Source organism: Rattus norvegicus, chromosome 14 (assembly GCF_021556685.1).
Source record: "Rattus norvegicus strain SHRSP/BbbUtx chromosome 14, alternate assembly SHRSP_T2T, whole genome shotgun sequence".
In the NCBI taxonomy this organism is placed as follows: domain Eukaryota; kingdom Metazoa; phylum Chordata; class Mammalia; order Rodentia; family Muridae; genus Rattus; species Rattus norvegicus.
Genome location: NC_141547.1, coordinates 73,670,809 through 73,814,987, shown reverse-complemented (window position 1 = coordinate 73,814,987; position 144,179 = coordinate 73,670,809). Strand labels below are relative to the sequence as shown.

Here is a 144,179-nt window from a genome sequence, read left to right as displayed (position 1 = left end):
AAAGGGTAAATCCCTGCAAGCAGCTGTGTTCCTTTGTTCTAGTTTCATGGCTTATGAGGGAATAATGTGACTTGTCTCTGTGCTCACTGAGAAACCAATTCTCCCCTCCTCCTAAACTTATTTCATGGTTCATGTGTATTCCATTAGAGAATCTCTAAATTATTTTTAATAGTAAGTTCTTCTTACCATATTACACACCATCTGTGGCAGTGAATTTTTTCTCCCTGTCCCACTTTGGGACCCACCCAAGATATACCTGGATTCTCAAATGTAAGACACACACACACACACACACACACACACACACACACACACACACCAGTTAATTTTAATTGAATAGTTCAAAAGCTGGGCAGTTCTAGTCTTCCACCAGACTAGCATACATTTCCCTCCAATACTACTGGCTCAACACCTTCAAAATCTATATTTTATCTTTGCTGCCCTGTTACCTTCTGCACAGTCCCTCCCATAGGGCTGTCTTCCCCTTACACCTGCACTTTGGATGAATTTTCTTCTGCAGCTCTAAATCTGATCCATCTCCTCTCTGAGATATGCAGATCTCTCTCTCTCTCTCTCTCTCTCTCTCTCTCTCTCTCTCTCTCTCTCTCCCCCCCTTCCTTTCTCCCAATTCCTAGCCCATACAAATCTAAAAATCCAGGCTGAGTCTACCTAGCAAGCCATTGGCCATTGATTCTTTATTGATCAATCAAAATCCAATCATGGACAAGGACTTTCAGTGTTTGGACACACAGATTCCCAACTATGGAGGCCAGATTAATTCAAAGCATTAGAACCAATCCCCACCCAGCCCCAAAGAGCATTTGCTCCAAGGACAGCCAGCCAACTTCAGCACAAAGATGGCTCACAGATCCCTCTGGCAATGAGGTCAGATTTCTCCAGGAGCTTCTTCTGGGTAGAGTCAAATATGTTCCTCCCTGCAGTCTCAGACAAGGATGGAGCAGTGCACTGCATAGGGTAGTAGGATTGTTTTCCTCTATTCCTTTTAATCCAATAAGACAAAAATGTCCCTCCAACACAAAGGTCCTGCAGACTACTACATGAAGAAAATAAAGAGACAGTGTCTGGACATGAATGAAAAGAGAGAGAGAGAGAGAGAGAGAGAGAGAGAAGCCCTTTCCAGCTCTTTTCTGAACTTAGCGCCCAGTGGCATTACTGAACAGCTCAAAGCAGCAGCCTCTCCTAAGAGAAGCTTCCACCCTGAGCCCACAGAGAGAAGCACTAAGCAGAGAAGAGGCCACCCACCAGTGCCCGCAGCCCAGACTGAACTGAGGGCTTATTATCACAGGCAGTCCTCGCTGTTCCCTTTGGTTTCCTCTCTCTTTCCCACACTCTTCTACATCTCCAAACGGGCCAACTGGTGCCCAAACCCACATTCCTATTCTCCATTCTACCCTTCTCTGCAGCCACCTGGGGCAGGAACATAACAACCAGAGAGTTCTTCAACTAGACACCAAGGCGGTATGGTCAGAGACTATGTTCTTGCTGGACCACACTCAAGCCATGGGACCTTGTACAAAACCATCCCTTGCCTCAGTCTGTAAAACAAGTGAGCTGTTCTCATTCATGTTTTAGCCACGTGACTGTACACTTGTAAATTGCCTGCTCTGATTTTAAAGGCATCATTCTTCTTGTACTTGTCCCTACCCTTCTACTATCTCATACTTCATCAGCCCAGTAGATGCATGTTATGGGGATAGTGGGTTAATTCAATGCGCTCTTAGATACATTTTACAGAGCATGACTTTAAATATAATTCAAAAACACAGTAGAACCAGTTCCAAGATCCATTGCTAAGGATAGCAGTCCAGAAAGAGAAAGTTCTATTTTTCTCATAATTTAGCAAATGTTTAAGCCCCTGTTATGTGACCAGCTAGAAGTTCCAGTTGGGTCTATTAGAAGACATAGGTCTGTCTGCATTAGGCATGGCAGAAACAAGGTGAGATGTAGGCCAAGATTCTAATAATCCTATCCCTGTGCAGTAAGAGGAACAGTTTGAAAACTTGGTAAATGATCAGGGAAGGTTACTTTCCCATGAGTCCCTTCCCTGGCATAGTGCCCAGCACTTAATGTAGACTTTACTGGGATCTCTGCTTCAGGCCCACAATGAAAGGTTGACTAACTACTCTAGAGGGATAGTGGATGTGAAATTCATTCTACGAAGGGAGAAGCACGGTTCTGCTAAGGACATATTCAGTTTATAGCAAGGGTACTGAGTGAATTCCAAGGGGAAAACTATTGGGTACCTGCATCACTTGTTATCCCAATTTTCAAAACTTACTGAGTGGAACGCCTACAACCTATGAAATTTAAGGTACATAAAATATGTCTCCAAAACAGTCATATGTCAGATCGTATCACTCCCTACTCATAAGCCCTTGATGGCTTCTCAAACACCTCTCTGTGGCTTCCCCGCTCTCCCCTGCCTCTTGCAGTGCCTGCCCATCCTTTGGTTTCTCTGGCATCATCTTGAATGTTCCTCTTGCTCACTCCACCCTTCTCCTTGGCTCCTTACTGATAGATCATTCTGTGCCAGCAGAGCTGTGACACTGGCTGGCCCTCTGCCCTATGTTCTCCCAAGACACCCAAACTGCTATGCCCTTCATCTTTTGAATCTCAGTTCAAATGCCATCTCAAGGATTTCTACCCCATGAACCATGTTTAAAATGTAACCCACTCACCCAAACTACCTCATCTGTTTGACTTCTTCTTTATAGCTTTGCTTTTACCATAGCATTTTTGTTTTTCTTCCATGTCTTACTGAGCTATCTTTATGCACACTACAGTCAAAGCACAAAGGGAGTGAGAACAAACTCGTTCATTTATTGGACTTCCCTGAGCGGCTCAAAGAGAACCTGCTGCCCACAGAATGCTCAGGGGGCATCTGCTGAAAGAGTAAATGAACCACTTGACAAACTGGTAAAGACAACACCTGACACAAAGGATGTGAAGCCTTTCTGTGAACGTGGAAGAGAGGAAAAATGCCAATCCTTCACCTTTGACCCTATTTCCTTATTCCTGTTGCATTCCACTATGACGCAATGTTTTTATTTTATTCTGAAAATCTGTTATTGTAATTTTTAAAAATGTGGGGTTTTTCGCTAACCTTATAAGTGGCAAACAGAACTTTGATCACCTGGTACATAAGAGAGTAAGAGTAGGTCCAAAACAGCATAGGAGTGTGTGGAAGTTTGAATAGATTCAGTCCCATTGATTCATGTCTTTGAGAGCTTGAACATGGGGAATAGCCTTATTGGAGGATGTGTAGCTTCATTGGAGGAAGTGTATCACTGTGTAGGTGGGCTTTGAGGTCCCCTAATGTTCAGGCTCCAACAGTGCAGAGCCTTCTCCTGGCTGCCTGTAGATCACAGTAAAGAACTTTCAGTTCCTCTAATACCATGTCTGCCTGCTTGCTGCCGTGCTTCCTGCTATGATGATAATGGACTAAACCTCTGAAACTATAAGCCACCCCTGTTTTCCTTCATTAAGAGTTACCTTGGAACTGGAAGAGCTTGAAGGGGCTCGAGACCCCATATGTACAACAATGCCAAGCAACCAGAGCTTCAGGGACTAAGCCACTACCTAAAGACTATACATGGACTGACCCTGGACTCTGACCTCATAGGTAGCAATGAATATCCTAGTAAGAGCACCAGTGGAAGGGGAAGCCCTGGGTCCTGCTAAGACTGAACCCCCAGTGAACGTGATTGTTGGGGGGAGGGTGGCAATGCGGGGAGGATGGGGAGGGGAACACCCATAAGGAAGGGGAGGAGGGAGGGGGATGTTTGCCCGGAAACTGGGAAAGGGAATAACACTCGAAATGTATATAAGAAATACTCAAGTTAATTAAAAAAAAAAAAAAGGAAAAAAAAAAGAGTTACCTTGGTCGCTGTGTCTCTTCATAGCAATAAAACCTTGACTAAGACAGGGTGGTTCACACACACTTAGAGATGGGTTTCATGTGTTTTGATGCTGTTCTCACCACACTTTTATTTGGATAGCTCTACTGAATTTGCCATTGCTATGTAATTGCATTCCCGTGTCATTTTGAAGAGTAGACAAGAAAATGACATGTCAGGGCCACAAAGATGGCTCTGAAGGGAAAGGTACTTACCCCACAAGCCCGAGTTTCAAAGGTGTGTACAAAGGTGGAAGGAGAGAATGGAGTTCACAAAGTTGTCTTCTCACCTCCATGTAAATGCCATGGCTTACATTCACATACCATAATAAATAATAATTATAATAGGAGGAGTACATGATGATGTTTTTCAAACAATGCAAGAAGTGATTCCATACACAATTCTTTTCTACACTTCTTTCATCACTGTACCACAAAATGCTTTGTGCCCTCCCGGGTGATCTAGGGAATAAAAAGTGTGGGCATATCGGAGCTGTAGGCAAGTGCTGCTTCCAAGGCTGGAGCACAATCTATAAAAGGTGAGCCAGAAGGACGCTAATGAGCTCAGCAGGAAAGCACAATTAGCAGTCCTGACCAGCCAGGCTGTGTTTACATTCTGACAGCCAGCTCTAATGCCTGAGCTTCTGTCTGTGTTTATTGTAGGCATTAATGCCTGTCAGGTCTTCATTTCTCAACTGGGACCCAAGCTCAGTCAACATTTTCACAGTAGGGCAGCAAAGGTGAACAGTGACAGATGTAGTTCCTCGGCTCAACCTCTGGCAGTCTTCATACCTGCAAATTGCAGGAGTGTTGTGACTCTGCATCTCTGGCTGTGGCTGCTGGAGCCAAAGTGGACCCCTGCCCCCACACTCCTCTCATCTGAACCAGGATTGCATGGCAGTACTGTGTTGTTGCCCTCAGTTACAGCCATAGAGATGCCAATGCATGGTATTCAATGCAGTCATTATTGTGCCTATGCCAATTAGACCACCTAGGCCAGCAACCCATCAAAGGAGAACACAGAAAGTCAAAACAAAAGGAAAGCATTGAATGCAGGATACACAAGCAACAGCAATGAATGAAAAAGGAAGGTCATGTATTTGAAAGAGAGCAAGAAAGGGTATATGAGAATGTTGGAAGCAAGGAGTTGGAAGGGGGAAAATAGTGTGCTCATAATCTCAAAAATAAATGAAAATATATTATAAAACACTCTCTTAGCTCTTGGCACACAGTGCCACCAGAACCTTGCAGTTGTTGGGTCCCAGCAGCTACCTCACTATCTTTTTTCTCCCCAATATATCATTTAACACATTTGAAAATGAGTGTGCCTTTGATTCATTGTTTTAATGCTCCCCATTTAGCCTCATGCCTTTTGTGGTCACGGAATCAGGAGATGGGTAAACAAATGAGGAACCCTGTTGTATGTATCAGCATTCATCCCCACTTATGCTCATTTCTAATTTAATGGCTCTGATAAATGACGTTTCCCCCCGTATACTTAAAGAAGTATAATACTTCAAATACTGTGTTACTAAAATTCCTCTAATTTTTTTAAAATTAGGATGTAAACAACCAGCTTTCTTTGTGGCACCTTCATACTTTTTTCCACTTTCCTAACACATGTTCTATTAACCTCCAGATGCCTCTAACTTAAAGTCTGTTTCCCCTCTTAGGAGCATTTTTGTAAGCTCTCCCCACTCTACATAACTACAGAAAAACTGGAAGCTAGAATGTTCATACAATAGAGAACTTGCAGTTTCTTAGCTTTCTACTGATGACCTACTGTTGCATCAACTGTCCGAACTTCTGCAACAGATGGAGCTTGTGCTAAGAATTAAGAGCTATAATTACAGCTAAGCCAATGAAGATATGCTGCCTAAAAGAATTAGAGACAGAATGTGGTGTCACCTGACTACAGTCCTTGACACTCTGGATGCTGAAGCAGAAGAATTAGTTGTACCTCGAGGTACTGAGACAGCTTAGGAAACAGTGAGAACCCTGTCTTTAAGAGAGAGCAATGAAAGCAGGACCTTAATTAATTCATTAACTCATTATTTTTCTGTGGATAATTTAATAGTCCTAAGGTTCTCCATAAAGGATTCTGATAGCCTCACATCCAACTCCAGGCTCCTGCTGCCCACCTTCCAATCCACCCTGTCCTGTTCCTTCCCTAAGATCAAGGGACAATGGCTGGGGACACACCTCAGCTAGAGAGCACATTCATGGGTCCGAGGTTTGGTCCTCAGCAGATACATATGCATTCATACACATGAATGCTTTTACATTAAGAATGAAAGTCAGTTCCTTCATCACCTACCGGATGACCTCAGATCTCTGAAGATTCCCTCACAAACCCCATCCCCACTCACAGTGGGTGACTCCTGCCCCTATGAAGCTCAGATCCTGATGTGAAGCTACTGGAACTGCACTAGCCAACACAGCTGCTTCTAGCTGCATGATGCTCTTTACCCTGGAATGAAGTAAAACTGAGCGAAATGAGGTCTACCCTCAGTCACTTGGACTGTACTTCCTGTGTCCAGTAGAAGAGCTGTGCGCTGATGACATGTACACATCGCTCAGCCTCAGCGCTGTAGAAGGATTTCGGGAAGCATCTCTAGGGTAGTGTGCTCTATCCTGCTGCTCACTTGCGTTGCCCCTGGTCCCTCAGGTTCCAGTAGGAAGTAACACGGGCTTTCCATATAAAGGCCTCATCACCAGTTGGTGAAATTCTCAGATGGCCCATTTGTTATCTCCTTGGTGTTAAGCACCTGGCCTTTGGATCCTACCCTATAGTCTCTGGGCCACAATGAATAAAGCAAAATGCCTGAAGGATAGTTATCAAATCTTAGCAATTTCTCTGTGGCAAATTCAGCTGATAATGCGAGGGGGGGACTTTTAGATATTTCTCACTACAAAACAGTTTGGAGAACATTAGATAATGATATTTGTCCACTGGTTTCACTTAATCATTGCATGATGCTTGCACACATCAAAACATCACACAGTATCCCATAAATATATACAATCATTCGTCAGCCAAGGATAATACAGTTTTAAGTATTTTGCCCCCCCCAGAGCTCTCTGCATCTCCAGCTCTCCCCCTCCCTATTTTCTTCTTTCCCCACCTCCCTCTTCCTTCCCTCTCTATATTTTCCTTCCTCCCTCCCTTCTACCTTCATATGAATATTTGTGGAGCATGGACTACACACCAGATCTTGTTCCAGGTGCTAGAAATATACCTAATGTATATAATCCATTACATACTCACATTCTAATAAGAGAATCAAAGAGTCAGTATGTATATATATATATATGTATATATGTATATACCTCTATATATATAATGTGTTATATATATATAATGTGTATATAATATATATTAATAGGCTAATTGGAATAGAGGGTGGCCAGGGTATTATGCTACACTGGGTCGTCAGAGAATATTTCTCTTACAAGGTGATGTTTGAACAGAGACCTGAATAAAGGTTGACAGCAACCTCCATGGATACCTGCTATCCACAGGCAGGGTCATATAGATGTCAAAGAAGAAGCACTTATCTATAATCACCTGAGCAGGTCTTTAGAACAAGAAATTGGGGATGAAGCTGGAGCATCCTCCACTCTCATGAACAGCCAGTCCACCCACAATTCCTGGGGCTGCAATGGTGAGAAAACATCAGCAGTTACTCCCTTATCTCTACTAACATCAGTGTCTGGCTTGCGTCCCATTTTTTAAAAAAGATTATTTATTTTATTTATGAGTACACTGTCACTGACTTCAGACACACCAGAAGAGGGCATCAGATCCCACTACAGATGGTTGTGAGCCATCATGTGGTTGCTGGGAGTTGAACTCAGGACCTCTGGAAGGGCAGCCATCACTGCTCTGCATCCCAGAAACAGAGATTCCTTGGCGATCTCCCATCCTGACTTTTGTTCATCAAAAGGCTCCTTTGCAGACAATGTCCCACAAACACATTTTCTAAAAATTCTCCACAAATTTCCATTAAAGATGCTCACAAGAAGACTAGAAAGCAGATTTCACTTTAAATATGACTACAAAATGAAGCCAACGCCTGCAAGTGTGTGCTTCCTGGGACTCCTGATTTGACTCTGTCACATAAGGAGAGCTCTTTCCCTTCAGTGCAAATACACAAAGCTCTCTTCTGTCCTTCCAGCATAGTTTTGCTGGCATGGAAGAAAATCATTGCATTGAGAATTGGAGTTCTAAGTTGAAGGCCAAGGGCTTTGTTCTAGCCATGAGACCACAGAAGGGTAGGTATCTCAGTCTATTCTGTATAAAGTTGTACAGAGTTGAATGAGTAAAAATAAAATACTAGTAACACTCCAAAGTGGAAATTCAGCATGTGGTCCCCATCTTCTTGAATCTTTTCTATTGCAAATAGGGACTATTAGGTGCCATTAGAGTGACTAGTCAATAGGTGGCCCTCAGGTGGCATCTTTTTCTTTTTTTTAAATTCTGTCTGCCCAAAGTATGGTTCCTAGAAACTGGTCGAGTACCACCACCACCACCACCACCACCACCACCACCACCACCACCACCACCACCACCACCACCACCACCACCACCACAGAGCCTATCTCTTGTCAATACACAAATGATTTCACAATTAGTTATCACTGTGACTATTCCCTGGGACATCCAGATTAAATTACTTCTAGGTGTTTTGGTGAGAATGTTTCGGAGATTGACACATGAACTGACTCTATAAAGTAAATCACCTGTGAGAGTCTACAAGGAGAGAAGGCACAAGAAAGAGGTGTTTGCTCCTTGGCTGGCTGGCTACTGATTTGAACTGAGATACAACATTTCTGCCCCTGGCCTGGCACTTAAGTCAACTTATTTGGTTCTCACACCTTTGGCATCAGCTAGAATTATACCACTGGCTTTTCTGGTCTCCAGCTAGCAAATAGCAGATGGTAGGGTCTCTCAGACTATATAATCCAAGGAGCCAATTCCTCCGAATAAATCTTTTCCTGTGGATTTTATATAATGTTTGATTATGTCTCTCTAGAGAACCCTGTCAGATAAAAGTCTATGCCCTGTAGCCAAGTTCTTAATTTACAAATAAGCCTACCTCTTTCTGAGAATGACAGGAAGCAATCCTTCCATATATTTCAAGGATCAGTGGCAGCTCACATGTGGAGGGCAGTGGCAAATAGGTGCAGGAAGTCTAAAGCCATTCTCTAGGCTTCTAACTATTAGTTATATCTTATGTTCTCCTTCAGTTGGCAGTTACCTCTGTGCGTGCATGCGTGTGTGTGTGTGTGTGTGTGTGTGTGTGTGTGTGTGTGTGTGTGTGTGGTGTGTCCTAGAACTAAGAAGCTGGCTCACTAGATAAAATGCTTATTACATAACTGTGAGTGCCTGAGTTTAGACTTTCCAGCATCCACTTAAACACTTAGGAAATACATACATGCCAAATGGATGTGGGACCCCACTTGTAATTCCAGCACTCAGAAGGTAGACAGTAGTTGGAGCCAGGACTAATTGTATGGGCAAGCTCAAGGTTCAGCTGAGTAACCCTCCCTTATGAGTAAGGTAGAAAGTAACTTGGGAAGATGCCTGTTGTTGTCTGGATCTGTATCACCACCTATGACTAATATTTAATTCAAATCAATCAAGAAGATAGAAATTTGGAGTCTAGCTCTTCCATCACTGGACACATTTCAAGTGTTCAGTGCAAAGTGGCTGGTGCCTGCACAGAAGTCCTATGCATGCTGTTGCTCTGTGTCACTTTGATGACTGTACCATCAACAAATGTCACCAAAAGATTTCAGAACCACCTTGTGATTCTGACTTGTGATTACCATTGCATGGGAGTTGGACAAGACCCCAGTGACAAAGCCTCTAAGGATAACCGAACACCTCACTAGCAAGCTGAGTGCCCTGCAGCAGAGACTTTACTCTGGCAGCTGTCACAACAACACAGTGAAGAGCAGCAGCAGAGGTGTGAACTGGGGTTTCTGGGGTGGTAGACTGTGAGGGGAAGCCTGGTAAGGTCTCGTCAAAGACTTAAAGCCAGAGACCCTGAAGGGATGGTAGGAACTTTGCCTGCTCCCGGCACCAAGCCCCTGTCATGTAGCTGCAGTCCCTAATAGATTTGTGGCCATCAGTCACATAAGGGCAATGCCCCAAGCCCTTCCACGTGTAGATGAGGCATCCCTAATATCTCAGACCAAGACAATAGGAAAAGAGATGTGACCACAGTCAAGTAGGCTCAAAGCAATTCTCTGTGCTAATGAGGTACCTAGAGGCCTAGAGGGCATAGACAATAAACTTTCCTTCCCAGACATTCTACCTGCAAAAGGTATTTATTTCAGATCCACCCTGAGAAGTGGAGTATGGTTTATGCATCCATTTTCTACAATGACAATAAACTGTTTAGAACCATAGACTGACTCTTTTTATTGAGATCCACTGTGGAGAGCCATGGAGAAGGCCTTCGCCTTCAGAGCCACAGTCTAGTCTCCCATAGAAAGCTTCTCTGCACTCCTAGCCACAATCACCACCAAGCCTGCCGTTGTCAAGCTAAGAACAATCTCACCCACTGGGACAAGCGGGAGCTTCTCTTTCACCCCCAGCCCAGGGCTAGATGCAACCCCCAGAACCCCAACTCCATTCTCTGCTCTTCTATGACTCCCAGTGGCGTCTGGATGTTCAAGAGCCTGAGAACCCTGTGGGCCCTGGCTTAGTCACGGGCCTGGGAACCCCCAAACCAGCTCCAGCTTTCCCATGCCTCAGACTGTGCTTTCCCACCCCTAGAGCAGTATCTCAGGCTTCCCTACAGCCTAACACTACCCAGAGCACAGTCAAACTCCCTGCATCCTACCTCCTGAAGCAGCCATGCCAGTGGCAGAGCACTGGCCCACAACCTAACAGAGGCTTCCCAGCCCAATAGCAGAGAGAACTCCCTAGTAACGTGAGCAAACATGGAGGCCAGGATCTAATGAAGTCTCTGTCTCCTAAACTGCCCCCAAGGTATATAAAAGCCACAGCCTGGGGTCGCTGGTGCTTCCTGTATCTGAAACATGTCCTCTTAACTGTCGGCTAGAATTTCTCTGTAGAGGAATTTTAATCCAGCAATATGGATGATCTGACAAGGGATCACATCCAAAGACCTTCTAGATCTATTTTATCTGGCTGGAATATAGACATACCCTTAGTATATATGTTTAATCCCTAACTATGAAAGTAAAGTTAGTTTGTAAAAGGAAGCAACCATGTTTGAAAGTGATATCTAATTGAGAAGCAGACAAAGCAGTGAATCAGAGAAAGGTTTGATAGGTTAGAATGAGTCAGAGATAAAATATGCCCAATTTTGACAAAAGAGACAGGAAAGAGAAGTGAATTAAGAGCGACAGCAGAGAGAGAGAGAGAGAGAGAGAGAGAGAGAGAGAGAGAGAGAGAGAGAGAGAGAGAGTGTGTGTTACCAGGACAATTTTACAGAGATGGACTGTAGGAAAAAATAGAATGAGCCAGAAAATGAGAAGGAACCAGAAGGTTAGAGCAAATCACCAAAGTTAGTTTGAGGCCAAGCTGAGCAATTCAGTCCAAAGCCAGGAGAAGCCAATTTGAATCAGTCAACTTGAAGAAGCATTTGATCCAGACCAGCTGAACTGAACCAGCCAGAGTTCAGAAAACAAAACTAGAAAAGGTTCATTTATCCAGCAGTAAGATGACAATTACATCAAGCAAACAACAAAAAAAGAAAAATACTTTTACATCTGTTATGTGTGTTCTGTTTGGCTCTTCAGTGACATCTGGCCACTTCTGTGAGAGGCAGCATGCTCTAGATCACAAGGAGCTCTATGGCTCCCCACCAGCCTGAAGAAGCTACATCACCTTCTTCTGCAGACCAGACAAACGTTAGATACCATACCACACTCACCAATCGTTTTCACGCCCAGCTACTTGAAGTAAACTATGCACCTTCATTTCTTTCCCATTGAGGAACAGCTCTGCGAGCTAGTGGGGAGGGGAGGAAAATACTTAACAAGAAAATGCCTATTTATAGAATGATGTTAAATACACATAATGACCCTCTGTGTCTGTGGATTTCACATTCATGGATTGAAAATAGTTTTTTAAAATGTGTTATAGTGAACAAACATTAACAATTTTCCTGTCAGCATTCCCTTGACAATACAGTACAACAACCACTTACATAGTGTTTTTAGTGCTGTAGGCATTACAAGTGATCTAAAGATGATTTAAAGTCTGCAGACGGTTGTGTGGGTTCTATGAAAACACTACACCATTTTATGTAAGTAACCTGAGTATCCATGGGCTTTGGTGTCTGCAGGAAGTCATGGACCTAATCTCCATGGATACCAAAGGACAACTAGACCCATGAAGGACGGAAACAAACTAGTAATTGTAGTTCTACACATGTAATGGGGCTCAGTTGTTCAATGAGTGTCTGTCAGGTACTTTCTAGGTGCCAAGCTAAGTTGGGTCCTGAGGACAGCAAAGAGCACAGTAGGTAACCTCAGTGGGACGGAAGGCAGTAAAAGCAAGACAGTCCACAATGTGTCTGCTCTGCTGAGTGCCAAGAATGGAGTGATGTAGGAAGGGAAAGGGCCAGCTGCAAAGACACATGTGGGAGATGCTGGAAACAGGGTGGGAGGCACTAGGATAACATTTAAATGCTGGCCTGAAGGAGCTGAGGGGAGCACCCCAAGCAACAGAGATGGAGATTCCTCCCTTGACCTGTATTCTTCCTCCTATCTTCAGAGCAGCATCACTCACCAAAAATTTGTTGATCCTTGTTTTCAGTTGTTCAAAAACAATTATGTGAGTCATTTTCTTTAGTATTGAATGTATATGTATTCCAAGTATAGAACTATGCTATAATACTAAATGTGTTCTTTCAGGTAAAATAGCTACTGCCCAGAAATATTCATAAGCTGTCTCAAAGTACTTGCCTTATCTAAAGCAATCCTGATAGCAAGTTACAGTCTTTCAAAGCTGTCTTTGGGACTTGGGTCTTCTGAAAAGAACGGCTTTCCACATTCTCTCTCACAGAGAGTTTGCCTATGCATGCCCTTAATGGATGCAGGCAGGCATTATCTGGAAACAATATCCTGGGTATTACAAAACATGAGGAAGGATGAAATAGATGCTTATGAAATTGCTGGGGTGACAGGAGAGAACAGGGAGAGCTTGTCCCACTGTCAGGTTCACAAGCTGCATTTAGAATATCAAAAAGCTGAGGGGGTCACATGAGGGACTCTCCTGGTCCCACCAGCAGCAGTGAGTCAGGAGGACAACACCTGCTGCTTACTTCATCGACTCACACTTGGATGTGCCCCATCCACAATGACAAAAACTCCTCAGTGCTGCCAGGAGAACAATGATTCTAACTTTGTCTCTGAACACCTTCTAGTTACACCTTACTTGTTTGTCATTGATGAAATGTGATTAGGAAATTTGCCTCAAAGAATTCTGGGAAATGTCATTTCTGGGCTTCAGCCCCTGGAATTTAGGAAAGATCAGAGGATCTTCATCCAGGTGGGTGCTTGGTGCTGACACACAGTCACCTCTCTAGCACAATCAAGTTGCTTTGATTTTCCTAAATGTTTCCCTCCACTCCAGTGCAAGGTAGGTCTCCCTAGATGCCACAGTAAATGCCCCACATTAGGCAAGATAGCTGTTTCTCCTAGGTAGCCACAGCTCCTTAGAGTCATACAGCTGTGCCAAGAGAAGACAAGTAGAATTCTCCCATTTTGGTCTGCCTTAAGTCCCTGGGGGGTGGTCACTCGGTAGACTATTAACCTAGCGCTAGTGTTTTCAAGACGAGGTAGCTGACTTGTCTCACAAACTTCTCCCCATTTTCTCTTATACTTGCAGCTCTGCACCATCCCAGCCGAGGTCTATAATAGTATTCCTAGATGTCAACATCCTCCCTAATAGACCCTGAGCAGTCACCAGAGTCCCAGTGGAACATGAAGACACTTTCAAATTAGCTGCAGTGAAAGCTGGTTTCTTCTCTTCCCTAAGAAATCTCCATTTGCATAAAATATTGTCCAGTTTTTTTTCTTCCATGGAAATATGGCCCAAAAGTCTTGAGAAGAGTTACTCCTCCCTTTAGACTGCTAAGGGATCATATCTTTTAATTTCAAAGGGAGAAAAAACAAGTGAACTGTCCATGTTTCTGCAAAGTTTGCAGCCCTGTCGGGGTGCCTGCCCTGCTGCAGTGGCATTCCCAACACAGGGAGTAAAGTGAAGGATGAGGCCTGAAATCTCCCTGCACCTTGTCCTGAAGTCAAGGTGATGAAACCATGGCAGTCATTTGGAAGTATGTGCATTCACAGGAGAAGCTATGATTAAAAAAATAAAAACAGAAACAAAAACTAAAAAACCTTTCACAGAGCAAGAACTGATTTTATTTGTTCCGAGTGTTTTAACAGGATCCTTACTGGTAGACTCTGCATGTGAAGTAAACCCAGATAGTTATCTCTTTATAAAACACTGGAATCATGAGAAAGTCCACCCCGACACTATTGATAGTATTCTACACTTGTAGACAGGAACCTAGCAGAACTGTCATCTGAGAAGCTTCATTCAGCAGCCAATAGAAATAGATGCAGAGACCCACAGCCAAAAATTAGGTAGCACTTGGGGAATCTTGTGGAAGATAGGAAGAAAGGACTGAAGGAGCCAGAGAGGTCAAGGACACCACAAGAAAACCTATAGGATCAACAAACCTGGGCCCATAGGGTTTCACAGAGACTGAACTACCAACCAAAGAGCATGTATAGGACAGATCGAGGCCCCTACATTTATGTAACAGATGTGCAACTTGTTCTTCATGTGGGTCTTGTAATAACAGGATCAGAATCGGATGTCTCTGACTCAGTTGCCTGCCTTTGGATCCCTTTCCCCTAACTGAGCTGCCTTGTCTAGGCTCAATAGGAGATGTGCCTACTCCTACTGTAAGCCAAGGCTGATAAGTGTCCATGGGAAGCCTGCCCTTCTCTGAGAAGAAAAAGAGGGAGGATGGAAGGGTGAGGTAAGAGGGAGGGACTAGGGGTTGGGGATTTAGCTCAGTGGTAGAGCGCTTGCCTAGCAAGCGCAAGGCCCTGGGTTCTGTCCCCAGCTCTGGAAAAAAAAAAAAAAGAGGGAAGGACTGGGAGGAAAAAATAATCAGAATGTAAAGTAAATAAATAAATTTTAAAAAAAACTGAACCACAAACACTGAATGAATACTCAAGGCATGCTAACTAGACCAAACAACATAAATAAATAAAAATGTGTTCCTGTGTGAAAACAAAGTGCCCTCTCTTCTTGAGTAACATCTAACAGGAGACTAAAGTGTAGCCTATACTGTTCAGAATATCTTCCCTAGACATTTTACTCACAGAGCCTTTGAGGATGTTGTAGACATCTACCCACCAATCACTGCAGCCTGATTGCTCCAGTTTTCTTTGCTCTCTAAGCCTTCCCACTCTTTGTCTTGAGTACTTCTTGCTCCCCTATTCCTTATTGGTCAGCAATACTATTACTCTTAGGGTTTAGGGATGGGGGCAGAGATGACTCTGGTTTGTCACATACACTGGCTTCATGCTCTAATACCAGTAATTACCATAGTGATTGCTATGTGATCCATGCAGGAGATGGGGAGTTACCTTCTTACCACCAAGAGATGCTAAGCTGTAAAGTCCCAGTTTAGATTCAAAGGAAACAGAAACCAGACTTGCGTCAGAAGCAAGCTGAGTTGAGAAGTGGAGAAACCAACCATCCACTGGGTCCTTATAAAACTTCTAGAGAATCAACCGATTAATTACAATTATTCTCAAGGTTTGTCTCATCCAATAAAAAACAAAGTACTGATTTTTCTTAATTGAAACCCCTTTCTTATAGATTTGTCATACATGAAATAATTCCCATAATTTCAAAAACTGACACTTATAATATTGGAAGCTTGTCCATCAACTTTTTAAAACTGTGTTAGGTCTGAACTAATTTCACCATTGAAACCTTCTTTTTCCAATGTGGTAGAGTCCTGCTACATGGTAAAATGTTAGACCCTGGAAAAGTAAATACCACGAGCCATTACTAGCCAGTAACAGTCATCAACACAAAGTGTAGGGAGAACTGTGATTCAGAATTAGCCGTAGAGAATTATTTGGCTACAAGATGATGAAGAAGTGGCACTTGGCTCCTATGATCTAAGCTTGAACAAGGCATTTTCCCCATCCAAGGAGTCCCTTCTATTTATATAATGAAAAGTCTGGATGGATTTCTAAGGGTTCTTTCACTAATGGATCTGTTAAATTAACCATAAGTGCTTCTCCCATTTTTTTATTATAATGCAAGTTGAAGCCAAGTTTAAGAAGGAAATATTTCTTCCATGAGCACAGCACTTTGCCCATCCCCCACCTATGGGTGTTAATGTTGTAAAAATGAGCTCTGGTTTCTTCTCCACCCAAGGAGTTTGCTAGAATAGCATGTGGAGAGTCTAGAATAATATATGTATCCAGCAACCTTTTAGTAGTTATTCTAGCTTTTCCAAGAAGATGCCAAACTCTGTTAAACTCCCTATGTTCAGGAGTTTCCCAGTAAGGGTTGGAAAATAGACTCTTTGATATGGATGTGTAGATTTATTAAAAGATATAGTGAGATATTTTAAGAAAAAATGCCAAAACACTCTGGGCATATGTCACACACCTATAATCCCAAGCGCTTGGAAGATGGGAGCATGAGACGCTGCACTTCAAGAACATCTCAGCTTTATCGGGAGGGTGAGGTCAGCAGGGCCACATCATGATGAGACCATGTGTTAAGAAAATATCAAAAAGTATTTATCATTTTAATAAATCATACATGTTACAAACTGAAGCATAGAAATATACATGTGACAGATTCATCACAAGAGAAAAGAATGAGTTGATGGGCAACTGACTCTGAAACTTGGTGGTGTTCTCTAAATCAATATGGAGAGATCTCACTCTTCGTCCAACCTCTGTTCTCACAACATTTTCACAACTGGCAATGATGGAAAGACAGTGGGGTTCTAAAGAATGCATTTAATCAGGGAAACAACATTTCTTGGTAGGAAAAATTCAGTTTAGGGAGTGTGTGCTGCTTTTTTATAAGCCTGACCAAAGAAACTATACATTTACAGGAAATGGCTGGAAATGGCTCATTGCAGGGGTAGAGTGAATCTGGGGACTGCTTACAGTTCTACCCTAGCATGTCTCCACTCTCTACACACAGGGATCCTATCTGATGTGTGATCAAGCTGTTGCTATGTTAAGTAAACACAAGTTAGAACAAGGCAGGTGAGATGCAAGGTTTCCACAAACTAGCAAGAGAATTTGTCCCTAGAGAACACAAAAATGGCAGACATGCTTCTAGAGATTCCCAGAACCATTTGGAAAATTCTGAGGGGAATGAGGGAGGCCTGTGTTCCTCTGGAAAAGCAGATCTGTTGTACTTTCCATCCTCATGATCTATGTGCAAAGAGACACTCTGTGTTCCCTCAAAGTGACACAGCCTGGAGATCAGAAGTGCCAATAAGGTAAGCCCATGAAGCTTTGCCCAACAGTGGTTGGAAGATAATTAGAATGTGGAACATTCTACCCTTTCCAGCCTTCTGCCCAAACAGAGGCCAGCTGCCAGATTTCCAACTCTCCTCTCTTGCCATTCAGAGTATCTACATCCATGCCTCTGTTTGCAGGAGCCCTTTGGAGGCGAACCCCTATTGACTGTCAAAATGATGAAATGAGATCAGAATATTCCAGACACAAATTTATAAGTCGTAGGCTTGAGATGGGGGGAGCTATGAAGGCCTCTTTGCCTTGGTGATAGAGTGTTCTAAAATCATGCTTCACTAGAACCAAGCTTGTGAACCAAGTAACTGTACTTCCTTCAATTCAAAGCAAACAACCTCACTTTAAAAATAAGCAAAAGGAGTATACATATAAGTGAGCCCACCAGACTCGAGCAAATAGCTCATGTCCACGATAACACAAAGAGCCATGCTTAAACTCTGTGAGTCAAAAAACAAAACAAAATAAAATGACAGGAACATGGAATGGGACCCATAGAAAATTGGGAGCATAGCAGGAGTAATGGGGTAAAAAAAAGCAAGTGGGTAAAAGCAATCAAAATGTATTATATTCGTGTTTGAAAGTATTTAATCCTTTAAAAGAAGCTAGTAAGTTTCTACAGAGAACAAAGCTCTTATGAGTAGACAATTCTGATGGCCCTCACTTTATAAAAGAGATGGTGAATGAAATGGTAGATATTGTCAACATCTTTACAAAAAAAAAAATCACATACGTTTATCTTGTTCGAATTTCTACTTATATGTTGTCTGAGAGACAACACAAAACCATTTTCATCTTGGGTTCTACTTTCTTTATGGTGGCCAACCTGAAAATATGTTCCAAATTTTTTATGTGACATTTCCTGCTATGTGGGGGAAAAAAAAATCATGTTGCAATAGCAAAACCCATGGTAACTATTTTGGCCTTGCATCATGAGGTGTTTTCTCCTCGGTGAATACCTCTGCCCTCTAAGTCAATGCGTCTGCCTGATGTCTGTTGCCAGACAAACTCTTACCTACCACTCTCTCCTACCACAACACCCAACCCACTGAAGAACAGACTGAAGAGATAGAGGGGTAACATTTTCCAACATGAGTAACTGTGGCTCGGGAGGACAGCTATGCATTCTTCCATACAAAGGAAATGATGGACAGCCTATTGATACCCTATGCTAACAGCAAAGTGAGCACAGACTACGTGACAAACACAGGCTTGCAAACTTGAGATAAACCCACAAGAGTGTGAGCGGAGAGCAGAGGTGGCACAGAAGCATGGGGGAGCAATGACTCTAACAAACTATTCTACCTTGCTTTCTGTTGCTGTCATAAAACAGTGTGGTGACCTTGGTATCATCACAAGGACCCTTAGAAGAAGAGATGGTAGCAAGGCACAGAGGCAGTAATGGCACATGAACTCAGTCAGCTCCTACAGCCTATGAACCTCAAGAGTTTCCAAGCCAAGAATATAGGCAGCCTCTGCTGGTGAGGGCAAGTAATTGCCTTCTGCCTCATTGCATCTCCACCAAAGAGCACCACCCTGAAATACTTCAGCATTGATCCAGGGAGAATGAGATTAGACTGTAGCTCTCAAGAAATGTTGGGCAATAAGCATGTATCATTTGTAACCTCTGTTGTTTCTTGAAGGCTCGTTATTGAGCATCCATAGGAAGACAATACAATATCCTTTGTCAAATAAATATCTTTATCTTATTCTTTTTCTTTATCTTATTCCTGCTTGGAACTTGAATATGAAGGCAGGGAGAGAACAGCCATATTGCAATTTTGAGGTATTACAGATAATGGGGGAGGATTTGTACACAGGAAGCCAGAGTCAGAATCTGAAGCCCTGATGGCTTGTCAGAGAACTGGCCCGAACTGGCATTTGCTAGCTTGTTGTCACATGAGACAAATGGCGTGCATGATTTTTCCAGTTTCTCTTTAATTCCTACTGTATATAATCACTGTGTATGGGGCACGTTACACAAGAGCACTTATACAAGTGTGCATTACACACTTCATACCACCTTCGGTTTGACTTCACTATGTGAGGACTTTGTAGAAATATGTGCTGGACTTCCTATCCCCACTGCTTTAGGGGAAACTACATGAGTTTAGGAACTTTACAGCCCAGATATTGAAGACAGAAGCATTAAAAATTAACTTGCATATTCATACAATTAAGTAAACAATATTTAAAATAATGGTAGTAAACAGCCATCTCTTCTTAAGGATTTTACAAGAGAAAACACTCTTCATGCTGTTGGGTCAGTATTATAGGCATCTCTTGTCTGAGCACATGAGATACAGCATGTTACCAACTTCATCATCACCCTCTGGCATTTACACCACACTGGTCTCTGCATTCTGCCCACCTCCACACACAAGGATATCAGGTTGGCAGCACCACGTCAGTCTTGAGAGAAAATGAAGCATGCACTGTGGATACAGCAAACATCATTAATGAAAGCTTTATTTTTCCCTAAAGAGTTTACTATGGCAGCCAAATACATTTAAGAAAATTTTGATTGACACAAAATCAATGTGAATGATATTTTGATACATTATTCTAAGATACTACTCATATCTTTCTTCTCTATGATAAAAGATTAAATCACTTTTCTTGCCATTTTTGGAACTATATATGGTTACCTATAGGCAACCCACTATGCTATTTAGCTCACTAGAACATCTTTCCCCTAACTATAACAGCATCAAAGAGGAAACTTCACTCCCCTCCACTCCCCTGCAGTCCCCTGCACTCCCTTCCACTCCCCTCCACTCCCCTGCACTCCCCTCCACTCCCCTCCACTCCCCTGCACTCCCCTGCACTCCCCTGCACTCCCCTCCACTCCCCTCCATTCCCCTCTACTCTCCTCAGCCTCTGGTAACCAATAGTGAGTCTATTCTCAACTTCTATGAAACCAACTTCATAAGAAGTTCTCCATGTGAGAGAAGTTATAAAGTTCTGTCTAGAAAAGCAAAGAAGAAGCTGGATTATTTTCCACCATAATGGCATCCATCACATCCACTCTGCCAGGTGATATGATTCCATCCTTTCTGACTGCATAGGATTCCACTGTATAGATTATCCATTCATCTGCTGATGGAGCCTGAAGCTCCCATTCCATGGCCATTATGAGCAGTGCTGCAGTGAACACAGAAGGGAAGACATCTTTTTAACAGTGGTTTCATTTCTTTTCTATATATACTCAATAGTATGATTATTGAATCAGATGGTAATTCTATTTTTGAGACAAGTCCATTTCCAGTGGCTTTTGACGTCTCCTTAACTGAGTAGTGTGCTTATAGTAAGATACAAACCATGGCTTCTTACAACTCAAGTTATATTTAAACAGGACCAAATATTCTAGGCGGTCCCCTTGAGTACACATCTAGGCTGCGAGCTATGCAAGGTATGCGCTTTCTTATTGTTTCTCTCAAGTTTCTTTTTTTTTCTTTTTTTTTTCATCTTTATTAACTTGGGTATTTCTTATTTACATTTCTTTTTTTTTTATTAACGTGAGTATTTCTTATATACGTTTCGAGTGTTATTCCCTTTCCCAGTATCCAGGCAAACATCCCCCTCCCCCCTCCCCCTCCTTATGGGTGTTCCCCTCCCGACCCTCCCCCCATTGCTGCCCTCCCCCCAACAGTCTAGTTCACTGGGGGTTCAGTCTTAGCAGGACCCAGGGCTTCTCCTTCCACTGGTGCTCTTACTAGGATATTCATTGCTACCTATGAGGTCAGAGTCCACGGTCAGTCCATGTATAGTCTTTAGGTAGTGGCTTAGTCCCTGGAAGCTCTGGTTGCTTAGCATTGTTGTACATATGGGGTCTCGAGCCCCTTCAAGATCTTCCAGTTCTTTCTCTGATTCCTTCAACGGGGGTCCTATTCTCAGTTCAGTGGTTTGCTGCTGGCATTCGCCTCTGTATTTGCTGTATTCTGGCTGTGTCTCTCAGGAGCGATCTACATCCGGCTCCTGTCGGTCTGCACTTCTTTGCTTCATCCATCTTGTCTAATTGGGTGGCTGTATATGCATGGGCCACATGTGGGGCAGGCTCTGAATGAATGTTCCTTCAGTCTCTGTTTTAATCTTTGCCTCTCCCTTCCCTGCCAAGGGTATTCTTGTTCCCCTTTTAAAGAAGGAGTGAAGCATTCACATTTTGATCATCCGTCTTGAGTTTCATTTGTTCTAGGCATCTAGGGTAATTCAAGCATTTGGGCTAATAGCCACTTATCAATGAGTGCATACCATGTATGTCTTTCTGTGATTGGGTTAGCTCACTCGGGATGATGTTTTCCAGTTCCAACCATTTGCCTACGAATTTCATAAACTCGTTGTTTTTGATAGCTGAGTAATATTCCATTGTGTAGATGTACCACATTTTCTGTATCCATTCCTCTGTTGAAGGGCATCTGGGTTCTTTCCAGCTTCTGGCTATTATAAATAAGGCTGCAATGAACATAGTGGAGCACGTGTCTTTTTTATATGTTGGGGCATCTTTTGGGTATATGCCCAAGAGAGGTATAGCTGGATCCTCAGGCAGTTCAATGTCCAATTTTCTGAGGAACCTCCAGACTGATTTCCAGAATGGTTGTACCAGTTTGCAATCCCACCAACAATGGAGGAGTGTTCCTCTTTCTCCACATCCTCGCCAGCATCTGTTGTCCCCTGAGTTTTTGATCATAGCCATTCTCACTGGTGTGAGGTGAAATCTCAGGGTTGTTTTGATTTGCATTTCCCTTATGACTAAAGATGTTGAACATTTCTTTAGGTGTTTCTCAGCCATTTGGCATTCCTCAGCTGTGAATTTTTTGTTTAGCTCTGAACCCCATTTTTTAATAGGGTTATTTGTTTCCCTGTAGTCTAACTTCTTGAGTTCTTTGTATATTTTGGATATAAGGCCTCTATCTGTTGTAGGATTGGTAAAGATCTTTTCCCAATCTGTTGGTTGCTGTTTTGTCCTAACCACAGTGTCCTTTGCCTTACAGAAGCTTTGCAGTTTTATGAGATCCCATTTGTCGATTCTTGATCTTAGAGCGTAAGCCATTGGTGTTTTGTTTAGGAAATTTTTTCCAGTGCCCATGTGTTCCAGATGCTTCCCTAGTTTTTCTTCTATTAGTTTGAGTGTGTCTGGTTTGATGTGGAGGTCCTTGATCCACTTGGACTTAAGCTTTGTACAGGGTGATAAGCATGGATCGATCTGCATTCTTCTACATGTTGCCCTCCAGTTGAACCAGCACCATTTGCTGAAAATGCTATCTTTTTTCCATTGGATGGTTTTGGCTCCTTTGTCAAAAATCAAGTGCCCATAGGTGTGTGGGTTCATTTCTGGGTCTTCAATTCTATTCCATTGGTCTATCTGTCTGTCTCTGTACCAATACCATGCAGTTTTTATCACTATTGCTCTGTAATACTGCTTGAGTTCAGGGATAGTGATTCCCCCTGAAGTCCTTTTATTGTTGAGGATAGCTTTAGCTATCCTGGGTTTTTTGTTATTCCAGATGAATTTGCAAATTGTTCTGTCTAACTCTTTGAAGAATTGGATTGGTATTTTGATGGGGATTGCATTGAATCTGTAGATTGCTTTTGGTAAAATGGCCATTTTTACTATATTAATCCTGCCAATCCATGAGCATGGGAGATCTTTCCATCTTCTGAGGTCTTCTTCAATTTCCTTCTTCAGTGTCTTGAAGTTCTTATTGTACAGATCTTTTACTTGCTTTGTTAAAGTCACACCGAGGTACTTTATATTATTTGGGTCTATTATGAAGGGTGTCGTTTCCCTAATTTCTTTCTCGGCTTGTTTCTCTTCTCTCAAGTTTCTTAAGGGCAAACAGAGCAAAGCTATTCCTCAGGTGAAAAAGGAGATATACCACAACTGACTGCTAGGGCCCTGGAGAACTGGAACATGGACATGGGTAAGAAAGTAAGGTGAAGTGTTACAGCCAGGAGAAGCATGAGAGGTTACACTTCCAGTCGTCCTGATAGAGAAGACCTGAGCACCCCACCCTTACCTGAGATTTTGTGTTTATACTCCTGAAGCATGCGTGTTTTGAACATGGTAGACAGTGTCTAAATATTTGTCAAGTTATTTACACAAAGGTGACTCTTCCAGAGAGTCGGGGACTCCACTGTTCTGACTATGTGTAAGCCAATACCCTCTCCAAATACACAGAACTCACTGGCATCAGGCTTCTTTCCCTGAACATCAAAGCCAACCCTGAAACACTTATGGTTAGAAGATTCGATTTCATAAACGTATTAAATTTATGTTTTTTTGAACAGCATCATGGGGAGAAGTACCGTGGTTACAACTCTCTCATCTTGAAATAGACAGAGAGCAATTTCCTCCTTTGCTGGCTGTCAGCCTGGCTTCTAAATCATTCCCCCCAGACTTGGCGGAATTTCAATGACTCTAAAATTAATCTGTTGGGCAGAGAGTATGTCCAGTGCCTTAAAATTCTGAGAGCTTTGCTGTGGTCTTAAAGTTGGTGCCAGGGATGAGAAGTCAGAGGTGAAATTCCAATCCTTTGTCCAATTGGAGAACCCTGCAAACACATTTCTCCCCTGGCTTTCTAATGGGGAACTGTATAAAATATTTTGAATTAGAATGGATAACAACTAAAGAGAATGGTAAGCCACATGGATGGTGTTTTTATTCATTTATTTAACATTTATTTGGATTCCTATGGCACACAGACATATGAACAGATAAATATTGGGACTTGTCTAGGTGAAAATACATGTACTGACTGCTAGGGTCCTAAGAGCACTGCTTTCTACAATGGGTAGGATTTGAGGTTAGGTTTAAAGGAAAAATGGACATGGGTAAGAAAGTAAGGTAAAGTGTTATAGACAGGAGAAGCATGAGAGGTTACACTTCCAGTGGTCTAGTTATGAAACTTAAGTCCCAGAGAGGCAGAAAAGTACCAGTGTGAGCATGGACAAGGGGGAAGAAGGTGTCTGGGTATCATATGCGATGCCTCAGGCAAGGAGACCCATCACAAGTTTTATTTCGGGAATATTATAAGCAGTTTGTAGCTATGAGCTACCCTAAGACTTGGTGATCCCTGAAGAGCTATCTGGAAAAGCATATGCAGAAGATAGGAAGAAATGGTTGGGAGAAAAACAATACCCAAAACCTTAAGCACTGTAGACAGAGGCTGGGGAGACTGTTCGTTGGTAAAGCAATTGCCTTGCAAGCCCTAGGACCATGGTTTTCATCCAAAACCCTACATCTTTAAAAAGCCAGGTGTGTGTCACCTGCTTGTAATCATAGTGCGGAGAAGCAGAGACAGTCATCTCCCTGGGCCTCATTAGCGAGACACTCTAGCGCACATGCAAACAATGCTTAATGTGTGTTGGTAGAATGGAAGCATGGGAGCCTGACTAAATCTCACCTTAGAGTAGGTGACAGAAATACAGGTTTGGGGATTAGCAGTGACCTGTGTGTGATGGGGTAACACTGTTTATCAACATGAATAGCTTAAGACATATCCAGAACCTCACTTCTGAATGTTTCTGAAAAGTATGTTTCCAGAAAACACTTGGATTTTGAACCACGACACTCCTCACCAATGGGGATGGTCACCTGCTGTGGCTTGAAGAATGGCAGATTCTCCCCCTCCCCTTTTCTTAAGCTGGGATAACCATCACCTTCTGCCCACAGACAGAGTTCCTGTTTTTTGGACCTTGGGGCTTTATGGTTTACACTATCAGTTGCTGTGGCCTTTAGTTCTGCACTGAATTTCACAACTCACTTGCCTGACACTTCAGCTTTAGGGAAAAAATAATATGGGACTCCTCTGTCTCCATTATTACATGAGCCCCATTCCCCTAAGTGTCTGGCTCTTTATCCCTCCATCCATGCTTTGCTACCTAAGGGACCTTGGCTAATAGATACACTGAGAGTGGCTGAAGCCAGAAGGAAAAACTGAAGAAATAGAGACTACCTCAAGAACGAGAAGAGAGGCAATAAGAACAACCTTTTGCACCAACATGAGAGAAATGGGTGAGACAGGTATGAGGAAATTGGGTCTGAAGAAGCAAATACTGTAGATAAAGGGACACAGCGACCAAGGGCATGGGTCCACCATAATACAGAGATACCAAGTCCCAAGACACACTCCAAGAAAGGCATCAAGGGTCCTCTGTGACTCTCGCAAGAGCTACCTCAGGAAGTCAGAGGAGAGGGAAGCCAGAGCTCCCTGTGATCTAACATGGATGTGAAGCATGAGATTTTGTACAGAGAGGAAGGAGTAAGGAGAACGCAAAGTGAAGGGCTTCAGAGAATAGAAGGAATATAATTGGCAGAACTCAAGATTTAAAAACACAAGGGAGAAAGGATTGTGTCCTCTTTATATGATCTCATAGGAGGTGCATAAGCAAGAGGCAGAGACCACAGGGGACAGATGGCCGGAGGCACATGCAGGTGAGCAGCTGCCTGAAACTGTTAGCATAGCAGGCATAGAGACAGGCTATTCAAGGTTGGACGCCGAACCATTTAACAGAGCTAAGAAAACCAACTATGTGGGAAAATATCAGAAAGGGTATGGAATTAGATTTATCAATGGAAACAGTCATGCTCACAAAAAAAGAAGACAGGATAAAATCAGAGCCAATGGAAGGGATGAAAAGTGGCAAACAGGAGAACTACAGTTATTTTTAAAGGAAACGTCAAATAAGTTTTGGACAAAAGGTATTAGTAAAACCAACCTCACACCAAGGTAGGGGAATTATTGTCATTGTTTCCAGCATAATGGTGTTTACTACCATTTTACTGGATTTGTTTTTTGAAAGATCTAGACATTGAATGGACTTGGTAGTCACCTCATTTTCCATAGGCAAGATACTTCCTTCTATGTTAACTTTGCCAAAAATCTGAGATTCCAATAGACTCTTCACTTCCCAGAAATCTTTCTCCCATCCATCAAATTAACATATGATGGAACCTTCCCTCCCAACCTTATAATTAGATCAGCTGCTGACCTGAGGGCCTTTGACCCATAGAAACAAAACATCTCTATGAGAATGTATTAACACCAAGGATTGAGGGCAAGACAGGACAACAGGGGTGACAACAGAGAATACTGAATGGACTGGCATCTTACAAAGCTCCCAACAGTGTCCTGGTATGCCTTCACACCCTCCCACCAACCCACCTACCCACACCCACCCCCGTTTTCTAAGCAGGATCTCTGTACTTCTGTGGAATATTTGACCCCATCCCCACCCCAAAGGCAGCACAGAGCTGAGGTCAGGTGGTATCACATTAGTTGGAAGGGGTGGGGTGGGCTGAACTCAATGTAGAGGTCGTCTGGACAAACAGTGTGGGGTGTGGGCATTCCAGGACAGGTGGTATGTGCCATTCATTTTCTTGGGTTGTATATGCTGTAAGGAGCTTATCAAGGCGTGTTTATAAATGCAGGGACCTTGCTGTTTTAACAGATTAACCATAACATATTGGTTCAGTGACCTGACAGCCCATTTACATGAATGGTTAGTTTACACTTGACTCTTTTCCTGGACAGTAGGCAGATAAAGAGGTCATTAGGTTGATGGGGAGGAGGCTGGCCATGCCCAGAACTTCCATTAAGCAGTTAAGAATGGGCTTTGGATGCTCTGTCCACCCTGAAATCCATGCAGAATTCACAACTCACTCAGACCTAAGTAGAAATAGAAAAATCCTCCTACCCTATCCTGTCTAAGCCCATTTCCAAATATCTCTAAACACAGGAATCGCCATTGAGAGAATATATCAGTTGCCCCACAACAAGCCAATTACATTCATATCTGAACTTGAAAAACATTGTGTCTCCCAGTAAAATAACTATGTCTGCTGTGTTCGCATCTGTGTCTGCTGTTCTCACTTCCATGACCTCAGCCATGCTGGAACATGAAGTGTTCCAGACAGGCTCATAAGGTAAGTACTAGGCTTCTACCTGTTAGAAAAGGATGGGGCTTAAATAGAGAAAGCCATCAGGACCATGTCCTGGACCCTTCCTGTATCTTCTATGTTTCTACCTGCCAAGAGGCAAACAGCATGGTCAGTAAGTAGCTAGAAGTTACCCTGAGGGCTATAAGCAACTTATCAAGACACACAGTGAACATTCAACCCTACCAGGATCTTTGTAGACTGCTACAGAACACCTTCTCATCCCATTCTTAAAATTCCTTACAGATAAATGGTGATGCCCACACCCCACATTAGGAAATCAAAGCCTAGGAAAGCCAAGAAATCTTACCAAGAGTGCTGTAGTTCCTAAGTGGCAGAGCCAGATGCTAGTCCCAGTCTGTTGGGCTTTCAGGCTATTTCCAGAAGGCCATGTTGTTTCATTTCCTTGTGACTTATGAAGCTCTGCATGTTCACACATTCACCCAAGTGCTTAACGAAGCGAATAGAAGGCATTTGTCATAGTAATCCCTAATGGAGATAACAGAAATATTAGCAAAGGTCCAAGTGAAAACAGTTCAAGTGAGGCCTAATTTTTTACAGGCCAAAGAATGATTTACTTTATCACAGTAAAGAATTTTATTTGACAAACACATACTTTATCATCTCTGGTCTACTGAAAATGTAAGTTTACATTTTTCCCAGCCATAAAATTAAAATAATTTTGGCTCCAAAAACTTAAAAGAAAGCCCATTCTAGCTTCATTTCCCTGGAAATATAAATGCTAACTACTGAGCTTGAATAAGCATGAATACTGCCAGGTAGGGCAGCTCCTCCTGTCAGGGAAAGCGAGTTCAAATCCCGGCCATGCCTCTTGCTAGCAAAGTGACCTGGGACAAGATATTTATCTCTTATAAGGCATTTCTATCCTCTACTTCACTGTTACCTGCTCTGTGAAAGTCAAGAATCTCAAATCTTACAGCACCCTAAGGCAAGGACTACATCAGAGGGCCCTGGTGAACTGCATGAGCAGAAAGGGTGAACTGTGGAGATTAGTCATTATAAAAGATGCATGTCAGAGCTTCCAGGGACTAAGCCACTACCCAAAGACTATACATGGACTGACCCTGGACTCCGACCTCATAGGTAGCATACTGTTCCTATGTAAGGCCTATAATCTGCCTGGTATCATTGTCCTCCCTTGCTAAGGGGTCCAGGCAATCCAGTTTGAGTTCTTAAATGGCCTATAAAGGAACAGTACTTAGTGCTCTTAACCACTAAACCATCACTCCAGCCCCTCACCAGCTTTATTTACCTAAACATAAGCATCCAGATTCAGTTGGACTAGAAATCCCTGAGCTGGCAAGGTGAGGATGGGAGTTGAAAGTAAGAAAATGGAGTCCTCCTCTATTTGTGAGGGAGCGTTATCAACTCCATTATCATTTTCAAAGAGCTGGGTCTATGGTTTTGTTTAGTTGTCTGAGCCAGAGCACTGAAAGGACAGTGAGTTGTCAGACATTCACACTGAAATCATCATAGGTAGCAATGAATATTCTAGTAAGAGCATCAGTAGAAGGGGAAGCCCTTGGTCCTGCCAAGACTAAACCCCCAGTGAACGTGATTGTTGGGGGGAGGGCGGTAATGGGGGGAGGATGGGGAGGGGAACACCCATAGAGAAGGGGAGGGGGAGGGGCTAGGGGGATGTTGGCCTGGAAACCGGGAAAGGGAATAACAATCGAAATGTAAATAAGAAATACCCAAGTTAATAAAGATGGAAAAAAAAAAAAAAAAAGATGTACGTACCTAGCTTGGCACCTGCTGTTTTAGAGTTACTTGGTACATTTTCAGTTCCTTTGTGCTTCCTCTGCACCTTGTCAGCTGTCTGAAGGGAAGCCGAAAAAAGAGCCAAATCCAAGTAGGCTCTACTGATCAGCTGAGAAAGAAGTAAGGAAACGCCTCCAGTTCTTCAAAGTTCTAGCATTTTTTATATCATCTTACCTCCTCTAACCCAGCACAGAGAAGCAAGCCAATCCATCAGCGAGAACAGGAAGCAGGGCCAGTATGAGAGGAAGTAGTCGGCTCAAGACTGCGAAGCTGAGCAATTCTAGAAAGCAAGACTTCCTGCCCAGGTCAGAGTAGATTTGGAGAAGGTTCCAACAAATGAGGGGACTTCAAGAGAACCTGGAATGTTAGTGGAAGAGGCAAAAAACAGAGCATCGCATGGGATTAAGTTTCCATAACAAAAAGCTTAGTTTTCTAGTAGTATCTGGTCTCATAAACTGCACTCCCAGTCTGTCCGAGATAAGCAGAGATGCAGTTCACTTTTTGGTTTGGAATTAAGGTATTATTAGATCCTGACTCCCACTCCCTTACCTCAGCGCTGCCCCCGCTAAAAAAAAAAAAAAAAAAAAAAACGCAACTCAAGAGATGTCATCACGGTTGCTGTGCCATTTTGTAGATTTGCAAACTGAAGCTCACTGTTGACAACACTATTGGGTACATAAGGGAAAAGTCAACATAGAAAACAGTGCTCAGTGATGCCCAGATAGAATCCAGAAGCCTGTATCAAGGCTAAGTCGACAGATTCCTGATACTTTCAGCTTCTCTGGTAAATGTGATCAAACATGTTTGAGACCCTCTGATACTACCCAACAAAGACCCTCTCATCCTACCCAACAAATTTATTACAAGTAAAGATAGGAAATCTGGCAGAAGAGAATTTGGTTTCTAACTAGGACAAAATTTGTCCCTCCATTTAGTATCCACAACAGAATGGTCTCAGCTCATTCCAAAACTCTGTGTAGTTCTTGACAGTCTAAAAGACAGATACGTTTTATTCATTCAACAAACCTCATTAAGTATATTTTGGCACAAAGTCCAGGTTCTTGGCTTTAAGGGGACCAACAGGATAGGACTCCTCCCGGGAACAGTATGCCTCGATGGTACTTGAAGAGGAGAAGGCTTGGTTTACGGGTGACAAGGAAAGAAGAGATTAGTAATCTCTACCTAGGGAACTTCAGAGGAAAGAGAAAGCAAAATAAGGAAAAGGGTTTCCTGCATGCAACCGTAGCTACTTCCGTTGTAACAGCTGTATGTGTGCTGTGACCTTACTCAGTACAAATTAGACAAATTCCAATGAAAATTTTCTAAGGGTATTACTTCATATACAAGAAATAGCTCAACACTGAAACAATTTGATACAACAAACAGAAGAAGTAAAAGAAGTTAGTGTCAAATAGAGACCATGGGCAAACATCCTCACAGACTGGGCCTTTCATTGCCACTCAGGTCTTTCTTCCTCCTTAGACTGCTGCAGAAGGCCAGTCCCATGAGCACTGTACATGGATGAGTCTTCATGCCAGTAACTCTACACAGCAACATCCTCCTTTTAAGGGTGTATTAAAATACCAGGTCATAGGGAAACAGGCACTCTTTTGGATTGGCAAGACAAGTTAGGACATTATTTCTAGAGGGCAGTTTGTCAGTGCTTTGAAATTATGTTTTCTAACTAGCCTTATGATCATCCATAGGTCATAAGCTTAAGGTAAGCTCTGACCATTTCTTGGTACTTACCTTAAGGATAAATATATAAAAGAAAGCAAAAAAAAAATTGCACACGTGAAAGTCCAAAAAACTTCAGTAGTAAAATAAGTAAATGAATATTATCATACAGCAACTATTGACAAAAATGCCCATGGATAAAAGAAAATATTTATAATATTACCCAGCCCTCCGAAAAAGGGCAAGTCTCATTGTTTATTTAGTACCATGTAAATTATATTGAGTACAGCCTCTGGGTATATATATATATATATGTATGTCCAGAGGATGGGTGTAACCCAATGCCAGCAAAGGAAGTCTTAATTTCTTCCCTGTTCATCATTTATACAATCAGAACAGATGATGGAACTGCCTTTATTTGGAGAACCATATTCTTTTTTTTTTAAGTATTTATTTTATGTGTGTGAGTACAGTCACTGTCTTCAGACACACCAGAAGAGGGCATCGGATCCCATTACAGATGGCTGTGAGCCACCATGTGGTTGCTGGGATTTGAACTCGGGACCTCTGGAAGAGCAGTCAGTGCTCTGAACCACTGAGCCATCTCTCCAGCACCCTATATTCTTAATTAATACTAAATAGTAAGAAAATCCAACTTAATGGGGACTGTAGATGTGTTTTCTATGTCTTTAGTAGCATTCATATATATGCTGATGTAACTAATTCTCTATGAGTCAGTTCATTTATTTGACCACTTGTACATAGGACAGTAAAGATGAGGCTGCTGCCCTGCATGATCTGCAGTAGGTAGACCCCATACCTCGTCAGCTTTATGGTCATGGATAGGTCACCAAAATGTGCTAAGCCTCAGTTTCCTCATCTGTCAAAGATACTAAAAGTCATTATTATAGGTATCTACTGCTATGAAACAAGCTCCCCTAGTGCTTCAAAACTTCAAACAGTAATGATGATCCCTCATAGTTCTATGGGTCAGGAGTTTGGGGTGCTCAGCTTGGTACTTCTTTCTAACTTTGTGTGATGGTTTAAGTAAGAATGGCAGCCCCCATAGGCTAATATTTTTTAATGTTTTCTCATTAGGGGTGGTGCTAATTGAAAGGGATTAGGAAGTGTAGGCTTGTTGGAATAGGTGTGGCCTTGTTGGAGGAAGTTTGCATTGGGAGGTGGGCTTTGGGGTTTTCAAAAGCTCAAACCAGGCCCAGTGTCTCTTTTTCTGCTGCCTTTGGATGTAGAATTCTTAGCTAACAATTCTGCCTGTATGCCACTGTGTTCTCCCCTGCCCCCCAACATGAACTAAACCTCTGAAACCTCCAAAAAATGCTTTTATAAGAGTTGCCATGGTCATGGTGTCTGTCTCTTCACAGCGATAGGACACTGACTAAGACACTTGACTATTTCTCTGAGGCTGAACTCTGATAGGAAGCTAACACTTCAATTACGTTAAGGCCTGACTGGTGCTGGGGGATGATCCTAAGCTGGTTGCACTAAAGGATTGCCAGGCACAATGTCTTATGTGTCTGTCTGTGAGGACTAGAGTCCTCACAGCATGGTGTCTGGCTTCTCCCAGAAGGAGCCAGTCAAGAGGCTGAGGTGAAAGTGGTGGCATCTTTAGTGGCCTGCCCTTGGAGATCATGTATCATAATTTCTTTAGTTCCTGACTATGAAATTACATAATTTAATGAAACAGATGTCACCAACGTGGGAACAATGGGAAATGAGAATCCTAAAGGTCCCCAAGAAGAGACTATATCATACATTATATTAGGAACATGCTTATGAATAACATAGAATGCCTGCATTATCCTAAATGAGCCACTGGAGTTACTAACTCTGCAAACTCCCTATACTGCTCTGCTCTAGCCCGTTTCTTCTGATAAGAAACTAGGCTGGAGGGGTTAAGTGGTCTGACTGACCAGGATGCCCATATGCTCTATGGCAGGCAGTTTCCTGACTGTTCTTTGCAATATCTCTCTCCCTAATAAAATCCCAGGTAGAGTAAGAGTGTGGGACCCACCTGATAGAACAAAGTGCTCACCACTTCGTGTTGAAGAACACATGTTGGTGGGAAAACCATTAAAGGATTCTGAATGTCACACTGAGAAATTTACTTGCCCTTGATGGAAAAGGCCATATGGGACTATAGAAAGGATTTGAGTGAGTGATAAATTCATTGGCAAACTCATTCCCTTGGTGGTGTGTGCTGGCCACTGTGGAGGCCTCTGAGTAATCCAGATGTCAGTGGCAGAGGGCTGCATTGATAGAAAAGGGGAGGCTTGCAAGTCCCACCACATAAAATCTGTGGGTGCCACTAAGGATCAAAGAGGGTAGTCAAGGGCAGAACCAAGGGTGGCCAACTGTGCTGGTGTATGCACAGATATTTGACTTCCATGTGCAGTGTGACAGTAATGAAAACAGTCTGGAATCAGAGAGGAATATTCTCATTCCTAACTCCCAAGCCCAGAAAGCTGGTACATAGCAGGCTAGAAAGAACACAAGCGTGGGGATCCAAGCTCAGTGCATAAGACCATCAGTACACAGATTTCCAATGAATGGAGAAGGGCAGGGGGCAGTCAACTCTCAGACGGTGATCACTTTTCTCTGTCCTCTTCCCTCATTTGGGTGAGCTAACTTGCTGTACATGGTTCATGAATCACCTTTCCAATGGATGGTGTCTCAGAAAAATAAGGATTACATGAAGCCACAATAACCTACCTGCTTCCTCTTCTAGTCCAGGAGTTCCTTGAGGCAGATACAGGTCTATGTGCTCTGCTCCCAGCCCCAAGCTGAACATTGTGGTTTTGCCTTCTGACAAAGTCTGACAAATAATCCTAATGCCATCAGCTGTACAGCCAAAAGCTGAAGTCTACAGGCACAGGGCTGCAACTGGCCTGAAGGTCTGTTCCAGGCTACCTACTAGCCTACCATTCACAGCATCTAGGATGTAAAAACTTCACTGCTTGTGCAAGACAGAGAAAGGCCTTGTTCCTACAAAACAGTAAAAAAGTTCTCTACAAGAGGGAAATGGCCTGAGAAAGGAATGCATATTTTCTACCTTGCATGAAGGTTCCACATATGCTAGGAAAGGCCTTATTCACGTGTAAGTTTTAGTGGGCCAAAAGAACTTTTAAAACTACATTAGAGGGCCTTTAGTATTACTAATCACTACCACTCCTCATTGTCTTCTACTCTTACTATTTATTTCTCATGGTTTCTAGCCACACAGCCCTTAGAAGTGGAAGTTGCTTAGAAGCAACAGAGGGCAACAACGCTGACGGTATAACTACCATCATTGGGGGGGGGGCAAACATTTGAAGGTTCTTTCCTAGGCCAGACTGAATCTTCTCTACTCCATCATACTTATCCTACTTCTGGAAGCATATCTCTCCTCTCTTAGAGGCCATTCCAATCTATCTGCATAACACTATCTTGGCCATCTTACCTGCCCTTCTCCCCTCCACACTAAGCACGATCTTCTTTCAACTATTTGATATGGTGTCAAATACTGTCACCTTACTTGGAATGTGCTGTTATCCTCTAAAAGGAGGAGCATCCATAAGAGCGGAAAAGGTGACCACAGTCCAATCTCTTGAAAATCAGATAAAAAAAAAAAAAAGACAAAACAGACAAGCTAGCAGCATAAGCATCACTTGAAAACTTTATATAAATACAGAGCGTCATGCTCCACTGACCTGCTGACTGCAGACTACTGAGTTGCTCAGACTGTAAATGCAGCCTAAGATTACACTAATCCTTGATGGTAACTGTGCTATGCCTTTAGCCCTGTTTGCTCCTATTTAAAAATGTTTGTAACTACTCTTTTCCTTAAAGGATATTCTATCATAACAAAGATCTAGTTTGTTATCTGTCTGGGAACCCAAGCAAAGACTTCTAGTACAGGCAACCATTTGCTTATACAAGAAGAAAACTGTTTTAAAAGAAATAAACATTAGAAAAACAATAAAGGAAAATTGACAAATACTACTATACAGCTCAAGGCACAGTTTGATCCAGAAAGGCATTATGGTTGACCCTTCCCAGTCCTGCTTCCACACCTCCCCATTCCTGTCTTTGTGATCTCAAGATGGCAGCCAGTGACCTTCAGAGCTACATCCTTCTTCATCCTCCTCCACTAGGTAGAGAGTCTTCTTCTGGTACCTTGGGGTTTTTCTTTATTCAGTTGGGTAGAGTTACATTGGTTTTGTTTGTTTGTTTTTTCTTGTTCTATTTCAGCCAGCTCAGCACACATCCCAGGGTTCTATGAGTCCTAATGGACTCATCCACTTATCTCTGAGCCAACCACTGATACAAATGGAGTCTATGTCCTAATGGGTTTAAACTAATGAAGATCCTAAAACTAAGAGTGGCTGAAAATATGGGGGACTTTTATCAAGAATGGAAGAACTAAGGCTGCGGATGGACAACTACCATAACAGACCTGCATTTCTCTTTCCTCGAATCTTGAAACATTTTAGGACATCTAGCATTACAGCCCACAGTAGCATAGGTTTGCTATTTTAAACATCACAAACATTTAAACATTCTACTTTATCTTATTTTATCATGCTCTTTCACTGCCTCAGTGATCAACTTTAAAGAGCCCTGGCTTACTTCCTCTTGAAATAATAAAGCAATCTCAGGAGTTCTTCAGGCCACTCTAAAACCACTCCAGAGCAGTTGGCCCACATGTAACAGAGACTGAGATTGAGAGGCAGCATCCGCAGACCAGTTCTGGGTACAGACTTTTGTGTTTTTCAAAAGCTCAGTAAGCAGCAGAAGTGACCACAATGTGTTTGAAATATTATAGCATGTGCTTTCAAGAGAAGATGTGTCTAAAACTAGATGGGAAAAACTTATAATTTCTTAAATTAAAAACCGTAGACAGGAGAGGTAACAGTCAAAGTAAAATGAGCATGGATTCTACATTATTGTTTCAAAAATAAACCTTGAGGTGTAGGAAAAGTTGGTAATGCAGAGTTCAGAAACCTGCTTCCCCTACGCTGTTCTGCATGCAGCTTGTGTTTGCTTTATCTGTACTGAGATTCTCAATTCCTGGTCACACTTAATTGACATACAGAAAACCAATAGGGCTGAAGAAGGGGGGGAGGGGATTAATTTATTTTTATCTTAGTGATGAGGACATGTGCTGCTCATCAAGGTGGTCAAGATGGGGCCAATCACCACATCTCCAAAACCACTCACACCCTGATGTGACACAAATGTGCAGCAAGCATTGGAATCAGGCAGTTCTGTTCTCAATCAAGAGCATTTGGCATAGCTCTTGGCCCTGCTACTTACCCAGGATACTCACTCTCTGATCCAGTTTCCCTTCAGGACATCAGTTGGTATAAAAATAAAAGTGCAGATGACAGGTTCTGGGATCCTTCATGACTAAAGGCAAGCCTACAAGGGTCAGTGTCTCCCCTCTCCCTGCTCAGGTAGAGTCAGTCCAAACGTTAACACACAGACACATATTTTCACTGCCACCACATCCCCTTCTGATTTATGCTCCTGGATTCTCACAGTGCTCAGCTACCATTGCGTGCACATGAAAAGCTGGAAATGTCTGAATTCCTCAAGTTTCCATATCCAGGTAAAAGTCATCACAAAAGGGCTAAAGGGTGTGCTTTACCCCTTAACTGAAGGAAAAGCCATGGCAAATGTAGCTTAGCCATGGGCTGCAATCAACTGCAGCATTTAGAACAGCACCACCAACAAACATCTCTCTCCTAAGAGTCCAGAAGAATCCTTGAGGGTTCAGCTCTGACTTGTTCAGCTTCTTCTTCTCCTAAATGCCCTTGCCTGCAAACATTAGGCACAAGCTAACAGGAACAGCATGTGGGCAAGGATGAAGGGCTTATCACCCTGAACAGCTTCAAAGGGTGCTAAATTATTATAAATTTTAAAATAGTAATTACATGAAAAACTAAACCAAAATCCTCTGAGTACGGTCACAATTTTTAATTTTTAACCTTGTAGCCTTGAGGCAGAGACAGATGTACCACCATTATGAGTTATGTCTAACTCTCATAGCCCAACATCTTGGGATCATCAGTTCAGTTCAGTTTCCTTAGACTACAGGACATGAACTTTTCTAAAATCTCTAACAGCTTTAAACCTGAGTGTACAAATTTTGCCACACACTTGTAGCAAGTCCCCAGAGATTGCTTATATTGATGGCCATGAGAGAAAACACACCAGACATTGTCCTCCATGTGTGTTCTCATGGCTTCTAAAAAATAATAGAAGGCTCACAGAGAAAAGTTGTGCCTTGTACTGCAGGACAAGAAGGGGAAGAAAGTATCCTAGAGGTACTGAAACTCATTTCATGGAGCTGAGAATAACTTCATGTATGTGTAGACTGAGAGGCTGTATGGGGGGTCATTCCTACTTTAGTAACAAGTAAGTGCTGAGCACTGCTCCTTTGCACAAAACATAGCACAAGTATGACCAAGACAGAACAGGAAGCAGACACTGTGGGAGAAGGGAGAGAGAAAGAAAGGGGAATGGGAGAGGAGAAGACAAGAAGGGAGAATTCCTGGCCGTGTGTGTGCAGCTGGGACAGAAGGTAGAGTATCAGCTAATGGATAAGAATGACTTCACAGTTTTATGTGCACAGAACCAAGAGTGGCATGAGCTAGGCAGAAAATGGGCCAGGGCGGATAGAGGCCCAGAAATGGCAGGCTACAGGCTCAACTATAAACAAACAAACAGAATGCCTAGGAACTCCTAAGAAACTGGCGGCACACCAGACTTCACAGGATTTCTAGCCATGTGTTCAAATCTACTCTGCTTTTCTGTAACAAAAAGGAAAAATTAATGAATGAAAATTCCAGAGAACGTAATTTAAATAAATTTATTTATGTGAGAAAAACATCAGAACATCAGGTACAGTGTGATCGATCCACAATGATCCAAGGATATCATGACTCATCTGGAAGCACTCTCATACAGCCTGTAGGAGAAATTCCATGTGGAGGATCAGCTGAACCATTTATCAAAATTCATAAAGCCATCTAAGCCAAATATGATAAAATATGCAATGACCATGATACAGTAATAAAAATACAATATCAAATACTCAGTACTTGTGAGTTATAAACTACAATATAAACACATTAGGCTCCTTTTAAAAATGAAAAAATATTTCTATTGCAGCCTCATTTGAAGCACTTTCAATCAGATGCAGCTTTGTATAGTTTACTCTTAATAGCCAGCAAAGGAACACCTTCTTGATAACTTCCACCATCAGTGCTCTCAAGTACACGTTCACATATACAAGTTCAAATAGAAAATGATGATCAAAGCGTGGAGCATCTTCATATCTGTTTAAATTTTTTAAATCTGGGAAAAAAGAAGAGATAAAGAAGCAACATGGTTCTTCTGGAGCGAGGAGGCAGTCTCAATCCAGAGAATGGACTTTCCATTCAGATTTCAAAACATGTGGTTCCAAATCTGAATTCCTTCCTGTCCAGGGAGCTGCCCGATACTCTGAGGCGACTAAGGGATGAAGGAGCAGAGCAGGAGGAAGTGTGAGCTGACTACAGAGACAGTCACTGATAAAACATGTTCCTAGGCAGCTTGGGCCCAATCCAGGGAAGAGCAGCCAGAACTATCAATACAGTGTGTGCTCACTGAACTGCACACATGGAGCTCCGAGGTGGATTAACAGTTCTTGACATGGGCTCCTGGTTGTAGTTTACAATATCTGCCTTCACCACTCTCTGCCATAAAAGAAAAGAGTTATTATCAAGACATCAGAAAAGTCCCCTGAGCCTCAGTTGCTTTCTGAGCTCTGGTGAACGTCTAATAACAAACATCACAGACGGAACAAGAGTTGGTATTAAAAACAATTGACCAGAATTAATAAATAGTCATGTTTGGGATTTTCTTGATTGCCTTCCCTTTTTTGTGGAGAATTTACAAAATTTAATACTTACTGACATTATCACAAGTTTTATTAAAAACTCACAGAGCAATATGAAGATTTAAACCCTGGTTATAATTTTAGTACAAGTTAAAATCATTCATGCATATTTAGTTGACAGATAAGACGTCACCATTTTTAAGATTTTCATTATTTTTTAGTCTTCTCATGGTCATTACACTTGGCCATAACTTTGTGAATTAGAAAAAGAAGTGTGTTTTAAAGGACTTACATAGGAAACAGAAAAGTCCTAAGAAACTCCACTGTTAAAAATGTTTCCAGTTTTCAAAACATTCCTCTCAAAATACTTCAAATAGTTCACTATGGGTAATGCATAATGACTCTAATAAAACATGACATGATGAGGAATTTAAAAGTCAGCTCATATCCATGCCTATAAATCAACTTAAATCAAAAGATACCTTCACACTTCTTTCCATCTTATGATTAGTCTAAACCAAGGAATTAAGCAAAATGTCTAATATCCATCTCTAAGCAATAACTGAAATGAAAACAAACCATCTTTTGCTTTTAGCTTTTACTAAGTCCATGCACAAAGACTGAGAGAGAAGGGCAATTCAAGCCTTTCTTTAAAGTAATTTAAAATAACCTTTCAATTACCATCTATTTCAGGAGGGAAATGGTAAGTAATTGCTAATGAAATAACTGCTTCAATCCTCTGCACTACATTTGTAATAAACATGTTAAAGATAAACATAATTGAAAGTAACTGAAATATTTTAATTTGTTCTCAATTTCTTGTTTAATTTATAATTTTCCTGGTGAAAGACCAATTTTTCAAAGTTCTAAACCAAGACTTATTCATTTTAATTAATAATGTTCCTTCATAGGAAAACAAGATAATATAGCTAGCCCTCGCCCCCTCCCCAGTTGGCAATAATGCACCCATAAGTACCTGCACTACTGTACTGAACAGACTCTACTCTGAGCAGAGTTGGGGTGTTGATTATCTTCTTCCGGGTACTTGACTATGTCTGCCCTGACAATACGCTGTCAATTCCGTACAACATAAACAAGATGAAGGAGAAAGGAAAAGAGAAAGAGAAAGACAAAATGAAAAGCATGTTTATGACTGACAATAGAAGGAAACACCAAAGAAGAAAAAGAAAAATTAACACATGAGTTCAAACATGTCACAAAAGAACCAGCAGAATGTTCACACATAAAAGGAAGGAAAAGAGAGCCAATACACATTGTTCATAATTCTGTCCAGCCACTGAAATAGATAACTAACTTCTCAGCAGTGCAGAGGACTGTGGAAGTATTTGTTCATTTTCTGTGACAAGCATTGCTGATGATCTACTACGTCAGTCACTCTGGGCTAGGTGTGCATGACTAAACCACCTGAAAGATTTACTATAGAGCTAATGGGCCAAGAATAAAACCAGTTGTCGCACAAGTTAAGTATTTCACTAGTGAGTGGGATGCTGTGGGGACAGGTGGGAGGATAAAAGCCTATTGTTTCAGCAATCAGAGTAGCACATACCCTGTACAGTTTACATATTTGTAATTTTTACTTCCCTAGTGCTTCTGCTGCTGATTACTTCCCATCCCCCTAACTACTACCTACCTCCATATTTCCAAATTTCATATAGAAATCACTTCAAATACAATTGTGAGTCATGTAAAAAGAATCACGAGATACAATATTAAGGCACAATAGCTGTTTGCTTTCAAGAATTTTTCTAAATAAACAAAACCACATTGCTACACATTAGTTGTTCTCTCCTTGGGGATAGGACTCTGTGGGATAACCATGTATAGAAAAGAAACAAGGGCTGGAGAGATGGCTCAGTGGTTAAGAGCCCTGACTGCTCTTCCAGAGGTCCTGAGTTCAATTCCCAGCAACCACATGGTGGCTCATAACCATCTGTAATGAGATCTGATGCCCTCTTCTGGTGTGTCTGAAGACAGCTACAGTGTACTCATATATAATAAATAAATCTTAAAAAAAAAAAAGAAAAAAGAAAAGTAACAAGCTCCTCCCATCTGTGGATCTGAAGCAAGGAGTACTCTCTGCATGACTGCGCAGATCTGACTTCTGAAGCTCTCCTTTCCTAACAGCATATATTTATTTTCTAAAATGAAAACACCTCAACATGAGTAACTATCTATGAAGACATTTCTTAATATAGATTTGATAAACACTGAGAGTAAATGAATAGGATTCTGTAGTGTATAAATGTGGGCGGTTAGCTGAATTCTACATAAGTTCTCTAGTGGGTAGTATTAATTCTGGACAAGATTCTTCACTTACCAGACACCTGGCTTGGTACCTCCACAGAAGCATTGCTAACTGAACCATGAGACGGAAGCAGGGTATATCAATAAAAGGTGTGCCGCAATCTAACTCCCTAACAGCACTGTTTCATACCAAACTACAGGTTACAATGATGAAACGGGATTTTCACCACCATAATAATGGTGTGAAGAAATAAGCCATTCATCAAGCAAAGCATTGTTTTAAGCACTCTTTATAAACATAGCCAGGTTACTGAGCTGTGTGCATAACACTGGGATCAAAGTACCATCTAATGCAAATGACCAGCTCTCACCATTCATTTTGTCAAATTAACAAATAATCCACAAGACAAATTTGTCCTTGGAGTCTTGACTGCTGCACATGAAACTATGTGCCATGTTTTCAAACCTGAAACTGCTTAGTTAGATTGTATCTGAGGGCTCGATGTTTGCTTGTTTGTTAACTGAGATTCAATCTCATGGTTTGTTTTTTAAGTGAAATCTGATCTCACTATAGCCCAAGCAGATCTGGACCTTGCCATAAAGACTAGGTTGGCCTCAAATGCAGGTGTGCTGGGATTAAAGTATTTGAAAAGATTTATTTACATTTAAAGGATGAATTTTAAAAAGGATATTTGGGAAAATACGGTCAGCAATGTTTAGTGTGTGAGGGTTAGGGTAAGACAAATAACATGAGAAGTCCCTCCTTCGATGAAGGTGAGCATTACAATGGCTTCAGAAGAGCAATATTTAGAAAAGACAACTCTGAACTCTGTAAGGTCTCCTTAAAGTAAAGGCTTGTGCTATCTGTATAGTTTAACTCTCAACAAAAATCTAGAACACCCTACCATTTGCAGGGTCATAGTTCTTATAATAAAGAATATACATTTTAGCATGCCTATACATCTCAGACATCACAGTGATTTTTGTTTTGAAGAAACTAATACATGTCTAAATCAAGCTACATGAATTCATGGTTTATTAACTAATGTGTAAAACTGTGGAGGCTTAAATCTTGTCCTGAGAGCCTAAGTGTACATGGCAAAGGTCTCAGGCTGAAGGAAATTAGCATGGGAACCTGTGCTCTTTTCACAGATTGACTACTGTGCGCGTGAAGAACTGAATGCTAGACATGCTAGAAATGCCTCAGGGAAATTTAATTCCTCTCCCAGAGCTTTAACTATCACTCTGAGCAATCTGAGAAACTAAACTGGACCCAATTTTTACATTGTGATGGGGGAAATCTGCTCCGAGGAAGGGAGTGGTTAGTGAGGATGGAGAGGGAGAATAAACAATGCAAATCAAACTATAATCTAAATGTAAAAGCTGAAATGCTTTTTGCATGGCGATTGAAATATCTGCCTGCTCTGTTGTGAAGCTTATTCCTCTTTGTGCTTAGATTGCTCTGTGGTCCTTTGACATTGTACAGTCCACAAAAAAAGGTTTGCTATATCCAAAAAAAATCTCCTTTCTCCCATTTTCTTCTTGCAAAGCTTACAGAATGTGCTGATAACTCAATTGATTTTATTAGACTCCCAAATGGAAGCAATCTAGGTTAGAACTAAAATAGTGGAGTGTAAATACTCAGTACATAGAAGAAAAACAGAAACCTCATTATAAATATTTATGACACAAACCAAATTACTATAGCATCAAGCTGTCTTTGGCTGGTGACTCTGACACATCTTCATAAAATAATATGAAATACTTAAAGGCATCAACATGACAAAAACGTGTTAAATACAAAAGTATATATACACACATACAAAAGTACATACACACACACACACATATATATATATATATATATATATATATATACACACACACACATACATACACACATACACGTATAGTATAGTGTGATTGTTGTTTTGACCTGGAATTTCTGGAATGAAGTTTTTAAATAGTTTCCTCTGAGAAATACTGACTGTGAAACTAATCAATGAACTGAAAAAGGTACCAACTCAACGTTCTATAAGATGTGATAATGAAACTTCCAACATACACAAATTTCTGACAAACACAAAGTAAGAGCTTGTAGCTCCTTAAATTCACCTACAGATGAATGAATTAAAATATTGCCTAGTCAACAAATGGTGCTGGTGAAACTGAATAACCACAAGTAAAAGAATGAAATTATATCCTTATCCTAGACAAGATATCCTCCACAAAATCATTTCAAGATGGATCAAAGACCTTAATGTGGATCTTTTAAAATGTAAGTGAAAAACAGAGAAGACACTTTAAGATGCAGACAGAGGCAAAGACTTTCTGCAAAGGACTTGGGAAAAACAGCAAGAATATCAAACGGCTTGTACATAGTAAGTGAAACACCGAAGGGACGTGACAGTCCACATATGGGAGCAGAGCTTTGCTATCTAACTACACATCTAGTAGGGATTTTTATCTATGACACACTGAAAAAAAAAAAGAAAAAAGAAAAACAAGAAACGCCAAACAATCTAATCAGTAAATGGGTAAAATTTATCAGTAAAAAGTAAAATTAACATGAAAAAAATGGTCAACATCCTTAGTCATCAAATGCAAGTCAAAACTATATTAAGATTCTATCTTACTGGTTGGTAGTGGCACATGCCTTTAATCCCAGTGCTCAGAAGGCAGAGGTATGAGGATCAAAGCCAGCCTGGTCTACAGAGCCAGTCCAGGTGGTCAGGGCTACACAAAGAAATCCTGACTTGAAACAAACAAACAAGAAAAAATCAAAAGATTCTATCATCTCACTACAGTCAATATGGCTACCATTAAGAAAATAGAAGACAGTTTGCAACCCCATAAGAACAACAATACCAACCAACCAGAGCTCCCAGGGACTAAACCACTGCTCAAAGAGCACACATGGACAGACCCATGGCTCCAGCTGCTATGTAGCAGAGGATGGCCTTGTTGGGCACCAATGGGAGGAGAAACCCTTTGGTCCTGCCAAAGCTCGATCCCCAGTATAAGGGAATGTCAGGGCAGGGAGGCAGGAAGGGGTGGGTGGATAGGCGGGGAAACACCCTCAAGAAGAAGGGGAAGGTTGGGATAGGGGGTTTATGGAGGGAAACCAGGAAAGGGGATAACATTTGAAATGTAAATTTAAAAAATCCAATTAAAAGAAAAGAAAGAAAATACAAGACAGTAAATTCTGGTAAGCATGGGATGGGGGTGGAATCTGTGAACCCATGCACTGTTGGTTTAAATATAAAATAATAGTTATGCCAAACAGTGTGAAAATCAGTGCAGGGAATCTTTTCATTAGAGAACTAAAAAAGACGTACCGTAGTCAGCTTTTCTTTAGTTCCTAAGGCAACATATTATAAAGATCCCTGCACATCCATGTTTACTACAGCACTATTCACAACACTCTTCCTATGGAATTAGACATACAGAAGTATATACAGAAGTACAAATGATCAGTAAATACATGAAAACATTTTCAACACCATTAACCGTCAGGAAAAAAAGCAACAAAACTACACTGAAATTCCTTCCCATACCAGTCAGAAGGGCTATTGGCTAAAAAAAAAAAAAAAAAAAAAAAAAAAAAAAAAAAAAAAATCATCTGGCAAAGATGTGAATGGACCTCTGTAAACTGCTGATGGGAATGGAAACTAGAGAAGACACTATGAAAATCAATCCAATAACTGAAACAGAACCTACTATATGACCCAGCTATATCACTCATTACATACATGCAAAAGATTCTAAGTCAGGATATTGCACAGATCTCTGCACGCCCATGTTTGCAGACTGTTCACAACAGGCAGGACTTGGACTCAGCGTAGGTGTCAAGCAGTGAGTGAGCACATAGAGATGGGATGCAAATATACACTGTAGTCCAGTTCGGCCAAAAGGAAATGAGTATGCCATTTACAGGAAAGCAGATAGTACTGGGGATGGATACGTTAGGAGGAGTAAGGCAGAGTCACAAAGAGAAATACTACACTTTCTTTCATATGCATATTATTTATATATAAAATATCTTGCAATATATACATAACAGAGAGGCTATACAGAAAAGCAAGCTAGCTCAAATTGCTATAACACATATTTGACAGGCACAGTAATAAGAGTACATCGCAGAACTAATTTGCAGAATAGTCAAGTAAATACTAAAAGATGTAAAAAGATAACTATTTTTAGTTGCAAGAAGGTGGATAGAAGTATCTAGGAAATACATTAGTTTGATGCTTCTAATCTTATTACTCTTGCTCAAAGTTTTATTAAATGTGTGACTTATAGAGCAACTACAATTGCATTTTTAAGCTCTGAACTGCTGATATTTGATTTACTTATAAGATCGTCTAGAAATAATCAAAGAGCACAGAAATCTTCAGTAAGTAATGCTATTAAAGTAACAAAATTATATAAAGAAATAATATCATTGCATGTCTTTTAAAGAACAGATAACCCTAAAGAAGTTTGAAGTACAAGCAGGGTCTTTAACCCCACACTTCAGAGGTCAAGGTAGGGGCAGCCACCAGAGGCCAGTCAGGTCCTCTAATGAAAAAAAAAAAAAAAAGGAAACACAAAACAGGATTCTCTGAACCTTAATCAATTAACTAAGAACTGACAAAATTTTATTCTTTTTTTTTTTCAAACAAAAGGGACAAAATTGCAAGGCTATCATTATTTTGTAAAAATTAATTTTCCATCTTCAGCAATAAACACTCATTTATACATGAAATCTATTTCCAAGGCTTTGAGTGACATGTACATAGAATAAATGTGGAAGAATCGATGAATAAAAATCATCATAAGAAATTCATTACTTTTTAAAATATAAATTTTAAGATAATCACCTGTGACTGTTCTATTTCTGCTTTGTTTAACTTGATTCCCAGGATTTCTGCCGCAACTTTCTGAAAACACAGGAAGACCTACATAACAAAAATAGGTTTAAATGATTTAAAACAGGCATGTTTCAGTACCTTCAAATACACTGAACTTTCTAAAGAAGCATAAACAGCAAGTATTCCAAAAATGGCTCCATTTGTCAAATATGGCAACACATGAAATGAAATAATTTTTAAAGAATTAAACCACAATTTGAAAATCCAAGCAATTCATTGAGTTAGTCTAAACATGCATTTATTAATAAAAACATTTTAAAGATGTGCTTTTATTTTATGAGTTTGAGTTTTCTACCTTCATGTACTTATGTACATCACATGTGTACCTGGTGTCTGTGGAGGTCGGAAGAGGTGTCAGATCCCCTAGAAATGGAATTTACAGATGGCTGTAAGATACCATGTGGATGTTGGGAACCAAACTAAGGTCCTCTGCAAGAGCCGCAGTATTCTTAGCAGCTGAGCCATCCCTCCAGCCTCATTTAAGGGATTTAGCATAACAATTACAATGACAAATGTAAAGAGCACATCAGCACATCTAATACCATAATAAGCTCCCACAATTCCTGAAGAAAATGAAGTAAGTTCATGTATCCTTTTGGCTCTGGTGTTTGACTCTCTATCTGTTCTATGCTGATCTCCTGAGCTGGCTTTAGTCTGTTTTAACAGGTCTTGCTTTCCAAACCATTAACACTGTTGGTTCTCTTATCAATGTCCAAACTCTCCATTATTCTCTAAGTAAAACAACTTGGTCCTATTTATTGTGTTTTATCTGTTCGGGTAAAGGAATGATAGAGTCCATTACAGCCACACGTTTTGAACATTTCTATAAACATCCTTTAGTATGTAGCTGGCTTTTGCCAGGTCCTCTATAATCCCTGGAGCTTTAGCCCTAATCATTTCTGCTGTATAACTTGCTTTTGCTCTATAACTATCCTACCAGGTTTCTAGTCGAATTCACCTGAGGATCACTTACTAAATATCAGTCACAGTTTCCTAACTTAATTATTTCTAGGGGACTGAAAAGAGGGCTCAGAAGTTAAGAGTAATTACTGCTCCTCCAGAGGACTCAAGGGTATTTCCCAGCACCCACATGGTGGCTTACAAACCACTTTTAACTCCAGTTCCAGAGGATCCCATGCCCCCTTCTAGCCTCCGAGGGGTCCTGCACTCATGTGGGGCACATAAAAAGAACTAACACAAACAAGCACATACACATAAATAAAAACAAATAAATCTTTAAACAATTATTACTTTAAAAAAAGTAACAGCCATAAGCAAGGTTCTAGCCCTAGCACCAAATGAAAGGATAAAAAAACCTAAGTTAAAACACTGGACAGCAGCCAGGTATGCTGATTGATGTCTTTAACGGCAGCACTTGGGAGGCAGAGGCAGGTGGATCTCTGAGTTCAAGTGCAGCCTGATCTACAGAGCAAATCCCAGAACAGCCAGAGCTATAAAGAAAAATCCTGTCTCAAAAAACAAACAAACAAATGAACAAGAAATTAGACAGGGACAAATAGTTACAAGATTCATAACCATCAGTTATTGTCTCTAATATGAATGTGGACATAGTATTGTTTAACCAATAAAACATATAAGTGGTTAAATAGAAAGTGAATAGTTAGAAAATTTTAATAATTTCAACCTTGACTCTCATGAAAGAAATTCAAAATTTGTAAGGTTTTAATTGTTGGAAATCGTTGTGTTATTTGTACTGCCCTACCACTGGGCAAAAGTTAAAAATAATTAAGTCCTTAGTATTACAAGGGCCAGTGAAATAGTAATCTTACAATACTAGGAAAAGAATAGGTAATTTCATCTTTCTGGTGAACATCTGGTAACATGTTTCAATCCCCAGTCAAAGAATCTATCTAAAGGAAATAAAGCATTAAAAGTTACTAAAGTTTCATAATAAAACTTAAATTTGAAATTTAGAAAAAAAGCCTACATGTCCAAGAACAATTATAACAATAAAAGACATGGGAAATTTTTACAGATAAAACGGTAAATAAAAGAAATACAATATAAAACCACTAACCATAATCTTAGTGTTTAAGTTAAAATAGGCCTGATATCATTACTTGGGCTCACAAACCGTATCTCTACCACTCAACATCTATGCAGAGGGGGCCCCGTGATAGGAGCTCTAGAAGATGCACCTACACAAGAGACAACCAGACTCAGGCACACCTGCCTGCCCCAAAGAAAGCACAGGATAAGCACAGTGAGGGCTTCAGTGAAAGAACACAGGAGAATCCTCTGAGGGTCTGAGTGGGCATCCCTAAAGGGCAGAATTATGGGTGACTTGAGTGATTCATGATTCTTGTTAAATCAACTATAAAATTTACTAACCAAAATAAGCATTCTCATATATTCTATCTATGCCTTCCCTCCAAAGGCATCACTGTGTTCCTTGTTAAGAAATAGAACTGTACTTCTTGTGGGGGGGAAGGGAAGGGGTACATCCTCTTGGAAATGGGGGTGGGGTGGGGAAGGAGATGAGGAACTGTGGGAGAGCAGACCTGGAGTGGGGGAGCAATTAGACTGTAAGAAAATAAAAGTACTTTAAAAAAAGAAAGAAAGAAGTAGAAGTGCTCTTCTTGGGAGAAAGGGGACATCCTCTTGGAGATGGGGAGGAGGAATGGGATGAGGAACTGTGGGAGGGCAGACCAGGAGGGAGGTAATGACTGGACTGTAAAAAAAAAAAAAAAGTAATACAAAATAAAAAAAAAAAAAAAAAAGAAAGAACAAGTAGAAGTGTCCTTCTCAGGAACATTAGAAAGACAAAGCATCGCTCACAACACAATCCACTGCTTTACTTACAGAGTCTCCCGTCTTGGCTGAAACAAAGTGGCTACTAAAACCATTTTCCTGGCAAAATCGTAAGTGTTTATCAGGTTTTACTGTTCGCATATGCTCCAAGTCAACTAGAAAAATGTTAAAGAGAGAACAAAACTCAATATTAGAATCAAAAAAGTATATTTAACATGTTTAAAACTTATTTTCTAGTATCATTTCCCACTGTATAATATTGGGCAATTTTTCAACTTCTTTGTGCTTCAGCTTCTACATTTATAAACTATGAATAGTGAATATACCTATTTAATACATCATTCTTTCAGAATTAGCCAGAATTAGATAGTGAACAAAGACTGGCGAGTAAGTGCTCAGAAATATGTGTTACTATACGACAGCATTGCCTATATAAATTCTCACACCATGACAAATTCAAAACACATCTGCTCAGTGTACTGCATTTAAGCACTAATTAAAGACAGTACTAATTAAAGACAGGACGTACAAACACAAGTATATTTGGCTGGAAACAGTTTAATTACTTACAAGATAATTTAATGATTAGAACAATTCTGAAATCTTTTATATTATATAGTGACATTAATTTCTTCACACTACAGTTTACTTTCACAAAGATGTAGCTGCTTTCCAAACTGTTAACAATACGGACTTTGAGGATTATATTTCCTGGACTTTAAAGCACAGTATAGAATTTGTATCTAACACTGCTTTTTTAAGTGAAATCCTTTACTCAACAGTTTCTTGTGCACAGCACTATAACCCTCTAAAAGTTTATTTAATGACATCAAATTATATGACAAATATAGTCACATGACTTAAAAGGTAATTAAGCTCTTTGAGTCAGCAGAGAAAACTATTTTAAAAATGTAAACTGATTTTCTGAGAAAGAGATCTAGCCAACTTGTAAAACCTTAGAAGTCTAGCATGCTTGCATAATACTAACAATTGATTATCACCTGAAAATGCTTTCTCATTTCATAAAAGACTTCATTGAAAATCATACTGAGTTTTTAGTTTGAAGGCTAAAGTTTCTCCAGGAGAAATTTGAACCAACAGAATCCTGCTCTCCTTGCAAGAGAAGGGAAAAGGGTCAAGGGGGAGAGATCTGCAAAGCGGGACAGGGAGGTGGGGGGGCAGCTGTGATCTGGATGTAAAGTGAATAAAAAAATAAGTTATTAAAAAAAAAGAACTAAGCGAACACTATAAACATTACCTTTCATGACTGTGAGAGAGAAAAGAGTGATAAACAAGCTAACATGCAAATAAATGAGTCTTCTGAGATGGTGGTACACATCTGAGAACCCAGTACCTAGAAAGCTGTAGCAGGAAGATCATGAGTTTAAGGCCAGCCTGAGCTATATAGTGTAAAGATGGTAACCTGTGCTTCATGTGGAGACTCTGCCCTCAATACCTACCCAAATTAACAAATAAGGATATTACAATTATCATAATCCAAAATGAAGAGGCAAAAGGTGACCAGATAGACAACATCATAAAGAGAGGAAAGAGCGAGGCAGCTCAGTATATGAGACAGCCATGGAGCTGTGGAGACCTTCCTCCTTGATCGGAGGCCGAAAGGATTATACTGTCATTGTCACCAGAAGAGGGCATCGGATCCCATTACAGAGGGTTGTGAGCCACCCTGTGGTTGCTGGGAATTGAACTCAGGACCTCTGAAAGAGCAGCCAGTGCTCTTAACCTCTGAGCCATCTCTCCAGCTCGGCCGAAAGGATTAAAATAAGTTACTAAAATGTATAAAATCAGACAAGTCAGGAGGCTGAAAGAGAACTGTATTTCATTCACCTTATTCAAGATTCCACAGCAACTATACACACAGTTACTGATCATTGTGGTCAAAGCAATAAATAGACAATAGATTTTTAAAACCTAGTTGTAAAAAAAATGTAATCAGAGCTGATGAGAAGATTAAATGATACTCAATTTTAAAATTTGAAACAGTTTACAGCAAACCTTATCTTTATGCTGGCCTTAAAATCAGCAGTATACTTCTATTCCAACATCCAATCATAATACAGTCTACAATTAATGACTTTTTTCATTCAAATCAGAAACTATGCTTTGTAAAAAAGTGAAAGTACCTGATGCTTATTAGTTACACTGTTAATGTCCAGTGCCTGTCAAAGAAGACAGCATCCAAAATATCAACTATTTTTGCTCTGACTCATACCACAGATAACAACAGCAACAATATTCTCTGTGAAATGATTATAAAAGCTGCCACACTGAACTTAAAGAAGTAAAAGCAAAATATAAATACAACACTTGTGTAGATTTTCACTGTAATTTTTAGGGTATCAAGGAAACATCTACAGTGTTGATCTGGTTATACTCAATTCAAACAAACTACTTGTCACATTAACTACCTCCAGGAAGTTACTCCAAACACAAAATAAACTGTTTATGCCCCTACTCAGATAGATAACATGACAGATTGTTATTAGTTGAAGACAGATGAGATACATTAATTTGATTGTGAGCATGTGTTTAATTTTACCCTGCCACGTACACTCTCTAATGCTGTCTTTCTATGATGCCATAGTAAATCATGCCATACTCAAAAAACTGCTAATGCAAGAAAATAAAAAAAAAAAGACCAGAACTCGACTTTGACTTTGAAGTTTCTTAAATTAACCTTTTTACCAAAGAAACTCCCTTCACTATTACTGAGTTTCACATAGGGATATAAAAGAACACTGTGCATTCAAAGCCTCCTTAGTTTCTAAAGTCAGTTTAAAGATGTGAAAGCAATTTAACAGTTTTCTATATACTAACGTTTTTTAATGACCCGTCTCATCTTTCCAATTTCTACTGGCCTCTTTATCCACCAGAGTAAGTACATCTTATATTGATGACACTGTCCTTATTTGTTACAAGCATTCTCCTCAGGTTAGGATCCTCACTTTACATCTCTCATAGTACTTCTGAGAAACAAAAATTTAGGTTTCATAAAGTTCAATATTCTTGAGATGATGAGGTTGTTAGAACTCCTGTGATGCTTGAGTTCTTGTTATACACAGCTGAAAACAAGTCCATAAAGCAATCTCCACATACAGCAGCAACTGTGAATGGATTGATTGCGCGGGGGAAAAGGTTTTAGGGTTTTAAAATAAGGACAAAAGATTCCTTGGGAACCTGTAGTCCACTCCAACAGAGAGACTAACTGCAGATCTTCACTTACCCTACTTTCCTCCAAATCTAATCCCATGATTACTTTCAGATCTAAAGTAAAGCACCTGCTGCAGCCTCTCTTTCCTCACCCTGCTCCCATCTCCAGGGGATCACACAGGTCTTCTCCTCCAAATGTCCTTACCCAACACTCATTGTTTAATATATCCAAGCCCTCAACTTCAACAGGCATTCCCTGGAAACCCGAGGCCATTTAGCCAGGGAATGAGGTAGGCTAACTGCAGATCTCCATCTCTCCCTCCACCCCTCCAAAGCTACTCACGAGGCTCATCTCTATCTCTTAGCAAACCACCAACTGCAGCCTCCCTTCACCTCCGACTCCTCCCAGCAACAGAGCACTTCTATGGTCTCTCTGCTCTCTGACCCCATCACCAAAGGAATACATAGAAGATCTTCTCTCTTTTTTTTTTTTTTAACTTTTTAAAAATTAAAAAACTGGGATATGTAGGGGAGCGGGGTAGAATAAATCAAGTGTGGGGAGAGCTGTGGAGAAATGGCCTGGAGATTGAATGGAAATGAGCAGTAGGCAATGGCCACAGGGAACCTTCTCTAGGGCATGCCAGAGACCTGGGATGGGGGAGACTCTAGTGAGTCTATGAGGGTCACTCTAGCTGAGTGAGACTCCTAGGAGTGGGGGAATACAGAACCTGAATTGGCCACTTCCTATAGCCAGGCAGGACACCCAGTGGAAGGTTAAGGACAGCAACCCACCCACAACAAAACCTTTGACCCAGTTTGTCCTGCCTACAAGAAATGCAGGACAAAGATGGAGAAGAGTCAGGCAGAATGGCCAACCAACTGGAGACTCATCCCGTGCGCAAGACCCAATCCCTGACACTATTAATGATACTGTTATACTTGCAGACAGGGCCTAGAGACTCCACAGATGCACAGATCCACATCCAAACATTAGATGGAGCTCTAGGAATCTTGTGGAAGAGTTAGGGGAAGGACTGAGGTATCTAAGGGAATAGACTCTACAGAAACAACAGAATCGACTAACCTGTACTCTTGGGCTCTCCCAAAGACTGAACCACCAACCAAAAAGCAAACATGGGCTGGACCTAGGCACCCCCACATACACACATATGTAACAGATGTGCAGCCTGGTCTTCATACTGGACCTCCAACAACCGGATTAGGGCTGTCCCTCATTCTGCTGCCTGCCTGTGGATCCTCTTCCCCTAACTAGGCTACCTTGTTTGGCCTCAGTGGAAGAGGATATGTCTAGTGCTGCAGACACTTGATGTGCCAAGTAGATTGGTGCCCAAGGGTGTCTTCCCCTCCTCAACGGTAAAGAAGAGGGGGAAAGGCTATGTGAAGGAGGAACTGTGAGGTGAGGGGGGTTGCAAACGGCATGTGCAATAAATAAATAAATGTGACATATTTATTCATTTTATACCTTGATTGCAGCTCCCTACCTCCTCTCAGTCCCACCCTCAAACCCACACCCCCCCACTCCCCCTGCTTCTTTCCTCAAAGAGAGAGAGGCACCCTCATGGGTATTAACCTGTGCATTAACCTGGCACATCAAGTCACAACAGGATGAAATGAATCCTCTCCCATTGGGGCCAGTCAAAGCAGCCCAGGTAGAGGAAAGGAATCCAAAAGCGGGCAGCAGAATCTTAACCACTGCTTCAATTTACTGGGGACCCACTTGAAGACCAAGCTGTACATCTCCTACATATGTGTAGGGTGCCTAGGTCCAGCTTCTGCATGCTCTTTGGTTGGTGGTTCAGTCTCTGGGAACCCCCATGAGGGCAGGTTAATTTACTTTGTAGGTCTTCTTGTGGTATCCTTGACCCCTCCAGCTCCCTCAGTCCTTCCCCCAACTCTTCCACAACTCTAGCTAAGCTCCACCTATTACTTGGTTGTGGTTCATTATATCCACCTCCATTAGCTTCTGAACGAAGCGTTCCAGAAGACAGCCATGCTAGGCTCGTGTCTGCATACAGAGCAGAGAGTATCATTACTAGTATCTGAGGTTGGCTCTCCCATGATGTAGGTCTCAAGTTGGGCCAATCACTTGTTGGCCATCCCCTCAGTTTCTGCTCCACTTTATCCCTCCACATCTTGTAGGCAGGACAAATCTTGGGTGAAAGGTTTTGTGGTGAAAGCTTACAAACTCATGGAAACTGAACAAATTTACTACTAAATGAAATACGGATCAAGACACAAATTAAGTCTAGAGTTGAATGAAAATGGATACACAACATACCCAAACTTATAGCTTTCCGTCAAGCAAGTTCATAGCACTAATGCCTACATTTTAAAAAATGAAGAAATCACTCCTGAGGCTGCAGAGCGGAGGAGACCACCAACACTGCCCACCCCTGCCCACATCCCTGGCCCAAGAGGCAACTGTATAAGGCCTCTGGGTTCCCGTAGGGGAGGGCCCAGGAGCTGCAGGACCCCTGCGCCTGAGACACCTCCGGAACCTGAAGGAAACAAACCGGATAAACAGTTCTCTGCACCCAAATCCCGTGGGAGGGAGAGCAAAACGTTCAGAGAGGCGGACAAGCCTGGGAAACCAGAAGAGACTGCACTCTGCGCACATCCAGACGCCAGAGGAAAACAGCAAACGCCATCTGGAACCCTGGTGCACGGAGGCTCCCGGAAAGAGCTGCGCAGATCTTCCCAGTTGCTGCCGCCGCGGAGAGGACTTAGGCAGTACCCCACGAGCAAACTTGAGCCTTGGAACCGCAGGTAGGACCAACTTTTCCCCTGCAAGAAACCTGCCTGGTGAACTCAAGACACAGGCCCACAGGAACAGTGGAAGACCTGTAGAGAGGAAAAACTACACGCCCGAAAGCAGAACACTCTGTCGCCATAACTGGCTGAAAGAAAACAGGAAAACAGGTCTACAGCACTCCTGACACACAGGCTTATAGGACAGTCTAGCCACGGTCAGAAATAGCAGAACAAAGTAACACTAGAGATAATCTGATGGCGAGAGGCAAGCGCAGGAACCCAAGCAACAGAAACCAAGACTACATGGCATCATTGGAGCCCAATTCTCCCACCAAAATAAAAATGGAATATCCAAACACACCAGAAGAGCAAGATCTAGTTTCAAAATCGTATTTGATCATGATGCTGGAGGACTTCAAGAAAGACGTGGAGAACTCCCTTAGAGAACAAGTAGAAGCCTACAGAGAGGAATTGCAAAAATGCCTGAAAGAATTCCAGGAAAACATAAATAAACAAGTAGAAACCCATAGAGAGGAGACACAAAAATCCCTGAAAGAATTCCAGGAAAACACAATCAAACAGCTGAAGGAATTAAAAATGGAAATAGAAGCAATCAAGAAAGAACACATGGAAACAACCCTGGGCATAGAAAATCAAAAGAAAAGACAAGGAGCTGTAGATACAAGCTTCACCAACAGAATACAAGAGATGGAAGAGAGAATCTCGGGAGCAGAAGATTCCATAGAAATCATTGACTCAACTGTCAAAGATAATGTAAAGCAGAAAAAGCTACTGGTCCAAAACATACAGGAAATCCAGGACTCAATGAGAAGACCAAACCTAAGGATAATAGGTATAGAAGAGAGTGAAGACTCCCAGCTCAAAGGACCAGTAAATATCTTCAACAAAATCATAGAAGAAAACTTCCCTAACCTAAAAAAAGAGATACCCATAGGCATACAAGAAGCCTACAGAACTCCAAATAGATTGGACCAGAAAAGAAACACCTCCCGTCACATAATTGTCAAAACACCAAACGCACAAAATAAAGAAAGAATATTAAAAGCAGTAAGGGAAAAAGGTCAAGTAACATATAAAGGCAGACCTATCAGAATCACACCAGACTTTTCGCCAGAAACTATGAAGGCCAGAAGATCCTGGACAGATGTCATACAGACCCTAAGAGAACACAAATGCCAGCCCAGGTTACTGTATCCTGCAAAACTCTCAATTAACATAGATGGAGAAACCAAGATATTCCATGACAAAACCAAATTTACACAATATCTTTCTACAAATCCAGCACTACAAAGGATAATAAAGGGTAAAGCCCAACATAAGGAGGCAAGCTATACCCTAGAAGAAGCAAGAAACTAATCATCTTGGCAACAAAACAAAGAGAATGAAAGCACACAAACATAACCTCACATCCAAATATGAATATAACAGGAAGCAATAATCACTATTCCTTAATATCTCTCAACATCAATGGCCTCAACTCCCCAATAAAAAGACATAGATTAACAAACTGGATACGCAATGAGGACCCTGCATTCTGCTGCCTACAGGAAACACACCTCAGAGACAAAGACAGACACTACCTCAGAGTGAAAGGCTGGAAAACAACTTTCCAAGCAAAGGGTCAGAAGAAGCAAGCTGGAGTAGCCATTCTAATATCAAATAAAATCAATTTTCAATTAAAAGTCATCAAAAAAGATAAGGAAGGACACTTCATATTCATCAAAGGAAAAATCCACCAAGATGAACTCTCAATCCTCATCTTCGGTTGGTTTATATACAAGTGTGCAATTTCTAGGCTTGAAAGTAAAATGATGCTATCTGGTGCTGGATAGAGGAGCCTTATTTTTTATTATGGCAGCTTGCTATTTTTGTAACATGGTGATTTGGTTGAACACAATAAAGTATAGTAGTAACTGATCTCCCCTTCTTCCTGGATGAGTGAGGAGATGATTAAATGTTGATGTCAGCATCCTTGAGCATATTCAGATGAGCTTCTGCTTCTGTTGAAAAGGATGCTGTGTTTGATTGTGGTCCGAAGCTTTGAAGCACTACTTGGCATCTCCTTCCTTGGAGGTCTCACTGTTTTAACATAACAGATTTGATAGCTTGTTGGTAAGGTGAGGTCCAGCTTGTCTCCACTAGGTCATCTTCATGTGAATCCGGTGGTTATACGGTTTTGTTCTAGGGATATTTCATTTTTTTAATAACGGTTTTAGCTGACATTCATGGAGAGAATGAATCCTTAGAAGTGTGCCACTAGTGAAAGGAAATCCTGTCTAGAGTATGTTTCTTTACAAAGCTGTGTCACACCATCCTTTGGGCCCTCTGCTGGAAAAGTAGAATCAAGTCTCAAATAATGCCTTTTAAATTGTATCCTCTAGTATTATAGATGTAGGACAGTACTGTATCATACCTCTGTGGATGTAAAATAGCTTGTACCTGCTTTATGATACGTAGTAGTGACCGTGCTTTATCAGAGCTGTTTTTAATGATGTTGCTCAGAATGTTTTCTTTCCAGATGATGATTGAGAAGCTAATTTAAAAAAAAAAAAAATGGTGCCAGGTACCACAAGAGTAACAGAACTGTGCTGTTTTCTCGGGTTTTGTTTTTCTTACTTTTTTTTTTTTTTAATGGAGTATGCTGGATGTCTCTACAGTTTTGTTCAGATGACTGCAGAACCTGGAAAAGCTGTTGCTGCTGTTGATGCATAACACACTGCTATTATTGGTCTTTTTATATAAATATAAATATATATATACAGATATATAATTTGAATTTTTTGAAACTTTACCTGTGCTGTCAACTTTCGAAAAAAGTATCCCCGTTTACTGTGTTGAGTTGGCACTGTACAGAAATTAACAGCCATATTGGTCTAGAAATGTTGAACTTAAGTTTTTTCCATTTGTACAGGGGTAACACACTGTATTAAATATGTAAGGTCTTATATACGTGGGTTTGATTACAAAAACTAATAAAGTATTCTCTAAATTAAAAAAAAAATAAATAAATAAATACATAGTGTTTTAAGAAAAGGATGATCACTAACTCAAAAATGAAAAGTATGAATTTTATAATTTTATAACAGTAAACCTCAAATACAATAATCTATTAATTTTCTAAAAAATATTTAAATAACTTACATAAAGTCTTATTTTTAATACCTGGGCATAACACCCCCAGCCTAGACTAGTATTTCATCAAGTTGTTAGTATCAATCAACAGTGGATGTGTTACAGGATAACCTAAGCACACAGCAGACTGTATATAATTATATACACTATGCCATTATCCCAGATGATGGTTAGATTATATCCTGAAAGAAATTGAGTTATGATGCACAAAGTTCTTTTCCTTCATTCATTGTTTGCAGTTTGTTTTTTCCTTTATTTTGAAGACAGGGTCTTGTTCTGTAGCCCAGACTGAACTCAAGCTCTTATTAATCCTTTTGCCTCAGCCTCTCAAGTACAGAGATTACAGAATTGAATGATCACATCCAATTTAGAATGTACTAAAGAAAAAAAAAATGGGTCACGACTGCTGGTGTTATTCAGACTGCCTGACTTCTGTCAGTCTATGCAAAGATGGCAGTGATCAAACACAAGGGTGCATTTGTTTTGTTCTTTCTGTTCTATCAGCTTTTATTTGTAATTCTCAGGTTTTTATGGGTTTATACTTGTTTAAGTTTGTGATGCCTTTTTTTAAAAAACCTATCCTTTTGCAAAAAAAAAGCTTCTCTGATGCTTGAAAGATGCACTAATATATGGACACTGTTGCTGTAAAATTATAAAAACGGCTTTCTTTTATCCCGCTAGGTCTGGAACCACAGTGCCCCAAGACATCTGCTAGATATCTTGTCTGAAATACACATCCCAACTCTGTGGCGGCTTAGTGTCCCAGCCGTCACACACTCTTAAACTTAATTCACCACAAGAAAGAACACACAGCACAATAACCTTTGATCCAATTGATAAGATATAATTGCCCACCTAAACATACAAAGCCCTGTACATATCAATCCCTTAAGAACATTCATAACAACCTGTACAGGTACAGTATGGAATCTTTTCCCCCCCCTCTTTATTAAATTGGGTATTTCTTATTTACATTTCAAATATTATTCCCTTTCCCGGTTTTCAGGCCAACATCCCCCTAACTCTTCCCTCTCCCCTCCTATATGGGTGTTCCCCTCCCAAACCTCCCCCTATTACCGCTCTTCCCCCAAGAAACCTGTTCACTGGGGGTCCAGCCTTGGCAGGACCAAGGGCTTCCCCTTTCATACCGTGTGGAATCTTAACGTCAGCCTCCACATTCTCTTGGCGGCTACTCTGTTGTCTCTCCCAGTCTCCCATCTGTTCCAGTCTCCTCCTTCTCCCTCAAACTTTTCTCCTGCCCATCCTTCCTTCTCATCCAATGACAGGCCTCGTACTATACTGTACCCACCCTCACCTGTTTGACATAATGAGAAGTCAGTAGATGTCAGTTTACTACTATGTTCCATTAGATTCTTCATAGCAGTAGGTTTCCCATAAGGCCTATGATCTACCTAACTACTGGTTCTATATCAGTCATGAGTTAAATCCAAACAGAACATAGTTGGTGACTCCCATGGCATATGTGCCACTATTGCATCAATGAAAATGTCTTGCCAACTAGGTCATCATCATAGCTCACAAGGTTCACAGCTGAGTGAGACTGATAATTACTTTTCTCCTCCATTAGTGTGCAGAGCACTATGAAAGCTAATCAGTAGGGATGATGGTTCCAGGTCAATACCAACTTGAATTTTTTCTATGTTCTATGACTCATTTATGTTATGCCTTTAGGGTCTTACTGACACCATACATACATACATACATACATACATACATACATACATACATACATACATACCATATATAAAATGAAACAAATCTTTAAAAAGAAAACTACAGTTAAGCATCTCTTTACCACAGCTAGAAAGTTTCCCCACAAAGTTTATACCTTTATTTTTCATTCATCATATGAATAGATTCTATCTGAATACCAACTAACAAAGAGGAAACACACTAGTTACCATACAGAGAATAAAATAATCATCATCATCATCATCATCATCATCATCATCATCATCATGTAATGCTTAGCCCTAAGTACTGGGATTAAAGGCATTTACTAACACTGCTTGGTTTATTTTTATGTGTATAAAAATAATTATTTTACCTGCATGTATGTCTGTGTATCACATGCCTACCTACTAAGGTCAGTAGGTGTATTAGATACCTTGGAACTGGATTAGTTACCTGGAATTATGGATGGCTGTAACCAAAATATGTGGTTGCTAGGAACTGAACCTACCAACTCTCCAAGAGTATCTCATGCTCTTACCTTCTGAACTATCTCTCCATCCCACGTCCTTACTTTTTAAAACCTATTTATATCTGTATTAATGTTTAAGTGGGTTCTTTATGGACAATATAAAGTTGAGACTGCTTTCTATGTAGTATGAATCTCCCCAAAATTTTATAATTATATTTAAACCAGGTCTCTGCAAACATTTTCCTGTAAAAGGTCAGATTATAAATATTTTAGGTTTTATGAATCTTATATTCTTTAAAGTAACTATTCTATTCTTTTAGTGAAAAAGCAATCCTTTATGAGAAGACGAAGTATGGTTCTCTTCCAATATCACTATGAATATTAACATTTGATTTTTTTTCATCATTCAGGTATCATAATTGGTATCCTTCTACTAAGCTTTTTCTAAATACTTTAACATGTAAAATCATTCTTAGTGGCCATAAAAAAGTAAATAAAGCGAAAGGAGTCACAGGTCATAGTTTATTGACTTTTGCTTTATACTACTGCTGAAATGCCTTCAATGGCTTTCTATAGTTCTCATAATAAACTATGTATGAGGCACTCGTAAATAAATAAGTGAAGGTATGATTTAAAAAAAAAAAAGAGGAAACAATGTATAAAGATGTCTAAATACCCAAGAACTAAATTATAGTACACAATTATGTTTCTAAATAATTAAAATGTATTTTAATCAAGTCAATTTTAAATCCTAATAAAGCTGAGCTCCTTTACAGAATTTCCTTAGGTTGTAATGGTAATATGGTATAATGAACTTTTAGAAGATACTACTACCCAATACACCAAGAATAAATAAGACAAATGTCCAAAAAACTGACTCTTCTAAAGAAAATAATGCATTTATTTACAGAAAAGGCAAATGGTAATTTCAAACAAAAATAATCATTTTGAAAAATAAAAATTAATTCCTGAATAAACCTAAATCTAAGTACAAAAATTAATTTTTACTAATTCATGAAAATATAGAATATTGATCAATGATTTTAGTACTTAAAAAGAAGATATCCTGAAGAAACAGGCAACTCAATTTCAAGCCATAAATATATTCTCCTCTGTAAAACCTTCAGTTCATAGTCCCAGTATATTAGCATACCAAATTATAACTCTGGATATAAATGGCATTGTCGGGAAGAAATTCATATAAAGACAGAAGCAAAATTATACTAACATCTTTGATGTTGTTCAGTTTTACATCAAAAAGGTTTTTTTTTTTTAGAAAATAAAATGCACAGAGGCCAGAGAGATAGCACATCATGAAAGAGCATGTATTTCATGCGGTCCCTCAACAACTGGGGTGGGGGCTGTCTCTTACTCAGACTCTGCTGTCTGTCTTTGGATCCCTTTCCCCTAGCTGGGCTGCCCTATCTGGCCACAGTGGGAGAGGATGCACTTAGTCCTGATGGGATTTGATGTGCCAGGGCGGGTTGGTACCTGGGTGAAGGGAGAGAGAAGAGGAAGGGCGTGCAATTGAGATGTAAAGTGAATGAATGAATGAATGAATGAATGAATGAATAAATAAATAAATCTTATGAATAAATTCAACAAACAACTAAAAAAAAAAAGTGTTGTTCTTACAGAGGACCCAGATTCGATGCCTGTTACCATGGTGACTCACAATTGTTCAGCTCCAGAGAATAATACCCTCTTTTGACCTCCACAAGCACCAAGGATATACATGATACATATATACACATGAATGCAAAACATTCATACATATAAAATAAAATAAATCTAAAATGTTTTAAGAAAATAAAATGTACAATTTTACTTAATACGTTTTAACAATTCCAACTTCTGTTTGCTCAGTCACCCACCATATTATTACATTTTTCTTAAAAACAAGTAGCCTCTTTATGGTTTTGGATATTCCCAAATTATAGATAATTTTAAATATGTATTTGAGTCATTACAAAGAACTTTGTAAACTCCACATTCAAGTATTCATTTTTAAAAGTTAATGTTTTGCATAGAACATATTTGACTGGTAATGCCAATTTGAACTATGGTTGAAAAGAAAAGATCATTTGCTAAAAGATTTTAAATGTCCCTACTCAGAAGACACACACGGCCAAAATCTCAGTTCAAGAAGATCTGACTTAACATCAGTAGTCTTTCTCTTCCTGAGATGTCTTCTAGGAAATTATATACTCTGAGAAATAGATTCAAATATAGCACACGATGTTCCTCGCTCAGCATGAAACCCCAGTGGTCTAGCTCATAAATGCAATGTGCTCTCTGAAGTTGAAATAATAAACATGTGGGTTTACACCAAAAAGAAGCTAAAGAAAGCTGTCAGCTTATTTGGGATAGACAGGAAGTAAAAGAAACTTCTGAAAACCACAGTCCTTTCAGTCAGTAGTTTTCTTAATGTGTAATCATGTTCTGACATTGTCATATAATAGACGTCTTTTACTGGGTAGCACAAGAAAAATATTCAGAAGAGCTGACAAGCGTCTATTAAGTCAGAAATACAATCAGTACTTATAGATAGCGCTTACAAATTTCATAATGAATGCTGCATTCATGGGGAAGCAATTAAGGGGGAAGTACTCAATTTTGCTTCACACTTTTTCTAGTTAGTACCTATCCAAAGAATAGAGGAAGATTACACTATAGGAATTTATAACAAATAAGTATAATAGAATTTTTCACTAAATAGACAATTTTCTTACTTCCTCAGTTTGCAGAACTCTATGCTCATTTTTCCGTTTATAGAGCATTGTAAATATTATTTTAATTAAGAAGTAATAATAAACACAAAAATAAGTTAAATTATAGAAAAATCTAATAAATATAAGTTTTGAGCTCTTCAAAACAAGTTCTTAATTCTACATGGTAATAAGCTGGGCAGAGGTGGCACACACCTTGGAGAAAAAGGCAGTTGGATCTATGATATGAAGGCCAGCCTGGTCTAGAGAGTGAGTTCCAGAAAACTGTCTTTTAAAACAATAGAAAAGAAAAAAAAATCTACATGGTAAGAAAATATGAGCTAAAAACATTGAGTGAAAACAGTAACTCCAGGGAAAACAGATTTAAAAACAAGTTAGTTCTATGCAAAAAAGAGGGAATTTTTTTTTCCTTATTGATATCTGTAGTCACTGAGCTGAGCACCACAAAAGCCTCTGTTCCAAAAAAAAGCCATCATAGAGACAGGTCCCTCCCTCCCATCCCAGCCGCTGCAGTGTATGTCCCGCAGGAACTGTCTAAAATGGGGGCTCCTGTCAAAATGCCAGTACCACATCTTCTCAGACTGCAGCCTCCACATGAGTTGTCTGTAGTGGCATACTGCCTTATCTCCCTCAGGAGCTGTCAACAGTGGCAACACTTCTTTCCTGCCTCAGCCTACAGCTTTAGTGAGCCACCACAGCAGGAGCTGTCCGCAGAAGCAGCTCACAGTGGCAGCAGTTCCTCTCCAGCTCCCTTCCTACACTCCCCAGGAGCTCACAGAGACGGCATCTCAGCAAAAGCTAGCTATAACAGGGAATGAATGACTTTCCACCCTAACCCATGGACCCAACACAGGGAAAAGGCAGTGAAAAAAAGGCCACCAATTCCTGAGCAGGAAAAACAAGCAAACCCTGAACAGGAAAACACACCAATCTTAAGACCCCCCATCAGGATTTGAAACCCCACCAATCCTCACCCTGGAAATTGAGAAACTGCCCCCTCAGAAATCCTATATAAGCACTGTCCCTTTGTCCAATTCCCTGCTGTTTGCTCCCAGGAGCAAAGGGCGGTCATCCCTAGATTCATCCCTCCATACCCTGAACCTCCAATAAATTTCTTTCATGAGGTTTGCTGTCTGGTCTGACTTTCTCCTTGGAAGAAGACAAGAAGAAAAGAAGCAATTAAGATAAGAGATGAAAGAGAAGAAGTGGGGCTAAGGCTCCTGAGCTCCTCAGCTCAGCTGGGGAGACCCTTTCCTGGGAGCTGTAACACCCCTGCTGAGGAGGCTTCCTCTCAGAGCTGTGCAGTTTGTGAGCTCCCTTGTCTCAGATGCCCTTCCACTGGGACACCTTCTCCCCTCAGAGCTGTATGGCCCTCCTAGTCCCGGGATACCCTTCCATCCAAGCACATGTTTTAGACTTTATAAGCATGTGCTGACTGTTCTCTACTTTAAAAATCCATAATATACTCCTCACAGCCCAACTTCAACTTCTTGAGAATTGGCTTTATGGTGTGGACCCAGGGCTGGCTTAGTTCTTCCCAACTTCACCTTTCAGTCATTCCATCTGTTCTACCTCCATTCCTTTGTGTCTCTCATCCAACCCTCAAAACACTCTCTATTAGAGACCTCACAATGACCACACGTGGCTGGAAAAATCCCATCTGGGAAACATCAATCAAGAACTGAACAACTACCCAACAAAGGCTGAGCAGATAGCTCCACCAGAGAGCACCTTAATGGTAGATCGCATCACCGGACTCCTAGATCCAAGTGCCAAAACTAAGTGGGCAACCAAGAAAATATGTCTCCTGCCTGGGTCAGCAACTTTATTATAATAAACCCTGCAAGAAGTACACAGACTTCAGAACAGCAATTATGAATATGCCCAAGGATCCTGTCTTAGTTATATACTTCTATTGCTGTGATAAGACATGGCCAAGGGAACTTATGAAAGAAATCGTTTAATTTGCGATTCAGAAAACCAGGAAGCTAGAGTTCATGACAATTCTGGTAGGAAGCAACATTGCAAAAGGCAGGCAGGCCTGGAACTAGAGCAACTGAGAGATCTTATTAGGATGGCCTATTCAACTGCTTTCTCAGTACAAAGTCTCAATGTCTTCCACATTCCTTTCAAACATAGCACTCTCAGGTCTGTCACAGCAATACCCACTTCCTGGTATCAATTTCTAGTTTAGTTACTTTCCTATGGCTTCTCATAAGACATTATAAGGCAACTTATAGAGGAAGAGTTTAATTTGGGGCTTACAGCTTCAGAGGGTTACTGTCCATGTCCATTCTCATTCAAGCTACCACAGACCTTAAAAAGATGTGAATAAAAGCCTTAACGGAGACTATAAAAATACAAACAAAAAACTGAATGAAATAGTGAAAACAGTTGAAAATACAAAACAAAGAACAAAGAAATGGAATCACTAAGGAAAAGCCAAACTGAAATAAAACTTTAAATAAAAAGCTCAGAAACTTAAAAAGTTGAGAGGTGAGCCTCACCAACAGATTGAAGACCCACAGATAAGTACAGTCCTCACCTCTCATCAAGGAAACTTCTCTTTGCAACAAAGTCCATTACAGAAAACCATGAGCCAATCAAAAGAGAGATGGGAACCCTAACCCAATGGATAGATACATCTAGAAAACACTCCCATGTGGGAAACTAAGGGAGCATTGCCAAAAAGAGAGGAAGGAAGATCCTAAGAGCCAGAAGATCAGGGAGTGTGCATGAGGCTGTCTCCTTGTAATGGCAGAAGCTAAAACCACACACCAACATGTCTGCCTAAACGTGAGCTGAACGATGACAACATGGACATGCCAAAGTAAAAGGGGGAAAGACCACAAAACCTCAGCCAAAGAACTACAGACAACTAAGAAGTGCTAACAATAGAAGAAATAGTCTCCCCTAAGAAAGAGCAATTGGTTAACCAACGCCAAATGAAAACATGCATACAGGTAACATTTATATTTAGGGGTGTGTGTGTGTGTGTGTGTGTGTGTGTGTGTCAGCTTTATAGTCATGGATAGCTCACCAAAATGTGCTAAGCCTCAGTTTCTTCATCTGTCAAAGATACTAAAAGTCATTATTATAGGTATCTATATTGCTATGAAACAAGCTCCCCTAGTGCTTCAGAACTTCAAACAGTAATGATGATCCCTCATAGTTCTATGGGTCAGGAGTTTGGAGTGCTCAGCTTGGTACTTCTAACTTTGTGTGATAGTTTAAGTGTGGTGTGTGTGTGTGTGTGTGTGTGTGTGTGTGTGTGTGTATACTTTTTGTTTTGTTATATTTTCATCTTATTTGCTGTTTGTTTGTTTAAAGGGGAATACCCAGTGGAAAGAAAAAACAAAGTTGAATATATGTGGGGAGGTGCTGAGGACCTGGTTGACACTGGGGGCAGGAATTTTATATATATTTTTTAAAAAGGAAATTCATACATAAAGAAGGACCAATCACAGTGCATTGTTACTTTTTTTACTTCTTTTGTTTTAAAGCAAAGTTTCTCTATATAGTTCTGACTTTCCTGAATGTCCTGGAACTTTGTAGACCTGGCTAGCCATAAAGTCAAAGATCCACCTGCATCTACCTGCTAGAATTAAAGGCCTCTGCCATCACATCCAGATTGGTTTTAAATAACTCTTTATGCTAACACTTAAGTATAAAATATAAATATAGTATGACAAAAATGTGTTCCTTAAGCAAGCATATCAATGATATCAGATAGTATATAAGTCACAATGTTATTCTGCCAATATTTAGTAGTATTTTTAACCGAAATATTAGTAAGTACAACCCATTGAATTTAGAATTAATTTATTAATTATTATGTTGCCTTTTGTATATTAATGTGTCAAAAGAAAAGGAACATTTTGAAGAAACTTGATTCACAGAGAAAGCAGATGACTATATGCAACTGTCTGTAACATATCAAAATTAAAAAACAAAACCATATCATATCTGATATAAATAACTCACTGTATCCAACTACAATGAAGATTCATATGTCACTGAAACAGGTATTCAAACTTAAAAACTTTAGATGTCAATTTATGATTGATTGAGCTGCATACACTTATATAATAGAAAGCATGTATGTATACATTATGTAATTATATATAATATAAATGTCAGTATGGGAATTATAAAAGAAAGCAGCAGACTAGGGAAGTGCCTCACTGGCGAAGCCCTTATCTGGCATACACAAGGCCCAGGGTTCTATCCTAATCACTGCATCGAGAAATAAAATAAAGCAAGGATAGATAAGAATACTGAAGGAAATTCTTAGAAATTTGAAACGTAATTTTCAAATATTTTCCAGAATAAGAGACTAAAAAATATAATGGATTGACAAATTATATCAATCCTGAAGAAAAAGGTAAAAATCTAAGGAGCTAATTACCATGAAAAATTATTTAAGAGATGTTGAAAATACATGAAGCAGCTCAAATATTTACCTAATAGAAGCTGGGAAGGAGGAGGAAAAGATTATTTTTTTCTGAGTTAATAATAACAAAAGTTTTAAAGACTAAGGGACATATATGTACTAATAATATATTCACTGTTCTAATCTAAACATACTAAGTTTCAACACTATAAAACATTTTTTAATCTTCCAAACTCTATGACAGCAAAAATATGGAAGGAATAATAAAAGCTAGCATCACTGTTTTTCATTTTCTTTTTTTTAATTTTTATTTTTCATGGATATTTTATGTATTTACATTTCAAAGGTTGTCCCCTTTCTCCCCTCTCCCATAACCCCTCTCCCTCCCCCCACTTCTATGAGGATGCTCCCACTCCCACCTATCCACTCCCACACCACCCATCCACTCTCACCTCAATTCCCTGGAATTCCCCTACAATGAGGAAACGAGCCTTCACAGAACCAGGGCAAAGGGCTTCTCCTCCTATTGATGCTGGACAATGCCATCTCTGCTACATATGCGGCTAGAACCATGGGTCCCTCCATGTGTACTCATTGATTGGTGGTTTAGTCCCTGAGAGCTCTGGTGGGGTCTGGTTGGTTGGTATTGCTGTTCTCCCTATGGAGAATAAACCCCTTTAGCTCCTTCAGTCTTTTCTCTAACTCCTCCATTGGGGTCCCCATGCTTAGTCCAATGGTTAGCTGCAAGCATCATCATCTGCATCAGTAGGGCTCTGGCAGAACCTCTCAGGAGACACCCACATCTGGCTCCTGTCAGCAAGTACTTCTTGGCATCAGCAATAGTGACTGGGTTTGGTGGCTGCATATGGAACGGATCACCTGGTGGGCCAGTCTCTGGATGACTTTTTCTTTAGTTCCTGCTCCACTCTTTGTCCCTGTATTTCCTCCTGCGAGTATTTTGTACTCCCTTCTAAGAAGGATTGAAGCATACACATTTTTGGGCTTCCTTCTTCTTGAGTTTCATATGATCTGTGATTTTTTTTTTCCTTAGGTATTTCAAGCTTTTGGGCTTATATCCACTTATCAATGAGTGGATACTATATGTGTTCTTTTGTGACTGTGTTACCTCACTCAGGATGATATTTTCTTCTTTCATCCATTTGCCTTTTTTAAAAACATGTATTGAGGAATCGCAAAAATCCCTGAAAGAATTCCAGGAAAACACAATCAAACAGTTGAAGGAATTAAAAATGGAAATAGAAGCAATCAAGAAAGAACACATGGAAACAACCCTGGATATAGAAAACCAAAAGAAGAGACAAGGAGCTGTAGATACAAGCCTCACCAACAGAATTCAAGAGATGGAAGAGAGAATCTCAGGAGCAGAAGATTCCATAGAAATCATTGACTCAACTGTCAAAGATAATGTAAAGCGGAAAAAGCTACTGGTCCAAAACATACAGGAAATCCAGGACTCAATGAGAAGATCAAACCTAAGGATAATAGGTATAGAAGAGAGTGAGGAATCCCAGCTCAAAGGACCAGTAAATATCTTCAACAAAATCATAGAAGAAAACTTCCCTAACCTAAAAAAAGAGATACCCATAGACATACAAGAAGCCTACAGAACTCCAAATAGATTGGACCAGAAAAGAAACACCTCCCGTCACATAATTGTCAAAACACCAAACGCACAAAATAAAGAAAGAATATTAAAAGCAGTAAGGGAAAAAGGTCAAGTAACATATAAAGGGAGACCTATCAGAATCACACCAGACTTCTCGCCAGAAACTATGAAGGCCAGAAGATCCTGGACTGATGTCATACAGACCCTAAGAGAACACAAATGCCAGCCCAGGTTACTGTATCCAGCAAAACTCTCAATTAACATTGATGGAGAAACCAAGATATTCCATGACAAAACCAAATTTACACAATATCTTTCTACAAATCCAGCACTACAAAGGATAATAAATGGTAAAGGCCAACATAAGGAGGCAAGCTATACCCTAGAAGAAGCAAGAAACTAATCGTCTTGGCAACAAAACAAAGAGAATGAAAGCACACAAACATAACCTCACATCCAAATATGAATATAAAGGGAAGCAATAATCACTATTCCTTAATATCTCTCAATATCAATGGCCTCAACTCCCCAATAAAAAGACATAGATTAACAAACTGGATACGCAATGAGGACCCTGCATTCTGCTGCCTACAGGAAACACACCTCAGAGACAAAGACAGACACTACCTCAGAGTGAAAGGCTGGAAAACAACTTTCCAAGCGAATGGTCAGAAGAAGCAAGCTGGAGTAGCCATTCTAATATCAAATAAAATCAATTTCCAACTAAAAGTCATCAAAAAAGATAAGGAAGGACACTTCATATTCATCAAAGGAAAAATCCACCAAGATGAACTCTCAATCCTAAATATCTATGCCCCAAATACAAGGGCACCTACATACGTAAAAGAAACCTTACTAAAGCTCAAAACACACATTGCACCTCACACAATAATAGTGGGAGACTTCAACACCCCACTCTCATCAATGGACAGATCATGGAAACAGAAATTAAACAGTGATGTCGACAGACTAAGAGAAGTCATGAGCCAAATGGACTTAACGGATATTTATAGAACATTCTATCCTAAAGCAAAAGGATATACCTTCTTCTCAGCTCCTCAGGGTACTTTCTCCAAAATTGACCATATAATTGGTCAAAAAACGGGCCTCAACAGGTACAGAAAGATAGAGATAATCCCATGCATGCTATCGGACCACCACGGCCTAAAACTGGTCTTCAATAACAATAAGGGAAGAATGCCCACATATACGTGGAAATTGAACAATGCTCTACTCAATGATAACCTGGTCAAGGAAGAAATAAAGAAAGAAATTAAAAACTTTTTAGAATTTAATGAAAATGAAGATACAACATACCCAAACTTATGGGACACAATGAAAGCTGTGCTAAGAGGAAAACTCATAGCGCTGAGTGCCTGCAGAAAGAAACAGGAAAGAGCATATGTCAGCAGCTTGACAGCACACCTAAAAGCTCTAGAACAAAAAGAAGCAAATACACCCAGGAGGAGTAGAAGGCAGGAAATAATCAAACTCAGAGCTGAAATCAACCAAGTAGAAACAAAAAGGACCATAGAAAGAATCAACAGAACCAAAAGTTGGTTCTTTGAGAAAATCAACAAGATAGATAAACCCTTAGCCAGACTAACGAGAGGACACAGAGAGTGCGTCCAAATTAACAAAATTAGAAATGAAAAGGGAAACATAACTACAGACTCAGAGGAAATTCAAAAAATCATCAGATCTTACTATAAAAACCTATATTCAACAAAATTTGAAAATCTTCAGGAAATGGACAATTTCCTAGACAGATACCAGGTATCGAAGTTAAATCAGGAACAGATAAACCAGTTAAACAACCCCATAACTCCTAAGGAAATAGAAGCAGTCATTAAAGGTCTTCCAACCAAAAAGAGCCCAGGTCCAGACGGGTTTAGTGCAGAATTCTATCAAACCTTCATAGAAGACCTCATACCAATATTATCCAAACTATTCCACAAAATTGAAACAGATGGAGCACTACCGAATTCCTTCTACAAAGCCACAATTACTCTTATACCTAAACCACACAAAGACACAACAAAGAAAGAGAACTTCAGACCAATTTCCCTTATGAATATCGACGCAAAAATACTCAATAAAATTCTGGCAAACCGAATTCAAGAGCACATCAAAACAATCATCCACCATGATCAAGTAGGCTTCATCCCAGGCATGCAGGGATGGTTTAATATACGGAAAACCATCAACGTGATCCATCATATAAACAAACTGAAAGAACAAAACCACATGATCATTTCATTAGATGCTGAGAAAGCATTTGACAAAATTCAACACCCCTTCATGATAAAAGTCCTGGAAAGAATAGGAATTCAAGGCACATACCTAAACATAGTAAAAGCCATATACAGCAAACCAGTTGCTAACATTAAACTAAATGGAGAGAAACTTGAAGCAATCCCACTAAAATCAGGGACTAGACAAGGCTGCCCACTCTCTCCCTACTTATTCAATATAGTTCTTGAAGTTCTAGCCAGAGCAATCAGACAACAAAAGGAGATCAGGGGGATACAGATCGGAAAAGAAGAGGTCAAAATATCACTATTTGCAGATGACATGATAGTATATTTAAGTGATCCCAAAAGTTCCACCAGAGAACTACTAAAGCTGATAAACAACTTCAGCAAAGTGGCTGGGTATAAAATTAACTCAAATAAATCAGTTGCCTTCCTCTATACAAAAGAGAAACAAGCCGAGAAAGAAATTAGGGAAACGACACCCTTCATAATAGACCCAAATAATATAAAGTACCTCGGTGTGACTTTAACCAAGCAAGTAAAAGATCTGTACAATAAGAACTTCAAGACACTGAGGAAAGAAATTGAAGAAGACCTCAGAAGATGGAAAGATCTCCCATGCTCATGGATTGGCAGGATTAATATAGTAAAAATGGCCATTTTACCAAAAGCAATCTACAGATTCAATGCAATCCCCATCAAAATACCAATTCAATTCTTCAAAGAGTTAGACAGAACAATTTGCAAATTCATCTGGAATAACAAAAAACCCAGGATAGCTAAAGCTATCCTCAACAATAAAAGGACTTCAGGGGGAATCACTATCCCTGAACTCAAGCAGTATTACAGAGCAATAGTGATAAAAACTGCATGGTATTGGTACAGAGACAGACAGATAGACCAATGGAATAGAATTGAAGACCCAGAAATGAACCCACACACCTATGGTCACTTGATTTTTGACAAAGGAGCCAAAACCATCCAATGGAAAAAAGATAGCATTTTCAGCAAATGGTGCTGGTTCAACTGGAGGTCAACATGTAGAAGAATGCAGATCGATCCATGCTTATCACCCTGTACAAAGCTTAAGTCCAAGTGGATCAAGGACCTCCACATCAAACCAGACACACTCAAACTAATAGAAGAAAAACTAGGGAAGCATCTGGAACACATGGGCACTGGAAAAAATTTCCTGAACAAAACACCAATGGCTTATGCTCTAAGATCAAGAATCGACAAATGGGATCTCATAAAACTGCAAAGCTTCTGTAAGGCAAAGGACACGGTGGTTAGGACAAAACGGCAACCAACAGATTGGGAAAAGATCTTTACCAATCCTACAACAGATAGAGGCCTTATATCCAAAATATACAAAGAACTCAAGAAGTTAGACCGCAGGGAAACAAATAACCCTATTAAAAAATGGGGTTCAGAGCTAAACAAAGAATTCACAGCTGAGGAATGCCGAATGGCTGAGAAACACCTAAAGAAATGTTCCACATCTTTAGTCATAAGGGAAATGCAAATCAAAACAACCCTGAGATTTCACCTCACACCAGTGAGAATGGCTAAGATCAAAAACTCAGGTGACAGCAGATGCTGGCGAGGATGTGGAGAAAGAGGAACACTCCTCCATTGTTGGTGGGATTGCAGACTGGTAAAACCATTCTGGAAATCAGTCTGGAGGTTCCTCAGAAAATTGGACATTGAACTGCCTGAGGATCCAGCTATACCTCTCTTGGGCATATACCCAAAAGATGCCTCAACATATAAAAGAGACACGTGCTCCACTATGTTCATCGCAGCCTTATTTATAATAGCCAGAAAATGGAAAGAACCCAGATGCCCTTCAACAGAGGAATGGATACAGAAAATGTGGTACATCTACACAATGGAATATTACTCAGCTATCAAAAACAACAAGTCTATGAAATTCGTAGGCAAATGGTTGGAACTGGAAAATATCATCCTGAGTGAGCTAACCCAATCACAGAAAGACATACATGGTATGCACTCATTGATAAGTGGCTATTAGCCCAAATGCTTGAATTACCCTAGATCCCTAGAACAAACGAAACTCAAGACGGATGATCAAAATGTGAATGCTTCACTCCTTCTTTAAATGAGGAAAAAGAATACCCTTGGCTGGGAAGGGAGAGGCAAAGACTAAAACAGAGACTGAAGTATCACCCATTCAGAGCCTGCCCCACATGTGGCCCATACATATACAGCCACCCAATTAGACAAGATGGATGAAGCAAAGAAGTGCAGACTGACAGGAGCCGGATGTAGATCGCTCCTGAGAGACACAGCCAGAATACAGCAAATACAGAGGCGAATGCCAGCAGCAAACCACTGAACTGAGAATAGGTCCCCCGTTGAAGGAATCAGAGAAAGAACTGGAAGAGCTTGAAGGGGCTCGAGACCCCAAAAGTACAACAATGCCAAGCAACCAGAGCTTCCAGGGACTAAGCCACTACCTAAAGACTATATATGGACTGACCCTGGACTCTGACCCCATAGGTAGCAATGAATATCCTAGTAAGAGCACCAGTGGAAGGGGAAGCCCTGGGTCCTGCTAAGACTGAACCCCCAGTGAACTAGACTATGGGGGGAGGGCGGCAATGGGGGGAGGGTTGGGAGGGAAACACCCATAAGGAAGGGGAGGGGGGAGGGGGATTTTGCCCGGAAACCGGGAAAGGGAATAACACTTGAAATGTATATAAGAAATACTCAAGTTAATAAAAAAAAAAAAAAAGACAAAAAAAAAAAACATGTATTATTTTTATATGTATGTGTGTACACCTGCATGTATTTATATACACTACACAGGCAGACTGTGAGTTTGAGGCTAGCCTGGTCTACATAGTGAATTCTAGTACAAAAGGACTACATAGAGTGACCCTGTCTCAAAAGAAAAAAAAGAAAGAAAAAAAGGAAGGAAGGAAGGAAGGAAGGAAGGAAGGAAGGAAGGAAGGAAGGAAGGAAGGAAGGAAGGCAGGCAGGCAGGCAGGCAGGCAGGCAGGCAGGCAAGCTAGTGATATGTGACCATGAAACAAAGTATATTATAAAACCAGAGTAAAAACCTAACATGAAACCATGTCAAAAAAACAGCAAAAGTATAAAACTACTTCTGTTTGGGGTAGAGGGCTGCAGATTCAGCTTATGCTGCTGCTGAAACTCTGAAATAAATTTTAAATTTAAAAATTTAATGATAATTTTAAATATTGTTAAACTTTAAGAGTACTCTTTGTTAAAATGTATTATAAGCATAAAATTAGGCTGCCTGCAATTAGACAATAGGAAATATACTTTAAAAGAAAAACTAACAAGTATCCAGGAGGAGTAATTTAAAAAAAAAAACAAAAGTTAGTTGATCTACAGAAGACAATGGAAGACAAAACAAACTACAAATTAAGTCAGAAAACATTGTGAAAAAATGAAACCAATGATAATAATTAATGAAATGAAAGCCCATCTAAAAGGCAACAATAGGGGACTGGGCTCAGCAGTGAAGAGCACAGGTTGCTCTTCCACAGGACCCAGGTTCAATTCCCAGCACCATATGGAAGCTTGCAATTGTCTCTAACTCCACTTCCTGGGAACTTTGACATCCTTACACAGAGGGAGGTAAAATATCAATCAATGAACATAAAATTAAAATAAATCCAAAAGAAGGCAATAACAAGGATTTTAAACTTAACTCATATGTATATTATAGGCCAATAATATGAAAATGTTATCAGGATTTTACTAAATAAGCCAGAGTAAGAAAAATAAATACAACGTGTTGCTCTCATTGGTAGATCACAGACTGTGTATGTGTGATTATATATGCACACATATGCTCATGAGATAACAGAATAGCTAAGGGAAGGCCAGAAGAAAGGAAGATGAAAAACGAAGGAAGGAAAGGTTATGGGAGTCAATATAGATAAAATATATGACACACTTGAAAGAAACTCCCTTCATGAAGTGCAGCACTATATACAATGGATTTACATAAATAAATAACATAACTATTTAAATGCATAAATAAATCCTATCTGAAAAAAATCATTTTTGGATGATGTTAAAGATAAGAAAATCAGAACCAAATCCCAAGCATAAAGTCAGAAATCTCTAAGATGTGCTCTGTGTATTAGAAAAGGACCTAAGTGCTAGGTATGCGTGGTATGCACTAGTAATTTCAGCACTGATAAGGATGGGAACAGAAAGAAATGTGTTTGAAGACAATGACTGCACCAGGAGATAGTCTCAAAAGGGGAGCTGGGGATAACCCTACTCTCAACAATGAAAGCCTGCCCATTAGAAAATACAATGTGAAAATATCCACATGAGGTTGCAAAGCATTCTTAGTCTCAGCTGAAGACCACTGGCTTCTAGGACTGTCTTATTAAAGCAACACAAACTACTGTCTCAAACAACAGAAACTGCCATAGTCCCCAAAAGGCAAGGGGATGACAGGGTCAAGCTTCCTTCAAGGGCCTCAAGAGTCTTTCCTCGCTCTTTTCCTAAGCACTAACTAGACAACAGGATAAGTAAAAACAAAATATAGAAATATTTATGTATGAAGTGTCATGAAGCCCATTTCTTTATCACTAACATCATTAATTAAAAGAAATGATAAAACTGGGAATGATACTACATGGTTGTAATTCCAGCACTTGAGAGGTGATGGGGATAAAGGCTTAGAGCAGTGATTCTTAGCCTGTGGGTTAAGTCCCCTTTGGGGTTGCATATCAGACATTACGATTTATAATAGTAGCAAAATTACCATTATGAAGTAACAACAAAACAAGTTTATGGTTGGGGTCACCACAACATGAGTTAAAGGATTAACAACATCAGGAAAAGGATTATTAAAGGATTGTAACATCAGGAAAGTTTACAAAAACCTAGTTCTGAGCTCTACTATTCTCTTAAACCTTAAATTTTCCCCTTAACTTTTTCAGATTTTTCTTCTTCCCAGTGATACAATACAAATAAATTAAATGTTGTCTTTCTTTTGTAGATTGAAAGTTTTCCTGGGAAAGTATTTCCCTAACATTAAAAGACTTACTTGTATAAGATTTTAAGTATCCTAAGAGCAGGTTTCATGACATATTCCTTAAAAATCATCTGTGTTGAATAGCCAAGTGGTCATCCCTGAAATTATATGCTTACAAGCACATTATGGAGACTGAGCATGTTATATTAATATATTTAGGAATATACATTAAATATAATATATATTTTAACTTAACAATAAAGGCCCTGAATTTCGGAGACCATACATGGGAAGGACTGTAAAGAAGAAAGGGAAGGAAAACATAATATAACTATATTTTTAAGTCTTAAAAAAATTTTTAAATTGTAAACCAAATATATATACTTACAGAAGTAGTACTCCATGCATTGACTTTACTAAATAATTACACAAATCTTCCTATTTCTTTTCTATGATGCTTAATTTAAATGCGTTTCAAATTATGGAGATTTTAAAGCATGTTCTGAACACAACAAAAAAAAAACTGAACACATTTTACAACATCAGCTCATAGGACATACTTAGTTCCTTAATTGTTAAACAAAATGAGACTACAATTATATTTATATTTTTCCATTGTCAATAGCATATTGTTTATAACAATAGACTCTCATTCTCTACTCTTCTCTAAATAGTAATGAGAATATGCTCATAGTAGCAGTTTGAGACATTGCTATAAATCAATGTGCCACAGTGATACCTAAAGAAAAGTTTATTTCACTGTAATGATGCTTCCAGGCATCCCTCAAGTCAGGTGGTTACTTGCAGTTAATGATCTGTAACATACCACACAAGAAGTCCTAAAAAGACTTATTATCCATTGCATGTGGAACAATATTTGCTTTATGGATGACTAAATGAATGAAGACATTCAATGTAACTGTAAAAGTAAAATCAAAAGAAAACTTACAAGTAACATGTTTTCTTTAAGTAAAAAGACTGTGACCATTTTCCATTAATACTTAACCTTTCACTGGAGGCCATACCACATAGAATACTCAGATCCACAAAGCCCAAGAGCTGTTCTAGGTTAATGCTAAGTGCTTCCCATCAAGGAGCAGTCACTTTACAGAAATGTGAGCTTATCAGCCTTCCTTGTTAGAATCAGAGACACATCTCAAAGGATAACAACACAAAATACACAAAATTAATACATAACTGTAGAGACCATTTTTAACCAAGCTATACACCCCACACACAGACAACATAAATATGACTAAAAGACTATTATTATTCTACACGGAAAACTTGCTAATCTCAAATGCGTGATCTGTCATAACTGCCAGACTTTGTAGGTGCTTACATCTTCACCATCTATAATTTCATTCCATTCACTAGACTCAGCTCTTGTCCACCATATGTCCACTGTGGATTAACTATTCCCTTAGGTACAATTAAGGACTTTCCATTTGTTGTAAGAAGAGCTGAGTATGAAGGACACAGCCAGAAATAACATTTATAACTCAACCAAACACAGAAGCACATTCACGCTCAAGCAGTGGCTTGTGCAGCATCTTTTTTTTCATTAGACACATGTCTGAATAGCAAAATAAACTTGAGATAAAAATTCACAGCAAAAGTACAACAACTCTCACAATTCAGAGTAGCTATCAAAATTGCATCACCTCTACAACTTAATTTTTTAATTAAAAAAATCTTCTACAAGTGAAAAGGCTCTAATTTCCAAATATTATAGTCAACATTTTAATCATTACATTTTTCAAAGATATTTAACAAAATTTAACTTGGGTTTTTTCAATCCTTACATAATAAATATATACACTGCCTAGATGAACCATGCAATGGTAGGATGTTTATCTAGCATGCATCAGACTTTGAGTTCAAGCCTTAGCATTCATTGCTCAGAAAGAAAAGAAGAAATATATAAATTTGAAAACAGAATTGCCTGTTACTGCTCATAAATGTGTCCTTTATTTCCCAATAAAACGGCATAGACTAACAGAATGGATACAAAAACAGGATCCATCCTAATACTGCATCCAAGAAACAGACCTCTACATCAAGGATAAATATTACCTCGGTGTAAACAGTTAGAAAAAAGTATCCTAAGCAAATGAACCTGAAAAGCAAGCTTGTGTTAGATATCTTAATATCTAACAAAATAGACTTAAAACTAAAAACTAATCCAAAGAAATAAAGATACTACCTACTCATCAAAAAAAAAGTCCACCAAAAATATCATTTCAACTATTAATATCTATGTCCTGAGTATAAGGGCATCCAGATTTGTAAAAGAAAATCACATACTGACCCTCACACGTGGATTGTTGGAGACTTCAAACCCCGACTCTCACCAATGGGCAGGCCATCCATACAAAAAGTAAACAAAGAAAGTTAAACTGGAGCTAACAGCCACTGTAAACCAAATGGACCTACAGATATTCACAAAACATTTCCCCTACCCCAACACAAACGAATATACCTTCTTCTCAGTATCTCATGGAACTTTCTCCAAAACTGACTACTTACTCAGACACAAAGCAAATCTTTCAAATCTCACTACTGAATGAATAGTAAGTCAAGACAGAAAAAGACTTTTTAGAATTGAATAAAAATAAATACACACACACACACACACACACACACACACACACACACAACAGCTTATGGGAGACAATAAAGATGGTTCCAAGAGGCAAGTTCACAACAATAAATGCCTATACAGAAAATTTGGAAAGATTTCATATTAGTAACTCAACAGCACACCTAAAGGTTCTGGAACAAATAGTAGAAATCACATACAAATGACTAGATGGCAAGAAATAATCAAACTCTGGGCTGCAATCAATAAAATAGGAGAAAAAATACAAGCACTGAAACAAAGACATGGTTCCTTGAGAAAACCAGTACTATTGACAAAGCCTGGTGCAATTAAAGGGCAGAAAGAGGACATCCAAGTAAACAAAGGTTCATAACGACAGACATCTTGAAAATTTAGAGACTCGTGACATACTTTAAAAACTTCAAAACTGGAAAAACTAAAAGACACGTGAGTTTCTAGATATATACCATTTATCAAAGTTAAATCAAAATCAAATAAACAGACCTATAGTGGCTACTTAAATAACAGTCATTGAAAGTCTGCCAACCAAAAAAAGAAAGAAAGAAAGAAAGAAAGAAAGAAAGAAAGAAAGAAAGAAAGAAAGAAAGAACGAACGAACGAAAAGGTTGGGGATTTAGCTCAGTGGTAGAGCGCTTGCCTAGCAAACACAAGGCCCTGGGTTCAGTCCTCAGTTCCAGAAAAAAAAAAAAGAAAAAGAAAAAGAAAAAAAGAAAGTCTGCCAACCAAAAAGAGTGTAGGAACAAATGCTTCTAGTGCTGAATTCTACCAGACTTGCAAAGAAGAGTTAATTCCAATACTCCTTGAAGTATTCTTCAAAATAGAAACAAAGGTAACTTATCAATTCATTTAGCAAGGCCACAGTTTCCTGACACCCAAAACACATAAAGACCTAACAAAGAAAGTGAATTACAATCCAATTTCCCTTATGAACATAGATGCAAACATATTCAATAAAATACTGGAAATTGAATCCAAGAATATATCAAAAGGATCATCCAACCATGATCAAGTGGGCTTCGTCCCAGAGATGCAGGGATGATTCAACATATGTAAATCAATAAAGGTAATCCACTATATAAACAAACCAAAAGAAAAAAAACCACATGAGCATCTGATCAAATACAGAAAAAAACTTTTTAAAAAAAATCCAACACCCCTTCATGATAGACGTCCTGCAAAGATTAGGGATACAAGTGACATAGCTAAACATAATAAAGGCAATTTACAGGAAGCCTATAGCCAACAGTAATTAAATGAAAAGTCAAAGCAAGTCCACTAAAATCAGGAACAAGACAAGACTGTCCACATCTATTCAATATAGTACTTGAAGTCTTAGCCAGAGCAATAACTAAAGAGTACCAGGAGATATGAATTGAAAGAGAAAAATTAAAGTATCATTATTTGCACATAATATGATAACACACATAAATGACCCTCGAAATTCTACCAAGGAACCCCTACAACTGATAAACACTTTCAGCAAAGTACCTAGATATAAAATTAAATCAAAAAAATCATTAGCCCTCCCCTATAAAATGGAAAATGGACTGAGAAAGAAATCAGGGAAACAACCCCTTTCACAATAACCTCAAATAGTACAAAATATCTTGGTGTAACTTTAACCAAGCAAGTGGAAGACATGTATGACAAGAAGGTCAAGTATCTGAAGAAAGGAAGATATCAGAAGATGGGAAGATCTCCCATGCTCATCAATCTGTAGGAGTAACAGTAAAAAATGGCCACCCTACCAAAAGCAATCTGCAATGAAATCCCCATTGAAATTCCAACACAATTCTTTGAAGATCTTAATAGGACAATTCTCAACATCATATGGAAAAACAGAAAGTCCATGATAGCTAAAACTATCCTGAACAATAAAAGAACTGCTGGAGATCTCATCATTCCTGATTTCAAGCTGAACTACAGAGCTACAGTTAAGAAAAAAAGTATTGACATAAAAAACAGACATGTTGATCATGATAAATGGAATCAAATCGAAGACCCAGACATAAATACACACATGTATGAACATCTGATTTTTGATACAGCCAGAAATATACGGTGGAAAAAAGAAAGCATCTTCATGGTCAAGTTAAAGACTTACATAGAGATGAAAGTAAATAGACCTATATTTATAACCCTTCACAAAACTCAATTCAACATAAAGCCAGATACACACAAACCTGATAGAAGACAGAGTAAAGAATAGCCTTGAACGTACTGGCACAGGAGATGACTTTTTGATCAGAATATCGATTGCATAGGCATTAAGATCAACAATTAATAAATTGAACCTCATGAAACTGAAAAGCTTCTGTAAGATAAAGAACACTGTCATTCAGACAAAGCAGCAACCTACAGAATGGAAAAATATTTTTAACCATCTCCACATCTGAAAGACGACTAATACCCAAAATATATAAAGAACAAGAAACTAGATGCCAAAAAAATATATAAATAGTCCAATTTTAAAAGGGAGTGAAGATTTAAACAAAGAATTGTCTATAGAGGAAACTCGAGTGGCTGAGAAAGTTGTAAAGAAATGTTCAACATCCCTACCCATCAGGGAGTGCAAAGCAGAACGACTCTGAGACTCCATATTACACCTGTCAGATGGCTAAGAAAATGACAGAGTGACAGCTCATTCTGTAAGGATGCAGAGCAAGAGGAGCCCTCCTCCATTCTATAAGCAAACTTACATGGCTGATATAACAATCAATATAGTGATTCCTCATGAAGTTGGAAGTGGATCTACCTCCAGATCCAACCAAACCACTCCTGGGCATGGACCCAAAGGCTGCTCCATCCTACCACGAAGTCACTCACTCAGCCATGTCCATTGCAGCTTCATTCATAACTGCCAGGAACTAGAAACAGCTTAGATGCTTCCTCAACAGAAGAATGGATAAAGAAAATGGTAAATTTATGTAATGGTGTATTACTTGGCTATTTTTTAAATGGCATCATGAAATTTGTAACACATGAATGGAACTAGAAAAAAAATCATCCTGAGATAAACCAGACCCAGAAAGAAAGATAAAGGTGGTATGTATTTGCTTGTAAGTGGGTATTTGCCATTAAGTAAATGATGATCCGGCTATAATCCATAGACCAGGAGTGGTTGGGTAGAGAGGTGGGGTCTATGTCTTCTTGAGAGAGGAAAATAGAACAGATTTAAGTGTGGACTCAGGGTGAGTGAGGACAGAAGTTGGGGGTTAGGGAACAGGTGATAGGGAGATGGGTGCAAAGGGAAAGAAGGAAAAGAAAAAATCATCTCTGCAAAATGGTGTTTGTTTGCCTACAACACTAAGTTAAAATCATGGTCTCCTCTAAAATCTCAGGACCAAATACATGTAAAATTACACAATCTGACAACTGGCAACTATATAGGGTTTGAGGAATTATATCAGTGGTGCTATGTTCTCGTCCCTCTTTCAATTCTTCTAGAGTTATTCATGTCTATGAATGTTTGCCTGCTTGGGTGTATACACACCAGGTGCGTGCCTGGTGTCCATGGTGTTCAGAGAATGCTGTCAGCATCCTGGAACTGCAGTTACAGATGACTATTAGCTGCTATGTGCTTTAAAAATTGAGGGAAATGAAGAAATATCAGCAAAGAAATTGGATAATGGCCAATGGAAAGAGGAGGACAATCTGAGGTGTCCTATAAACCAAATGCAACTGTGTTTTAAGAAAGGAATCAGCTGCCAGAGAACACAGAGCCTCTGTAAAAGCTTCAAGATTCTCTACTGCTGAGCCATCTCTTCAACCTCTTCACCCCTCTTTTCATCTATAAAGATGACTCAAAGTGGTTAATTCAATTTCCCAAGGTCACACAATACAGTAAAAATCACAGCACCAATTTTTTTAAAAAAGGTTTTTTGATCCCCAGTTTCTTTAATTAGATTTGTCCTATACTTAGTACAAATATAAACTATAGTAAACTATTAAAAGGGCCTAATTTTTATCATTAAAATCAAATCACCTTTTCGCAAAGAAATCTGTCTTACAGATGTTTTTAATATTTTTTAATACTTTTTATTCTTCTCTAACTTATTACATCTGAACTAGTTTCACTTCCCTCCACTCCTTCCAGTCCTTCCTCCTCCACCTCTCCTCCCCCTGAGATCCACCCTCCTATGTTTCCCTTCAGAAAAGAGCAAGGATCTCAGGGATATCAACTGAACACAGGATAGTAATCTAATATTTAATAATTTCTTCTAAAATTTTAAATCAGTGGCATACTGTAAAGGAGACAAAAAGAGACTAGGAGCTGACTATGCAGTCAGTCTAATACCCACTTCAGACAGCTCACAATTGCCTTTTATTCCGGCCCCGGGGATCCAAAGGGCTCTTGGGCTTCCATGGGCACCCATAACGGTACAGAATATTTTTTAAATGATTACACAACTCCCCAAAACAAAGAAAACAAAACTAAACACATAATTTCTTCAGCTAGGTAATTTGCCACACAGTCAAAATGATTTGAGGCAAGTTATCTAAAAGCACTACAAAATAACAAAATGCCATCACTGACGTGGGTATCAGGTAAAAAGCAGGTTTTGGTTATGGCTATAAAGCAGTAGTCATTCGATGTTCTCATCCCCACAGCAATCTGAAGGCACGTTTACACAGCACATATGGAAATAGGATTCATCCAAGTAAACTACAATGAGGCCAACACTCCCTGGAGTGCTGTACGCATGTAAAGACCCGGGATAGAGAGCTGCTTCTCATCTAGACTCATGCACTTTCTTGCAATAGCTTCTATTGAGCAAATAATCCCGACTGTGCTTTAAACTGTACATGTAAAGAAAAAAAGCAATGAGAATAGAAGCAGCAGGTCTACCTAAAATAACACCTGGGGTCCAGTGCTCTGGAACTGTTATATTCAAAATATAAAAAAATTAAAAAGATGCAAAGTAATAAAAAATGAGGAAAGGGGCAGAAGGTCTCAGTTTAGAAGTATAAACAGAATGAACTTCAAAATCCTTAAAAGAGTTGTTTATGCTTATAAATTGAAGCGCTCTGAAATAAATGTCCTTGCTATAATACTGTAGCTGATAAATTTTATAGGAGTTGATATGAACCCTTCAGGGTAAGAATCAAATGTTAACTATTTAGTAATCTCATCTATTTACTATCCAGATAAAAGAATTTCAAAGCCTCAAAGGATTTACAGTATAAGTAAACATGTTTCTATAATTCTACACAGCCATTTCTCACAGTTTATTAACAACAAGAAAAGGCTTTTAAAAGCTTTGTGATAATTTTATTGAGAGAATGAATGCAATTTTCTGCTTCAAATGCACTTATTTTTCTAATACATGTCCACTGAGTACAGAGAACACAACTTATAGGGTATGTTAAAATGTAACCTTTCAACTTCCCAGTGTAAAACATCACTTCCTGGGCAGATAGTACTCCAGGGACAATCAATCACTGTTAGGAAGAATATACACTCAACATTGTTAAATAGTCCTGATGCACTCTTCTCTATGCCCTCATCTGTCATGAAGATTGTTTAAAAATCTGAGTTATTAGTCTTTATTTGGGAAAGGATCTGGTTAATATCTTTAAGAGCAGAAATCATTCATCCATCCACTCTATGCTGGTGCATGGTAATTCCTGCCCCCAATACATGTTCCTGATAACCACCCTACCACCACTAACCGAGAAGCTATAAATCAGGGTCAGGGCAGCTCCCATGTAACCCCTGTTAACTCTGTTTACAATCTGTCCACCTCAGAATGTGAGCTAGCTGTAAGAAGCAAGCTGACGGATCAGATGGTAGGAAAATGTAACAGATTAAAGAGAGAAAATGACAAATTAAGATGGCACGTAATTATAAAGCATGGACTGAGTTTTAAATCAATCTTTTAAGAAGTTAGCATTCCCAATTTTTCATTTAATTTGTCATAACCTTGCTTAAAACACTGAAGAGAAATTAAAACTATATTTCAATGCAGACAAAAATTAAAATCTTGGAAATAAACCAAAGTACAGGTTTCTAACATGAAAAAAACAAATTAGTAAACAGCAAACATTCTAAATTTTTCATATTTATGTAATCAAAGAAATTACATGAAATCTCTATTTTGTTTTAAACATGACTGAGTATAACATAACTGTGATGCAGTTTCTAAGAAACTCCCCCTGGCAATATTTCCTAAGGTAAAATCCAGGAGACAATTGGCCTTAGGACATCTAATGATACCTTTTCTGTATTGAGAAAAACCATGTTGTATGCATGTAGGAAGTTCTCAAACAATTTTTTTAAAGAGAGAATGAAAATCATTTCCCTGACTAACAGTTTGGGCCACAGGCACTTCTTTCTAGTTTCAACCATCTTCATGAATAGACTTTTATCCATTATGCAGGTAATGATATCTTAATTTTCATAAAGTTTAGTTTTAGTGTAGAAAAGCACACAAGAAACAGTATCAGATGACAAGAGCACATAAATGACTGAGCACAATAACAGCAGAGGCCTAGGTGGCTCCTTGAGACTGAGTTGCCAAAGGCAGTAACTTTAAGATGACTATTAGAATAAAATGAGAGTGAGAAATAGAGCTAAGGGAAAGCAAAGACCAAAGGAAAACTCATGTCTTGCAGAAGACCTGAACTTGGATGGCTTATGAAAAGAAAGGCAGAGGAGGGTGGAGAAACGAGGAACAAGCCTTGAACAAAGATGATGAAATCTGCAAGGCAGGCCAGAGTCAAACCACCTACACCTTGTAAACTTGGAAGAGACCGGATTTCACTCAGAACAACGAAGAAGGATTAAAGGTTTTAAGTAGGAGCGGCCTATGAGTTTTCCTTTGGCACCTAACTGAACACAGCAAGGTGCAGGAACACTAGTCAGGAGGCTCTCTGTAGAGAGGTATGGCCAGACCCACCAAAGTGTCTGTAAGTGAACACAATAAATCAACTACTCCTAAGCTCTGCAACACGGCTTCTTCAAGCTAGAGGTCCCCAAAGCTGGAAAGGCACGGCTCTCAACAGCAAAGAAACAGGGAGTAAGCCAGGTGGATTCAGTTCCCGGCCTTTTATGCATATAATTGTTTCCAGATGTAACATGGCCAAAGATCATAACAAAATCAATAACCACTTCTTGAGCAGTGCCTCTGGCTCAATCTTTGAGAAGTTAACAATGGCCAGCTTAGTATGCCATAGCTATCATTGTAAAGTTTGTTGAATAAATGGCCCTCCCCCAGCACATAGGGAGGGGGAGAATAAGATAGTGACAAAGAATTTCCTAAAAATCATTCCCTCTATGACAGTTTCATAGGACATCTACTTAGGATCTAATGGGCTGTAATTTGTGATCATCCAGATAAAAGCTATGCATATTCCATGCTTTTAAAAAACTATAATTAATACTGAAATAAAAATTGAGTGTTTCCTATATATAAAACATTCAATTTTATATAATATACTATTTCATTTAATCTTTAAACTTATCAAACAGAAACTACTATTCTCATTTCCAGGTGTAAGGAATCAAGACTTAAAGATATGAAGACATACAGTTTTGTTAAATACAGAAATTGTATTTGTAAAGTAAATCTCTCTATATCCAAAGCCCTGTGATCCTAAACTACATTCTATATTTCAGGTACTATCTTAGGTTGTACAAATATCACTAACTAATGTCTGACATATTTTTAGAATAGAATATAGGCTAGAAATGTTCTATTTTTCTAAAAATGTTTCCATTTTCAATAAAAGCAAGTAATTACATACTCTACTAATGATAAGCTCACAACATGTTATGAATATGTCCTCCTACTAACTTTAACTAAGACTTAAATATAGCTGTTAATATTTCTACAAACTGTATTTTTGTTCAACATATTCTTTAACTTGTAAGAAATAGAACACAACAGTGAGTTTATCTCAAGATCCTGCCGCACCACTCTTGGGCATATAACCAAAAGATACTTCATTCTAGTATAAACACACTTGCTTAACCATGCTCATCACTGATCTACTCATAATAGTAAGAAATTGTAAATAACCTCTATGCCCACAACAGATGAATGGATAAAGATACTGTGGTACATATATACATACTGGAATATTACTCACCTATTAAAAATGAAATTATGAAATTCAGAGATAAATGGATAGAGACAGAAAAAAATCACTAAGTGAGGTAACCCAGACCCACAAGGACAAATATGATATGTATTCATTTACATGTGGATGTTGTAAGCCCCTCAGACAGCCAGTCCCTGTTCCTGAGGACTTCCAACCATCCGGCTCTGCCCACAGAACACTCCAATGGTCATAAAGACTGGCTCCAACTCCTCCAGATGCAGGTGACCAACCTCCACCCTACAGAGTAAAAAGCCTACTTGAAATCCCACCAACCCCAGAGCTTGACCCAAGCTCAGGAATTGAAATCCCACCCTGGAAAGCTCTGCCCCCAAGAGACCCTAGATGAAGTCTACTTCCACAAGATAGAAACCACACCCAACACTGCTTGAGTGATCAAGAACTGGAAACTAAATAGCCCAGGGACCTAGAATAAAACCAATTACTATTGCTCTACCAAAATTACATACCAATAAAATGACTCCTACATTCTGCTATACTCATTGGTCAGTGCTTTGCTTAACCATCATCAGAGAAGCTTCCTCCTACAACAGATGGGAAGAAATACAGAGATCCACAGCCAGACAATGTGTAGAGTGAAAGACCTTGAAGCATTAAGGCCTAAACAGGGTGTGTTTAGGTATGCTGTCTGTTCTGGGTGGGGGGGGACCCTCAGGGCTCAGGGAACCCTCAGAAGAGACAACAGAAAAAAGTGTAAGAGCTGGAGGGGACAGAAGACATCAAAAAAAAAAAAATCAAGGCCTTCTAAAACAGTACAACTGATGTATAACGTGAACATATGAACATCAGAGACTGTGGCAGCATGCCCAGGACTATGGCCAGATGGTATCCCAAAACTGAGAGATGTGGACACATGCCACACCCTTAACCAAAAAGATAGCTACAATTGATAATCTCTTGCAATGAAAAATTAGTTTTCTCCAACGGAGTCTCACTGGGGAAACAAACCACTCTTAATGGTGGGTTCCATGCCCAGCAGTAGACAGCAAACCCAAAATGAAGTCAATAACCTTACAGGTCCTTTGGGTATACACTATGGCCCCTGGTTTTGTGTTTATATGGAATCCCTGTGTGTGTAAAGGATGTGGGTTATGTTATTATTATTCCTTAGGTGCCGTTTGTTTTCTAAGGAAAGACAGAAGGGCCCGTGGATCTGGATGGAAAACAACTAGGAGGAGATAAGAGAGGAGAAACCATAATCAGAATGTATTGTATGAAAAAATCTTTGAATGAAAACAATAAATGAAATAAAAATAGAAACACATTTCAGCCAAGGGTAACCATGTTTAAACAACAGTATAACAAACCAATTTCCACTCTTAAATCCATTTTTTCTCTTGCTTTGATAATGTGTTGTCTTTTGTATACTTTGCTACTTTTAAATAGTTGTATTTCCAAATAGAAAATGAATACACATTATTATATTAATGGAACATCAATTTAGAAACACAATTGTAAAATATTCAGAAGACTCAAAGTTAAAGACCTAATAGGCTTAACTGTAGAATAATCCTTCACTCTATAATCACATGAAATTAGGCCAATGAAAGATTATACAGTAAATAAGTCAGGAAACATTTACCTATAACCTGTGTCATATATGCAACAGTCTTTGTGACTATATTCTATGTGTCATTTTGAAGGGGAATATTATAAATACATAGTGTTGACTGCACTCTGTGCACATCCAGACGCCAGAGGAAAACACCAAACGCCATCTGGAACCCTGGTGCACGGAGGCTCCCGGAAAGAGCGGCGCAGATCTTCCCGGTTGCTGCCACCGCGGAGAGGACTTAGGCAGTACCCCACGAGCAAACTTGAGCCTTGGAACCGCAGGTAGGACCAACTTTTCCACTGCAAGAAACCTGCCTGGTGAACTCAAGACACAGGCCCACAGGAACAGCTGAAGACCTGTAGAGAGGAAAAACTACACGCCCGAAAGCAGAACACTCTGTCCCCATAACTGGCTGAAAGAAAACAGGAAAACAGGTCTACAGCACTCCTGACACACAGGCTTATAGGACAGTCTAGCCACGGTCAGAAATAGCAGAACAAAGTAACACTAGAGATAATCTGATGGCGAGAGGCAAGCGCAGGAACCCAAGCAACAGAAACCAAGACTACATGGCATCATCGGAGCCCAATTCTCCCACCAAAGCAAACACGGAATATCCAAACACACCAGAAAAGCAAGATCTAGTTTCAAAATCATATTTGATCATGATGCTGGAGGACTTCAAGAAAGACATAAAGAACTCCCTTAGAGAACAAGTAGAAGCCTACAGAGAGGAATCGCAAAAAACCCTGAAAGAATTCCAGGAATCCACACACACAATCAAACAGTTGAAGGAATTACAAATGGAAATAGAAGCAATCAAGAAAGAACAGAGGGAAACATCCCTGGATATAGAAAATCAAAAGAAGAGAAAAGGAGCTGTAGATACAAGCTTCACCAACAGAATACAAGAGATGGAAGAGAGAATCTCAGGAGCAGAAGATTCCATAGAAATCATTGACTCAACTGTCAAAGATAATGTAAAGCAGAAAAAGCTACTGGTCCAAAACATACAGGAAATCCAGGACTCAATGAGAAGATCAAACCTAAGGATAATAGGTATAGAAGAGAGTGAAGACTCCCAGCTCAAAGGACCAGTAAATATCTTCAACAAAATCATAGAAGAAAACTTCCCTAACCTAAAAAAAGAGATACCCATAGGCATACAAGAAGCCTACAGAACTCCAAATAGATTGGACCAGAAAAGAAACACCTCCCGTCACATAATAGTCAAAACACCAAACGCACAAAATAAAGAAAGAATATTAAAAGCAGTAAGGGAAAAAGGTCAAGTAACATATAAAGGCAGACCTATCAGAATCACACCAGACTTCTCGCCAGAAACTATGAAGGCCAGAAGATCCTGGACAGATGTCATACAGACCCTAAGAGAACACAAATGCCAGCCCAGGTTACTGTATCCTGCAAAACTCTCAATTAACATAGATGGAGAAACCAAGATATTCCATGACAAAACCAAATTTACACAATATCTTTCTACAAATCCAGCACTACAAAGGATAATAAAGGGTAAAGCCCAACATAAGGAGGCAAGCTATACCCTAGAAGAAGCAAGAAACTAATCATCTTGGCAACAAAACAAAGAGAATGAAAGCACACAAACATAACCTCACATCCAAATATGAATATAACAGGAAGCAATAATCACTATTCCTTAATATCTCTCAACATCAATGGCCTCAACTCCCCAATAAAAAGACATAGATTAACAAACTGGATACGCAATGAGGACCCTGCATTCTGCTGCCTACAGGAAACACACCTCAGAGACAAAGACAGACACTACCTCAGAGTGAAAGGCTGGAAAACAACTTTCCAAGCAAAGGGTCAGAAGAAGCAAGCTGGAGTAGCCATTCTAATATCAAATAAAATCAATTTTCAATTAAAAGTCATCAAAAAAGATAAGGAAGGACACTTCATATTCATCAAAGGAAAAATCCACCAAGATGAACTCTCAATCCTCATCTTCGATTGGTTTATATACAAGTGTGCAATTTCTAGGCTTGAAAGTAAAATGATGCTATCTGGTGCTGGATAGAGGAGACTTATTTTTTATTATGGCAGCTTGCTATTTTTGTAACATGGTGATTTGGTTGAACACAATAAAGTACAGTAGTAACTGATCTCCCCCTCTTCCTGGATGAGTGAGGAGATGATTAAATGTTGATGTCAGCATCCATGAGCATATTCAGATGAGCTTCTGCTTCTGTTGAAAAGGATGCTGTGTTTGATTGTGGTCCGAAGCTTTGAAGCACTACTTGGCATCTCCTTCCTTGGAGGTCTCACTGTTTTAACATAACAGATTTGATAGCTTGTTGGTAAGGTGAGGTCCAGCTTGTCTCCACTAGGTCATCTTCATGTGAATCCGGTGGTTATACGGTTTTGTTCTAGGGATATTTCATTTTTTTAATAACGGTTTTAGCTGACATTCATGGAGAGAATGAATCCTTAGAAGTGTGCCACTAGTGAAAGGAAATCCTGTCTAGAGTATGTTTCTTTACAAAGCTGTGTCACACCATCCTTTGGGCCCTCTGCTGGAAACGTAGAATCAAGTCTCAAATAATGCCTTTTAAATTGTATCCTCTAGTATTATAGATGTAGGACAGTACTGTATCATACCTCTGTGGATGTAAAATAGCTTGTACCTGCTTTATGATACGTAGTAGTGACCGTGCTTTATCAGAGCTGTTTTTAATGATGTTGCTCAGAATGTTTTCTTTCCAGATGATGATTGAGAAGCTAATTTAAAAAAAAAAAAAAATGGTGCCAGGTACCACAAGAGTAACAGAACTGTGCTGTTTTCTCGGGTTTTGTTTTTCTTACTTTTTTTTTTTTTTAATGGAGTGTGCTGGATGTCTCTACAGTTTTGTTCAGATGACTGCAGAACCTAGAAAAGCTGTTGCTGCTGTTGATGCATAACACACTGCTATTATTGGTCTTTTTATATAAATATAAATATATATATACAGATATATAATTTGAATTTTTTGTAACTTTACCTGTGCTGTCAACTTTCGAAAAAAGTATCCCCGTTTACAGTGTTGAGTTGGCACTGTACAGAAATTAACAGCCATATTGGTCTAGAAATGTTGAACTTAAGTTTTTTCCATTTGTACAGGGGTAACACACTGTATTAAATATGTAAGGTCTTATCTACGTGGGTTTGATTACAAAAACTAATAAAGTATTCTCTAAATTAAAAAAATAAATAAATAAATAAATACATAGTGTTTTAAGAAAAGGATGATCACTAACTCAAAAATGAAAAGTATGAATTTTATAACAGTAAACCTCAAATACAATAGTCTATTAATTTTCTAAAAAATATTTAAATAACTTACATAAAGTCTTATTTTTAATACCTGGGCATAACACCCCCAGCCTAGACTAGTATTTCATCAAGTTGTTAGTATCAATCAACAGTGGATGTGTTACAGGATAACCTAAGCACACAGCAGACTGTATATAATTATATACACTATGCCATTATCCCAGATGATGGTTAGATTATATCCTGAAAGAAATGAAAACAATTCGCAATCCCACTCTCCTCTACAGCTTCCAATACAGTGATGGGAAACCTCCAACAAAAGTAACAGTAGAATATAAGTTAATGCTTTGGTAACATGACAACTGACCAAGAAATTATCATCTAAAATGAAAAGCTGCACACAGAAATAGAACCCAAAGTGACCAAAACCTATTATTTGGAAAGGAGATTTCAATGAACTACAAATCATAATCCACTCCAAAAGAATTACTTATAAAACAGATGTGCAATTTTTAGCTAAAACTAAAGAAAAAACACTACAATTTCTACCAAAGGCCATGCCACTTCGTGACATATAATACTTTTTCTAGACAGCTGACAGTATTATTTTTAACTCTGCAGAGAAATGACTTCACACCTGTTTTGTAATGGTTTTAAATTAGAGATTAGGTTTATTAAATCCTTGTCTTGGTATATAAAACAGAATATACGGTGCAGAAATCTAGGTCACCCTTTAGGAAATATTATTCCCTAAATAATTACAGAGAAAAATGTATTGCATGTTTCAGTCATTTAGAGACATTAATTCTCTTGGTGGTATAAACAGGCATTGACTTAACAACTTTTGCACTCAAGAAAACAGTTCCCAACTAAATCCTCCATGGTATAATTTAAGTTCATTTTCTCTTTCTCTGACCTCAAGTAAATTGGAGAATATCAGATTATACCATAATACCTCCTGCATCTAAAAATCTCTTATTAATATTTTCTTTTCCAAGATACTACAGGTCAATGAACCAAATAGTAGTTGAGTCCCTGGTTCAGTTTTATGATTTCTAGTTCAAGAAACTGATCTCGGGGTTGGGGATTTAGCTCAGGGGTAGAGCGCTTGCCTAGCAAGCGCAAGGCCCTGGGTTCGGTCCCCAGCTCCAAAAAAAAGGAAGAAAAAGGAAAAAAAAAAAGAAACTGATCTCAAAAAATTACTTATCCATACTTTTTACCAAGTATTTCTCCCTAACACAATATACTCAACACACACACACACACACACACACACACATTATCTGCATTTCAGAAATAAACTCTAAAAATTTCAGGAAGTTTATAAAACTGGGAATAAGAAACTTCTACCCAAGCATTATTCCTTCTATAGAATAGCCATAAAGGAAGATGTCACAAAGCCCCAAGAACAAAGCTGAAGCTACAGTATGGTGTCATAAAATCTAGAGCTGGGTTGCCATTCTTAACAGTCCATGTTGTTTCCTGAAGATCGCAGGAAGCCAGAAGATACACTATCAGTCTTGAACTTAAAAAGCAGCCAAAAGCCACAGAACAATTATGACAGAGCAAGCCTCGAAAAAATTACTGAACAGCAGGTCTTAATCTCCCTGTAATGACTGTTCACATGGTTGGAAGTTATTATTAGAGTGTAATGTGAGTCATATCATATACTACAAAGTTCAAAGATTAGATGCTACTTAGGGAAAAAATGTTGACTGGTTATTCATATTTTTAAATTTTTTCTACTTAAACTCCAAAAAAGCTGTTTCCAGATAACAAGTATATTTTAGGAATAAAATGGTCAACAATACAGGCAAATGCCATCCAGACACTCGGGAGGCAGAAGCAGGCAGATCACTGTGAGTTTGAGGCTAGCAGGGTCTACAGGGTGAAGTTACAGGACAGCCAGGACTACACAAAGAAAGAAATCCTGTCTTTAAAAGGAAGAAAAAGGAAGCCAAATGCCTTTGCAAGGTCTCACAAGGACCACCATAATCAACTACCAAAGACCAATGGGCAGACTTTATTTCTTTTAGCTCCAGGGTCTGCTAAGTTCAACATCAAGATGACAGCAAATATTGATGTGAACTCTCTTCCTGGTTTGATGGCCATCTTCCTTCTTCTTTCTAAGGAAAAGAATCCCGTCCTGTTTCTTCTTGTAAGAGCCACTAATCCCACTCATGAGGGCTCTGCTCTCAAGACCCAGTCACTTGGTGAAAGCTATCCCTCTACTTACCATCATATTGGAAACTCCGTCTCAATATCAGTCGGTGGGAAACACAAACATCCAGTCCACAGAAGCAAGAGAACTTACTACACAGAAATAAGTAGTAACGACTTACTTTTATTGCCTACTAAAGCAACCAGGGGCTGAGTTTCTGACTCTTCGCTTACTGTCTTCACCACAGAATACCAATCTTCCAAATTCTCAAAGCTTTGGTAGTTTGTAATATCATATACCAAGAGGATTCCCTGTCGCAAAAAAAATTATAGAATATTTATAACATACTTTTGAAATAATATTAATAATACTCTTCAGAGTTTCAGATATATCAGGTATATTGTAAAAAGCAGTTGTTTTTATATATAAATTGATTTCAACTTAAATGAGTTATAAGTAGAAACAATAACAAATAATCCCGTTTACAATAAATTCTCAAACAAAGACACAATGCAAGCTAAGGTATAATTTTTCAAAACTTTAATTTCCCAATAAGGACCTAAAGAATTCTTAATGAATTCAGGATAAGAAAATTCTATCACAACAAAGCGCAAGGACTGCATACTGCCTCTCACTTGCACGAAGTCAAACATCTGCTGCTGAGGCAATTTCAAATGTCTTCAAAAATGAAGATTCCATGATGTCCCTTGATAGGCAATTTCAGTGTTTAACACAATTTTCTTTAAATGAATTGTGGATTTCCTCTTTTAGTCCTCTGTGCATTTAGAGAACAACTGGAAAGTATCCTCCTTATAATAACCCTTCATATACTTGAAGACAGTTAAGTAACTCCTTACCAGTCTGCTTTCCAGAGTAAATAAACTCTGTTCCTTAAGGCTGCCTCAAAGGGCCTATTTTCTGTCCCTTTAATCATGGCTATTGAGTCTTCCCAGGACACACTACACAGAGTTTTTTGACATCCTCTTTAAAATGAGCAATGTAAAACTGGACATGATACTATAATAAGAGTCCAAGAAAAGCTAAATATAAGAGAGGGGTTGCTTCCTGCCTCTTATATATCACATTCCTTTTTTAATTTATCCCATTATATTATGGAAGGAAGAATTAGAAGTATATACATACACAAAAATAACAGAACTACATTCTTGATTCTCATCCAGTTTGTGGTCAAACACTTACTACACATCTCTGCTTACAGGAGAAGTCACTTGTGGTATTTATGTCTACTTCTTATGTTATAATAATATAACTAGTTTGCATCTGATAAGTATCAAACACAGACTGAGATCTTTTACACCAATCCTCACACCTCCTACAGAGATTGGCATTATCTCCATTTTCCTGATAAACTGATTTATCTGGTTATAATAACCAAGATGACCCAGATAGACAACTGATGAAACGAGGACTGTAGCCAAGGACTAAATGACTGTTTGTCTACAGATGCTATCCCATGCATTATGCTGACTGCTAGGGAGGTGAATGCTAAAGTTCAAGGAAGTCTTCCAGGGTAACTAGATATATAAACAGGTTGGCATACAATTCAGTAGTCACAGCAAGTAATAAGTTAGTAATAAGGGTGGAGTTCTACTGTGGTTGCTATCAATGTGACATTATTAATTATAGACACTACTGGAACACTACATAGCATTTCTACCCAACACATAAACTATAAATGTGAACAACCTTGGGAGCCCAGACAACAGAAATTATAGCAATGAGTAAATAATTCATTTTGACCACATAGCATTTCTAGCAACATTTTTGAGTTTATATGAAAAATTTAATCATGAGTGTATTCAACTCACTCACAAAAACTGCCAAAACTTAAGAGTTGAGTTTCTAAAATAACAAACTGGCTGTTAATATGATCTTCCAGTACTGAGCTTTTATTAAGCCACACTGGCCCTCTTAAGTCACCTATTTTCTTGTCTTTAAAAGTAGATTTCTAGGGAGTAGAGAGATGGTTCAAAGGTTAAGAGCACTTTTCTTCCAGAGGACCTGGTTCAGTTCTCAGCACCTATATGACAGCTGTCATCAGTCTATAAGTCCAGTTTCAGAGGATCTAACATTCTATTCTGGTCTATGGGGGAATCACAAACATGTGACACACAGATAAAACATGCAGACAAAATACCCATACACACTGAAAAAAACTGAATCATAAAATTCCTGTAGTCTCCAAGATCCTTTTCAATTTAGTTATTCTGTAATTTTTAAAAAGTCAGATGTGTTGTCTCACAGTCCTACTTCTAGAACCAAAGAAGCTAAGGCAGAAGGATTGTTGAGTCTAGCCTCTACTATATAGTGATTCTAGAACAGTCTAAACTACAGAGCAAGACCCAGTCTCAAAAACCTTTTTGATCATTGACCAAAATAGAGTTATCTAAAGTAAGAAGTACAATTTCAATTTCTTGAAGAATATAGGTACGAAGCTGAACGCTAGAGATAGCCACTCCCCAATTTACTGACTCTACCTCCCCCTGTTGGGGGTGATGATATTTATTGTTTGCTGAAAGTTCTACCCTTGGATTCCAGGTCTAGACACACCTTTATTTATTCTTTGTGGTCTCACTTTAAAAATGTTTAATACACTTATATGATCAGAAGACTAAGAACACACACTATACAGATAATGTGAAATTAGCACTTTTTAGTCATTTATTTTTATGTACACTGATGTATGTATGTCTGCATGAGGATGTCATATCCCTGGAACAAAAGTTACACAGTAGTGAGCTACTATGTGGGTGCTGGAAATTAAAGCCAGGTCTTCTGGAAGAATATCCAATGCTCTTAATTGCTAAGTCATCTCTCTAGCTCCAGTGTACATGATTTTTATTATCCAATGTCAATCACATTCTCATGGTAACTTTGAGGTGCTTAATACTCATTAAATAAAGACCAATATATGATAACAATCCTTGAGATTGTGGAACCTTTTGATGAATACATGAAAATCTTTATTCAAGGTAGAACAATAGCAGAGTTAGACAAAACACATGCAGGTAGAACACACTGTCACCATGTACTGATAGCTGGCACAGTGGTGCATGCCTTTAAGCCTAGAATTCAGAAGGTATAGGCATGTGGATCTCCAATGAAGGTTCCAGTCCATGTATACTTCATAAACTTCTATTTAATGTAGTTTTACTTAAGAATTATAAGTGGCTGCTTTAGCATTACAACTACAGACCTGATTCACTACAAAAGAAATAATAGCTGCGAGGCTTCTCTGAAATATTTACTCTACCTCTTTATAGGAAGCTCTGCCAATCCCTACTCTAGACCAATGTGTTCCCATATCTCTAAATCAAAAGATTCTTTTGAATTTTTTTAACTCATAAAAAAATAAACTTCATTCACAAACCTAGCTATCCTCTAACCCAAACATTCTCGACACAGTTAAACATCAAAACAACTACTTTATCTTTGTTCTTACCATCATAATTATTACTGGATTTGACTTTCAGTGACAGAAATATCTGAAAAGCTAATATAAAAAAAAACAAAACAATAAAATACAAAAGAAAGTAGGAGCTTTGGTTTCTGACATATAAAGAACTTTGGTCATCATCTCTATCCTTAAGACATAAAGATCGGATTTGTTTCAGGGCTCAGTTCAGAGAACTGAGATCACCAAGGAAAGCCCAGGAAATTAAGACAGTCACAGACAAGACCTACTTCCCTGGATCAGAAGATCCTGGGGTGGTGATATAGGATTATCTACAGTGATGCTGACAACCTGCAGTGAATGAACTGTGGACTGATGCAAGTACGAAGAACTCTGAGCAGCCCAGTCTTCAGACCACACCACACTTGCACAGGATTTACTTGCAGAGCCAAAAAAGGTCCACTCCTGGTTCTGCCAAGGAGAAAGTAACCGTTGCAATACTGTTCAAAGCATTATATCCCTTGGGTAAAAGAAAGTTTCTAACTTCCGATTCCTCTAGCCAGCCTCTCATTGAACTGAAGCTCACTGAAAGACTGACATTCCTCATTAAAATACACAACCTTCCCCTTCTTCCATACTCTAGCACAGTATCAGCAGAGCTCCACGATAAAAGCAACTACAAGCACACCGTTCTACTGAAAAGAGTTCTCTGAATCTAAAAAGCACAGGTTAGATGAAATGGACATTAGAGGAACTGATATCCCTGGCACCTAGAGCTGTAAGTAAAAGGTATAACACATCCAGGGCCAAAGCAACATAAAACTTCATATAAAAGGCCAGTCTTCCTAAATTCTTGTTATTCACTCACTTTGTCCATAATTCAGTAGAAAATTATTAGGCATTTACTACAGGAACTCTTTCTCTGAGGGATGTACAAAAGGATCCACTCAGCAGTATAGGGCACCAAAGACAAAATAAAGTGCATTCCACCAAAATCCAATTTAAAGAACTCATCAGTTTATAGGGCTTACAGAGCTGGTGAGGTATTACTTATAGGAGCACTGTCATATTCCCAGAAACAGTCATATTCCCAGAAGGTCTCCCTCCAGCCTAGATGATGATGGGCCTAGATGGAGTGGCCCATCAGGTAACCTACATACTACATACTCCAGTACCTTGCAAGACCAAGAGGCCAAGTTCAATTACGTTAGAATTGCACACCCATGGCAGACAGGTGTAGGAGGGAGCTGCTGGAATCTCAGTTCAGGATCCCAATAATCTTTCTCCTACCCATTCTTTTTTAAGAGAACACCAACACATCAACAGTCAAAAGCCTCCTCTTAGGGACTAGACCAAGGAATCACCACCTCTCTAATGAGAATACTTTGTATCTGCAGCTGAAGATATGATTTCTCAGATTCCTATGCTTATAACTATGCCTGTCACCTGCTGCAATGCCTCCCCACTGTGATTGACAGCCCTCTGGAACCATAATCCAAAATAAACTCTTGTAGAACTTGCCTTGGTCCCGATGGTTTATCACAGCAACAGAAAAGAAACTAATACAGTGGTTTGGGTTGACTATAATTATTAGAAAAGAAAAAGAACCAATAATCTAAGTTCCTATGATAGGAAACCAAAATAAAGACAATTTCAGGTAAAGCAAGCAAAAATGAATAGAAATAAAAAGTAAAGCACAAATTAATAAAAGTTGAAAAGAGAAGAGTACAAAAAAGATTTCTTTAAAAAAATCAATTACAGGGAAAAGGCAGAGTGAGCAGTATCAGACTGAATAAAAAGTCATCAGTGCTGACATCACAGACATCAAATGGATATATAATCAACATTATGGCTATGAATTTGGCAACATAGGTAAAAATGAACCAAACATCTGATATTCATTACCAGGACTTTTGCTTTTGCTCCCAGGACCTCTACTACCAGCCTCAGCCCCTGGAAGCCTCCTTGGGTAGTCAGCCCCTCAAAGTCCCTCAAAGCTGAGTCTCTCTATCAATCAAGCCAGAGCTCTTCTGACTCCCTCCAAAAACCATAACAAACAAATACAACTTTCTCAGATGTGAAGGGCATTTAACTGCAACTCTAGTCCCAGAACAAGGCTGGCAACTGTGGGATCTAATTACCTTTGCAATGCTGTGGGCATTTAAGTCATTAGCATTTCTCTTGTCCCAGACACTTCCATCACCTCCAGGCCATCATCTTTCCCCTTTCCTTATGCCATGTTGCCCTTCTGTTTCCCTCCCTAACTCAGCCTCCAGTTGTCCTCTCCTTCCCAAACCTTTTCAAATGACCTTTGAAAAGCATACTTCAACCTTAAGGAATCCCTCTTTCAATACTAGACCTTCCATTTCTGTTTCAAGAAGACACAACCACTTTTCTTTGTAACATTCAAGACTCTTGTACATAAACGCAAGGTAATGTACTCTGTCTGCATGTTTCATGTATTTCATAAACATTAGTCATTACAACAACTACACAGCATTCTCAAGGTAAATAACTGATTGCTGTTTGTAAGCCACACGCAGTGATGGCCATACTTCATGCCCTTCATAAGTTCTCATTTTTATTTTAATTTCATTAAAACTGGCAAATGACACCTTAATTTTAACTATAAATTTCATATTCTTAATAATTTTCCTAGTGACTGCATTTATTATAATTTTATTTAAATTAGACTATAGTAATCTTAGTCTTAATTAAAAATATTAAATACATCATAATTTCAAAAATTAAAGGTTCAGGGCTGGAGAGATGGCTCAGAGATTAAGAGCACTTGTTTCTCTTTCAGGAGACCTGGTTCAATTCCCAGAACCTGCATGGTAGCTCACAACCATCTTTAGCAATAAAGCTAATTATAAAAAAGAAAAAAAAAGAGTTCATTGATTGGGTTTTTTTTTTTTCATCTAACCTGCAGGAGGAATAATTTACTTCATTTCTTGAGCATCTTTTTTTTTTCCCCCCTTCGGAGCTGGGGACCGAACCCAGGGCCTTGTGCTTGCTAGGCAAGTGCTCTACCACTGAGCTAAATCCCCAACCCCTTCATTTCTTAATTATACAGAGAAATTAATTAAATCATAGATACTAGATACTATGCAACAGCTATAACATAGTACACTTACAATATAGAAAAATACTAGTACAAATGGACTCAGCAAGTTGTATTTATATATTTATGCATTTATAGATACATAAGAATAATAATTAAATAAAAAGAGACCATCAATTTAAGAAGACCCAAGGGAAGGAGGAATAGAAATAGCTGAAGGCAGGTAAAGGAAGGCAGAAATAATATAATTTAATTGTTAAAATTACAAATAAAAACATTTTAAAGAAACGTTAGTGCATGAAGACTATAAATATAGCTGTATTTGGCAAATATTCAATAAAAAATCATAGTAAAAGGCCTCGAGAGTCAAGCTTTTAGATATAATCTGTCTCTAGCTGTCATGCTGGCTCCAAATCATGTTCTTGGTAGTTAACAAGCAGGCTTGTCTGTGTGGGGCATTGATGCACAATAGTCGTTGTGTTCTACCTCACAAATGACTACACTTCATTGAGTTTATGCTCAGTAGAGCAGTGTTTGCAAACCACTTAGATTCCAGGATGGAAAGAGCTACAAAAATGAACCATCCAGCCCTTCCCTGAGGTTTGTTATTAGCCTCTGTTAGCCACAGGTTACAGGGCACTAAACACTATGTCCTGTGTATTTGCTCCTAACCACTAGGAAAAATAGCCTAAAACATCTTACTGAAGACTTCTAGAAATTTTTAAGTCAATTTAAAGTCTAGGCATTTAACTAGAACTTGTTTTAATTCTTAAATTGTTCTTGTCAAAATTATCTTAATTCTGGAGTTCAGTTCAATTGGTTTCAACCTACACTTTTTAATAGGACTTTTGCTAAAGTTTAGTGTTGCTAGGAAAAAAGTGAAGAAGGTAAAATAATCAATTTTATCTAGAGCCTAGTAAACTTCCATCATTCAGATAAATTTCTTCCTGGACACTAATGCTTTAAAAAACATTCATATGCACACAAGGAACAATACTCTGCATCTTATTGACCCAGACTTACATAAGATAATTCTTCTACAATACTGAAGAAATATGTAAGACAATTCTATAAACAATGCAGAAGTCAGAAGCTCAACCAGAGGTTTTCTAAGTAGCATATTAAGCTAGTATCCTAAAAGCATACTCCTGGAACATTATGTATGAAGCGTTTATGTCCTGTTAAAACATAACTCCCTAAACGTTGGTATCCTTGGCTGAGGTATATTATTTACATATATTTCAACAGAAGCACCTACTGATAAATGTAGTTTTGTATATTTGACATACCTCTTAGGTTTAGAATTTCTGGAGAGCACAAAAAAAGGTTATTACAGTATCATTAACTTATGATAATTTATTTCGTCTTCTCAGAATTTCAAGTTTTTGGAATGAATTTCTCAGCAACACTGTATTATACTGTTACTTAGCATAACAGAGAGCACGCTTGGTAACAAAATTGTGACTAAGAAGTCAGCATGTACATCAAGGTAGAGCCAGGTATAACACATTCTAAGACGGTATATAACACTCACTTTCTTCCAGAAATGAACTTCATTTCACCAAACCCAAGTGTTCTCAAAAAGTAAATATAAGAATTCTGGGGGACTGGAGAGACGGCTCAGTGGTTAAGAGCACTGACTACTCTTCCAGAGGTCCTGAGTTCAATTCCCAGCAACCACATGGTGGCTCACAACCATCTGTAATGGTATCCGAAACCTTCTGGTGTGTCTGAAGACAGCTACAGTGTACTCACTCTACAGTGTACTCACATACATAAAATAAATAAAAATCTTTAAGACTGGGCTGTAGACAGGCCTGTAGAACATTTAAAAATAGGTAGCAATGAATATCCTAGTAAGAGCACCAGTGGAAGGGGAAGCCCTGGGTCCTGCTAAGACTGAACCCCCAGTGAACTAGTCTATGGGGGGAGGGCGGCAATGGGGGAAGGGTTGGGAGGGGAACACCCATAAGGAAGGGGAGGGGGGAGGGGGATGTTTGCCCGGAAACCGGGAAAGGGAATAACACTTGAAATGTATATAAGAAATACTCAAGTTAATAAAAAAAAAAAAAAAAAAAATTCTGGGTACCAGATGTAGCAATGCATGCTTTTAAACCCAGCACTTGGGAAGCAGACAGATCTCTTAGTTCAAGGCCAACCTAGTATAAAGAGTGAGTTCCAAGAAAACCAAATTACAACCCCCCCCCAAAAAAAATCCTATCTCAGAAAAGAAAAAAAGAAAAAGTAACCAAACAAACAGAAACCTGAAGGAGGTTCTATCCAACTTCACATTTTAAGCATTTATGTAATAATATAAAATATACACTGACTAGGGACATAGTTACATAATATTATGAATATAGTAAATTAGATACCTGAGAATAGTTAGCATATTTTGTGACTTTCACCACACTATTTACTTTTATATAAAAGCAATACATTTTTAAATAATTTAAATGATATATTTTACATGATTTAAAGTAAAGCAAAAATAACCAAATCCAATTCATACACAATGTGCTGTACAATTTTAAAGCAAAGAAGAAAAGAATCAACTTTTGTATTATCTGTCCAATGATGTATAAATTACTTCTATTTGTCTACCAAGAAAACTATTCTGGGTTGACAAGACACCTCAACAGATAAACACATTCCTACACAACGGTGGAAGGCAAAAACAGACTGCACAAAGTTGTTCTCCAACTTCTACAAGTGCACCATGGCACACATAAACACAATTTAATTTTTAAAAAAATAAGCTACTCTTTGTGACACATTGAGTCATTTATAACTAGAAGAAACAAAACAAGTATGTGGCCTGTAGATGTATTTTATCTGACAAGGAGAAAAAAACTCTGTTATTTTCAAATCCAATTTACACACTCTCATAAGTAAAAAAAAAAGGACTATGGCTCCCTGCATCCTTCTGTCCAGCCACTTCTCTTCTGCCTAATATCTATCTAAACATAATCAGTTTAATAAGAGGCAACAAGGACTGGGATGTAGCTCAGTGATGTAGCTTTAGCCTGGTGTGTATAAAGCTATGGGATTAATGTTCCAGTCCCATAGAAGAAAAAGCTCTAAACAATTGCAAGAAAGGACAAAAAAATATGAGTTGCAGCTTTTAAAAGTTAGTGTATGTACACTACCAGGTCATATAATCACAAGTATAAGTGTGAACCATAAGCAGAACGACTTTCCAAAAAAAAAAAACAAGATAATGCACAAAAGACAAGAAGAAAGTTTTAAATGTCAAACCTAAGTGAAAACAACTGCCTCTGGGACCATCACAAATGATCCAGAACCCTGTCTTCTCGTTTACACTTTTCAGCATTTTATAGAGTAAAGTAGATTCCATATTCCATGGTTACTGATTAAAGCCAAATTGTGTAAAATTCTGTCTTTATCCTACAGATTCATTTTTTATAAGAAACAGTTTCACTTAAGCAAGTTATGCTTTCTATACTTAAAACACTGAACTCTAATAAAGCACCATGATGAACATTTAGAGATTACCCTCATGTCTCGTGATGATGGAGAAGCTGCAGCCTAAAACCAGAAGCAAGAGCAAAAATACATAGTCCTGGGGAAGAGTGCAGTAAGTGCCCTGCACTCCTACACTTGTCCACAAACATGCTACTTCAGTAGACAATGATAAATAGCATCACTGCATCCTTAATGTCTCTGTCAAAAAGAAAGAGCAATCTGCCAAAGCATTTAAAAGGTAATTATTCTTCACCGGGTAGCTTTAAAATAAAAAAATTCCTAAAAAGCTTTGCTAGTGTACATTTTCTATTTGTATAATTTTATTTAAAACAGAATTATAGCCAGGCATAGTGGTTCACACCTGTAATTTCAACTCTTGGTGGCTAAGGCAAAAGGGTTTAAAGCTAGCCTGGGCTACAAGTGAGTTCCAGGCCAGCCTGAACCATAAAATTAAATCCAGTCTTTAAAAAAAATAAATTAATAGATAAAGACACAAGCATAAATTATATATGTTACAAGGTCAGATTGCCAAAAAAATTTAGGCAAATATTCAAATGTCATTTATGCACAGACTTTCCTTTGAAAACATACTATTATTATTATTAAACTACTACATTATTTCATACCTATCATATCTACTTATCTGATACAGAATAAGATTACAAACATTAGTCTGAATTATAAGTAATAAGTCAATATACAGGTCAAAAAGACAGATATGTTGATATATCTTTTGTTCCTTTCAAATGAAATACCCCTTTAACTATTTCATTCAGTTTATTAATTGTAGTCATGAAACCAAATTACTGTATTTATTCAACAAACAATAGTGTTTAGTAAAATGAGTACAAGAGAGTTTTAAAGCATTTTCCAATTTCCACCAAACCATTGCAAATGTAGTCTGGAAAGAATGAAGCCGAAGGACTCGTACATATAAAATCTGAATATCAGATAAAAATCAAAACAGCGAGCCAGACGTGGTGGCCTATGCCTTAATAAAAGTACTTGGGAGGCAGAAGCAGGAAGACCTCTGAGTCTTAGGCCAGCTTGGTTCAGTCAGAGTTTCACATTGACACCCTGTCTCAAAACAAATCAAGAAAAAAAAAAAATGAAATTAGCCAGCTGGAGACATGGCCCTGCCTGCTTTTCCTAGAGAATGTTGGTTTAACAGCCCCCACACAGCAGCTTCACAATTGTCTGTAACTCTAGTCCCAGAGAATCTGAGGCCCTCTTCTGGCCTCCTTAGGCACCACATACGTTTAATAACAGACATATGTGCAAGCAAAATAAATTAAGAATTAATTAATTTAAAAAATCCATACACATTAAATAAAAATAGAGTAAAATTAAAATTCTGTGTTTATGTATGATGTATATCTGCATGCTTTTGTAAGGAAAGTAAGTATTTAAAATATTAAGGTAATCATAGAATTTATATCATACCTGTGCTCCATAGATGTATTTATCCAACATCTTGCCACCTATTGTCTGCCCTCCTATATCCCAAACTTGAAGAGTAACATTCAAATTTCCTAGAATATAAAAATAATATAAAATAGGAATACAAAAGACTAACAGTCTAACAGCTAAGCACAGTGTCACAGAGCACTAAGTAACAACAATAAACGCTGATATCTATTTGCATTTTCTTCTGCCAGTTTACATGGTCAGATATTTAAAACTAAAAACACTGTTGTCAAACAAATTGTGTGGGGGAAACTTTTCCTGATACTTCTATGGAAACACCTTTATTATTCCATTTAATATAAAATAAAATTCAGTGCCTAGCATGGTGATACATGTCTTTAATCCCAGCATTACAGGAGAACCACTGTGAGTTGGTTGCTACCCTGATCTAGGACAGCCAGGTGTATACAGTGAGTGGGTGAGACGCATCTCACAAAACAAAAATAAAAAAAAAAATACTATAGACAGTAATTTACACATTTAAGCCTTAACAAAATGAAATATTTTTAGAGAATGAATCAATATAAAACATATTTACAGAGAAAAAAGAATACTTTCAATATAAAGATAAAAGTTGTACACACTAATCTACCCAATCACTAGTTCTAAACTCCATGTTCTAAACACACTATAAAAATGCACCCATAATTTCTATTCAAATGAAGTTTTAATTTGAATGTCAGCTATTATATGTAAAGCTAAACATAATAATTATGTTTTCCTATTTAATCTCTACAACATAAATGGTAAAGAGCTCTATTCAGAGCCCAAACAGTATTTACAGGCAAAGTGTATTTCTAACCTCTACGATTCATGCCTGTACAAAGCATGATGATTGAAACAAACTATTATGTGTCCTTCAAAGCCTTCATCGTAATCTAATGTTCTACCCCATACAAGCATTATAAAAGCTACCAAGAACACTAAAAGGCAATCTTTGAATTCATGTATGCATTTTATAAAACATTGACATGAACAAAAATTGAATTAACTTTTCTCTTTTAACAATATAACTAATTATTGAGCTATGAAAGTCAAAGACTATGTACAATATGTATTAGTTGAAAATTTCAAACTTTTTTCTCATAAAATTATACTGTTTTCTCCAAAGTCTATCCTGGTATCTTTGAAATGATTCACAAATTGGAAACTTTTTTAAATAAAAATTTAGAAACTAAAGAAAATGAACTGTCTTCAAAAATAAAACAGATTTTAAAACCATGAATTTTTAAATCAATGTAAAACACTAAAATCTGAGAATGTCCATTCCACCATTTAACTATACTTATGAAAAGAAAACACGACAGTGAATTAATCACCAAAGTTTTTCACTTCAGCCTCATCTCTGTGGACTTGTATTACAAAATGTCCATTATTTAGATGTAGATCTGTCCCATCTGCTACAGTGCAGAGATGTCCAGGAGCAACACCCATTAGCACTACTGAGAGCTACTGAAGTTTATCACCGTGGTCATTGCCATACATGCAGTTCCAATGAGGTGAGTAATGACCAAAATGTTCTTAAAGCTGTATTAATTTGAAATCCAAATATTACATACTATTAGCCAACAGACTTATAAATTCAGTTTCTTATAATTCGAACTTTTATAAAAACCAAAGCTAAACTCATCTTTTCAATCGAGTTTGCTGCCATCTCAAATCAGGTGGGAACAAGCTAACTCTCTAGAGAGGTATGAATGAGGTTCTAAAGCCTGTAGCCAACAGGCAGCAGTCTGCTCATTTCACTTGCAAAACTCAAGTCCTCAGTTTACAGCAAAAGACAGCGCTCCCCAATAGTAATGCACACAGAGTAAAATTTCAGGGCACACACTAATAATTACTAAGTATTTAATCCCATTTCTTCAAGGCCCAATAATCCCTACTGTTTAAGCTAGCACCCAGATATGACGCTTTCCCCCCTCCCTCTTCTTTTTCGTTCTGATATCCAGAGCCTCTATGAATTACACATTATAAATAGTTTTGCTATAACTTCATGAACACTCTTTACAGTATGCTTCCAAATTCTGGTGAGAGTCACTTAAGCAGACAGCTCAGATACTTAGTTGCCATCTAGAAGATTTACATTTGTGCAAGAAGGTAATTTTAAGAACTTTATCTTTCTAAATAAATACTTTTTGTTATTTGCTTGCATTTTATTTATATAAATTCCAGTCACTAAGAAGTAAAATTCCCCTAGAATTATTAGTAACATATAACTTTACTTGCAAAACAATAGCAAGAAAAATTACTATTGCTTTTACCTTCAGTGAGTAATATCATCATCATAGTTATTTCATATCCTTAGAAAAATACTTTAACATCTACATTTTAATTTTAGACTTATTAATACACAAAAATAAAAAACTGGATACTTTCTACCTGAGGACCAGAAATAACATAAAACTATGATGCAAACTTATTTACATTTAAGTTTTTGTCAGCACATCATGCAACAGCTATTATATTTTCAATATAGCTATAAAGCTATACAAAGATGTTCAAATATAATACTTTTTAGAATCGAAAATTCATCTAACACAAATTTTTGAACAAATAAAGGACATTAAAGAAACTATCAGCACTCTAACACTAATCTCAAGTGCAAAGTGCTGTAAAATCCCTGTCCTCTGTAAGAAATGACATATGACTAGGGAAAAAGATTAAATGAAGTGGCATTCATATTAAAAGATAAAATACAGGTCAGCTGCATTTGTCGTGAGTCAAAGCCACCACAGGGACTCACCAGCGACCCTGTATAAGTACACTTGGTGCCTCAGTTAACCTTCCTTCGAGCACTGCACAGTCACCAGGGAACTCAAAAACACAGGCCTGCCAAAGACTCCGAAATCCTTTTCACAGTAGAACGAGCGCTGTTTACTGGACTGTACCACAGGTTTCCTGAAGGTATTTTGACTAAGGCTCTTAAGAAGCTCTATCAGCAGAATCTCTGACTAACCGATACACTATTTTAAGCAGCAAAATCTGCACAGTGGTTGCATCCAGACTATACAGCATACCAGATCGTGAAATACACTAAAATGGATGAGTATCACAAAGTAATGACCTTGAAAAGATGCATAAAGAAAATACGAAAAAATGAACAGGGAGTTTACAACTCTAACAATGTGACTAACTAAACTCATGACAAATATTAAATTCACATGCTATGTTACATTACTATAAATGCAAAGAATGTTTCCTGTGATGTTTTAGTTAACAAATGATACAAACACTAATCATCATACCTCAGACATTACAATGATTTGAGACTGGAGTCAGAGTATGCAGAGTATATATTTAATATTATTTAATATCTTATAATTTTATAGTAAGTCAAAATATACTCAAATAATTTTTAACTGAAATACCTGCGAAAATTTTGAATCCGTTAAATAACCAAAACTGTCTTCTAAAAATATATAATTTTTTTCTAGAATTCTACTTATCAAACTTCATTAGAAAAATTGAAACATTAAAAGCATACATTTCGAGATGCCATTTTTAACCTAAAATGTTTCTAAATCTAAATATATTATAAATTTGCATCTTAAAAATATCAACAATATTTTATAAAGTAGCCACAAATTTTGAACTCATATCATTGTGCAACAGGTCAGAAATCATCAGAAAATATATAAAATATCCCAAAGTATCTTTTGTTTATAATATTAATATTTGGGTAGATTTTTGTTGTTTATTTCACCCTTTCAACTAAACAATTAGAAATTTTAAACAAAACTAATGAGGTAACTTGCTTAGTTAATTAATCATCCCAGTAAAATAACTGATAAGAAAACACTGTATTCTTATCCAGCAACTAGAATCACTAAGTCATACTTGCGCAATGATGTTTTCAGTATGCATGCTGTAGAATTTGTGCATGTATCTATCCTATTACCAACTGCTCACTCGGTATGAACAAGTAAAATGATATTTGAATCTCGAATGCAGGAAAAGAAAATATAAATGAAACAATGAACAACTACACATATACTTCTCATTAAACCTCTGAACAATAATTGAGTAATGGAAAAATTAGAATTTAGATTTTTTTTTCTCATACTGTATCACCTAACTATTTTGGATTGAGATGCAATTATAAACTATCAAAAAAGAAATAACAGGAGATAGTACAAATGAGATATAAACACTGTTTCCAATTGCCAAAAGCTTTCCGTAACTGCTCTATAATTTTCACAGAAGTTACCAATAGATGGGGCATTTGGGAGGGAACTCATTCTAATAATACTGAAACTTACTCACATTCCAGTATAGGAATCTGATATTACAATTGCAACCACTTAATTCACAGAGAAGACAGTGATGGTTTTTTAAAAATCAATCAAGATAACTACTTTTAATAATGTATTTGAAACATCATTTTATCTCTGAAATTAAGTGGATACATTTTAAAGCTCCAATTGTTCGGAAACTAACCTGAAACATAAACCGCTCTTTTTGTGTTATTATTTCCCTGTATTTCCCACAGAATGTGCTGCAACTAGCATCTAAATAGTTTCTTTGCATGGTGAACTGAAACATCGTGAATGCTCAAACTGTACTTTTATGAGTGCCCAGGGACCCTAACTTTTAGTGGTCTATTAAATGCCAGCAATTTCATGCTGCCTTGCATAGAACAGCATTCACATATTAGAGCACAGAAGTTCCATAGCTACATTATACTTCTGTTCCGATTTCCAAACAAAAAACTCAACAGAAGCTAATCAAAATAGTATTTTAAATCCTACCCAATATTTTTACATTTAATTAATACAATAGCAGTCAACAAATGTATAGAATTTGATTTTTTTAAAGCTTCCTGAAATTTTATAAGCAACTATTATTTATTCTTAAGAAAGATAAGTACAGAGTTGCTAGTAACAGCAATAGAATAGGGAAATGTATAAACTTTTTCTTACCCCAGTGGACAGTATACTCTCATACTAGATGCTAATAGCTAATTTCTTTACATACTCCTGTGAGACTTATGTAACCTCACACAGGTAAGGTTCTAAAGTCTCTTACCTAGTAAGATTGTCCTGTGAGTGAGACTTACACAATCTCATAGGTTTTATAGGCTCTCACCTGGTAAGGTAATCCTTCTCAAAAAGAAATCCAGTCCTATAGTCTGCTTGTACTGTTTCCCAAATGTCTCTTGAGCAAAACACGTAGCTAAGGAAGTCTAAAAAAATAGATGCACAGGATAGCAAAATTAATTTCTTTGTTTAAAAAAAATGTAAACATAAGAACACCTCTAAACTGATTAAGTAATTCTAGCATGTATACTTTAATTAGTCCAACAAACAACCTTTAGCAGCTATAGTCAGTCACAAGTACAGAGATTCACCCTCCCCACACATCCTGCACTGGCCTATAACCAGCAATGGGAACAGGAGCCTAATCTAATCAGTTAAGTTCATCAGGTATTCTGATTTTCAAGTGCCTCCTCCTTGATGAAAATTAGACTCTGAGAATTGTAAATGGGAACTAAAGCAACAATGTGATTAAGATCTCAATTTTACATATTGCTTCAATAAAATTTTCAGAGAACTCTTTTAAGTTTACTTCTAAGGTTACATGCTCCGAGGATAGCTGTACTATTAGCTAATAATAAGAAACACTGATTAAGGAAGAGAAAGCTACTTGTAGAATTTTTTTGGTTTTTCTAAAAGAAACATTGTGTTCATTTTTCTCTGTACTTAAGACAGCAAAAATAATTATACAGAAATATCATGATAATGTGTATCATTTAAATAAAAGGGCTAGTATTCTGACATTAGAAGCAAACCAGCAAAATAACTATTCCTTATCTGAAGACAGTGCTAACAAGTCACAAGACATTATAAACAGCTGTTTACGCACATTTTAAATAAAAGCTCTAAATTTCACTGACGGACTCGAAGGGTTTCCTTTGAGAGTCATTTCTTATCAAAGCACAAGATACTCCTAGTAACAACTGAAATGATTCTAAACTCAGAATGAAGCATTGCACATGCACTGCTCTTACTTGAAGGCCTACCCAAAGGCAGAGGGAGGGGGCATTGCTAAACCTCAGGACAGGCTGTCAGGTTTTTTGATTTTGATTTTGATTTTTGATTTCTATCTTTTTTTTTCTTTTAATTTTGCTTTATTTTAAAACTCTTTTAAAAAACTAGGATAAATAGTCAATTATGATATTAGAACGGAAGTTCTAAGGAACCCTTGGCCATATTTCAAGTCCTTTAGCAAGGTGAGTTACATGTCTTTTACTTAAGGGCCATATATTTTTTTCCCACAAAGGACAATTTGCACACTCTAGCTCCAAACTCTTTAATATTCCAATAACGTAACTATAATAAATGTCCAATATGTTTGCATCGAGTATTCATTGAGCACTCCCATATGAAAGATGCTCAACCGGACACTTAGAAATAAACTCACTACATGGATTCTCTCATTGAAGCTCATAACAGGTAACAGTATCAAAATGAGAAATCAGAAGATGGAGCTATGTGATTGTAAAGACCTTTTGGGTTTCTCTGAGTTTTAACTATTCCATTGAGTCCGGCAAACATAAAGCAGCAAAGTATCTGCAAAGAGGCTCAGTGGTCTAGAGAAAAATACCATCCCTTACAGTACTGCAAATATTCCAAACGTTTCGCATATGAATGGTTGAAATATTTAAGTCAAGAGCAAGGCACATGTCCAGTCTAGTGTTGGGTGGGATAGTTTTCACTTTCATTTAAGGTTCTCTAATGTACTGTCCTTATATTCAGTAATATTCAGAAGTGGATACAAGTGGGAGTGGGAGAGCACAAAACCAGGGAAGAAAAACAGCAAAACAAATTTTATTTGGAAGATGCAATAATGAAACCTAAACTTCATTTACTAAAAAAATTACACATATTTGGAAAGATTCTGAGTAAAGTTCTTTCCTTGAAAACACAATTTCCAGATTTTAAAAGTCCTGCCCTCAAAACTCTGAGGCAAAACAAAGCCTCAAAATCACAGGACTTCCAAATTCAAAGTAATAAACTGCCAAATGCCTAGGCCATAAGTCATACATAGTACTAATCTAGGTTCTTAAATCATCTGACATTTTGCTATGAAAATGAATCAACTGCTTCTGTGGGAGGCACTTCCTCTTCAGTTCTTTATCCTTAGCGTCATTTTTCATATTCAATAATTTCTCACAAGTTTCTGTATAAATGCTCTCCTTAAAGTGATCAACCAACTACCATTTCTGAAATAGTTCTATTTGCTTGCTGACGTGTGTTTGTGTAGGCTTGGGAAACATTCTTTATCCAATCTATATCCTGAGATGATACAAAAGAGGTATCGTATTTATTATGATAACAAAAAGAATGTTTTACTTCAGAAAATCTTAAGCAATTAAATTGAAAATCTGGAACAGAAAGGAAAGACATAAAAAACACATGGGTCTAGAGGGATGAATGAAGCATCTTTTCCAGAAACTGCTACTGGTCTTTCTAGTGCTATTCTTTACTGCTGCTCTGCCTGTGGGGATAAAAATGCTGAGAGCTCAACTACTACAAAGGTGGCAAAGAGTCAAATGAGGATGCAAATAATGAAAGTGAGGCCGAATTTCATAAAAGGGAGTAAGAGGAGCAGAAGAAGTGTGGTGCTGTCAATAATCCGAGAGCTGAGCACACTGTTAGAAATCAAAGTTTGCTGTGGTAATCATGGAACACGGTTAAGGTTCAGAGGCTCATTTCAGAAGGTATGGAGAAAGAAACGTTATGACATTTTAAAATATATTACTTAAGCAGATAAAGGCTGAGTCAGGGCCCCATAAAAAGATCACTCATTCTTCAACGACAACCTTAACTCAATCATACAGAAGAGAAAAACATTATACATTGTTCAAAACTGAACAGAACTGTTAACAGAGGTGCAAATTAATTACACCAAACTTGCAACAAAGGCAAAATAATGTATGACTGTCTAAATTTTTAATATATATAACTATGAATAAATTTCAGCATGTATTAAATATTAGCAGAGAAATGAGTAAAACTTAAAGAAAATATAATATCAACTATTTTAAATATGGAATGAGATATACTTAAATATTTAAAAATAAAAATAATAGTAGACTTAATAGGCAATCTTGGGGTCCTTTAGATAATAGTATTATGAAGTGCATGGTTTTAAATGGAATGCAAGTTCAGTTGGTCACTGAATGCAAATGAATATTTGAAACAAAAACAATGTGAAGTTCAGAAGAAAATCTATGTAATGCAACCTATAAAATATTCTAGCTTTGTGCTGAATTAAAGTTTAGAAATAATACTGATGCGCAACAGTTTGCTTGTTTGAAACGTTTGAGTACACAATATTTCATGCACTTCCTAAACAAAAGCAGGCAAGCTCTGTTCTTTGCTTAAAAGGATAGAATCACATTAAACTCATTAAACTGTTTTTCTTCGGGACAATGTTCTACAGCCAAGTATCCTGGGAAAACAAGGTACGGATTAACAGAAGACTCCAAATTTTGCTGAGGAATGAAACCTTCAGTAGCGGGCCTATGAACCCAAATTTCAGAACCAAAGCACGAAAGGGTGTGCAAAGTTTCCTTCCGGGAGTGATGCAAACACTGTCACCACAGAAACCAGGTCCAACTCCAGCAGTCACACATGCTGGAGAACTGTTTTCCTAGGAAGACTGTCCGCTGGCAGGGCAGAGGAAGAGAAACTTTTGCTACCTTCCCCAAGAGAGCTGCGACAGGTGTGAGGGCGCCCAGACAAGAGGGCAACACTTTATTGGGAAGGTAAACCGCAGTCCCTCGAAGACGCTGGGGACCCTCTCCCTAGAGCGAGTACCAGGCACCGAGGCAATGTTTATCCCATTTCAGTTCACAACTTCGGGTCAAGAACACCGGCCTAGGAGGCAGGGAATTAACTGCCTGCGGGTACTCTCCAGCACGCGGCCATTCATTCCTGCAACCAACGGTCACAGAAGGCTAGGTTTTAAGGCAGAGGTTCCTGTGTCCCCCGACATCCTGACCACCACGGGGGCTCAATAAATCTATTGAATGAACCCTTGCACTGACTGGTGCTAAGACCGGAAGTAAAGTGACAGAGGACACTAAAAAGGCAGCTAAGGTGTACGGAGCGCACTCGGCCAGTGCATCGTCACGATTCGTGTGGGTTTGGGTAGTGTCCCACCCCAGGAGCTGGCCTTGTCCGGCGGGCGGGCGGGCGGCCGGCGGGCACGCGCACAAGGCGCAGGCGCGAGGAAGGCCGCGGCCTGAGGCGAGCCAGGCCAGCCAAGTCTGAGGGGCAGCTGAAGAGGACGCCGTGCTGGACAGAGCTCGGCACCCCGTGTGGGCCCAACAGGCTGATGGGACCACAGTTCCTGCAGTCCAGGAAGCCGGGCCCGCCGGAGGACTGACCTTCCCGGAGGTGCCGTCCCCCAGCACGACGATTTTCAGTTGCCGGTCCTGGCTCTCCTCCTCAGAGTCTGACATGGTGTCCGAGGATGCTGGCCCGCCCCCGAGGTGGAGGACGGGAAAGAGGAGGCCTCCGGGGGCGGGGGTGAAGAGGCCAGCAGGCTGCACGAGCGGGTCCCCCGCCCCGGCGTCTCCTCAGCCCTGAAGGAACCCAGGGAGAATCACTCGCCGGCCGCCATCTTGCCCTCCTCCCCTCCCCGACCCCAGCAGGGCTCCGCCCCCGGAAAGCCCCGCCCCGTACGTCACTGAAAAGATGCCCCGCCCTGCGCCAACCATCACGGTGTAATGGGGGAAAACGTAGAGTCAGACTGGTCGTCCCGGTTTGCTCGCGGGGAACATTGGCTAGGAAACAAAAGCAAGCGTTTCTTTATAGTTTAGTGAAACCAAATTAAAGCAGAGTATCTCTCGGCCGTTCTATCCTTCTTTCTTGTTTCCATGAGGCCCAAGGACATAACTCATATGAGTGAATTAGTCCAAGGGGTTAGGTTGCCATGGAAGCCTGGAGCCAGGAAGAGGCACAGGGGCGGGGTCTGTCTCTGGGCAGCGGGGGACGCTTCGGGCTGCTCCTCCCCTGGATCCTTCCTGCGGTGAAGGTGAGCACCCAATAGGAGGTTGGCGGGCTAGTGGAGCAGCTGGAAACTGCTAAGGCCTCAGCGGAGTGGAAGACGTTAGCCAGACTCCAAATTTCATTAGTAAGGCAGAACTGAGTGAACCGAGTACCATCCCATTGACCACACAGTCTTTACCTCCAAGCAGCAAACCTCAGAATGGCGAGGGAACCCTGGGGTTCCCATGAAGTTAAAACAACCTTCCATAGTAGGATCAGGGCCTCCTTTTCCTTTCATACATTCAGGAACTCACAAGCGGAATTTGCTGGAGGAAAACTGTTGTGTAGGACGGTGCTGCTATATAAAATGGAAACAGTTGTGATCTAACAGTATTTTAAATATCTGTGACCAGATAAGAGGGTTTAAATGAGAGTTTAAAAACTGAAAGCCAATTTTTTGTAAAGCAAAAAGGGGAAAGATCTTCTTGTATGAAAGACTGTTAGCCTTGATTATGTCCAAGAAACAATCCAAAGGAAAATACAACTAATCCACAAAGTACAAAAATGTCATTGGATTCTCACAGTACTCATGACAGGATCTGGTAGTAGGACCCCTTCAAAAAGTTGTGAGAAGACTCCCAGGCACTTTATGAAATCGGGGATCTTTGCAAGTACAACACTGACTTTAACACAGTTTTTCAGGCTTATACAAATTGGATTTTAATACCTCCACGGTCAAGAGTATGTTCATTTATGAAACACGTAGACTATAGATGAGTGACCTATAGTCCTTAGAATAATCTCTCCTAGTTTCTCACTGCAAATTCCAACTAAACATCCTAATACCATTGCTCTACCATGCATGACTTCTCAAATCAAACCAAAACTCCCTACACTAAAGATGTTTGTGGCTCAATAATGCTTAATCTTTCAAATATTAGTGATTGTTGCCTTCTTCACAACACTTCTGAGCATTGAGGACATGGAAATGAACAAACCTATAGGACCTAACTCTGAAGACTTTAGTAGACTAAATCACATAAAGATATCAAGGCCTCCTTAGCAAATATTAGCCTATGTAATAGATGTGATTTCCAGATGTGATTAAAGATCTAGTGACAAGAAGACTAATAAGACTTCCATTCATTCACATATATCCTTATAAGGAAGAAGTAGAATCTGAGCTGGATCAGACAAAAAAACAAGGCAATATAACCATGAAAACAGAGATGGTAGTGATGGAGCCACAAACCAAGGAATGCTGGTGGCCAGGAGAAACTGGCAAGGATAGAGAACAAATTCTCTTCTGGAGCTTTCAGAGGGAACACATTCCCCACACCTTGAGTTCAGTCCAATGGCACTGATTTAGAACCTCTGTCCCCACAACTTCAAACAAATGTGTTGCTTTCAACTAGCAAGTTTATGGTAATTGGCTATAGCAGTCACAAGAAGCTAGTACAATATGAGACACTAATACTAATACTAACAACATTTGTCAGATAGTTAAAAATATTAAAACAACTCATAGATGGCAATGTTCATTATTACTCATCACTAATGAAGGTAAAATAATTTCAGAAAACATTCTGTTATAATCTTTTTTTTTTAGACAAGACCTTACTATATGTAACCCTTGGTTTGCCTGGAACTCACTGTTATAGACTAGGCTGTCCTTAAATTCACAGAGATCCATCTGCCTTTGAGTCCCTCGTGCTAAGATTAAGGGAGTGCCATTATTCAGGGCTCCCTTTGTTGTATTATTAACAATCTAATAAAACTGTTGCGATTTAAAGCTGAAATGTCTCCCAGAGGAGATAAATAATCATCAGTGGCCTACAATAGCAACTTGCCTACAAGATATAATGATACAGTAGTTTCACAACTATTATAGGAGGTACCAAACTTCACACACACACACACACACACACACACACACACACACACACACAAACACACAGGGTTTAATGTCCAGTCTATCTGATGGGAAACTGTTAATGGAGCCAAGAACCTGAGACTAGATAGATCATGGGCTTTTGAAGAAAACCAACTACTATTACTCTGTTAACAGAACATAGTAATAAAAATGACTCCAAATGGTATACTACTATAGATCAGTGCATCACTCAACTCTCGTCAGAGAAGCTAGTTCTTACTGTAGAAAGTGATCTGATTAGCACTAAGACCACAATTGGGTAATATGCAGAAAGTGAAACATCATGGAGCACTCAACCCTACATGGGATGTCTTTATCAAACCTGCCCCCCCCCAGCCTCAGGCATCAATGCAGAAGAGGAGGCAGAATGATTATAAGACCCAGAGATAGGAGATGACTCCAAGGAACAGTGCCTTCCAGAAAGAATGGAATTGATTCACATATGAACTCAGAGACTTTGGTATCATACACAAGACTTACGTAGATTCAAACTAGACAAAAACCTCAGCACTAAGAAGAAGTGGACATGAAGTCCGGTCCCTAACCAGAAAGCTATGAACAATGGATTCATGCTGGAAGACTAAAAATTTTCTCCAGAGGGACAACCTAATGGGTGAGCCTGATAGCCTGAGTTCAACCTTCAGAACCTACATAAAAGTGCAAGAAACGAACTGGGTCCCCAAAGTGGTTCTCTGATCTCCACACAAGGCCATGACATGTACACCCACTCACATCATTATTATATTGGCTCACATACATATTAATATTATACACAATCATGCACACAAAACAATTTTAAGACGATTTTAATAATTCTGCTCATCAGAAGACCCATTTAGGCTAAGGATGTTTTTGAGCCATAGAGTACTTAACTGCCATGTGCAAAGCCCGGGTTTTGACCCACAGCACCACAAAATAATAGTAAATGGATAAAACAGAAAACAGGAAGAATAAGATTTCATTGCATAGCTAGATTTGGAAACTCTACTCATGTTACTAAAAATTCACATGCACACAAATAGAAGTATGGGCTTGGATAAGCATGTCACAGAAGAGGTAATAACATGACGAGGTTCTCAACTTCATTAGTTAATAGGAGAAAAGCAAATGAAAACTGTAATGAGCTAGGACTACACCGTACCTATTATGTTCTTACAGAGGCAGATATTGTGGAGCAACGGGAATTGGAGCCTTTCATCTTTCCACACACAGGTAACAGGAGTGTAAATCTCTGTAAGCACTTTAGAAGCCCATTTGACATCATCTACTAAAGTCAAACACACAACTTCATTTCTTGGGGCCACTTGTCCATCCAGTGCATGTGTGCCTCCCCCAGGACTTCCAGCACACTCCACAGGAGTGACTTTTCTTCTAATCTTGAAAATCGCCCTCTTGGCCAAGGTGAATGTGAAGGTGCAGCCACAAGACATGGATCTGGTGAAAATAGAAAGCAGAATTATAGAATTATGCTACCAGTTCCCTTATGAAATCATAGATCAAATAATCTAAGCTGAAATGCCACACATAGAACAAAACAATGGGAGTGGTCATCAGTAGACTGATGTCTATGGGTCAGCTGAATCTTTTAAAGAGTGATACAGACCTCTCTATAAAACGAAGGATTCTCAGAATGCTAACAAAATGAAGGGGTCTGATAACCAGGAAAACAAGTCTCTCAAGTCATGGAGGACGCGGGAAAGAAAGGAATATGGAGCACAGATATTTGAACAAAAGTAACCCGCCATTAACAGAAATCAATAAAATTCTCAAGAATTTGGAAAGTTAAAAGCCTATAAAAGCTTTAAAGTCTGTAGCAGCCTCCCCTTCCCCCAAAAAAACAAAGCCAAATAAAAAAATTCCAATAAAAAAATCCAATGCTACACAGAGACAGTTCGTTAATTTCACCACACAAAGTATGGAAGTAACTCCTTGAACTGGACATCAGCAAGACAGAGTTGGCCATAGAGGACATTAGAACCATCTCAAACACGTTTATGAAGGGAACGTGGCGATAACTCATCACTGTGAAGTATGGCGCTGTTGGCAAATGGACACATGAAACTGTACAGGACAGACAGCCCAACCCTCCTACCTACATACAGGCTTGGTCCGGGCACCGTGTGAACTCTGTAGTTTTTTGATGACCACCATAAAGTCAGTGAGCTTTTGACATCTATTTGAATTTACGTATCAGAGTGGTTTAAATTTTAATAAAAAGCTATGGACTTTACTCACAGTTGGCAAGTTAATTACCTGGAGAGGAAATAATTCATGGCGGAGCATCTGATTTCTTTGAAAGCATGCTTCACAATCATGGATACTGACTTGCTGCTATTCATTTATTTGTGAAGGCAAAACACAACACAAATTAAGTTTAAAAAAGTTTAATAGGGTGTGGGGCAGTGAGAAGTAGCCAGGTCCTCGGTTGAGCTAAAGGCTTTGAAGCTCGAGAGGCCCTGAAGGTACAGTAGGAGTTTCACCAGGTCCCTGTCACTAGCTACAGCCCCCCCGCATATATTTGTGGCCATCAGTCACCATCTCAGACAACAGGAAAACTGTGTTGTAGGCTGAAGACAGATCTCCATTTTAGTGAGGTACCTAGAAGCCTGTCCCTGTGAAAGGTATTTAATGTCAGGCACCCCGGAGAAGTGGTATACAGCATTATACATCCACTTCCCATTATGATAATCAATGGTTGGAACCACAAACTGTCTCTTCATCGAGATCCACCACGGAGAGCCATGGAAGCCATCCCCTATAGAGCCATGATCTAGGCCATCTAGTCTCCCATAGAAGACCTCTCTGCACTCCCAGCTATAACCGCGCCTAGCCTTCTGCCATCAAACCAAGGACTCTCCCCATGGGACCTGCCAGAGTGCCCCTTCCACCACCCCGTCCATGGCTTGGTCTAAATCCAGCATCCAGCCCACTGGGGGACCCCCACTCTGTTCTCAGCTCTTCCGTGACTCACAGCTCACAGCGGTGCCTGGTGTTTAAGAGCCTGAGAACCCCAGGGCCTCATTGCAGGCTAGCCGACCCCGGAACTAGCTCCCAGCTGTCCCATGTCTTAGCCTGAGCTTTCCCACTGTGAGTAGTGCCTCAGCCAGGCACCTGCACAATGGGGCATGGGACAAGCACAGTCAAACTTCCTGTGTTCTGCCTCTGCAAATGGCCATGCCCTGTGGTGGAGCAGACGCTGGGCCCATAACCCTACAATAGGGTTTTCTTCAGTAAGTAAAATACTTTGAAACTCTGGAAGACCAAGGAAAAGAAGCCAGCAAATGTTTTATTGACTAAGTGCTGAGATAATGGCTAGAACGGGAAGACTTTCACTTGGGTTACTTATTAACACTTTCATTGAAAACATTATATCAGCTTTATCGCCACCATTTGTTTCTCCTTGGATTTCACTGAGAAGGAATTTTAAGTGGCGCAGGCAAGAACAGCTGATGGTGGGTATGAGTGCCAGCTCGGAGCCTGCATGGTAAGGTGGGCATCCCTTTTCCACACTGTCAGTCCCTCTTCACCTCAGTAGTGTTCTTGCTGTTATACTGGCCTCGCTCCCAAATTCCGTTGTCCAGGTCATGTTTTCGGATCACTGATATTCTATCCTAAAGGGGAAAATCTAACTGGGCCTTTGTTGTTAAGGCTATACATTTCTCTGTAGGGCTTAATTGTATTATTTGCCAGTATTTTTTCCAGATTCTAATTCCATAACGATAGTGTGACCTCCTCTACCACTGGCACCAAATCCAAATTTTGAAATCTAATTTTGTAATCTGTGTGGAAGGTAATGAGTAGGACCTTTGGAAGATGACACAGCATGAGTACTGAATTCTCATGATAGAATTAGGGCCTATATAGAAGAGACCCAAAGTGTTCTGTTGGCCCTCCGTTGTGGGAGAACACAGGAAGAGAATAAGGAAGCCCAGCCCTCATCAGGCAGTAATCTACCAGCACCACACACTTCCCAGCTTTTAGAATGATGATAAATAAATGTATTTTCTTGATTTAAAAAAGTCAATTTTCGGGGTTGGGGATTTAGCTCAGTGGTAGAGCTCTTGCCTAGGAAGCGCAAGGCCCTGGGTTCGGTCCCCAGCTCCGAAAAAAAAGAACAAAAAAAAAAAGCCAATTTTCAGTAAGTTACTCAACGAAAATCTCTTCAAAGTCATTCAAACGGATGTTATCCATAGACATGTTATTCTTAATACTCCAAACTGGAACTAATCCAAATGTCCATCAATCATTGAGATATGACATAATCATACAACAGAATATTATACAGCAATGGAGATTAATGGATTACTATATGCTTCAAGATTAAAGAATCACAATATTTTTTGTTTGACAGTTTCATATGCTTATATACCAGGTGTTTTATTTAGGATTTGTAATTCTGTGAAGAAACACAATGCCCACAGCAATTCTTATAAAGGAAAGCATTTCATTGGGACTTACGTACAGTTCAGAGGTTTAATCCATTCTCGTCACGCCATGGCAGCACACCAAAAAACATGGTGTTGGAGAAATAGTTTAGAATTCTGCACCCAGATCCTCAGGCAGCAGAAAGAGAGACACCAAACCTGGCTTGAGCATTTAAAACCTCAAAGCTCACACCCAGGTACACACTTTCTCCATCAAAACCACACCTCCCATAATGCCATTCCCTGATAGGCCCATGGAGGCCATTTTCACCACCAAGATCTTTTCATTCCCTTTCTTCCCCCCTCCCTCTGCTGGAAAATTTCTTCCTAACTGGTCCTTCTCTGACTTTCAGGTCGTCTTGAGTATGACACTTTGAGTTTAATGCCTGAGTGTGGGTAGGAAGATATTTACTGGAGCACGAGCAGAGCGTGAACAGAAGTCGGTGGCTACACTATTGAGGAAAATGAGGCCTTCTCCCTCGATAACTGCCAATAGTCCCTCAAAGAGGGTGTCTCATGGACCCATTCCCCATCCACGGTGAAGTAATAGTCTACCTAATCTTGTACGTGTCTAGTGCAGGTAATCATGGCTGCTGTGAGTTCTTGAGTACAGTGGCTATGTCATGTCTAGACGTTATCTTTCTGTTGTCCATCTCCCTATCCTCTGGCTCTTAAGTTCTTCACATGCCTGCTTCAGGGATGCTTCCTGAGCCTAGCAGGGGGTGATATAGCCATCACATTTAGGGACATGCATTTCACCATCACTTAATTCTTATCCCTTTAGCCAGTTATTTAATATAATATTGAATAAAAGAATTTGGACACAAATGAGAACAACTTCTATGATTATTTTTATGCAAGGTTTAAAACTCTGCTGCCATTAGATGTCAAAACAGCCATTGCCTCTGGGAAAGAAAATTTTGGAGTAGGAGGAATGTCCTTTCTTGATTTGATCCATGGTCATATGGACATATGTACTTTTGGATGATTCAAGATTTATACCTAACATTTGTGTAAATATGTGCTTATTGTGACCCCACCTGCCCCTGGCTAATATCCATCTACAAGGGCAAAGGGGAGCAGAGATGACGGACAGGGGATTCAGAAGCCCTATGAGCAAATCCGGAAATGATGACATCTGGACCAACTGTGAGAGGCAGATTAACTTTCCTCGGGGTGATAAGCTTATATAGTTTTGGGGATGGGGATCAGAATATCCAGGATGGGCAAATGCCATTGGCTGAAGGCTGAAGGGACTGAGATGCTGCATTAGCAGAGAAGCATTCCAGGAACCTCAGAGAAAGGAAGTCGAACCTGTAATCTTAACCAAAGCTACATGACATTCTGTAGGAAGAGGCATGTGAGGGTTTTCAAACTCCTCCAACAAGGTCAAAGAAGGGGAAGTCCTACTAGTGAAGGGAGCCCTCCAATTTGCATTGAGTCCAAAAAGCTATATAGACAATAGTAGACTTCAACCTTAATCATGGCAGCAATGCATTGCTTAAAATTATGTGTGTATGTGTGATTATAAATGCATAGTAAAACTAAAAGTAGAGGAATATAAACTAAGCTATAAATCCCAAATAGTAAATTACAAAGAATTATGACTTCACATAGAATGTCACTTGAAATTGGTAAAGAAAATATGAAAAAAAATGAATCAACAATAAAAGAAGACAAATAATTAACAATACACTTTCCAGAGAACAGATGAGAAATGTGTTGTGTGGTCACTATATTCTACTAGTACATAGAAAAAGTGTTGGCAATTATAAAGGAGACCTCATGAAACTGAAAAGCTTCTGCATGGCAAAGGAGACCATCAGATAAAGAAGCAGGTTACAGAATTGGAAAATATCTTTACCAGTCACTCATCCAAAGGAGAGTTGTCTAAACTGTACAAGGAACTAAAACAACTGGACACCAAGAAAACAAATAACCCAATTAAAAATGGGATACATATCTAAACAGAGTGTTCTCCAAAGAGGAAACACAATTGGCTAAGAAAAGCCAAAAGAAATGTACAACATCCTTAGATAGCAGGGAAATGCAACTCAAAATCACTTTGAAATTGCATCTTATTGAAATCAAACAAATGACAACTCACATTGGTGAACACTCACCAGTTGCTGTGAGGGCAGTAGATTGACTTCAGAATCTAGCTAGATCACTCTTACACACATGGCCAAAGGGCTCCACATCATACTACAGACATTTGCTCATCCATGTTCACAAATGCTCTATTCACCATAACCAGGAACTGGAAACAGCCTATATGTCCATCAACAGATGAATGGGATAAAGAAAATGTGTCACATTTACACAATGGAACATTATTCAGCTGTTAAGGGAAAATGAAATTTGCAGGTAAATTGATGGAACTAGAAGAAAATCATTTTGAGTGAGGTAACCCAGACCTTAGAAGACAAATTAGGGTACGTAGTATCTTGTATGTGGAAGTCAGTTTTTAAGTTTTCTAGTGACATAATACAATCTGAATAACCACAGAGATTAGGTATAGAGTAAAGGACTACTGGGAAGGAAGGATCTCCCAAGGAAGGGGAAATAGAATAGTTATGGAGAGATAAGGGGCAGACTGGAACAGGTGGATTAAATATAGAGGAAGAAGAAAGAAGGGAGTCTCACTGGGTGTGTAAGCCATATTTAAGAGTAGGCCCCAACATCATCTGGGAGGGAAAGAGCTTGGTCCTGTGGAGGCTTGATGCCCCAGAGAAAGGGGATGTTAGAGAGATGACACTGGAGTGGGTGGGAGAGAACCCCCTTAGAGGCAAAGGGGAGGGAAATTGGGTAGGAGGGTTGTGGAGGGGAGACAGGCAAAAGGGATAACATTTGAAATGTAAACAAGTAAAATGATGAATAAATTTTTAAAAAGAATAGGTCCCAAGCCCAGCACTAAATGACAAAAACACACAACAAATTCAAATTTTTTTGTTGGTCGTTGTTGGTTTTGGTTTGTTTGATTTTTCATATTGATTTGTCTGGGCATTTTCTTTTAATCTCACTAGTCTTTTGCTTGAATATTATGGTTTCTGGTTCTGTGTTTGTATGTGTGTGCGTGCGCGCGTGCATGCATGCATTCGTGTGTGTGTGTGTGTGTGTGTGTGTGTGTGTGTGTCTTTTGCTTTTTGCTGTTTTTTTAACTGCCTATTTGTTTTCTAAAGAGATGGAGGAGACATGGCATCATATGGATGAGAAGGTGGGAGAACCTGGGAGGAGGTGGGGGAGGGGGAACCTTGATCAGAATATAACATATGAACATTCATTTAAAAGAAAAAAATTTTTTCAATAAAGGCAGGAATATAGGAAAGGAATGAACCCATGGGGCGGAGGAAGGGAAGGAGGCAAGAGGAAGAGGAGGCTGACAATAAGCATTATGAACTACTTTACACAAGGATGAAAATTGTCAAACAACAAAATAAAAGGGAAATTTATTGGCTTCGCATCTATCTAAAAGCTTTTGTCAGAAGAGAAAAACTCATGCTTGACAGATCTCGGGTGGTTTGTGGGCTCCAACTTCCCAGCTGTCCACAGTTCTGCCTCATTGCCTGGGGGATGTGCTTCAGTGCTTTCCAAAGCAGAGCTCCAGACAAAACCAAAAATGTGTAAGTCGGAGACTTCTCAAATCAACTCTACAGCTGTGAAAACCAGACCTGTCACAACCCAACAGCCAGGCTGGCATGTTTAAATCAGGTAGTATGTGGGCAAGTGTTTTGAAAAATAGTTGGGGAGGAAATACAGTACAATTCAAAGCACGGTTTTGGGGGCTGTTAGGATGTGAGTTTCCCTGGCTGTCAAAAGCCAACAGAAAGACTTGAGTGACTTCTTGGGCAGTTCCACATTCTACAGGGTGGTGGTGTGTTCACAAGACAAAACATCCTTTCCTTTGATCCTACTGAAGCCTTGTTTTATATAGACCTCCCCTATCCATGAAGGTGTCTCCCTTGGTGGCCTCTAGCTATGTCATCTGGACTTCCAGTTTATCCAAGTTGTTAAATTTGACTAAGACATTGGGGCAAGTATGATGCTATTATCTTAACCTTAGGATACTGTCTCCTAAAAGAGACAAGTATCTTTGGGATACTTGTACCATGGATTCCTTTCTCAATAACATTCAAAAGAAACTAAAAGCTATCACTGCACCACCTTTGAGACATAACAGTGTGCTGGAGAAGCCCATACTCTGAGATGCTTCAATCTTGTTGGATCTTTTTAAGCCCACTGATACCTAGTGCTTTAAACTCTCATTTATTTGTTTGTTTGTTTGTTTGTTTGTTCATTCGTTCATTCATTCATTCATTTATTCTCTCTCTCTCTCTCTCTCTCTCTCTCTCTCTCTCTCTCTCTCTCTCTTTCCTAGTCTCTGTGTAGCTTTTGCTTGTCTGGAACTCACTTTGTAGACTAGGCTAGCCTTCAAATTCAGAGATCAGAATGCATCTGCTCCTCGGGTGCTAGAATTAAAGTCATGTATTAGGATGCCCTTCTTAAACCCTCATTTCTAAATGGTTCCTATATCAAAGGTTTTATTTTCTCCTTAAATCTGTATGGAGTTCCAGCATATGATCCACAAACATTGGTGTCACAGAAAGATGAAGGACCATCGAGGCACCGTGGTCAAACGGCAGCTTAGGCCTGAGTGATCTCTGCTTTTCATCATTTTTATGAACTTGAACCATTGACACCACCTCTGTGAGTCTCCTTGTCCTATGAAGAACAGAAACTATAGTAACAGCTTATTCCACAGTGGTGTTTTCAATGGGAATGGTATCAAGAAAGCACCTCAGAGCCTACATACACAAAGAAGTTGGGCTACAAGACAGCCATAGCAAACTAGTGAGGCCAGTACTGTGACTCACGCCAGCAGCACCAGAACCAGCCTGAGCTACATAGTGAGTTCCAGGTCAACCCTGGTATAGAGTGAGAGGGGTGGGGGGAGGGGGGAGAAACTAGTTTTGTTTTGTTTTGTTTTGTTTTCAAATAAAAGAAAGGGTAAGCTCTGTGATTAAATTAGGTAAAAGGTTTGGTCTGACCCTGAGAGAATCATTGTCCTCAAGAAATCTAATTGAATTCAATAAAAATTGCTGGACTTAGCCTATACACTCACATCGTGTGGTGGATTGACTACATGCTGTGTGACAGCTCATTTTCAAAAACTGGATTCCCTGTAGAAGAAATTCAACCTCATGACGGCCAAGGTCTAAAAGTCCCACCAGAGTTGCTAGTCAGTCCCATAAAATACCAGTGGGCCAGCATTCACATCTTGTGACCTATTATTTCTACACACACACACACACACACACACACACACACACACACACACACACACGGAGGGAGGGGAGGGGGAATGGGTGGGGGAGAGAGAGAAACAAGGAGAGAGTTCTGTTTTTCTAGAGAACTCTGGTGCCTTCTGTGAAGTACACAAAGATGAACTAGACTATTTGATTAGCATTTTGATAAGAGAATTTACAAATCTACTTCCTTAACCAAGTAGTAAGAAGCAGCAGACTCCTCAGAACTCTTCATCAGAGTATTTAAACAAAAGTATGAATCAGATTTTCAGGTATCACAAGCCCCAGCTTACTCACTGCTTTGCAGAACATGAGGTCTTAAATGTGGAAAATGATGGAAGGAACTTTGAAAAGCCCATGTCATTTATCTGAAAATACTGAGTCTGGAGTCAAGTCTAATTAGTTTTTCAAAAAAAAAAAAAAAGGGAGGGTCCAATTCTGTATAATAAAGCACAACTTTTCCTAATTATCTGTTCTCTACTCCCCCATGTTCATAAAAATTACTATATGAATACCATGAATTCAATAACACAGGGTTTATTTCAGTTCTTATTACTAACTTGGTGGCCCTAGGCAGATCTGTTAGCCTCAGTCTTACTACATGTAAAATGGAAATGCACGTGACCTCCTGAGAGCATAGTTAGACCTAAATTGGATTTTTAATTATTTGAAAAACTCTAAAAACTATTTATTTGTTTTTTATTTAAGTGCCTATCTGTGACATTTTGTTTATTCCTAATTTTACATATAACAGGAGGCTTGGGGAGAAAACAAGACAGGCTTTTAAACACACACACACACACACACCTTCCTGTTTCTCATAGATTTAGCAAATTATAAATTCTATAAAAAATCCTTCTACCACAAACCTAAACTTTGGGGTTGTTTAAATGAAACTTTTTAAAATACAAACTACAATCACTGACATTAAAGCGTCTATGAATGCATTAAACGGCCCATTTGCAACAGCTCGATAACCAGGATATAGATATTGAATCAGCCAGGACCTAACACAAATATGACAGTATATCAAAAGTGTGCAAGAAAGCTAAGAAATGGGATACAATAAGAAAGCACAACACACAACTATAGTTCAAAAGAGGACAAAGGGAATGGAGGAAGCCAATATTAATGCCTTTTCAAAACTAATGAAAAATATTAAAATGTGCATTATAGAAGACAGAATATTCTGGGCTGGAGCGATAGCTCAGGGATATAGTGCTTACTTAGCATGTTTGAGACTCTGGGTTCAATCCCCAACACTGCACGCAAATGCACGCGTGCACCCGCACACAGGATACCCATATTCATTGTGGGAATACTTCACAGCTTACCAAAGACCAAGACTTTTTATATTATTCTGTGTATGCCAATCACAGACTCTATTTTCCGGCAACCAGGAAAATACAAACCAAGTTATATTATCATGATACTTTCAAGTGTTAGGTTGAAAACATTGGTGTGTTTTGCTTTTTTCTTTCTTTATCAGGTCAGTGATTTGCTGGAAGTCACACCCCAGAGCATTTACCCCAACTATTTGTGTTCCTTACTTACTAAGTAAAGCAAATCCCATATTTTCTCCATGGGGTTAAGGTCAAGACACTGAGGGGAGCCACTCCTTCCTAATTAGTTCCCCAGACTCCTCTCCCCACCCCTCCCTTTAAATGGCCACAACAGTCTAGAAAAATGTTTGGAGTCATAATCCTCCCGATAAATGAATCCTGGATCAAGCAGCTGGTTTCCAGAAGGGGCCCCTCACTGGGCTGCAATTACGTTAAAGGTGAACTCCAGTAGTCAGGGTCACAGCTGAAGTACGGCAGGGAAAAATACCTATCTCCAAGCTCCATTATGTGATTGGAAAGCTAAGAGCCTCCTGCTTCTCCATGCTCCCTCCCCGTACTCCCAACCCCTCACCTGGTGTACTGTCACAAGGTGAAGATCCTTGTAAATGAGAAAAACAGTAATGAAGGGAAGGCAAGAGAAGGTCCCCTACTGGTGAGTTGTAGCAAGAAAAGACTCCCATGTTCAAGCATGTACTGGCCTCTTAAAGCTCCTCCTAGAAATCCTGACAGTGATTTTCCATTCCTTAGACATCACACTTATTTTTGTGCTAAGAAATCGGAATCTAGTAATGGCTGGTGGGACAACGTTATTTCTTTTTTTATTGAATTTTTTGTGGTTTCTCTTTTTCAGTATTTTTATTAATGCTTTGAGAATTTCTTTCCATGGATTTTGATTGTATTCATCCTTTCTTTCTTCCCCCAATTCCTCTCAAATCCACTCCTACCTCCCCTCTCTTCTTCCTACAGCTTTGGGTCCTTGAAAGGGCTTTTGTGTTATGTACTAGAAGTCATGGCAACATAAAACACTAGTACATTCTAGAGCTCGGCTGCCTTTTCATAATCCTATAGACTTATCTCCCTGTTTATTCTAGTATAATTAAAATACTGTGCTCATAGACCAAGTGAGGGTGCAGTCTTTCAACCCTTAATCCTGTCAATAATATTGGTTTATGCCAAGAGAGGTGTAACTTCATCACTAAAATCAGTCCTACTTTAAGCACCTTTCTTATTTTGATATGGCAGTAACTCCACCTTTAAGTTGAAAAAAAAACTCAAGTCTTATTGGGAAAAATATAATAGATATTTCAAAGAAACGATGGGACTGTATGTGAGAACTGTCAAACACTTCTGTTGCAATTTAAATGATAAAGAGACAGACAAAGCCCTTTCTAACACATAGAACAGAAGAATAAAGAATATCAGCTCTACCTGTGTTCTACTAGGATTTCTCAGAACTTAATAATAAACCACTGCAAACATTGTGCTTATAATGGTAGAACTGTATTCTCTTTTGGTTGTGAGCATAGGAAGTTAACAAGGCCGCTGCTCTAGCATCTCTGGGAGGATATCATCCTCCTCTCCTCAAGTTCCCGGTGCCCTACCCACAGGAGTCAGTGTGTAATTCTCCATCAGCCTCAATCACCTAATGACCTCTCCCTTCTCCAAATGTGTTCTTCCTTTGAGCGTGACGACTTTTGGAGACCATCTAAATAATTTTAGGTGATCTCCCATAAATTCTGCCCTCAAAGATGGAGTTTCATATAACTCAGAGATGTACAGAAAAGTACATGGACCTGTCTCTCAGGGCATCTCCCATCTGACCACTCCACCTGTAAATGGACTCATAGCAAGAATGGCTCCCACCATTGTGATTTGAGGCAGTCTTTCCTTGACCATACAATACTAAATATAAGAAATACAAAAAAAGAGCACACAAGACAATCCATAGTGACTCAGAAAAATGAAGCAGCAAATGACATTAACTCTGTGGTTATAGATGACTTGAAGTCTTACAAATTCAATTATTTTATAATCATAGAGACTACTAATGCCCATAGCGAAGAGTGATGTTCAGAGCAAGTATCTTCTTTCCATCCGGATATCAGAGGGAAAGCTGTTAAACTGAAACTTTCTTTACAGTCATAATTTTTAGTAAGTGTTGTATTTTAATAAACTTTTGGTTCATTGATGATTTTTTTGCCTTAATGTCTACGTTATACACAGGACTGACCATTTCTAAAATGAAATCAGCCTGGTCCTTTTAAAAGATGACAGAAACTATAGACTGGAGAGGACAGAGCATTTAAGAGCACATCCTGCTTTTGAGGACCTGAGTTTGGCCATCACCACCCTTGTCAAATGAATCACAACCACCTGTAACTGCTGCCTGAGGGATAGCTGATATCTCTGGCCTCTGCAAGCACTGTACTGGTGTGTACAAACCACCCTCAGTCACACACACACACACACACACACACACACACACACACGACTGAAATATAAGTTAGCCAAAGTACATTCACAAAAAGTCTATATTTGTGTATGATGTCTTTTAAAACCCTTTAAATGAGAAGTAGAAGAAAACGTCTCTAATCTGATTTGCAAACTAGCTCAGAAGAGACTTCACAAAGACTTTTAAGGCATTATTTTTTTCTATGCATCATCAGAAGAACTAGAAGGAACAAGCCAAAGGTGTCTCTTTAGGTGGTACGTCATCTACATAAAAAATATTAGAAGGGCAGCCTGGGATGGGGCCCTTCCCGTCTCCATCTGTGCCCAGAACCAGGACTGTTCCACAGCCCTGGACACAAAACCTGCCCACAGAGAGCTGGTCTTCGTGGAGCACTCTCCCTGTTAAGCCCTCAGCCCACAGGAGAGACCCCACTTTCTTCCCAAGGAGAGACACCCTGGGAACACACAGAGAGTGGGAGTCCCAAGGCTGCCTAGGACAGGACCCTTCTTGTCTCTATCTGCACCCAAAACAGAACCTGCCCACAGAGAGCTGATTTACCAGGAGCGCTCTCACTCCAAAGATCACAGGCTCACAGGCTCACAGGAGAAACAAGTTCCAGTCAGAGACAGTAAGACAACCAGATCAGAGATAATTAGATGGCAAGAGGCAAGCCCAAGGGCTGGAGAGATGGCTCAGCAGTTAAGAGCACTGGCTGCTCTTCCAGAAGTCCTGAGTTCAATTCCCAGCACCACATGGTGACTCACAACCATCTGTAATGACACCCTCTTCTGGTGTGTCTGAAGACAACAATAGTGTACTCATATACATAAAATAAGTAAATAAATCTTGGGGTTGGGGATCTAGCTCAGGTAGAGCGCTTGCCTAGCAGGCCCCTGTGTTCAGTCCTCAGCTACACACACACACACACACACACACACACACACACACACACACACACACACAAACACACAGAGAGAGAGAGAGAGAGAGAGAGAGAGAGAATTAACAAAAAGAGTCAAGCACCATAAGCAACAGAAACCAAGACTACTTGGTATCCTCAGAGTCCAGTTCTCCCAAAACCATCCAGGATCTAAAAGCAGAAATAGAAATAATAAAGAAATCACAAAGGGAGGCAACCTTGCAAGCATCACCAAGAGAATACAAGAAGAGAGAACTTCAGGGGCAAAAGATTCCATAGAGAAAACATTGACACGAATGAAAGAAAATCCAAAAAGTATAAAGTTCCTAACCCAAAACATCCAAGAAATCGAGGACACAATGAGAAGACCAAACCTAAGAACAATTAATAGGTATAGAAGAAAATGAAATTCCCAATTTAAAGAGCCAGTAAATATCTTCAACAAAATTATAGAAGAAAACTTTGCTAACCTAAAGAAAGAGATGCCCATGAACATCATGCCAACATACAAAAAGCCTACAGAATTCCAAATAGATTGGACCAGAAAATAAATTCCTCCCATCTCATAATAGACAAAACACCAAATACACAAAACAAAAAAAGAATATTAAAAGCAGTAAGGAGAAAAGGTCAAGTAACATATAAAGGCAGACCTATAAGAATTACACCAGACTTCTCATCAGAGACTATGAAAGTCAGAAGATCCTGGGCAGATGTCATACTGACCCTAAGAGAACATAAATGCAAGCCCCAGTTACTATATTCAACAAAACTATCAACTAACATAGATGAAGAAACCAAGATATTCCATGACAAAACCAAATTTATACAATATCTTTCCACAGATCCAGTCTACAAAGGATAATACATGGAAAATTCCAACAAAAGGAGGAAAACTACACCTTAGAAAAGGCAAGAAAGTAATCTTCTTGCAACAAACCCAAACAAAAAGAGCCACACAAACATAATTCCACCTCTAACAACAAAAATAATAAAGAAACAATAATCACTATTCCTTAATATCTCTTATCATCAGTGGACTCAATTCCCCAATAAAAAGACATAAATTAACAGACTGGATACATAAAGAGGACCCAGCATTTTGCTGCATACAGGAAACACACCTCAATGACAAAGAAAGACTGGGAAAAAAATTTCCAAACAAATGATCCCAAGAAACAAGCTGGAGTAGTCATTGTAATATCAAATAAAATTGACTTTCAATCATAAGTTATTAAAAAAAGATAAGGAAATACTCTTTATAGTCATCAAAGGAAAAATCCACCAAGATGAACTCTCAATTCTGAACATCTATGCTGCAAATGCAAGGGCACCCACATTCATAAAAGAAACTTTACTAAAGCTCAAAGCATGCATTGCACCTCACACAATAACAGTGGGAGACTTCAATACCCCACTGTCATCAATGGACAGATCATGGAAACAAACTAAATGGAGACACAGTAAAACTAACAGAAATTATGAAACAAATGAATTTAGCATACCTCTATAGAACATTTCATCCTAAAACAAAGAAAACACTCATTCTTTTCAGCACCACATGTTACCTTCTCAAAAATTGACCGTATAAGCAGTCATAAAACAGGCCTGAGGACCCTCGGATCCCGGCCCGCAGCAGCTCTCTGCTCCCAGACCCTGTGAGAGAGAGACCCAACCGCCTGGTCAGGTGGGCACTCCTGAGGCTGCAGAGCGGAAGAGACCACCAACACTGCTCACCCCTGCCCACATCCCTGGCCCAAGAGGAAACCGTATAAGGCCTCTGGGCTCCCGTGGGGGAGCGGCAGGACCCCTGCCAGAGACACCGCCGGACCCTGAAGGAAACAGACCGGATAAACAGTTCTCTGCACCCAAATCCCGTGGGAGGGAGAGCTAAACCTTCAGAGAGGCAGACAAGCCTGGGAAACCAGAAGAGACTGATCTCTGTACATACATCTCGGACGCCAGAGGAAAACACCAAAGGCCATCTGGAACCCTGGTGCAGTGAAGCTCCCGGAAGAGGCGGCACAGGTATTCCTGGTTGCTGCCACCGCAGAGAGCCCGTGGGCAGCACCCCACGAGCGAACTTGAGCCTCGGGACCACAGGTAAGACCAACTTTTCTGCTGCAAGAAAGCTGCCTGGTGAACTCAAGACACAGGCCCACAGGAACAGCTGAAGACCTGTAGAGAGGAAAAACTACACGCCCGAAAGCAGAACACTCTGTCCCCATAACTGACTGAAAGAGAGGAAAACAGGTCTACAGCACTCCTGACACACAGGCTTATAGGACAGTCTAGCCACTGTCAGAAATAGCAGAACAAAGTAACACTGGAGATAATCTGATGGCGAGAGGCAAGCGCAGGAACCCATGCAACAGAAACCAAGACTACTTGGCATCATCGGAGCCCAATTCTCCCACCAAAACAAACATGGAATATCCAAACACACCAGAAAAGCAAGATCTAGTTTCAAAATCATATTTGATCATGATGCTGGAGGACTTCAAGAAAGATGTGAAGAACTCCCTTAGGGAAACACAGGAAAACATTAATAAACAAGTAGAAGCCTACAGAGAGGAATCGCAAAAATCCCTGAAAGAATTCCAGGAAAACACAATCAAACAGTTGAAGGAATTAAAAATGGAAATAGAAGCAATCAAGAAAGAACAAATGGACACAACCCTGGATATAGAAAACCAAAAGAAGAGACAAGGAGCTGTAGATACAAGCTTCACCAACAGAATACAAGAGATGGAAGAGAGAATCTCAGGAGCAGAAGATTCCATAGAAATCATTGACTCAACTGTCAAAGATAATGTAAAGCAGAAAAAGCTACTGGTCCAAAACATACAGGAAATCCAGGACTCAATGAGAAGATCAAACCTAAGGATAATAGGTATAGAAGAGAGTGAAGACTCCCAGCTCAAAGGACCAGTAAATATCTTCAACAAAATTATAGAAGAAAACTTCCCTAATCTAAAAAATGAGATACCCATAGGCATACAAGAAGCCTACAGAACTCCAAATAGATTGGACCAGAAAAGAAACACCTCCCGACACATAATAGTCAAAACACCAAACGCACAAAATAAAGAAAGAATATTAAAAGCAGTAAGGGAAAAAGGTCAAGTAACATATAAAGGCAGACCTATCAGAATCACACCAGACTTCTCGCCAGAAACTATGAAGTCCAGAAGATCCTGGACTGATGTCATACAGACCCTAAGAGAACATAAATGCCAGCCCAGGTTACTGTATCCTGCAAAACTCTCAATTAACATAGATGGAGAAACCAAGATATTCCATGACAAAACCAAATTTACACAATATCTTTCTACAAATCCAGCACTACAAAGGATAATAAATGGTAAAGCCCAACATAAGGAGGCAAGCTATAACCTAGAAGAAGCAAGAAACTAATCATCTTGGCAACAAAACAAAGAGAATGAAAGCACACAAACATAACCTCACATCCAAATATGAATATAACGGGAAGCAATAATCACTATTCCTTAATATCTCTCAACATCAATGGCCTCAACTCCCCAATAAAAAGACATAGATTAACAAACTGGGTACGCAACGAGGACCCTGCATTCTGCTGCCTACAGGAAACACACCTCAGAGACAAAGACAGACATTACCTCAGAATGAAAAGCTGGAAAACAATTTTCCAAGCAATGGTCAGAAGAAGCAAGCTAGAGTAGCAATTCTAATATCAAATAAAATCAATTTTCAATTAAAAGTCATCAAAAAAGATAAGGAAGGACACTTCATATTCATCAAAGGAAAAATCCACCAAGATGAACTCTCAATCCTAAATATCTATGCCCCAAATACAAGGGCACCTACATACATAAAAGAAACCTTACTAAAGCTCAAAACACACATTGCACCTCACACAATAATAGTGGGAGGTTTCAACACCCCACTCTCATCAATGGACAGATCATGGAAACAGAAATTGAACAGAGATGTAGACAGACTAAGAGAAGTCATGAGCCAAATGGACTTAACGGATATTTATAGAACATTCTATCCTAAAGCAAAAGGATATACCTTCTTCTCAGCTCCTCATGGTACTTTCTCCAAAATTGACCATATAATTGGTCAAAAAACGGGCCTCAACAGGTACAGAAAGATAGAAATAATCCCATGCGTGCTATCGGACCACCAAGGCCTAAAACTGGTCTTCAATAACAATCAAGGAAGAATGCCCACATATACTTGGAAATTGAACAATGCTCTACTCAATGATAACCTGGTCAAGGAAGAAATAAAGAAAGAAATTAAAGACTTCTTAGAATTTAATGAAAATGAAGGTACAACATACTCAAACTTATGGGACACAATGAAAGCTGTGCTAAGAGGAAAACTCATAGCGCTGAGTGCCTGCAGAAAGAAACAGGAAAGAGCATATGTCAGCAGCTTGACAGCACACCTAAAAGCTCTAGAACAAAAAGAAGCAAATACACCCAGGAGGAGTAGAAGGCAGGAAATAATCAAACTCAGAGCTGAAATCAACCAAGTAGAAACAAAAAGGACCATAGAAAGAATCAACAGAACCAAAAGTTGGTTCTTTGAGAAAATCAACAAGATAGATAAACCCTTAGCCAGACTAACGAGAGGACACAGAGAGTGCGTCCAAATTAACAAAATCAGAAATGAAAAGGGAGACATAACTACAGATTCAGAGGAAATTCAAAAAATCATCAGATCTTACTATAAAAACCTATATTCAACAAAATTTGAAAATCTTCAGGAAATGGACAATTTCCTAGACAGATACCAGGTATTGAAGTTAAATCAGGAACAGATAAACCAGTTAAACAACCCCATAACTCCTAAGGAAATAGAAGCAGTCATTAAAGGTCTCCCAACCAAAAAGAGCCCAGGTCCAGACGGGTTTAGTGCAGAATTCTACCAAACCTTCATAGAAGACCTCATACCAATATTATCCAAACTATTCCACAAAATTGAAACAGATGGATCACTACCGAATACCTTCTACGAAGCCACAATTACTCTTATACCTAAACCACACAAAGACCCAACAAAGAAAGAGAACTTCAGACCAATTTCCCTTATGAATATCGATGCAAAAATACTCAACAAAATTCTGGCAAACCGAATCCAAGAGCACATCAAAACAATCATCCACCATGACCAAGTAGGCTTCATCCCAGGCATGCAGGGATGGTTTAATATACGGAAAACCATCAACGTGATCCATTATATAAACAAACTGAAAGAACAGAACCACATGATCATTTCATTAGACGCTGAGAAAGCATTTGACAAAATTCAACACCCCTTCATGATAAAAGTCCTGGAGAGAATAGGAATTCAAGGCCCATACCTGAACATAGTAAAAGCCATATACAGCAAACCAGTTGCTAACATTAAACTAAATGGAGAGAAACTCGAAGCAATCCCACTAAAATCAGGGACTAGACAAGGCTGCCCACTCTCTCCCTACTTATTCAATATAGTTCTTGAAGTTCTAGCCAGAGCAATCAGACAACAAAAGGAGGTCAAGGGGATACAGATCGGAAAAGACGAAGTCAAAATATCACTATTTGCAGATGATATGATAGTATATTTAAGTGATCCCAAAAGTTCCACCAGAGAACTACTAAAGCTGATAAACAACTTCAGCAAAGTGGCTAGGTATAAAATTAACTCAAATAAATCAGTAGCCTTCCTCTACACAAAAGAGAAACAAGCCGAGAAAGAAATTAGGGAAACGACACCCTTCATAATAGACCCAAATAATATAAAATACCTCGGTGTGACTTTAACCAAGCAAGTAAAAGATCTGTACAATAAGAACTACAAGACACTGAAGAAGGAAATTGAAGAAGACCTCAGAAGATGGAAAGATCTCCCATGCTCATGGATTGGCAGGATTAATATAGTAAAAATGGCCATTTTACCAAAAGCAATCTACAGATTCAATGCAATCCCCATCAAAATACCAATCCAATTCTTCAAAGAGTTAGACAGAACAATTTGCAAATTCATCTGGAATAACAAAAAACCCAGGATAGCTAAAGCTATCCTCAACAATAAAAGGACTTCAGGGGGAATCACTATCCCTGAACTCAAGCAGTATTACAGAGCAATAGTGATAAAAACTGCATGGTATTGGTACAGAGACAGACAGATAGACCAATGGAATAGAATTGAAGACCCAGAAATGAACCCACACACCTATGGGCACTTGATTTTTGACAAAGGAGCCAAAACCATCAAATGGAAAAAAGATAGCATTTTCAGCAAATGGTGCTGGTTCAACTGGAGGGCAACATGTAGAAGAATGCAGATCGATCCATGCTTATCACCCTGTACAAAGCTTAAGTCCAAGTGGATCAAGGACCTCCACATCAAACCAGACACACTCAAACTAATAGAAGAAAAACTAGGGAAGCATCTGGAACACATGGGCACTGGAAAAAATTTCCTAAACAAAACACCAATGGCTTACACTCTAAGATCAAGAATCGACAAATGGGATCTCATAAAACTACAAAGCTTCTGTAAGGCAAAGGACACAGTGGTTAGGACAAAACGGCAACCAACAGATTGGGAAAAGATCTTTACCAATCCTACAACAGATAGAGGCCTTATATCCAAAATATACAAAGAACTCAAGAAGTTAGACCGCAGGGAAACAAATAACCCTATTAAAAAATGGGGTTCAGGGCTAAACAAAGAATTCACAGCTGAGGAATGCTGAATGGCTGAGAAACACCTAAAGAAATGTTCAACATCTTTAGTCATAAGGGAAATGCAAATCAAAACAACCCTGAGATTTCACCTCACACCAGTGAGAATGGCTAAGATCAAAAACTCAGGGGACAACAGATGCTGGCGAGGATGTGGAGGAAGAGGAACAATCCTCCATTGTTGGTGGGATTGCAAACTGGTACAACCATTCTGGAAATCAGTCTGGAGAATCCTCAGAAAATTGGACATTGAACTGCCTGAGGATCCAGCTATACCTCTCTTGGGCATATACCCAAAAGATGCCCCAACATATAAAAAAGACACGTGCTCCACTATGTTCATTGCAGCCTTATTTATAATAGCCAGAAGCTGGAAAGAACCCAGATGCCCTTCAACAGAGGAATGGATACAGAAAATGTGGTACATCTACACAATGGAATATTACTCAGCTATCAAAAACAACGACTTTATGAAATTCGTAGGCAAATGGTTGGAACTGGAAAACATCATCCTGAGTGAGCTAACCCAATCACAGAAAGACATACATGGTATGCACTCATTGATAAGTGGCTATTAGCCCAAATGCTTGAATTACCCTAGATGCCTAGAGCCTATGAAACTCAAGACGGATGATCAAAATGTGAATGCTTCACTCCTTCTTTAAAAGGGGAACAAGAATACCCTTGGCAGGGAAGAGAGAGGCAAAGATTAAAACAGAGACTGAAGGAACACCCATTCAGAGTCTGCCCCACATGTGGCCCATACATATATAGCCACCCAATTAGACAAGATGGATGAAGCAAAGAAGTGCAGACCGACAGGAGCCGGATGTAGATCGCTCCTAAGAGACACAGCCGGAATACAGCAAATACAGAGGCGAATGCCAGCAGCAAACCACTGAACTGAGAATAGGACCCCCGTTGAAGGAATCAGAGAAAGAACTGGAAGAGCTTGAAGGGGCTCGAGACTCCATATGTACAACAATGCCAAGCAACCAGAGCTTCCAGGGACTAAGCCCCTACCCAAAGACTATACATGGACTGACCCTGGACTCTGACCTCATAGGTAGCAATGAATATACTAGTAAGAGCACCAGTGGAAGGGGAAGCCCTGGGTCCTGCTAAGACTGAACCCCCAGTGAACTAGACTGGTGGGGGGAGGGCAGCAATGGGGGGAGGGTTGGGAGGGGAACACCCATAAGGAAGGGGAGGGGGGAGGGGGATGTTTGCCCGGATACCGGGAAAGGGAATAACACTTGAAATGTATATAAGAAATACTCAAGTTAATTTAAAAAAAAAAAAAAAAACAGGCCTGAGGAAAACGCCTAGCGCCATCTGGGCCCCCTGTGCACAGGGTCCCAAGCAAAGGCAGGGGAGGCCCTTCTGGCTGCTGCCCTCACAGACGGCTGAAACCCGGCTCTGAGAAGCAACTCCAGGCCTGAGACCAGAGGTAAGAACAACTTTTCTGCTCCAAGTGACCTGCCTGGTGGACTCAGGACACACGTCCACAGGAACACCTGAAGACAAGTAGACAGGAACGACTACACGAATGAAAGCAGAACACTCTGTCCCCATAACTGGCTGAAAAAGAACAAGAAAACAGGTCTACAGCACTCCTGACACACAAGCCTATAGGACAGTCTAGCCACTGTCAGAAATAGCAGAGCAAGGTAACATCAGAGACAACCTGATGTCAAGAGGCAAGCACAGAAACCCCAGCAACAGAAACCAAGACTACGTGGCATCATTTGAGCCCAATTCTCCCACCAAAGCAAACACTGAATATCCAAACACACCAGAAAAGCAAGATCTAGATTTAATATCACATTTGATCATGATGAGGGAGGACTTCAAGAAAGACATAAAGAACTCCCTTAGAGAAATGCAGGAAAACACAAATAAACAAGCAGAAGCCCATAGAGAGGAAATGCAAAAATCCCTGAAAGAATTACAGGAAAACACAATCAAACTGGTGAAGGAATTAAAAATGGAAATAGAAGTAATAAAGAAAGCACAAAGGGAGACAACCCTGGATATAGAAAACCAAAGTGGGGCTGGAGAGATGGCTCAGTGGTTAAGAGCACTGACTGCCCTTCCAGAGGTCCTGAGTTCAATTCCCAGCGACGACATGGTGGCTCACAACCATCTGTGATGAGACCTGATACCCTTTTCTGGTGTGTCTAAAGACAGCTACAGGGTACTCATATACATAAAATAAATAAATCTTTTAAAAAAAGAAAGAAAGAGAGAAAGAAAGAAAAAGAAAACCAAAGGAAGAGACAAAGAGCCGTGGATACAAGCATCACCACCAGAATGCAGGAGATAGAAGACAGAATCTCAGGAGAAGAAGATTCCATAGAAATCATCGACACAACTGTCAAAGATAATGTAAAACGGAAAAAGCTACTGGCCTAAAACATACAGGAAATCCAGGAAACATTGAGAAGATCAAACCTAAGGATAATAGGTATAGAAGAGAGTGAAGACTCCCAGCTCAAAGGACCAGTAAATATCTTCAAAAAAAGCATAGAAGAAAACTTCCCTACCCTAAAGAAAGAGATGCCCAAAAACATACAAGAAACCTACAGAACTCCAAATAGATTGGACCAGAAAAGAAACTCCTCCCGTCACATAATAGTCAAATCACCAAATGCACAAAACAAAGAAAGAATATTAAAAGCAGTAAGGGAAAAAGGTCAAGTAACATATAAAGGCAGACCTATCAGAATCACACCAGACTTCTCACCAGAGACTATGAAAGCCAGAAGATCCTTGACAAATGTCATACAGACCCTAAGAGAAAACAAATGCCAGCCCAGGTTACTGTATCCAGCAAAATTCTCAATTAACATAGATGGAGAAATCAAGATATTCCATGAAAAAAACAAATTTACAAAATATCTTTCTACAAATCCAGCCCTACAAAGGATAATAAATGGTAAAGCCCAACACAAGGAGGCAAGCTACACCCTAGAAAAAGCAAGAAACTAATCGTTTTGCAACAAAACAAAGAGAAGACAAGCACAAACATAATCTCACCTCCTAACAGAAATGTAACAGGAAGCAATGATCGTTATTCCTTAATATCTCTCAACATCAAAGGACTCAATTCCCCAATAAAAAGATACAGATTAACAAACTGGATACTCAATGAGGACCCACCATTTTGCTGCCTACATGAAACACACTTCAGAGACAAAGACAGACACTGCTCCAGAGTAAAAGGCTGGAAAACAACTTTCCAAGCAAATAGTTGAAGAAGCAAGCTAGAGTAGCCATTCTAATATCAAATAAAATCAATTTTCAACCAAAAGTCATCAAAAAAGATAAAGAAGGACACTTCATATTCATCAAAGGAAAAATCCACCAAGATGAACTCTCAATCTTAAATATCTATGCTCCAAATACAAGGACACCTACATACACAAAAGAAACCTTATGAGAGCTCAAAGCACACATTGCACCTCACACAATAATAGTAGGAGATTTCAACACCCCACTCTCATCAATGGACAGGTCATGGAAACAGAAATTAGAGACATAGAGAGATTAAGAGAAGTGATGAACCAAAAGGATTTAACAGATATTTATAGAACATTCTATCCTAAAACGAAAGGATATACCTTCTTCTCACCACCTCATGGTACTTTCTCCAAAATTGACTATATTGTCAGTCATAAAACAGGCTTCAAAAGATACAGAAAGATACAAATAATCCCATATGTCTATCAGATCACCACGGGCTAAAGCTGGTCTTCAGTAACAATAAGGAAAGAATGCCCACATATACATGGAAGTTGAACAATGCTCTACTCAATGATAACCTGGTCGAAGAAGTAAAGAAAGAAATTAAAGACTTCTTAGAATTTAATGAAAATGAAGGTACAACATACCCAAACTTATGGGACACAATGAAAGCTGTGCTAAGAGGAAAACTCATAGCGCTGAGTGCCTGCAGAAAGAAAGAGGAGAGAGCATATATCAGCAGCTTGACAGCACACCTAAAAGCTCTAGAACAAAAAGAAGCAAATACACCCAGGAGGAGTAGAAGGCAGGAAATAATCAAACTCAGAGCTGAAATCAACCAAGTAGAAACAAAAAGGACCATAGAAAGAATCAACAGAACCAAAAGCTGGTTCTTTGAGAAAATCAACAAGATAGATAAACCCCTAGCCAGACTAACGAGAGGACACAGAGAGTGTGTCCAAATTAACAAAATCAAAAATGAAAAGGAAGACATAACAACAGAGTCAGAGGAAATTCAAAAAATCATCATATCCTACTACAAAAGCCTATATTCAACAAAACTTGAAAATCTAGAGGAAATGGACAATTTCCTAGACAGATACCAGGTACCGAAGTTAAACCATTTAAACAACCCCATAACTCCTAAAGAAATAGAAACAGTCATTACAAGTCTCCCAACCAAAAAGAACCCAGGTCCAGATGGGTTCAGTGCAGAATTGTATCAGACCTTCATAGAAGACCTCATACCAATACTATCCAAACTATTCCATGAAATTGAAATAGATGGAACGCTACTGAATTTTTTCTATGAAGCCACAATTACTCTTATACCTAAACCACACAAAGACCCAACAAAGAAAGAGAACTTCAGACCAATTTCCCTTATGAATATCGACGCAAAAATACTCAATAAAATTCTGGCAAACCGAATCCAAGAGAACATCAAAACAATCATCCATCATGATCAGGTAGGCTTCATTTCAGGGATGCAGGGATGGTTTAATATACGTAAAACCATCAATGTAATCCACTATATAAACAAACTGAAAGATAAAAACCACATGATCATTTCATTAGATGCTGACAAAGCATTTGACAAAATTCAACACCCCTTCATGGTAAAAGTCCTCGAAAGAGCAGGAATTCAAGACCCATACCTAAACATAGTAAAAGCCATATACAGCAAACCAGTAGCTAATATTAAACTAAATGGAGAGAAACTTGAAGCAATCCCACTAAAATCAGGGACTAGACAAGGCAGCCCACTCTCTCCCTTCTTATTCAATATAGTTCTCAAAGTCCTAGCCAGAGGAATCAGACAACAAAAGGAGATAAAAAGGATATGGATTGGAAAGGAAGAAGTCAAAATATCACTATTTGCAGGCGATATGATTGTATACTTAAGTGATCCCAAAAGTTCCACCAGAGAACCACAAAACCGGATAAACACATTCAGCAAAGTGGCTGGGTATAAAATTAACTCAAATAAATCAGTAGCCTTCCTCTGCACAAAAGAGAAACAAGCCAAGAAAGAAATTAGGGAAACGACACCCTTCATAATAGAGCCAAATAATATAAAGTACCTCGATGTGACTTTAACCAAGCAAGTAAAAGATCTGTACAATAAGAACTTCAAGCCTCTGAAGAAAGAAATTGAAGATCTCAGAAGATGGAAAGATCTCCCATGCTCATGGATTGGCAGGATTAATATAGTAAAAATGGCCATTTTACCAAAAGCGATCTACAGATTCAATGCAATCCCCATCAAAATTCCAACCAAATTCTTCATAGAGTTAGACAGAACAATTTGTAAATTCATCTGGAATAACAAAAAACTGAGGATAGCTAAAACTATCCTCAACAATAAAAGGACTTCTGGGGGAATCACTATCCCTGAACTCAAGCAGTATTACAGAGCAGTAGTGATAAAAACTGTACTGTATTGGTACAGAGAAAGACAGACCAGTGGAATAGAATTGAAGACCCAGGATTGAACCCATACAAATATGGTCACTTGATTTTTGACAAAGAAGCCAAAACCATCCAATGGAAAAAAGATAGCATTTTCATCAAATGGTGCTGGTTCAACTGGAGGTCAGGATGTAGAAGAATGCAGATCCATTCTTATCACCTGGTACAAAGCTTAAGTCCAAGTGGATCAAGGACCTCCAC

The 144,179-nt window shown here is 39.2% G+C and overlaps 1 protein-coding gene, 1 long non-coding RNA gene and 1 pseudogene across 8 annotated transcripts; 2 read left to right on the top strand and 1 right to left on the bottom strand.

Moving 5' to 3' along the window:
* Positions 1-37,747: 37,747 nt before the first annotated feature.
* Rab28 (RAB28, member RAS oncogene family) lies at positions 37,748-114,827 on the bottom strand. Of its 6 annotated transcripts, none has more exons than XM_087582126.1 (8): positions 114,555-114,827; positions 110,246-110,342; positions 105,137-105,225; positions 93,910-94,039; positions 48,774-48,877; positions 45,900-45,977; positions 39,749-39,843; positions 37,748-38,629 (listed from the first exon to the last, which is right to left on the bottom strand). In XM_087582126.1, exons 1-7 carry the CDS (start codon positions 114,627-114,629, stop codon positions 39,754-39,756), a joined length of 663 nt encoding a protein of 220 aa, XP_087438252.1. In that variant the 5' UTR covers positions 114,630-114,827; the 3' UTR covers positions 37,748-38,629; positions 39,749-39,753. The 6 variants fall into 6 exon arrangements, with proteins under 6 accessions (XP_087438252.1, XP_087438253.1, XP_087438255.1 ...); XM_087582127.1 differs by having other exon boundaries at positions 37,748-37,860; XM_087582129.1 differs by lacking the exon at positions 39,749-39,843 and having other exon boundaries at positions 37,748-38,249.
* A 61-nt stretch (positions 114,828-114,888) lies between these two features.
* On the top strand, positions 114,889-122,335 carry LOC120096626 (uncharacterized). Of its 2 annotated transcripts, XR_015637075.1 has the most exons (3): positions 115,122-115,204; positions 118,250-118,303; positions 121,869-122,335. It is a non-coding gene; the product is annotated as an uncharacterized LOC120096626 (long non-coding RNA). The 2 variants fall into 2 exon arrangements; XR_015637076.1 differs by lacking the exon at positions 118,250-118,303 and having other exon boundaries at positions 114,889-115,204.
* LOC148001392 (DNA-directed RNA polymerase III subunit RPC6 pseudogene) lies at positions 118,335-119,302 on the top strand (annotated as a pseudogene).
* Positions 122,336-144,179: the final 21,844 nt, after the last annotated feature.

Excerpts from the sequence above, each read along its gene's own strand:
- Rab28 (NM_053978.1), bottom strand. The coding sequence starts at position 114,629 with ATGTCAGACTCTGAGGAGGAGAGCCAGGACCGGCAACTGAAAATCGTC. Across the intron at positions 110,343-114,554 it reads GGGACGGCACCTCCGGGAAG|ACTTCCTTAGCTACGTGTTT; the intron begins GTCAGTCCTCCG and ends CTATTTTTTTAG. Across the intron at positions 48,878-93,909 it reads TGCTTTAGTAGGCAATAAAA|TTGACTTGGAGCATATGCGA; the intron begins GTAAGTCGTTAC and ends ACATTTTTCTAG.